The 106,178-nt window shown below is 40.2% G+C and overlaps 4 protein-coding genes across 5 annotated transcripts; 2 read left to right on the top strand and 2 right to left on the bottom strand.

Moving 5' to 3' along the window:
* Positions 1-17,211: 17,211 nt before the first annotated feature.
* LOC126970106 (uncharacterized) lies at positions 17,212-60,044 on the top strand. Its single transcript, XM_050815830.1, has 9 exons — positions 17,212-17,306; positions 18,739-18,918; positions 19,898-20,154; positions 20,996-21,159; positions 28,876-42,476; positions 45,538-45,648; positions 54,254-54,380; positions 56,358-56,605; positions 57,408-60,044. The coding sequence occupies exons 1-9, from the start codon at positions 17,268-17,270 to the stop codon at positions 58,323-58,325; spliced, it is 15,645 nt and encodes a 5,214-aa protein (XP_050671787.1). The 5' UTR covers positions 17,212-17,267; the 3' UTR covers positions 58,326-60,044.
* LOC126970108 (uncharacterized) lies at positions 60,036-64,287 on the bottom strand. Its single transcript, XM_050815831.1, has 2 exons — positions 64,065-64,287; positions 60,036-61,061 (listed from the first exon to the last, which is right to left on the bottom strand). Exons 1-2 carry the CDS (start codon positions 64,246-64,248, stop codon positions 60,595-60,597), a joined length of 651 nt encoding a protein of 216 aa, XP_050671788.1. The 5' UTR covers positions 64,249-64,287; the 3' UTR covers positions 60,036-60,594.
* A 4,219-nt stretch (positions 64,288-68,506) lies between these two features.
* On the top strand, positions 68,507-80,114 carry LOC126970113 (protein THEM6-like). Of its 2 annotated transcripts, XM_050815839.1 has the most exons (5): positions 68,507-68,649; positions 74,952-75,122; positions 76,830-77,044; positions 77,869-78,057; positions 79,134-80,114. In XM_050815839.1, exons 2-5 carry the CDS (start codon positions 74,957-74,959, stop codon positions 79,263-79,265), a joined length of 702 nt encoding a protein of 233 aa, XP_050671796.1. In that variant the 5' UTR covers positions 68,507-68,649; positions 74,952-74,956; the 3' UTR covers positions 79,266-80,114. The 2 variants fall into 2 exon arrangements, with proteins under 2 accessions (XP_050671796.1, XP_050671795.1); XM_050815838.1 differs by lacking the exon at positions 68,507-68,649 and having other exon boundaries at positions 74,898-75,122.
* Positions 80,115-88,092: 7,978 nt separating this feature from the next.
* Positions 88,093-98,573, bottom strand: LOC126970112 (uncharacterized). The gene is made up of 2 exons (XM_050815837.1): positions 98,290-98,573; positions 88,093-90,197 (listed from the first exon to the last, which is right to left on the bottom strand). The coding sequence occupies exon 2, from the start codon at positions 90,150-90,152 to the stop codon at positions 89,049-89,051; it is 1,104 nt and encodes a 367-aa protein (XP_050671794.1). The 5' UTR covers positions 90,153-90,197; positions 98,290-98,573; the 3' UTR covers positions 88,093-89,048.
* Positions 98,574-106,178: the final 7,605 nt, after the last annotated feature.

Raw genomic sequence — 106,178 nt, 5'->3', positions numbered from 1 at the left:
TTGTTATACTACTGTTACTGACACACGCTGACTGACGAGCTGGGCGCGGCCAGTGCGGCCCTCGCCGCGCCCGCCGCCACCGCGCGGCACCTGCACACGCTCGCCGCCGCCGCCTACGCGCAGGTTGTTATACTACTGTTACTGACACACGCTGACTGACGAGCTGGGCGCGGCCAGTGCGGCCCTCGCCGCGCCCGCCGCCACCGCGCGGCACCTGCACACGCTCGCCGCCGCCGCCTACGCGCAGGTTGTTATACTACTGTTACTGACACACGCTGGCCCGACTGACGAGCTGGGCGCGGCACCTGCACACGCTCGCCGCCGCCGCCTACGCGCAGGTTGTTATACTACTGTTACTGACACACGCTGGCCCGACTGACGAGCTGGGCGCGGCACCTGCACACGCTCGCCGCCGCCGCCTACGCGCAGGTTGTTATACTACTGTTACTGACACACGCTGACTGACGAGCTGGGCGCGGCCAGTGCGGCCCTCGCCGCGCCCGCCGCCACCGCGCGGCACCTGCACACGCTCGCCGCCGCCGCCTACGCGCAGGTTGTTATACTACTGTTACTGACACACGCTGACTGACGAGCTGGGCGCGGCCAGTGCGGCCCTCGCCGCGCCCGCCGCCACCGCGCGGCACCTGCACACGCTCGCCGCCGCCGCCTACGCGCAGGTTGTTATACTACTGTTACTGACACACGCTGGCCCGACTGACGAGCTGGGCGCGGCACCTGCACACGCTCGCCGCCGCCGCCTACGCGCAGGTTGTTATACTACTGTTACTGACACACGCTGGCCCGACTGACGAGCTGGGCGCGGCACCTGCACACGCTCGCCGCCGCCGCCTACGCGCAGGTTGTTATACTACTGTTACTGACACACGCTGACTGACGAGCTGGGCGCGGCCAGTGCGGCCCTCGCCGCGCCCGCCGCCACCGCGCGGCACCTGCACACGCTCGCCGCCGCCGCCTACGCGCAGGTTGTTATACTACTGTTACTGACACACGCTGACTGACGAGCTGGGCGCGGCCAGTGCGGCCCTCGCCGCGCCCGCCGCCACCGCGCGGCACCTGCACACGCTCGCCGCCGCCGCCTACGCGCAGGTTGTTATACTACTGTTACTGACACACGCTGACTGACGAGCTGGGCGCGGCCAGTGCGGCCCTCGCCGCGCCCGCCGCCACCGCGCGGCACCTGCACACGCTCGCCGCCGCCGCCTACGCGCAGGTTGTTATACTACTGTTACTGACACACGCTGACTGACGAGCTGGGCGCGGCCAGTGCGGCCCTCGCCGCGCCCGCCGCCACCGCGCGGCACCTGCACACGCTCGCCGCCGCCGCCTACGCGCAGGTTGTTATACTACTGTTACTGACACACGCTGACTGACGAGCTGGGCGCGGCCAGTGCGGCCCTCGCCGCGCCCGCCGCCACCGCGCGGCACCTGCACACGCTCGCCGCCGCCGCCTACGCGCAGGTTGTTATACTACTGTTACTGACACACGCTGACTGACGAGCTGGGCGCGGCCAGTGCGGCCCTCGCCGCGCCCGCCGCCACCGCGCGGCACCTGCACACGCTCGCCGCCGCCGCCTACGCGCAGGTTGTTATACTACTGTTACTGACACACGCTGGCCCGACTGACGAGCTGGGCGCGGCACCTGCACACGCTCGCCGCCGCCGCCTACGCGCAGGTTGTTATACTACTGTTACTGACACACGCTGGCCCGACTGACGAGCTGGGCGCGGCACCTGCACACGCTCGCCGCCGCCGCCTACGCGCAGGTTGTTATACTACTGTTACTGACACACGCTGACTGACGAGCTGGGCGCGGCCAGTGCGGCCCTCGCCGCGCCCGCCGCCACCGCGCGGCACCTGCACACGCTCGCCGCCGCCGCCTACGCGCAGGTTGTTATACTACTGTTACTGACACACGCTGACTGACGAGCTGGGCGCGGCCAGTGCGGCCCTCGCCGCGCCCGCCGCCACCGCGCGGCACCTGCACACGCTCGCCGCCGCCGCCTACGCGCAGGTTGTTATACTACTGTTACTGACACACGCTGGCCCGACTGACGAGCTGGGCGCGGCACCTGCACACGCTCGCCGCCGCCGCCTACGCGCAGGTTGTTATACTACTGTTACTGACACACGCTGGCCCGACTGACGAGCTGGGCGCGGCACCTGCACACGCTCGCCGCCGCCGCCTACGCGCAGGTTGTTATACTACTGTTACTGACACACGCTGACTGACGAGCTGGGCGCGGCCAGTGCGGCCCTCGCCGCGCCCGCCGCCACCGCGCGGCACCTGCACACGCTCGCCGCCGCCGCCTACGCGCAGGTTGTTATACTACTGTTACTGACACACGCTGACTGACGAGCTGGGCGCGGCCAGTGCGGCCCTCGCCGCGCCCGCCGCCACCGCGCGGCACCTGCACACGCTCGCCGCCGCCGCCTACGCGCAGGTTGTTATACTACTGTTACTGACACACGCTGACTGACGAGCTGGGCGCGGCCAGTGCGGCCCTCGCCGCGCCCGCCGCCACCGCGCGGCACCTGCACACGCTCGCCGCCGCCGCCTACGCGCAGGTTGTTATACTACTGTTACTGACACACGCTGACTGACGAGCTGGGCGCGGCCAGTGCGGCCCTCGCCGCGCCCGCCGCCACCGCGCGGCACCTGCACACGCTCGCCGCCGCCGCCTACGCGCAGGTTGTTATACTACTGTTACTGACACACGCTGACTGACGAGCTGGGCGCGGCCAGTGCGGCCCTCGCCGCGCCCGCCGCCACCGCGCGGCACCTGCACACGCTCGCCGCCGCCGCCTACGCGCAGGTTGTTATACTACTGTTACTGACACACGCTGACTGACGAGCTGGGCGCGGCCAGTGCGGCCCTCGCCGCGCCCGCCGCCACCGCGCGGCACCTGCACACGCTCGCCGCCGCCGCCTACGCGCAGGTTGTTATACTACTGTTACTGACACACGCTGACTGACGAGCTGGGCGCGGCCAGTGCGGCCCTCGCCGCGCCCGCCGCCACCGCGCGGCACCTGCACACGCTCGCCGCCGCCGCCTACGCGCAGGTTGTTATACTACTGTTACTGACACACGCTGACTGACGAGCTGGGCGCGGCCAGTGCGGCCCTCGCCGCGCCCGCCGCCACCGCGCGGCACCTGCACACGCTCGCCGCCGCCGCCTACGCGCAGGTTGTTATACTACTGTTACTGACACACGCTGACTGACGAGCTGGGCGCGGCCAGTGCGGCCCTCGCCGCGCCCGCCGCCACCGCGCGGCACCTGCACACGCTCGCCGCCGCCGCCTACGCGCAGGTTGTTATACTACTGTTACTGACACACGCTGACTGACGAGCTGGGCGCGGCCAGTGCGGCCCTCGCCGCGCCCGCCGCCACCGCGCGGCACCTGCACACGCTCGCCGCCGCCGCCTACGCGCAGGTTGTTATACTACTGTTACTGACACACGCTGACTGACGAGCTGGGCGCGGCCAGTGCGGCCCTCGCCGCGCCCGCCGCCACCGCGCGGCACCTGCACACGCTCGCCGCCGCCGCCTACGCGCAGGTTGTTATACTACTGTTACTGACACACGCTGACTGACGAGCTGGGCGCGGCCAGTGCGGCCCTCGCCGCGCCCGCCGCCACCGCGCGGCACCTGCACACGCTCGCCGCCGCCGCCTACGCGCAGGTTGTTATACTACTGTTACTGACACACGCTGACTGACGAGCTGGGCGCGGCCAGTGCGGCCCTCGCCGCGCCCGCCGCCACCGCGCGGCACCTGCACACGCTCGCCGCCGCCGCCTACGCGCAGGTTGTTATACTACTGTTACTGACACACGCTGACTGATGAGCTGGGCGCGGCCAGTGCGGCCCTCGCCGCGCCCGCCGCCACCGCGCGGCACCTGCACACGCTCGCCGCCGCCGCCTACGCGCAGGTTGTTATACTACTGTTACTGACACACGCTGACTGACGAGCTGGGCGCGGCCAGTGCGGCCCTCGCCGCGCCCGCCGCCACCGCGCGGCACCTGCACACGCTCGCCGCCGCCGCCTACGCGCAGGTTGTTATACTACTGTTACTGACACACGCTGACTGACGAGCTGGGCGCGGCCAGTGCGGCCCTCGCCGCGCCCGCCGCCACCGCGCGGCACCTGCACACGCTCGCCGCCGCCGCCTACGCGCAGGTTGTTATACTACTGTTACTGACACACGCTGACTGACGAGCTGGGCGCGGCCAGTGCGGCCCTCGCCGCGCCCGCCGCCACCGCGCGGCACCTGCACACGCTCGCCGCCGCCGCCTACGCGCAGGTTGTTATACTACTGTTACTGACACACGCTGACTGACGAGCTGGGCGCGGCCAGTGCGGCCCTCGCCGCGCCCGCCGCCACCGCGCGGCACCTGCACACGCTCGCCGCCGCCGCCTACGCGCAGGTTGTTATACTACTGTTACTGACACACGCTGACTGACGAGCTGGGCGCGGCCAGTGCGGCCCTCGCCGCGCCCGCCGCCACCGCGCGGCACCTGCACACGCTCGCCGCCGCCGCCTACGCGCAGGTTGTTATACTACTGTTACTGACACACGCTGACTGACGAGCTGGGCGCGGCCAGTGCGGCCCTCGCCGCGCCCGCCGCCACCGCGCGGCACCTGCACACGCTCGCCGCCGCCGCCTACGCGCAGGTTGTTATACTACTGTTACTGACACACGCTGGCCCGACTGACGAGCTGGGCGCGGCACCTGCACACGCTCGCCGCCGCCGCCTACGCGCAGGTTGTTATACTACTGTTACTGACACACGCTGGCCCGACTGACGAGCTGGGCGCGGCACCTGCACACGCTCGCCGCCGCCGCCTACGCGCAGGTTGTTATACTACTGTTACTGACACACGCTGACTGACGAGCTGGGCGCGGCCAGTGCGGCCCTCGCCGCGCCCGCCGCCACCGCGCGGCACCTGCACACGCTCGCCGCCGCCGCCTACGCGCAGGTTGTTATACTACTGTTACTGACACACGCTGACTGACGAGCTGGGCGCGGCCAGTGCGGCCCTCGCCGCGCCCGCCGCCACCGCGCGGCACCTGCACACGCTCGCCGCCGCCGCCTACGCGCAGGTTGTTATACTACTGTTACTGACACACGCTGGCCCGACTGACGAGCTGGGCGCGGCACCTGCACACGCTCGCCGCCGCCGCCTACGCGCAGGTTGTTATACTACTGTTACTGACACACGCTGGCCCGACTGACGAGCTGGGCGCGGCACCTGCACACGCTCGCCGCCGCCGCCTACGCGCAGGTTGTTATACTACTGTTACTGACACACGCTGACTGACGAGCTGGGCGCGGCCAGTGCGGCCCTCGCCGCGCCCGCCGCCACCGCGCGGCACCTGCACACGCTCGCCGCCGCCGCCTACGCGCAGGTTGTTATACTACTGTTACTGACACACGCTGACTGACGAGCTGGGCGCGGCCAGTGCGGCCCTCGCCGCGCCCGCCGCCACCGCGCGGCACCTGCACACGCTCGCCGCCGCCGCCTACGCGCAGGTTGTTATACTACTGTTACTGACACACGCTGACTGACGAGCTGGGCGCGGCCAGTGCGGCCCTCGCCGCGCCCGCCGCCACCGCGCGGCACCTGCACACGCTCGCCGCCGCCGCCTACGCGCAGGTTGTTATACTACTGTTACTGACACACGCTGACTGACGAGCTGGGCGCGGCCAGTGCGGCCCTCGCCGCGCCCGCCGCCACCGCGCGGCACCTGCACACGCTCGCCGCCGCCGCCTACGCGCAGGTTGTTATACTACTGTTACTGACACACGCTGACTGACGAGCTGGGCGCGGCCAGTGCGGCCCTCGCCGCGCCCGCCGCCACCGCGCGGCACCTGCACACGCTCGCCGCCGCCGCCTACGCGCAGGTTGTTATACTACTGTTACTGACACACGCTGACTGACGAGCTGGGCGCGGCCAGTGCGGCCCTCGCCGCGCCCGCCGCCACCGCGCGGCACCTGCACACGCTCGCCGCCGCCGCCTACGCGCAGGTTGTTATACTACTGTTACTGACACACGCTGGCCCGACTGACGAGCTGGGCGCGGCACCTGCACACGCTCGCCGCCGCCGCCTACGCGCAGGTTGTTATACTACTGTTACTGACACACGCTGGCCCGACTGACGAGCTGGGCGCGGCACCTGCACACGCTCGCCGCCGCCGCCTACGCGCAGGTTGTTATACTACTGTTACTGACACACGCTGACTGACGAGCTGGGCGCGGCCAGTGCGGCCCTCGCCGCGCCCGCCGCCACCGCGCGGCACCTGCACACGCTCGCCGCCGCCGCCTACGCGCAGGTTGTTATACTACTGTTACTGACACACGCTGACTGACGAGCTGGGCGCGGCCAGTGCGGCCCTCGCCGCGCCCGCCGCCACCGCGCGGCACCTGCACACGCTCGCCGCCGCCGCCTACGCGCAGGTTGTTATACTACTGTTACTGACACACGCTGACTGACGAGCTGGGCGCGGCCAGTGCGGCCCTCGCCGCGCCCGCCGCCACCGCGCGGCACCTGCACACGCTCGCCGCCGCCGCCTACGCGCAGGTTGTTATACTACTGTTACTGACACACGCTGACTGACGAGCTGGGCGCGGCCAGTGCGGCCCTCGCCGCGCCCGCCGCCACCGCGCGGCACCTGCACACGCTCGCCGCCGCCGCCTACGCGCAGGTTGTTATACTACTGTTACTGACACACGCTGACTGACGAGCTGGGCGCGGCCAGTGCGGCCCTCGCCGCGCCCGCCGCCACCGCGCGGCACCTGCACACGCTCGCCGCCGCCGCCTACGCGCAGGTTGTTATACTACTGTTACTGACACACGCTGACTGACGAGCTGGGCGCGGCCAGTGCGGCCCTCGCCGCGCCCGCCGCCACCGCGCGGCACCTGCACACGCTCGCCGCCGCCGCCTACGCGCAGGTTGTTATACTACTGTTACTGACACACGCTGACTGACGAGCTGGGCGCGGCCAGTGCGGCCCTCGCCGCGCCCGCCGCCACCGCGCGGCACCTGCACACGCTCGCCGCCGCCGCCTACGCGCAGGTTGTTATACTACTGTTACTGACACACGCTGACTGACGAGCTGGGCGCGGCCAGTGCGGCCCTCGCCGCGCCCGCCGCCACCGCGCGGCACCTGCACACGCTCGCCGCCGCCGCCTACGCGCAGGTTGTTATACTACTGTTACTGACACACGCTGACTGACGAGCTGGGCGCGGCCAGTGCGGCCCTCGCCGCGCCCGCCGCCACCGCGCGGCACCTGCACACGCTCGCCGCCGCCGCCTACGCGCAGGTTGTTATACTACTGTTACTGACACACGCTGACTGACGAGCTGGGCGCGGCCAGTGCGGCCCTCGCCGCGCCCGCCGCCACCGCGCGGCACCTGCACACGCTCGCCGCCGCCGCCTACGCGCAGGTTGTTATACTACTGTTACTGACACACGCTGACTGACGAGCTGGGCGCGGCCAGTGCGGCCCTCGCCGCGCCCGCCGCCACCGCGCGGCACCTGCACACGCTCGCCGCCGCCGCCTACGCGCAGGTTGTTATACTACTGTTACTGACACACGCTGGCCCGACTGACGAGCTGGGCGCGGCACCTGCACACGCTCGCCGCCGCCGCCTACGCGCAGGTTGTTATACTACTGTTACTGACACACGCTGGCCCGACTGACGAGCTGGGCGCGGCACCTGCACACGCTCGCCGCCGCCGCCTACGCGCAGGTTGTTATACTACTGTTACTGACACACGCTGGCCCGACTGACGAGCTGGGCGCGGCCAGTGCGGCCCTCGCCGCGCCCGCCGCCACCGCGCGGCACCTGCACACGCTCGCCGCCGCCGCCTACGCGCAGGTTGTTATACTACTGTTACTGACACACGCTGGCCCGACTGACGAGCTGGGCGCGGCACCTGCACACGCTCGCCGCCGCCGCCTACGCGCAGGTTGTTATACTACTGTTACTGACACACGCTGACTGACGAGCTGGGCGCGGCCAGTGCGGCCCTCGCCGCGCCCGCCGCCACCGCGCGGCACCTGCACACGCTCGCCGCCGCCGCCTACGCGCAGGTTGTTATACTACTGTTACTGACACACGCTGACTGACGAGCTGGGCGCGGCCAGTGCGGCCCTCGCCGCGCCCGCCGCCACCGCGCGGCACCTGCACACGCTCGCCGCCGCCGCCTACGCGCAGGTTGTTATACTACTGTTACTGACACACGCTGGCCCGACTGACGAGCTGGGCGCGGCACCTGCACACGCTCGCCGCCGCCGCCTACGCGCAGGTTGTTATACTACTGTTACTGACACACGCTGACTGACGAGCTGGGCGCGGCCAGTGCGGCCCTCGCCGCGCCCGCCGCCACCGCGCGGCACCTGCACACGCTCGCCGCCGCCGCCTACGCGCAGGTTGTTATACTACTGTTACTGACACACGCTGACTGACGAGCTGGGCGCGGCCAGTGCGGCCCTCGCCGCGCCCGCCGCCACCGCGCGGCACCTGCACACGCTCGCCGCCGCCGCCTACGCGCAGGTTGTTATACTACTGTTACTGACACACGCTGACTGACGAGCTGGGCGCGGCCAGTGCGGCCCTCGCCGCGCCCGCCGCCACCGCGCGGCACCTGCACACGCTCGCCGCCGCCGCCTACGCGCAGGTTGTTATACTACTGTTACTGACACACGCTGACTGACGAGCTGGGCGCGGCCAGTGCGGCCCTCGCCGCGCCCGCCGCCACCGCGCGGCACCTGCACACGCTCGCCGCCGCCGCCTACGCGCAGGTTGTTATACTACTGTTACTGACACACGCTGACTGACGAGCTGGGCGCGGCCAGTGCGGCCCTCGCCGCGCCCGCCGCCACCGCGCGGCACCTGCACACGCTCGCCGCCGCCGCCTACGCGCAGGTTGTTATACTACTGTTACTGACACACGCTGACTGACGAGCTGGGCGCGGCCAGTGCGGCCCTCGCCGCGCCCGCCGCCACCGCGCGGCACCTGCACACGCTCGCCGCCGCCGCCTACGCGCAGGTTGTTATACTACTGTTACTGACACACGCTGACTGACGAGCTGGGCGCGGCCAGTGCGGCCCTCGCCGCGCCCGCCGCCACCGCGCGGCACCTGCACACGCTCGCCGCCGCCGCCTACGCGCAGGTTGTTATACTACTGTTACTGACACACGCTGACTGACGAGCTGGGCGCGGCCAGTGCGGCCCTCGCCGCGCCCGCCGCCACCGCGCGGCACCTGCACACGCTCGCCGCCGCCGCCTACGCGCAGGTTGTTATACTACTGTTACTGACACACGCTGACTGACGAGCTGGGCGCGGCCAGTGCGGCCCTCGCCGCGCCCGCCGCCACCGCGCGGCACCTGCACACGCTCGCCGCCGCCGCCTACGCGCAGGTTGTTATACTACTGTTACTGACACACGCTGACTGACGAGCTGGGCGCGGCCAGTGCGGCCCTCGCCGCGCCCGCCGCCACCGCGCGGCACCTGCACACGCTCGCCGCCGCCGCCTACGCGCAGGTTGTTATACTACTGTTACTGACACACGCTGACTGACGAGCTGGGCGCGGCCAGTGCGGCCCTCGCCGCGCCCGCCGCCACCGCGCGGCACCTGCACACGCTCGCCGCCGCCGCCTACGCGCAGGTTGTTATACTACTGTTACTGACACACGCTGACTGACGAGCTGGGCGCGGCCAGTGCGGCCCTCGCCGCGCCCGCCGCCACCGCGCGGCACCTGCACACGCTCGCCGCCGCCGCCTACGCGCAGGTTGTTATACTACTGTTACTGACACACGCTGGCCCGACTGACGAGCTGGGCGCGGCACCTGCACACGCTCGCCGCCGCCGCCTACGCGCAGGTTGTTATACTACTGTTACTGACACACGCTGGCCCGACTGACGAGCTGGGCGCGGCCAGTGCGGCCCTCGCCGCGCCCGCCGCCACCGCGCGGCACCTGCACACGCTCGCCGCCGCCGCCTACGCGCAGGTTGTTATACTACTGTTACTGACACACGCTGGCCCGACTGACGAGCTGGGCGCGGCACCTGCACACGCTCGCCGCCGCCGCCTACGCGCAGGTTGTTATACTACTGTTACTGACACACGCTGGCCCGACTGACGAGCTGGGCGCGGCACCTGCACACGCTCGCCGCCGCCGCCTACGCGCAGGTTGTTATACTACTGTTACTGACACACGCTGACTGACGAGCTGGGCGCGGCCAGTGCGGCCCTCGCCGCGCCCGCCGCCACCGCGCGGCACCTGCACACGCTCGCCGCCGCCGCCTACGCGCAGGTTGTTATACTACTGTTACTGACACACGCTGGCCCGACTGACGAGCTGGGCGCGGCACCTGCACACGCTCGCCGCCGCCGCCTACGCGCAGGTTGTTATACTACTGTTACTGACACACGCTGGCCCGACTGACGAGCTGGGCGCGGCACCTGCACACGCTCGCCGCCGCCGCCTACGCGCAGGTTGTTATACTACTGTTACTGACACACGCTGACTGACGAGCTGGGCGCGGCCAGTGCGGCCCTCGCCGCGCCCGCCGCCACCGCGCGGCACCTGCACACGCTCGCCGCCGCCGCCTACGCGCAGGTTGTTATACTACTGTTACTGACACACGCTGACTGACGAGCTGGGCGCGGCCAGTGCGGCCCTCGCCGCGCCCGCCGCCACCGCGCGGCACCTGCACACGCTCGCCGCCGCCGCCTACGCGCAGGTTGTTATACTACTGTTACTGACACACGCTGACTGACGAGCTGGGCGCGGCCAGTGCGGCCCTCGCCGCGCCCGCCGCCACCGCGCGGCACCTGCACACGCTCGCCGCCGCCGCCTACGCGCAGGTTGTTATACTACTGTTACTGACACACGCTGACTGACGAGCTGGGCGCGGCCAGTGCGGCCCTCGCCGCGCCCGCCGCCACCGCGCGGCACCTGCACACGCTCGCCGCCGCCGCCTACGCGCAGGTTGTTATACTACTGTTACTGACACACGCTGGCCCGACTGACGAGCTGGGCGCGGCACCTGCACACGCTCGCCGCCGCCGCCTACGCGCAGGTTGTTATACTACTGTTACTGACACACGCTGGCCCGACTGACGAGCTGGGCGCGGCACCTGCACACGCTCGCCGCCGCCGCCTACGCGCAGGTTGTTATACTACTGTTACTGACACACGCTGACTGACGAGCTGGGCGCGGCCAGTGCGGCCCTCGCCGCGCCCGCCGCCACCGCGCGGCACCTGCACACGCTCGCCGCCGCCGCCTACGCGCAGGTTGTTATACTACTGTTACTGACACACGCTGACTGACGAGCTGGGCGCGGCCAGTGCGGCCCTCGCCGCGCCCGCCGCCACCGCGCGGCACCTGCACACGCTCGCCGCCGCCGCCTACGCGCAGGTTGTTATACTACTGTTACTGACACACGCTGACTGACGAGCTGGGCGCGGCCAGTGCGGCCCTCGCCGCGCCCGCCGCCACCGCGCGGCACCTGCACACGCTCGCCGCCGCCGCCTACGCGCAGGTTGTTATACTACTGTTACTGACACACGCTGACTGACGAGCTGGGCGCGGCCAGTGCGGCCCTCGCCGCGCCCGCCGCCACCGCGCGGCACCTGCACACGCTCGCCGCCGCCGCCTACGCGCAGGTTGTTATACTACTGTTACTGACACACGCTGACTGACGAGCTGGGCGCGGCCAGTGCGGCCCTCGCCGCGCCCGCCGCCACCGCGCGGCACCTGCACACGCTCGCCGCCGCCGCCTACGCGCAGGTTGTTATACTACTGTTACTGACACACGCTGACTGACGAGCTGGGCGCGGCCAGTGCGGCCCTCGCCGCGCCCGCCGCCACCGCGCGGCACCTGCACACGCTCGCCGCCGCCGCCTACGCGCAGGTTGTTATACTACTGTTACTGACACACGCTGACTGACGAGCTGGGCGCGGCCAGTGCGGCCCTCGCCGCGCCCGCCGCCACCGCGCGGCACCTGCACACGCTCGCCGCCGCCGCCTACGCGCAGGTTGTTATACTACTGTTACTGACACACGCTGACTGACGAGCTGGGCGCGGCCAGTGCGGCCCTCGCCGCGCCCGCCGCCACCGCGCGGCACCTGCACACGCTCGCCGCCGCCGCCTACGCGCAGGTTGTTATACTACTGTTACTGACACACGCTGACTGACGAGCTGGGCGCGGCCAGTGCGGCCCTCGCCGCGCCCGCCGCCACCGCGCGGCACCTGCACACGCTCGCCGCCGCCGCCTACGCGCAGGTTGTTATACTACTGTTACTGACACACGCTGACTGACGAGCTGGGCGCGGCCAGTGCGGCCCTCGCCGCGCCCGCCGCCACCGCGCGGCACCTGCACACGCTCGCCGCCGCCGCCTACGCGCAGGTTGTTATACTACTGTTACTGACACACGCTGACTGACGAGCTGGGCGCGGCCAGTGCGGCCCTCGCCGCGCCCGCCGCCACCGCGCGGCACCTGCACACGCTCGCCGCCGCCGCCTACGCGCAGGTTGTTATACTACTGTTACTGACACACGCTGACTGACGAGCTGGGCGCGGCCAGTGCGGCCCTCGCCGCGCCCGCCGCCACCGCGCGGCACCTGCACACGCTCGCCGCCGCCGCCTACGCGCAGGTTGTTATACTACTGTTACTGACACACGCTGACTGACGAGCTGGGCGCGGCCAGTGCGGCCCTCGCCGCGCCCGCCGCCACCGCGCGGCACCTGCACACGCTCGCCGCCGCCGCCTACGCGCAGGTTGTTATACTACTGTTACTGACACACGCTGACTGACGAGCTGGGCGCGGCCAGTGCGGCCCTCGCCGCGCCCGCCGCCACCGCGCGGCACCTGCACACGCTCGCCGCCGCCGCCTACGCGCAGGTTGTTATACTACTGTTACTGACACACGCTGACTGACGAGCTGGGCGCGGCCAGTGCGGCCCTCGCCGCGCCCGCCGCCACCGCGCGGCACCTGCACACGCTCGCCGCCGCCGCCTACGCGCAGGTTGTTATACTACTGTTACTGACACACGCTGACTGACGAGCTGGGCGCGGCCAGTGCGGCCCTCGCCGCGCCCGCCGCCACCGCGCGGCACCTGCACACGCTCGCCGCCGCCGCCTACGCGCAGGTTGTTATACTACTGTTACTGACACACGCTGACTGACGAGCTGGGCGCGGCCAGTGCGGCCCTCGCCGCGCCCGCCGCCACCGCGCGGCACCTGCACACGCTCGCCGCCGCCGCCTACGCGCAGGTTGTTATACTACTGTTACTGACACACGCTGACTGACGAGCTGGGCGCGGCCAGTGCGGCCCTCGCCGCGCCCGCCGCCACCGCGCGGCACCTGCACACGCTCGCCGCCGCCGCCTACGCGCAGGTTGTTATACTACTGTTACTGACACACGCTGACTGACGAGCTGGGCGCGGCCAGTGCGGCCCTCGCCGCGCCCGCCGCCACCGCGCGGCACCTGCACACGCTCGCCGCCGCCGCCTACGCGCAGGTTGTTATACTACTGTTACTGACACACGCTGACTGACGAGCTGGGCGCGGCCAGTGCGGCCCTCGCCGCGCCCGCCGCCACCGCGCGGCACCTGCACACGCTCGCCGCCGCCGCCTACGCGCAGGTTGTTATACTACTGTTACTGACACACGCTGACTGACGAGCTGGGCGCGGCCAGTGCGGCCCTCGCCGCGCCCGCCGCCACCGCGCGGCACCTGCACACGCTCGCCGCCGCCGCCTACGCGCAGGTTGTTATACTACTGTTACTGACACACGCTGGCCCGACTGACGAGCTGGGCGCGGCACCTGCACACGCTCGCCGCCGCCGCCTACGCGCAGGTTGTTATACTACTGTTACTGACACACGCTGGCCCGACTGACGAGCTGGGCGCGGCACCTGCACACGCTCGCCGCCGCCGCCTACGCGCAGGTTGTTATACTACTGTTACTGACACACGCTGACTGACGAGCTGGGCGCGGCCAGTGCGGCCCTCGCCGCGCCCGCCGCCACCGCGCGGCACCTGCACACGCTCGCCGCCGCCGCCTACGCGCAGGTTGTTATACTACTGTTACTGACACACGCTGACTGACGAGCTGGGCGCGGCCAGTGCGGCCCTCGCCGCGCCCGCCGCCACCGCGCGGCACCTGCACACGCTCGCCGCCGCCGCCTACGCGCAGGTTGTTATACTACTGTTACTGACACACGCTGACTGACGAGCTGGGCGCGGCCAGTGCGGCCCTCGCCGCGCCCGCCGCCACCGCGCGGCACCTGCACACGCTCGCCGCCGCCGCCTACGCGCAGGTTGTTATACTACTGTTACTGACACACGCTGACTGACGAGCTGGGCGCGGCCAGTGCGGCCCTCGCCGCGCCCGCCGCCACCGCGCGGCACCTGCACACGCTCGCCGCCGCCGCCTACGCGCAGGTTGTTATACTACTGTTACTGACACACGCTGGCCCGACTGACGAGCTGGGCGCGGCACCTGCACACGCTCGCCGCCGCCGCCTACGCGCAGGTTGTTATACTACTGTTACTGACACACGCTGGCCCGACTGACGAGCTGGGCGCGGCACCTGCACACGCTCGCCGCCGCCGCCTACGCGCAGGTTGTTATACTACTGTTACTGACACACGCTGACTGACGAGCTGGGCGCGGCCAGTGCGGCCCTCGCCGCGCCCGCCGCCACCGCGCGGCACCTGCACACGCTCGCCGCCGCCGCCTACGCGCAGGTTGTTATACTACTGTTACTGACACACGCTGACTGACGAGCTGGGCGCGGCCAGTGCGGCCCTCGCCGCGCCCGCCGCCACCGCGCGGCACCTGCACACGCTCGCCGCCGCCGCCTACGCGCAGGTTGTTATACTACTGTTACTGACACACGCTGACTGACGAGCTGGGCGCGGCCAGTGCGGCCCTCGCCGCGCCCGCCGCCACCGCGCGGCACCTGCACACGCTCGCCGCCGCCGCCTACGCGCAGGTTGTTATACTACTGTTACTGACACACGCTGACTGACGAGCTGGGCGCGGCCAGTGCGGCCCTCGCCGCGCCCGCCGCCACCGCGCGGCACCTGCACACGCTCGCCGCCGCCGCCTACGCGCAGGTTGTTATACTACTGTTACTGACACACGCTGGCCCGACTGACGAGCTGGGCGCGGCCAGTGCGGCCCTCGCCGCGCCCGCCGCCACCGCGCGGCACCTGCACACGCTCGCCGCCGCCGCCTACGCGCAGGTTGTTATACTACTGTTACTGACACACGCTGACTGACGAGCTGGGCGCGGCCAGTGCGGCCCTCGCCGCGCCCGCCGCCACCGCGCGGCACCTGCACACGCTCGCCGCCGCCGCCTACGCGCAGGTTGTTATACTACTGTTACTGACACACGCTGGCCCGACTGACGAGCTGGGCGCGGCCAGTGCGGCCCTCGCCGCGCCCGCCGCCACCGCGCGGCACCTGCACACGCTCGCCGCCGCCGCCTACGCGCAGGTTGTTATACTACTGTTACTGACACACGCTGACTGACGAGCTGGGCGCGGCCAGTGCGGCCCTCGCCGCGCCCGCCGCCACCGCGCGGCACCTGCACACGCTCGCCGCCGCCGCCTACGCGCAGGTTGTTATACTACTGTTACTGACACACGCTGGCCCGACTGACGAGCTGGGCGCGGCACCTGCACACGCCTGGACACGCATGTTTTTTTTTAATCCAAGATGTCCGCCGCGCAAAATTATGATTTCATCAATATGGGTATCGTATCCGATGTTCTATATCAAATAAAATAAATTTTATATTTGTAGCTATCATAGTTTTATGATAACATAAAACAATTCATATGAAAAAGCCTAGTTTTCCAAAAATAAATCTATCGAGATTTTTTTTCGTAATCGTGTTTTCGAAACTGCAATAATTTGGATAAAGAAATGAAGATGAACATGTCAAAAAATTGCAACCGTAGTATTTGTAGAAGTATATAAAGTAGATTTTCAAAAATGTTACTTTTTAGGACTATAGCGCCTTAATTATAATTTTCTTTAGGAATAATTAACAGATACATATATATACTTTTTTGCTTATCTGAAACAAAATATGTTATTTTCGGTTGCCCTTGTTTGTCCCATATATTCTAGGAAATCCAGTATATAACAAATATTCTTAAAAAATTTAAAGACAAGAAGATTTAATTTATACCATTAAATATACATACTTACATTAATAATTAATTATTATAATATTATTAACACGGCTAATAATAAATAAATTAATTATTAAAGCCGTGTTAATAATAAATAATTGAAGAAAAATAATTACATTATTAATATCACACATCAATATAACGTTGTTATTGAAAATTAACGAATATGACTATGGGTTCGGACCTTTTGTCTGTCCGATGGAAAAAAAAATATCGAATGGCGCAAACGACAGACTGATAACTTTTATTTATTACAAAGTAGTCATAAACGAACAAATACTCTTGGAGATTTTCAAAAAATATTACTGAGAAATTTGAAACAATTTTTTTAACCATTAAATTATAATGGTTCCTCCTCCTCGCGTCGGTTTCCTCAGTGCTGAGGGTCGTGATCATCTCGACAGAGTACTTTTTTGCGTATTATTTGCCGCCATCTGCCCCTGTCGGAAGCAGAGTGTAAAGCGTCGTGGACAAAAATAATGGTTAAAAATTGTTTTAATTTACTTTTTTCTCCCGGAAGTACTAACGTTACTCCAATAGGAGTTTTACTTCAAAAATATTTTTTTTTTGATATTCGTCGGTGTCATTGTCATCCTTGACCAACATGAATTAAGTGATTTTGATTTGATTTGAACCGCGTTTGCAGTCGTCACTCTTAGGCCGTTGATAGTGCTGTGTGCTTGACCGCAGCTTTTAGCCGGTCAGGTTTGCTATATCTATGTTGATGTATGATGCCTTGTAGTTCACCAAACCAGTTAAATAATTATTCACGGAAACATACTTGAGAGATTATTAATACGGTTCCGATATCCAATCGTTGTAGGTGTATACGGATTTTCTGGTGGTACTTCAAGTGGGTCAACGAACTAGTCGGTACCTTCTGATTAGACATTAGTTAGTGAGTTTAACCATTTGAAAGATATATAAAAAAAAAATATTTCTGTTTTAGTTAAAAGATGAGAGAACATCATTTGTTTGTGAACTCTACGTACGAGCAATAACGGCGGGCATGAACGAATTGGAGAAGCTAAAACTGGATCCACATAAGGTGAGCGAACGTAACATACAATATTTGGGAAGTAAATTGCTTGATGGCTTAGTGCTGAACTCGTTGGTTGATGATCACCATATCAATAACATTCTATATTTGTAATAAGTATGGTGTGTCAGTTCGGCGACTAGAAGATGCAACGAATGAGTTCGGTATATCGTATCGCCATCCTGCCCGTGACGTCAGCGTTAGTACCGGTTCGCTCGCATGCGTACCGGTACTCGGTGTTAGACTTGTCACATACACAAAATCAGCTGCAATGTGTTTCGTGTTCTTATGTCATAAATTTTGCATGATTTTTATAAACTTTACACTACGCTGTTATGCTGGCTGTGTGTCAACATCTTATAGAAATCTTTTTTCACAACTAGACAAGACGTCGAGACAGCATTGTAAATATGTAACGGTAGATTATCTACTTAGCTACCATTAATCTCTGCCTTTTATATTTGATTATGTTATTGATGTGAGCGATTGGACTAATAGATAGAATGACGCTACAATAACGAGCTTAAGTCCTTGAAATGAGGCCCTGGTCATGGTGTGAATTTGTTATTATTTTAATAAGCGTCACTAAATAATAATTAATTAAGAAAATATTAGTTAATATTAATTTTGTGGTAAATGACGACAAATGAGCGTGGCTGTTCCTGGTAGTAAGTGATCACCGATGCGCATACTCTCTTGTAATACCAGTAGCCTCGTGGCGTACTTCGGACCGAGTAGCGTCACTTGAGCAAATAAAATTCGTACCTCATCACCTATGAATTTTGGTACAAAATAAAGGAGATTGGCCAAAAGTTGTCTAGCAATGTTTCATGTTGCAAAATGAAAAAAAAAATTTTATATTTTGTAGTGTATAATAAATAATTATTGGGTAACAACTTAAGACGTTTTCCATACGTTCTTGGTTATTGCCCTTTGCAAATAAAAATATAATAAAATAAAAATCGTCACCTTTTTGCACTATATAGTGATTTTCATTATTATAACACTAGAAATAAGGGATTGCTTGAAACTAATTCTAGTAGGCTTCATAAAGTAAATAATAGTACTAAGGGTAAATGTATACACTTTTTTAATAAAGTCCCAGTCACTGTTCAGGCATTATCTATAAGTAAATTTAAATGTTTTACAAAAAATGGCTCCGCAGTAAATCCTACTACTCCACAGCTAAATATCTAAGTGATCGGAGAGCCTGGGACTTATGATTATTTTATAGCAGTAACAATGACAATATAATATTGTATATTTTAACAAAAAGAGCGTAAAAAAGATTGCTGTGAGAGTTTCTTGCGCCGCGTGATCTCTCTCAAAGAGCCATTTGTTTCCGAAGCGGTGGTAGTGTTAGAAATGGCATCAAAAAGAATTCTAAAGGAATCAATTTTGAGAAAATAAATGTTTTTATGCCTTTTGTACTCCCTGTCAGGAATCGGAGGCTCGTTCGGCCGAGCAGAGTCTCTCCGCGTGGTTCACGCAGCTGGGCGCAGCTCTGGGAGCCAGTGCTCGGCTCAGCTGCGAGTGTGTCCTGACCGCCTTCTCCGTTCACCCCTCGCTCGTCATGTACGATAAAGTCAAGGACGCGCCGCATCTGCCGCTACTTAGCAAGGTATTCATATCATTTTAAGGTTTCCGCGTTAGATAATTTATACGTCTAGATAGAGCCTATTGTTGCTAGACAACCGATGAAAACAGGCCAGGCTTATTACTTTAGTGTGGGTGACAAGTTAATTGATGTTCAATTGTGAAACTCAATTTTTTTTCACCATTTTCACAGCTGTCACAGTCTTTCTGGACGTATAAATGTGCTAATTTTTCTAGATACTGAAAACGTATCTAAGCTTTCATCAATAGAAGGATATTTATAGCACTGGGAAAGTTTATATACAGTCCTGAATGCCTGCATATCATCTAGTTTTAAAAATTTATGATTGGTAAATAGTGTTTCAATTATTATAATTGTAAAACTGCTTTCACTCGCTTGGAACTAATGTTTATTAAAAGAATGAAATTACGACAAAACATTTTATTTAATAAATTTTATGAATATTTGATTAATGAATACTTGGCATTGTTACCTCTAGCGGCTAGAAAAGCTTGCATGCGACTCCTTTAACTTTTAAATTAAGTCCTGAGAAATCGTATGCTGCCTTCAGCGAAATCTTGAGCTTGTCAATGTTATATTCTGGCTCGAATTCTCCTCACAATATCGTCGACCAGTGCCGGGAGAAAATTGTGTCTTCTATCGAGTCCTCTCTTGAGAAGGTCGCGGAATGGGGAAAATTGAACCTTGTCGACTTTCTCGTCGAATTGACTTCTCGTTGATTATGGCCCGCTTGCAACAAAGCTACAACTTGAACGTAGATGTTTCAGACACTCAACAGACGCGGATCGGTAGGTCTTGTGGGTACCGCATTAAGTAATTAAGTATATTGTGATAAGTTCACATTCTGACAAGTCCCCAATAAGTAACGTGAATTTTAAAATATGTAGGTACAAAGGGTTTTCGTATAAAAATATTGTTATACCAAATAAATAAACAATGTGGATAATTCAATTACGTAATTAAAATACCTAATATATTTCAGGTGGACACCCAAGAGATGACTAATAAAGAGTCTAGTTCTGAGTTTGGTAGCTGGGCAACGGATAGTCGAACACAGACAAACCTTGTTAAGACTTCGGAAACATTAAAACTTAAACAGACACAGAAACAAGCGAATATTCTTTCCACAGCCATACTCAATGAGGGGGAAAGTATTGGACTGGAAGAGAACTTGTGCCATGATTTGGCTGTCCTAATATCAGGGCCAAGAGTAAAAACACTTTCTTGGGATATGGAACGGTAAGGAATTCTTGCTATAATGTTACTCCTGGTGAAAATTCTTGCCTATTCAAACAGGGCAATCAATATGTTTTCTCAGTCTTATGCCCGTTCACATGGTTACAGGTTACTGTGCTAAAAGCACTTTTAGTTTAAGGGATATACAGCCCATACAATTCTGCAAGTTCTTTCCTAAACTAAACATGTTAAACTGCAACTAACTGCATGATATCTGCAGGTGATTGTTTACTTTAATATGTTGTGATTATTACTTGCCCAACTAGCATTTAGTGACCTCACCTCAGTTGGTTGTATGAACTGTTTGCATTGCAAGTATGCAGGATGTCCTACAGGGTACCTCCAATCTACATTTATAACATTTTACTGAAAGGAAATTTTTAATAAAAAAAAAGAATTGAATCTGCATTTATAAAATTTTAAATAATTGCATGATTGAGCCCAGAATCAAACATAATATTTTCAGTTGTATATCGTACTTACGGTAATGTCAACTTTTCAGTGTTATAAAGCTACTAGAATTTTTTTTTCGTGTAGCGGGTTCTATTCTCGGTTCAAAGAGGCAATTATTTTAATTGTTTTTTAAACTAAATTAAGTATTCTTTCAGTAAAATGGTAGATCTACAATATTTAAGTTGTCCATGTGGCACAGGCAGGGGACAACCCTGTATAAGGTCTGTTGTTTTGTAAGGTTGTTAGAGAGTAAGTTGGTTATGTTGACATCAGTCATCCCATGGTTTTCCTGATCCTGGTTACAAAATTATTCTCTTTTATTGTCCATAAATTAGATAATGGGTACAATCCAGTTTTATGTATCATCTCTTATATTTTTTTCTCATTTCAGTGAGGCTCTTTTAGAGAACTGTCGAGCATACATGGAAAGGACTCACGCGGGTACAAAAGCATTGACAACTGAATTGAAATATTTGAACTTAGACCCGCGGTCATTTCAACATTTACCGGAAGAAGATGATGAGGAAAACAATATATATTATGGTATTGAGAAAGGTAGGACTATGAATTTTTTTAAAGGTTTAATGAATTATTTAATATAGTATTTCATTTAATGAGGTGCTAGTTGTCAGAATTGTTCCATTGTATTCTACATCACTTGGCTTAATTTACGGCAGTATTACAATTGCCGCCATAACAACAAACAAAAAACAAGATGTCAAATTCCATATTTGTAAATTTCATAGTAAATTGAAATTTTTATTGAAAAGTATTTATTTCTATAAATACAGTTGTGGGCAACTAATTAGGGACATTTAAGATAGTGAAGAGAAATAACCGGTTATATACACATAAATATAAAACCCTATTGATTTCTCAGTAACTATTATTTGCATAGTTTGGTCCAATTATTATGCAATAAATGGCTGTAAATATATGATTAAATAAATAGAAAAAAGTGTTTAATATCAAAGGTTAACCATGTATTCAATTTAAGGTATAATTCTGTAGCTGTACATTTAATTAAGGAAAGTAAAGTAAAATGAAAAATGCAGTTAAACAAAACTAGTAAACTGCAGTATTTTAATTTCCTTAACAACTCCATATTATTACGTGTAAAATCAGTACCCAGTAGCAAAACCTTTGTTAGTAATTACCGCTTGACACCGATGTGGCATAGTCATTATCAGTTTCTGACATGTTTTGACAGGAATGTTTGCCCATGCCTGACAAAAAGTTTCATGAAGTTCATCTAAAGTTGTGGTATAATAAGTGGTAACTTTTTTCTTGATTTCGTGCCAAAGGTGCTCGATTGGGTTGAGGTCCGGGCTATTTGCTGGCCAATCTAGCACTGATACCAACTGACTATTAAGAAACGACTTGACTGAATGGGCGGTATGTTTCGGGTCGTTATCATGCTGAAACGTCCATAAAATGGGAGATGTTCCTCAGCGTAGGGAAGTATAGTTTCTTCTAATATTGCCTTGTATTGATGTTGGTCTAAATTACCCAGAACTTTCCTCACAGGTCCCACTCCACGTCCAAAAAATGAACCACACATTTTAAAGTTTGCACCGCCATGTTTCACCTGCTTTTTTGTGAATCTTGGATTCATTTCCGTTTTTACAGGATGCCGTACGTATTGCCTTCCATCTGAAGAAATCAAATTAACCTTGGTCTCGTCAGAGAATAAGACATGTTGCCATTGGGCGGAGGTCCCATGTCCGTATTTACGTGCAAACGTCAAACGTGCATTTCTATGTTCTTTCTTCAACAATACCGTTGTTGCCTTTGCGAGCCACTCTTCCGAACCACCCTGCTTCTACCAGACGTCGTCTAACGGTCCTCGCTGATATACACCGGCTCTTTTGTCCGCCCCAAACACTTCGTGTATAATTAAAATAGAGCCTAGAAGCGGATCTTTCTTAGCTAACTTGGTTATCATTATATCTTCTTGCCGAGTTGTTTTTCTCGATCTTTTTTTCTGGGCACATTTAAAGCTGTGTTGCGCCTGAAATGTTGCATTGCATACCATAGTTTTTGAACAATTTAAATATTCTGGTATCCTTCGGTATGACCAACCAACGTTCAAATTCAAATATTTTTATTCAAAATAGGATGTGACATCACTTATTGAAATTAAAAAAACTACCACCCATTCCAAAATAAATGAGCGCAACAAACTCAGCGGGCTTTGTTTTTTCATCAAAAATATGTTTTACAATTAAAGTAACATTTACAAAGTAACATTGTACAATTAAACTTATTATTTAATAGTCCGAGGGCGGTTGCTCCATTCCCAATCTGTGGTATCATTAAGAAAGTCATTTATGTTATAGTAACCTTTACCTCACAAACGTTTTTTAACAATTCTTTTGAATAACGTATTACTTTTGTTTTGAACATTTTCTGGGATCCTGTAAAAGCATATAAAGCGCCCCACAAAAGACTTGCTAACTCGACTTAACCGAGTAGTAGGCATTATAAGCTTATGTCTGTTCCTGGTGTTAACATTATGGTTATGACATTTTCTCGCAAATTCACTTATGTGCCTATGAACATACATTACATTATCAAGAATATATTGAGAAGCAACAGTCAAGATGTTTATTTCTTTGAGTTTTGCTCTCAATGATTCCTTAGGGCCTAGGTTATAGATGGCGCGAATAGCCCTCTTCTGCAGCACAAATATTGTATAAATATCGGTAGCGCTGCCCCACAGCAATATACCATTGGACATAATACTATGGAAGTAACTAAAGTATACAAGTCGCTCCGTATCTATGTCTAATCTTTTTAACCGCGTATACTGCAGAACTTATTCTTTATTTATTTATTTCACACACACATAGCAACTATCATTACAGGTATTACCTAATGCGACAGTTACAAACAAACAAGAATAACAAACACAGCAAACAACAATCAAATCAAACTAAAACTAATCATACAATCAAACTACATTACATTACAAATAATATATCACACCAGAAATAGAAAAAACTTAAACATACTACTATTTACCATAACATACTACATATAACAATACCCTTGTGAGATCACTCCACGTACACTCAAAAATGTCCACTTTGTTGTGGAGTTCATTTATATGGCGAATGGCTCTAGTTAAAGGAGACTTTGCCAACACATTTGTTCTCGCCATCGGAATGGATAGTAGTGGCGGATGGAGGCGCCTCCACACGTACCGGTCCGGCACACGAAGACTCAAGCAGCACAGAACTCCCGGGTTGTGCTCCTTCCTGCGCAACAACTTCACCACATACGCTGCTAGAAAAAAATCCCTACGGACGCTCAACTCAGTATACCCAACCATACCCAGCACAAACAGTGTCGGATACATAAGTGGGTAAAATGGGTATACTCCATATAACTTGAAGTATAGGTGCCTAACGAATTTGTTTTGGACACGCTCTAACATCAACCTGTACTTGTCCTCATAAGGGCCCCATATCGCCGAGTTGTACTCCATATGACTCCTTACCAGTGCATTATAAAGTACCTTGACGGTTGTGATATTAGTGAACTCTTTAGAGTGTCTCAAAACAAACCCAAAATTTCTATAGGCCTTTTTGCAGGTTTTAATTATATGCTCTTTAATTATATTCTGTTCGCCAATCCTTCAATATGGGGGCCCCATTGTAATTTGGAATCCAGAGTAATGCCAAGAGATTTAGTAGATTCCACCGGTTTTATTACCTCTCCGTTTAACAAAACACTTGCATCAACATTTTTGACATTTGGTACGGTAAATTTCATATATTTCGCTTTCTTGCTATTTAACAATAGGTTATTAGCGCTAAACCAGTACACGATGTCAGATAGAAAATCGTTCTCTTCGTCATACATAGCTTGGTTTCTTTTCACTTTGAAAATCAGTGAAGTGTCGTCCGCAAACTACCTTATGTTTTTTCTCTATAAGATTAGGAAGATCATTTTTATAGATAAGGAAGAGCAACGGTCCGAGAATAGACCCTTGTGGTACCCCCATACTGAGAGGAAGCTCAACACCTGCATCTGTTGTTGAAAGTCCCCTAGTAAAGCCAAATTGTTTCAAATTAAGTTACTTATGAGAGTTAAAGTAAGTAACCATTTGGCTTAAAATTATTTTTTCAAAAATTTTACTAAAGGTCGGCAAAAGGACACAGGACGATAGTTATTCGGGTCAGAAGAGCATCCCGACTTAAATATTGGTGTAATTTTACTATGTTTCAGAAGATCAGGAAACACGCCATGATTAATAAAATTATTAAATACTATTGCAAGATATGGTGCTATGACATCAATTATTGAACTTATTATTTTAACAGAAATACCCCATATATCTGCAGCTTTTTTCATGTCTAGAGATTTAAAAGTTTTAATTATTTCTCCAGGGCTAACAAAACTAAAATTGAAACTTTGTTCACATTCTATAACATTTTCCAGAAGAAGTGATTCAGCAACACTGGTGGAGGAGAAAAGAGTGTTTGTGATAGAAACTGGAATCTCAGAAAAAAATAAAAGCAGTAGGAACTTCCTGCTGAGATTGAATTATTGTATTGTTTATATTTAGATTGTATTCAATGTTGCGGTCTTTCAATTTTCCAGATTCCCAGTTGATAACATTCCAAGTCATCTTTATTTTATTTGGTGCATTTTTAATTATTTGTCTGATATGCATAGACTTTGCAATAGAACAAACACTTTTAAATAATTTAGAGTATTTTTTAACATACTCGAGAAAAGATGCATCATGATTATACAATGATCTCTCACTATATAGTTCACATAGCCTTTGTCTGCTCCTATGAATACCAGCTGTTTCCCAATCATTAAATGACAGGAGACCACCTGATTTGACTGTAAGAAGTAAATATAGAAGCAAACTCTGTTTTAATTATTAAAATTAAAATTTAAATATTTTTTTTTATAATTATTAAAATTTATTATTTTTTTATTATTAATTAATTTATATATTTTTTAATTATTAAAATTTAAATAACATATCATACATTTACTTGGGATTAATATTATATTTGAAAAAATCCAAATTTGAGAGTTTAACTGACACATTGCCTCTATATTTCTCCATTCGCCTATCATTCACAGGAACAAACGTAAACTTTTTAATTTTAGTACATTTATTGACCTCAATATTAAAAGAGGCTACTGACCAAAGTGGTCTGAACTCAGTTTGTTAATTATTGCCTGAGAAATGGGATTATAATTGGTAAATATGTTATCAATACAGCTTTTGGAGGTGCCTGTTACTCTAGTAAGCTCTAAGAAAATATTGGTTAAATCATATGATTTGAATAATGATCTGAATCTAATGCTGGTCGTGGATTTTTCTAATAAATAAATATTAAAATCACCACATATCATGATATACTTCTTTGAATTACATAATTTTAATAAAATCTCCTCCAATGCACGTTCAAATAATTCATATAGTATAATGGCGCGCTCGAGCTCTTCACAGGCTATTTCAATTGTACGTTCAACAGAGAGGCCCACAATATCTTCTCATTCTTTGAATTTAAATAATTTACTTACAAGAATAAGAGAGCCGCCACGTGTAGCTTTTTCTCTGCTAAACGCACTTGCCACCTGATGACCACTGGGTTAAAGATGAGCTCATATTTTCTGAGCCAGTGCTCTGTTAAACATAAAATATGTATATCTTTATGATTCATAAATAACTCCAGTTCAAGTTCTTTACCTAATAATCCTTGCATGTTTTGGTGCATCAGGTTTGCAATTTTACAATTATTACTTATATACTTATTACATTGTTGAATTTTTTGGAAATTACTCCAAATCTTTGCTTAAATTAGTACACTGCTCAATAGATGCAGTGGTTATTAAATTATTACTTTGCTCAATAGAAGTGGAGTCCACAAAGTTATCACACTGCTCAATAGAAGCAGTGCTTATCGACTTACAACTAAACTGCTCAGAAGAAGCAGGGGTTGCCAAGTAGTTGGCTGTGTTATAGTATAAATAATATGATAGCGATTTTGCTATCTGTCTTTTATAGAAATTAAGATAGGTGTAACCTATCAGATGTCAATATCTTACATTTTTTATAATTAATTAATTATATTATTAATGTCTATTATCTGTATTTTATTAGATAATATATTATCATTACATATCAAATAATGAGAATTAGACAATAGGGTTAACAAATTGTTTAAATTGTATCGTATTTTGTTTTCCTGTGGCAAATCAAGCATATATGGCAATGTGTACATAATAAGATTAGCTATTTTTAAGCTATTTAATTCACTGTATAGTTTTTTTAGATTTTTTTATTTAAATTATCTCTTCTCCCAATCATAACAATAATAGAGGTATTAGAGCAGTGAGTATCACTATAATAATTTGCCCCTGGCATGCAAGTATTGGTTACTGACTGCCCGTTACTTATTTTATGAAAAATCAACCCCATATTTCTTCCCAGATCATCACTAGTAGATCTCTTTTGGAGAAAAAGTATATGTGGGAGGTTGCTTTACAATACCCGGAGAAGTATGAGCCCCCACAGACTGAGATATAGATTTTCTGTTACTCTTTTTGCCAAAAGGGCCTGGAGAAGACTGACAGTTGCAATGATTATACATTTTAGAGATTGAATTAAAACACTCTGTGTTATAGGTACTTAACTCAATCAATTCATCCATAGCTGATATGTGTTCAGCTATGTTTTTTGAGCAATCTCATATTGCTGGGACACATGATCCAGATTTTTATATAGGGTTAATAACTCAGACTGAAGAGAGCTTTCCTTATAATCCTTTTTAATATTTTCCAAATCTATACAGAGTTCTTCAGTCTGCAATTTCAGCTGATTTCTTTCCCGGTATAGTTTTTTAGTATTGAAATTTTATTTTTGTTTACAATCTTATTGTTTTTTTTAATGAATTTTTGCAATCTAACATATTTCTTAAATTTATTTTTACTTAAATGAATTGGGCGGAAAGCCACAGAGTCCACACTAATATTAGTTGCTTTATTATTGTATATTTGGGCTGGTGACACTAAATCAGGGGCCTTTCCAACTAACTCATTAAATAGGCACTGGGTTTGAGAAGCCTTGGAACTTTGATCTGATGTCTTAAGAGAGTTAATAACAACCTCAGCTTCATAAAGCTGGGATTTTAGTTTTACCACTAGATCTAAAGTTTCCTCGTATTCTCCTCTATAGTGCTCAAACTCATTGACCATTGCACGCAAGTGTTTGTTTTCTTCGAATAACTTCGAATTTACTATGTGCAATTGACACATTTCAGTTTTTAAATTTTTATTAATCATGTCAATAACTTCAATTTCATTGTCGTCCCTTTCTTTAAGATGCTTTTCGTATTGTGCCTTCTACTTTTTTGGCTCCACGAGGGTTAGTTGGAGCTGTTGCTCAGTTTGGCGGGCTTTGTTTCCTCGGGTCATCATTTTTATAACAGCTGACGGATCACGGGAGACGCACAAAAACTTAAGTTATACAAATAAATACACAATAACACTTGTTTATATATACACTGAGTTTTAACAATATATTTTACTTAAATTGAACAAATATTTACGCTAGATTATTTGCTTTAACATATAAATTTATTATAATTAATGAGGAGAAGTTGAATTTTGAACAGGGCCTTAGGGTTGCCACAGAAAAAAAAAATATGCTGGACAAGCTTCTGATGATTTTTCGTATTGTTGCATCGCAATTTTTATTTTTGCCCATTTTTCTTCAAAATAGTTCTCAAAACTTAAAATTAATAATCTTGATTGCCGCCGAAACTACCACGAAACAATAGGAGAATAAATAAAAAATATTGAGATTCAGATTTTGAAAATAGAACGCAATATCTCAGTGTCCCTAATGAATGAAATGACCAGCCAGCATTTTTTATCTATAAGCCATACTGTAAAGAGGTTTAATGTTTAGGAAGTTGTTATTGTTTGTATAATCGGGCACATAAATGACTAATTATACTTACATGTAAGGGATATGGAATCTTTTTAAGACTCCTTGGAAAATAAAAAATAAATTCACAGTTTTGTTTAACTAGGGAGTGTCCTTAATTAGTTGACCACGACTGTATATCTTGTATGATGGTTTAGAACCTTTCGTGTGCGATGGTGTCACATTCGGAATGTCCCGTTTTTGATGTATTACTATAGTAAAAAAACGTGTTAAATATTACTTCGCATCTTAAACTATTCTGTGTTTTAAAATTGCTATAAGTGTAATATAAACGTTGTATCAAACAGGTTACGAACACTTAGTGGAGTCGCAAGAGTCACAAACATCCGATATTTGGCAAGACGCATTCTTTGACAGTTCTAGTTCAAGCTCAAACAATAGTGAACGTAGTATAAAAATCAGGCGGCGTAAAAAGAAAATTAAACGGCTACAAGTGACAGAGGAAGAAAAAGATCCACTCAGTATAGATACTGTTATTTGCAGTAAAACTGAAAACAGTGTAGGTGAGACCAAAGAACGAAGCATGTCTAAGAAGAGTTTGAAAAAAAGTGTTTGTGTTCAGGAGGGCCCAGAAAAGGGAAATCAGGACGCAATTCTGAGTATTAGTAATAGTGATGGGAAAACAACTGAACAGAAATTGAAGAAAGAAAAACGAAAAGAGCGGAAGGAGCGTAAGAAAAATGTTAGTAAACCCCAAGTAGATACTTCCGAGCAGTTACTAAGTGGACTGAGCCATCTTATAGGACTGAAAGTTAGAAAATCCCCTCAAAACATACGGTCAGAAAAATCTACACATAGTGAAATTGCACTCAATAAAGCACTGGACGAAACTTCATCCAGTATTTCAGATGCGCTAGTAAAATCAGGAAATGACTCAAATATAGTTTATGATGGGCAATATTCTATAGATGAAATGACTTTATCCAATAAAAGCAATAGAGATCAAGATTGTACAAAAAATGAGAGTGATCATCATTTCGTAAATGCTGCTTCCCAATCATCTCACGGTGATGCAAAATCTCATACAATAAAAGAGAACACAAAACAAAGCATTCAAAAGTTAATTGGTTTTCGTCGTCATAAAAACACAGATAAACAGAACATAAATACAAACTCACAAAATTCTGATGTAAAGGTGTCGGATAAAAACGAATTTTCTGATGAAAAATTTAGTCCTAAAGCAGTTTCGGTGCCAAAGATTCCATCAGCTGTTATTTCGAAATCACAAGATATTAAGCAAAACCATCAAATAGATCAAATTTTAAGGGAATACAATAGTAAAATATCGGAAGAACATAATAACTTCAACTATGGTCTCAATACCTCGATGACTAGTATATCTAAATCAGACTACCACAGCCAAAAAGCATTTCAAGAGTTTGTCAAGAACCATGCTTTGCAACCGACATTATTACCTCAAAATAATTCAACAACAGCGAAAATATGTACTCCGAACATTTTAAAATCTTCAAGAAAATTTGGAAATCCAGCCACGAAATCCGTAAAAACCTCTGTTAAATCATTAATACGTGGCATGACTAAAACCGTGACATCCAAACAAATCCAGCCTGATACTGTTAGAAAAGATAATTATTCTTCAAAACCTGGTATGTCACATGACCCTTCACAAATACATTATAAAACCTTTATCAAGGAACTTCAAGAATCTTTAAATCCGGGAGTATTTAATGAACAGAAAACTAAAGCAAATAATGATAATTCAAACACTCATACAACACTAAAGCAATCAAAAATGGCAGATAAAGTGCCAAATACTTTTGCACGTCTGAGTTATTTAATAAAAAATAAGCAAATGGAAAACAAATTAAAAATTCAAGAAAGTAAAGTCCACTCAGGTCAATGTATTCCGAATGCCCTCAACAAAATGTTGCCACCTCATCTACAAACAGGTGAAGTTGTAATACAACGTGTAACTAAACAACCTGAACGCAAATATGGCCACCATACGACGGACAAGTCTTCAAGAAAAGTGGAATCTGCAATGTTGAACTCTTTAAAAATTATAGCTGACCATCCTCACTTGCAGAACGTTTTATCAAAACCATGTATTAACAGCTATGGTTCAGATGTTGCTATGAATAACTCGTGTACTAAAACAATGGAAAATGAGACAGGCAGTGTGAACTATACAAATACTACATCATTATTAAAACCTCGTTCTGTAAACAGTGGTATTCCCATGCCGAATCACATCACACCAGCAACTACAACAACAAATTTAGATGCAAACTCAAAACAAAATATATCAAGTGCTATAAAACAAAATGAAATTAAATATTGTACTAAGTTGAATTCTGTTTCTGCTACAGCAACATCACTATCGGAAAAGGACCAAGCTGATCTGTTGCTATTGCTAAGACAGCAAAATAAGCTTAACTCTCTTTGCGTTCAACCAAAAAACTCACACGACTTTATAAATGTTAAAAATTCTATGGGCTCTGAACAAAACACTTTGCAAGTCACAAATACAGAAATGCATAACAGCTACTCATCTTGGAATACAAATAAACAAATAAATTCAATTAAAAACGACCTGGAAGCAGAGTTAAAGCCAATGTCCAATCTTAATAAGACTAATTCCAATTATATCGAATTCAAAGTATTACAGAAAAGTGATCTGGAATTATTACAAGTGGAGAAAAATAGTGAACAAAGTAATATTTCACAGTTAAATCAAAATCATTTAGGTGATAGAAATGCTCAACCGGCCAGAGAATTTGAACCGTCATTTCAATCGAATCAAGTAAAGAACAAAGATATCATACCTAAAAGCACTTTTGAATGTATTCCAAAGGACACTAAATTAATAAATACCGCACCTATATCTAGTAATAATCATACATTACTAAACAATTCAAAAGTAAAATATTCTAATTCAACACGACGGAAAGTATCATCATCACCAAAAAATAAAAAAAATCTAGATTGGCAAAGTGTTTTTAATGATCTTTCAAAGCATAAAACTCCCAGTAGAGGTCCTAATGCACTAGATGTGGCATTGAATAAGGTTTCTATTGAAAACCATCACATACATACAATAAGTAAAATAAATAATACATCCAATAAAGTAATATCACAAGAAAAAACTGTTATTGCTTCGAAAAGTACAATGGATGATAAAGATGATCTAAAAATAAGCAAGACTATAATTAGACCCACATACAAGAGCACTGCAACAACTATAAAAGACAGTTCTAAAAAGGAACCTAATAATACAGATGAGAAACTAGAAACAGTTTCTACTGAAAAGACAACTTTCGTTAAGACGGACAAAATGCGGGAGGATCCATTTATATCTGGTATACCTAACTCTGACTATGATTTACTGGAAGAACTAATGGATGACGACTTAAGACAAGAAATCGGTGAATTATCTGATGACGACGCTTACTGTCCTTTAGATTTATACACACAGAAAGAGAAAGATAAACTAAAACATGACGATATCCTTATATCTGAAAAACCATCAAGTTATACAACCAAATCCCATAAAGAAATGGATATTTCACAAGATTCTGTTGGACGAAAGTGTATTCAAAGCACTGCTTTAAAGTATATTGATCTAAGTCGTTTAAGTATAAATAAACTACCGAAGTCATCAAACAGCTCCATATTAGTGGATCCAAAAATCAAGAGGACCAGAGACCAAAAAACTAATCCTAAACATAACACATGTAAAGTAATCACCAAATCTAAAAGGGAAGAAAGGCGAAACATAAAAGAATCGAGTGGCTCTCAAAACTTGGTTACAACAGAAACTAGCCTGACAAATATGACCGATATTGTTATTAATCCAAGTGTTTCTAATGTAGTTCTTGATAATCATGTTCATACTGTTGATCCGAAAAAAGTTTTAATAGCACCTGCGGCAACTGCAACATCAAGTCTGCAAAATGTTGTTTTAGTTGGCTCTCATATCATGTATGACCCATTTTCACAATGTCAAAAATCCATCAAGCCATGTATAGCTTTAAGTGCAACTCCTAAAATAACTATTTTACAATCCACACGAATTTCTGCCCCAATTGTCGCGCCTGTTGTAGTTAATCCTTCAATTAATGCATTAACTGAACAAGGGAAACCTTCGAGTCCCGGTTTAATAAATCAATGTAAATCGGTTACTGATGGAGATCAATCTATGCCAATCGAAGATATGGACAGAGTATTAAGAAATCATAACACAGAAGCTGTTAATTTATCAAACTCGTTAATTAATAATTTAAACACAAACAATGTCACCAATATAAAGGAAGAGAAAAAAGAAAGTGCTATAGAAAGGTTATCACAACAAAAAGATTTTGGTGAACAGAGTATATTTAAAATTACTAAACATGATGATAGTAGTATAGTAACTAAATTAGATCCACAAAAAAAAATTAAGGTGAGACAAAATAATAGTACAAAGACCGACCGAGAACCATTACGTAAAACGTCATCACGTATTAAACCGATTTCAGAGAATAATGATGATTTAATAATAAACAATAATATAAATCATGGTAACTGCACAAATTTACTCAATGAAACAGTAAAGCCTGTAAACCAGAAATTATCAGAAAATTTGGCAATCAATGAGAATTTTACTGTCAGTTGTGAAAAGAATCATACTGCATCTCTAAAATTAAATAAGGATGATTTAAGTTTCAAATCACATGTGCTTGATGTTAAAAATAATACAATATCAAAGGTATTATCTGTAAATAAAATTGCAGCTGAATGTGGTGTGAACCATTTGCCGATGAATCAAAGTGATGTATGCCAAAAAAAGGAATTATATGATGAAAGATTGAAATTAAAACGATTATCATTATTGAATAGAGAAATTGAACGAAAATGTAATCTAAAACCTATTGCTCTACCGTATTATCCCATTAAAACAATTGCACTTCCATTCTCACCTGTTAAAGCAATAGCACTTCCATATTCACCAATAAAACCAATCGCCCTTCCTTATACACCAATAAAACCGAGAGAGGATAATCCCGATAGATTGGATGGGATAAAGACCAACATAAGACAAGATAAATCTACTTTGGATGAGCAAGTTTCTTGTCAGACTATAGAGTCGCAGTTGCAACCGATAACTTCTCACACTGGAAAGTATGTTAAAGCGGTAACTGAAAACAAATCGCAGAAAACACAAGACACTGAATTAACTTCAATAAGATCAGAAGTTAAATCAAAGAATCTAGATGAATCTGGATCCCAATCATTGGAAAATAATGAACCAAATATTTTAAGTATTGATAATATGTTAAATGATAATATTACAAAAAAACCCCAACATTTTACTGAACCTTCAAATATACACGAACAGAAAAGAAAACGTACAGATATAAAGAACCAACAAGTACCTGCAACTAAAGCCAAAAAAATTAAAACAACTTCAAAACTTGAGATGAAATTATTGAATACAGATGATAAACTGTTAACAGATCTAGCAAACGGTGTTGTTATTAACGATAATGCTAACATTTCAACTCAATCGTCTATCGCTAAACCCATAGAGAATCCACAAATCCCAATCTTAAGTTCCAATAATCCTTCAGGTCGACAATTTGGAAAAGTGAGAAAATTACAAACTCTTGCAGCTTCTATTGTAAATGATATGAAGTCATACAATGGCGATAGACCATTACGAAAGGATATCGCATATCAGGTTAAGGATGATGTAATCATTGATTTAACACATGCATCGGAATTTACTGAATTACCAATTGCATCTGAAAGCAACAATGCCATTAAAAAAACAACAGACGCAGTAGAAATCTCAGCAGGTATCAAAGGTGTACAAATAAAATCGGGTAGTGTAAACAAAGCCTCCAGAATAATAAAAGAGAAACCGGTAATACCACACTCCATTCAAATAGTAAAACCAACAAAAGACCAATGTTTGAATGTTAATGAAAACACTTTATTTCAAAACTTCAAGGATAAAATACAGTTACAAGAACTTCCGAGGCGGCCTACAGACGATCCGTTGAAAAGGTTAATTCGAGTAAAATTACCAAATAGTTCCGTTTTTAGAGTGACTATATCTGGCAAACTAAATGTTGACGTTAACTCATTATTTTCTGACCCTCAAATGAGATCTATTTTGAGTGAAAAATTTCATTCAAAAAAGAAGTGCACTTTAAGTATTAAACAATGCACAGAGAAGGTGGAAATTGATCAAATAACATACTCGGAACCTTTTATATCTCCCGAAACAATCAATCTTGTAAGTGATGAGGAAGATGATGAGCCAAGCAAATTTGTAATGAAAACTCAATTTGGGAATTATACCGTTTCCTCTAATGACACCGTCGTACTTAGGAAACACCAACTTAAATTATCCCAAAAATGTGTAGTGGAATTAGAAAATGTTGATATTTCAAATAAAATAATATCGGGTAGTAATACTGTTAATCATAAAAATTCAGATCCGACCAGAATCGCCCATTCGTTCGAAGATCTAAATCCACAAAATGCGCTTGATACTATGATTGCAAATGAAAATTCAGGATGCTATGGTAAAACAAATAAAAGAATCAAACGTGATACTAATGAAACTATAGAACCCAAATCAGGAATTGAGATATCCAGAAGATCTATAATTAAAAGTTTTAAGTCTGATGAAACAAAGTGTCACCTTAAAGAGCCACATTTTGATGAAAATTTAATTGAATCGGAGAAGCAACTGTTGTTGGATTCAGACCTTAAAAATGATGCAAAAAATGCTGTCGACATTAGTTCCAAATTAAAGAACGAACTTGAATTTTGTAGTGTAAACGAGCAGCAAGCTAATTTAATACACGAAACAACGTGCAAAACAACAGATTGTTACGTACAATTAAGAAGATGCGATTATTTACTGTCCAAAAAAAATATGGACAACGAAGACGAAAACTTCACACAAAACCACTATGACTGTGAAATGGAATGCTGCTCTCCATCTTTGGAGAGAAGTGGATCATTTTCTATCTTAAATGATTATGCAAATGACGACGATCCTGTCCATATTCCTTTTTATGAAGATTTTACCCATTCCAAAGATTTTTCTAATATAACATGTAACACAGATTGGCTCCTAACGAAACCAGCTATTAATTTATTAGAGATGCGGAATACTAAGTTATTTGATAATGACATAGGATCATCTACTGTGCGTGAACATTCGATAAATATAACATGCTGCACTGACTGGCTTCTTACAAAAGCTGCTATAAATAAATTAGTGAAACATAAGTTGCACGATGAAAAAAATTATATGTTTTTTATATGTGATGATTTACTAACTAAGAGACCATGCACCACGGAAACATCTTCAAATACTGACTGTGATAATTCTGAAGTTTTTTTTGATGCCGCCTGTCATTCCGATTGGCTGCTTACCAAACCTGCTATAAATGGATTCGAAACACTTTATAAATATACATATATACATGAAATACCTGTAGATGATTTAGTAACAAAAAGCATGAATACAGAATCGTATTTAGACCATGACAGTATTAATCAGAAAGTATCAGAGTGGATGCCTACAAAATCTACTGTAAATCAAGTAAAGATATTTAATGAAAAAGTAAATAATGCACATCAAGTATCTTTTATGTGTGAGAATTTACTAACAAATAGTATAGCTACAGAGTCCTCCAGACATGCGGAATGCCGTCATCCTAAAGTCATTTCTAATTTCACATGTATCTCAGATTGGCTTCTAACAAAAGCCGACATAAGTAGTCTTGTGACTCTTAAACATGAAATATCTAATGAGGAACATGAAATAGCTGTCACATGTAAAGATTTATATGTTAATGGAGTTGCTAAAAACACATTTACATGTCCCCAACTTGAGTTTAGGACAAAAAACAATCAAGGTCAAAAAGTTTCTTCATTGAGTACGATTATGACTAATTACTTTGTTAATACCACAATACTGAAAGACTTAAAGCCTATCTGTCATAAAAATGAAAAAATTACAAATATCCTCAAACGAAAGTTTGAGGATACTTTTAGGCGTGATATAGTGACTAATTCATACAAAAAGAAAATTAAGAAAGACAGCCAAATAACTTGTATGCATAAAAATGTAAGTAAACTAGATTCACAGCAATCCAAATTATTATCACATGGGAATTCAAATACAAATGTCTTCGTAAAAAGTTTGAATGAGAAAATTTTAAGAGATACTTTTTCATTACAATCAGTAGATACTTCTTTGAACCGAGTTTTAAGCAAAAAAAATCTCGAAACAGAAGCTACAAATATTGAAGATGGAGAAAATATTGAGTGTTTTGAAAACTTGTTGATACAAACTCGTAATAGAACGAAAATAGGTTTATCAGAGCATGATAAAGAATCTACATTGAATAATGAATTTATAACAATTGTAAATAAAGTTATTGAATTGGATCATTGTGGAAATAAATCTACTGCTCATGTGCAGGATTCAAACGATATTGAATCTAACACTAAAGATGTTGAAAATACTAAAACAACAACTAAAGTACATCATTCAATTTTAAAAGACTCTTTAGAAGATGGTCATGCATGTACAATATCTAAGTTAGATAAACCATCAAATGAAAATTTTATCAAATCTATTTGTGACAATTCTAATGAGGTCTATAGAGAACAATATTGTCCTCAAATAATTGAAAACATAAAAAATGATTTAGAAATATGTGCAACGCAAAGTAGTATTGATGTGAATATAACAGCCATAAGAAACAAAGAAATCAATGAAGACAACGAAATTCTTAGTGGTTCTGGTTTTAATTGTTTGCATAGTGTACGTCAGTCGACATACACCACTACTAATAAAGAACAAAAATCATACAATAATGAATCGATCTCTGTAGTTCAATTCACGGGTGATCTATATAGGACAGTTAAGAATTTTATTGATGAAGAAATACGGCTTAGCTCCTTATCATCTTCAGATTTACTTAAAACAGAGAAAAACACATTGGGAATAGAATCATCAAAATTGGAATCCAATTTAAAAACTCGTGTAGAAGACGTGTACACGAACTTAGCAGCTGAAAATTTAAAACAAGCATTATCACATTCACTTGCTAAGAATGATGGAGATGATGAAAAAGAAAAAGGGTTAAAGCTTATCAATACATTAGAAATACTAACAAAAAATAAAGAACCTATTCAATTCAAAAAGTTTGGAATCATTCCGATTTCAAACGTTCAGAAAGAATCGCCTAGTAACGTTACATTAGTGTATAAGGCAGATTCTGAGTTAATATTAAAGGGTTCTGCATATCAAGACCCTATAGTGGGCACTTGTTACGTCTTTCCAATCAGAAAAATTAGTTGTGATATACCTGCAAATGAGGAAAGTCTGGAAAAAACGGATTCTCTCAAATCAAGTGAAGACCGCCTAGCGCTTTTAATTCCAAAAAAGACCTATTCAAATTATAATTTTCACACAGACTCCGGATCAATTATGGACTTTTCTGGAAAAAGAAATTTAAAAAGAAAGATTAACATCTATGATTCTAAATTAAGTGTAAAGAAGTACCGCAAGAGTAAAAATATTGATTACCCTAAAATAACAGTAGCTGCAATGGTTGATTCTTCTTATAAAAGGGAGTTTTCGCAATTGATGAGCTACTTTAAATCTGTTAAATTTTCATTTGCTATTCCGTTTCATAAAGAAACCTTTGAGGTTGATAATTGGACTAGAGCATTGCCAAACTCTGACCAAGTTGGCTTAAAGAAGGTGGAATATCGCGATGACACAAAACTATTTTGCAGGGATGATGACAAGAATTATGATCAATATTATGATCCGTTTCAGCAATCCCTCTCAGAGGAAATCGCGTTTGCGCAACAGAATGCTGAATATACACCAATTGAAATTAATGAAAACAATTTTAAAATGGGTTTTGGTGAGAGGTCCGACAGAGTTTTTCAATGTCTTATGAATCGAAATACTCTTAAAGTTTCGGCTGCGACTCTGTCGGACGTAAAACATTATCAGCCGCCTCCAACTGAGTATTGCAAAAATTACAATAAATTTCTAGCAGAAACAGATAGCATTAAAAATACTCAACGATTCATATCATGTATTCGTTTAAAAGAAAAAGTTCGTTCTTTTTTCAAAAAGTCATCAATGGAATTAAAATATAGTTGTATAAGAGAAGATATGAAAGATGATAAAGAAGACGGATTTGATGAAAAACTTAATGCGTACATTGATTTGAGTGATTTTTATAATCTAGATTATTATGAAGCCCCTCATAATGAGACAGTCGTACAAGTAGTTCAAGTCGGACAGCTAACTGTAAATGCAAGTGCACAAAATCCTGTTACTTGTGATCCACGAGTCACGCAAGTAACGGACGCCAGTCCTTCCCAATGTTCCATTGAAAACAGTCCACGAGATGATTCACAGCCAGGCATGAAAGCGGAGTACACAGAACTAACTACAGCTGATTTGAGTATGCCATTAGTTCGAGAATATGAGCGACATCAATCATCAAATATTTTGCAAAATGAAAGCGACAGACAAACAGAAACAGAAGAAAACATACCAATAGCGACTGAAGTCAATTCCACTGTTAAAGTTGAAATCACCGAAGAAGTATTAGAAAACGAAGAAAACGGCTTCGATAGTAATGATAACGACTTACAAAATTTAGTTAATAATCATATCAACAATGCTGCATACGGATTTGATAAATCAACACATTCTGAATCACCCGGTACAAAAAATGCAAATACTTTTAATAATGATTCTTTTACCCAATGTAGTGATCAGAACAGTAGTACTATAGAGAAAGCTGATCAAATTGCATATGCTATGAGTGCAGCTGGTATCGCTACTAATTCGCAATCCAACATAGATGAATCTCTGATTTTGACGAATGACTCTGAAAATAGTAAAATAGAAGAATCTACAAACGCTAAGCAAATTAGTAATAACATATCTAAACATGCTCCGATCAATACGATCGCGTTACATCAAGCACTTGCCCATATATTACCACCGCCTCTAAATCGTTTGAAATCTTCCGATGGTAACCATAATTCTTCTTCCCCTCAGGTGCTCCACATTGTGCAAGGCAAAAATACTACTGTCAATCATCTAGCTTTAGTTGAAAACGCCCAAAAATCAGTCATTAATACTCCTAGTCAAACACAAGTCTTGCATATCGTCCATAATAAGAGCACATCCTCCAATTCAGTGGCTTCTGCTCCGCCACCAAATTCTTATGCTGGGTTATCGCTAGTTGATAGTGGGGTTCAGCAAGGAGGTAATCAACTTTTACACATTGTTAATACAGGGAGCCAAAAACAAACTAACTCGGGGCAGCTTTTAAAAAGAGTTAATTTGTTGACAAACATTAGTAACGTTCACGGTACTGGTGATCAAAAAATGGTGCAATTTGTCTGTAAATCAGCTGATGGAAAATCGATCCAATTAAATGCTCAACATAATAGAGGTATGGTTTTACGTCTTCAACCCATTGAGTCTACTCACATGCAAAATAACGTTGCAAAGTCAGATGGACTAAATGAAAAAAGTCACAAAGAAAATAATACAATTAATAGCAATGAAAGTAGTAGAACTCACCAAGAAATAAAGTCACGTTCAGTATATGAAGAAAACTACGCAAAATTTATACAAAACTCAAACAAATCCCCTGTGCCAGAAAAAAGTACAAGCTTACCTAAATTTAATCAAGCTTTTGGAAAGCCAATATTTCAAGACGATGGCCATAAACCTTCGGATGTAAACGATAGTAATTCACATTTAACTCCTATTACAGTACAAACTGCTAACGAAAATGCTGAATGTAACAGAGAAAATGCTGTAAACATTGATCAAATCAGTCATGTTAATGCACCACCATTACTTTTACGGAAGTGTGCACAACCTAGCAGCCAGTCACCTCAGGCAAACTTAATCCATCAAATCAAACAGCCCGTAAATGTACAAACTATGCACGGTGGTGTGATTTATACAAGACAAATACCTGTGAATATAGGCGGAGGTCAGACAATAAATTTAATTACTGTTCCTAGTACTGAATTGGTTGACGAGTCTAATAATAAGCAAAATATGAATCAACCCGAGACGGAACAGTCTATTATTAAACTTGCGCCTCAGAATCAAACATCGAGTCCAGATGTGTCGGCAGAAGAGAATAGTAACCATATTACGAATGAACAGCTACAAAATAGTCAACCACCCCCCGTCTTAACGCAAATGCGAATAAAATTGCCAATGCTAAGTAAACCATCCCAAATTGTATCTGGAGCAAGGGTTGTTCGGCCCTCATTTTTTCAAATACAACGGAATGTAATAGGAGGTGCGAATCAGCCAGTCTACCAACAACTAGTGCTAACGGCGGCACCACCCCTTGGCCAACAAACAATCAGACTTCCGCAGTCGCAACCCAACAAATTTGCTAAACTTCCCACTGAAAACCAACCAACACAGGAGTCCCAAATGAGCTCCTCAACACTTGAACAACTTCGAGAGTTTGACATGGTTCTCGAACAGGTCAAAGAGAGAAGCACTATACAACCTGCGCCTAAAAATGAAAGTGCAGCTAAATTGCACACACCCACAACGGATTCTAGCGAAGCTACATCTTCAAGTAATTCGTCTTCGGAGTCAACTCAGCAAATTTTATACAAAATTGGAAATAATGTCAATATCGCTTATGTCAACCGTAAAGTCGCGACAGCTACTTTGCCCAATGTAAATAGGTCGCCAGAATCATCAAGTGCCAGTGACACACCGTCTTCGTCTATTCAAAGCCATGAAGTCCACGGTTCTTCAGGAGAAACACAGACTACTGAAATTTCTTCTGTACAACATCAAAATAAGCCAGTAAAGACTGTCTCCAAAACAAAGTCTCGACCGAAGTCATCATCACAACCTTCGAACTCAGTTAAGGTGAATACCGTGGCGCCTAAACCGTCTACTCAAAAACCTTTCGAAGACGAACAAACAACTCAAAGAATATTGTATATTCTAGCCGAGTATAAAGAACAAGTTGAGAACTCTCCGGATAAAGACAAACCAGCACCACGACGCAGGTCTAACCCACCTTCGCTTCCCGGGTCGTCAAAACGTAAGAAAAGTTCCAGTAGCTCTCGCAGACATGGCACTCGTGATTTGAGTCCAATAAACGGAGACGAAACGCGCACATTAGGCTCAGAAGACAGCAGTTGTGGTACTTCTCAAGGTGACCTTAATGAAAGTTATATGGACAGTCATTCTCCACAAGATAGTCCAAGAAAAGTTCCAAAAAAATTAAGTTTTGAACCAGAAGTACCGACAGCGCAGCAATCACAATCCCAGCGCAACGTCATAGTTGCAGACGGTCAGACTATTACTGTTGCCAGAGCTGCCGCTGGAAAACCAACTACAGCTGTGCTCATGCCGGCGAACTACATCTTGCCGGTCTCAATGGTAAAGAGCGGGCAACAAATCGCCATCGTAACAAATCGTGGACCAAAAATTTTGACCGTTGGCTCCGACAGTGCTGGTAACACTGTTTTGTTACAAAGAATAATAGGACCGGGTCTTAAGCCTGTTTTGGCGAGACCGGGAGTTCGCCATGTGCGCTTACCGGCTGCTGCTCTCCATAACATCCAAACGTTTACCCTTGGTTCTGCAGTACACTCGCAGCAGCCAGACACTACCGCTCACTTAGTTACAGCGACAAACCCACCAGAGTTGGTTGATGTCCGCTCCAGTTCCAATTCGTGGACAGATCGCGTGGTTCAAGAGAGCAAGCCAGAAGAACCACCTCGTCCAGAAAGCTCAGAACCATGGAATCTAACGTCCAATCCACACGACTACACGTATGAAGAGATTGTTAGAAGCGACAACTTGGATAGAACAGTTCTCGTAAGTAATTTTTATAATTATATCTTTACTTATTTTTTTTATGTCGAAAGTAAAATTATTAAATTAGTTGATTATTTTTGCCTTCAACGAAGATGACTTAATTATTGACCTTGAGTTCGTGATTGGTGTTTTACGCAAATTTTGAAACTTCAGGAAGCGATCCCCGACCGATACAGCCCCGATTTGGAGGCGCACAGGATTTTTGATAAGATGTTCGACATTGACTCGAAAAAGTCTTATATGGTCGATTCGCAAGACGATTCGTCCCGTTGCGGTTACGATATTGACCCCTCGGACTGCGACGATAAATCCTACCAGCAGGTGATCAACTCGTAGACCTGAAGCAGCCCCTCAGAATTAGAAGCCTGTAGACCTGCACGCCTCGATTTATTTTGTCAGCTTCTCTCGCGTTCCGTGTATTGTTTGACGAATTATTGTATGTAGATGCGACTTCCAGCTACTAATAATTTATGTATACATACATGTGTACATGTTGATGCGAACGTTTCTTGACTCTTTTAAATCAAAGTACGATCAATATTTGTGTATTCACTATTTCGATAACAAAACGTTTTATTTGTATGGGCCCCGGTTCGAATTTCGTTATCTTTGAATGCGCGGAAGTTTGAAATACTATAACATACATTGTAACATACATTTCTCTTATTCTTGGTACTCTTTAACTGGGTACATTACAGTATATCCCCAACCGAGTCTTGGAAAGTAACCGGTGGTTAACGATTCGTTCCTCCTTATACTAATCTACTTTAATCCATCTATAAATTATTAAACCACCCTAAAATTTTCTTATTAACTGTCACTGTCTCTTCTTTAACTCCACATTGTTCTCTTATGTCACTGTTTCCCGATCTGTTATATTTTGACTCTTACTTCACACATACTACGCAAACTTTTCTTTTCTTGAGCATTTATCCCGCTACCTTAAACAGCATTCACCACGATATATTTAAGCGTAGAAACTAAGTCGTCTACATGAACAGACATTCCAGCCATTTTCACTCCTTTCAATCACACATCTCGTTCCCGATCATCAATTATTAAATAATATGCCGTCATACTGTTTTCTCTATTAAATTCTGTTACTTTTGTGATTTGTAGCAGGATTATTTTCTAAATCGGAATATAACAATCTTACTGGTCTGTTTATTTATCTAAACTTCGTCCAACAATTTATTTTAATTTTGACAGCTCGAGCAGTTATCGATTAATGATATCATTTTGTGGTACCAATTCGATTTCTTAATTAACGATACTAAAAAAATCGACCTAATTGATTGTTGTGGGCTAACGAAGCCTTCAGAGTCTTGCTGGAGATTCCAAGGAACATGTTTAAGAAGCGTATCGCTTAGAGGTTTCACAACAGGATTTAAGATAGCCTCTTCACTTTGGTTGTAGTGTTCACTGAAGTACTCTTTTTTCACAAAAGTTGTGTTGACTCGTTGAAGGCACCCCCACCAATCCACGAGTGACGCAGGATGATGACATGGTGTACTTTTCGTCGTAGGTTAGCCTACGACGAACCTATTTGATTACACTTATCCAAATTTTGTGAGTTTTCTTGAGTGTTAATTCCGCCAAGATTTGCCTTTCATCAATTAGAGACGTGTTGCGCCTCTATACGTGGCCTCCTCAGGAGATGTTGACTCGGCAAACTCTGGCCCGAGACTCGTGCCTATATGTCTCAGGAATTTACTGCTTCATGTTTTTGTTGGTGATACGCGCAAGAGCCCTAGCGGAATCAAATTTCCACAATAATTCCGCTATTCTATTCTCATAGGATTTCGCCTAATTTTGGCTTTAACAGTATTAACAGTTTTTAGTTTCGCCCCGATGCATTATGTCGTCTCGATATAGTATGATATACGATAAGACGACTAACTAGCTTTTGATTTGTCAAAAAGTTACCAACGTCTCCAAACTCACTTTGTGCAAGACAATCATACACCCCATACCATTTTTTATGTTAAAATTAACCTCAAAAAAATAGTTTCTAAAAAAATCATCTATCTAAATAATTAGAATGTTGTAATTTACTGATTTATTATTTAAAGCCAGACTAGTTATAAAATTTAAATGACTTCTTTGAGGCGCTTCAATCACGCTGAAACTAATTAACTGTTTTTCCTGATCCTTAACCTTATTTACTTTTAAATTCTTTCTTAAATAATATTGGACCACAGCGAAAAGTAACTTGCATACATGTAATTAGTGTAAGAAAAAATGTCGCATCTATATATATAAGTCAACACAATACAACGAAACTCCATATTATTATAATGTAATTCGTGTACCCACCTACCTAATCATTGTCTGTAATCGTCTTTTACTTTTCTATACGTTATTTTGTCTTTAATTAGGTACTATTATTTTAATCAATGCTTCGTTTCAACTATCAAGTCTTACATTAGTTAGTACAAAGTGTCTTTTGTTTTGCATGACAAAATGCGTTCTTCCACCATACAAACTCTAAGCATGCCATTCTTCATGGAATCTTCATTATATTTTTGGATGGCATCTATGTTAAATGTTATTTAGTGTATCACTGTACCATATTCGAGTAACAGAATATGTTGGTAAGAAATTAAACCGAGTTATTATATAGCTTTATTTAATGTTTGTTTTAAGCTGGTGAAGCTTTCGTCCTTTGTGAAGTTCTCTATTATAAATTATGTTCGCTTTAAAAGTTAATCGCGTAGTATTTGTTTATATGAATGTAGTACAAATCATGCTTAAATTTGGTTGATTGTATAAGGGTGTTTTGTATTGAAAGTGCCTCTCGATTACAAAGCACTGCAATTTCTGTTGATGTTGAGAGTATTTGGGCAGCGGTTATCATCTTACCACATAGTACCCCATTGCTCGTTTGCCCCTAATGAAGTTAAATAAGAATTTACCTTATTCTATTGAATTATTCTTAAGTATTTTAAATCAATATGATATAATGCTTCATATATTTAAATTTTAATATAAAATTGAATTTTAAAGTCAATCGTAATTCTTAGCATGGTTGCAGACTAACAATAATTTTATTTTAATATAGGTTGTGCATAGAAAAGATGGAAGCTCCCAGAAACACCACAGAGTAAGCCATGTGTCCGCCGCTGCCTTAAGGCATAGGTACGCCATGCTTGAACACGAATTGAGGCTACAGGTAAGATTTAACAAAAATCTTTTATGGTTTCTTTAAGCTGGTGCAATTTCGAGTACGTAAGAAATTCCATCTTAGTCTTTGGATCGGTGTTTCACTCCGCACTTTAGGTACGAAAACATACCTACGGGCGCGCGCTTCTTAGAAATAGCCATGTTATCAATCACTCAATGCGACGCGCGTCCAGTTTAATTCCAATGCATTAATAAATACTGCTCGACCGTGCAACCAGAAGAACATAACTAAATAGGTAGTTTTGTGTTACAATTTGCACAATACAGTAATAGAACTGTATTTTAACTTCATACTAGAACGCCCGAATGACGTGTGCGTGCTAAAATAAAGAAATGTTGAGAAGACAAAACTATTGAGTGCCACGACGTACGCTGCCCAGACTGGTCGCTGTCCAAGTTAAATTTGCTGCGCCGCGCCATCTTTTTGTACCTTTAAATTTCAAGGAGCCCGCCGAGTGATGAATGCAGTATTACTACAGGCTCTAACTGCTTACCGGACCGGATATGAAGTTTGATGTTGGGTGTGGACAGAAAAGATATATTTCAGCCAAAATCTCCATGTGGGGGCGTTGTATCACTGTGGGGTTATTTTCTCATACCAAAAAACTAACTACATATTAACGATAGCAACTATTCTACAAACCATGTATTTTTTTGGTTATTATAAACAAGTAGCTTTGCACCAGTAATGCCGACTAATGAAATTATATAGTTATACTAGCTGACCCGGCCACGCGTTGCTGTGGCTAAAGTTTTTGTACTATATTACATTATAGTAAACAATCTAAGAGGAACGATAAGAGAACATCAGTCACGGAGTCCACTATGCTTTTTCACACAGATGGTATTCGTAAAAAAATATGGTGATCTCCTTATTTGACTTTCTACTACTATAACCCTTTAGTACGATGAAATTATTTACGAACAAAGACGAAAATGTTGATGTTGGTATACAAATTCACAGGATTGAGATTTGAAGGGGAAGTACGTTGAACACAATTAATTAAAATGTTCTTACACTTGATATTAAGCAGAAATCAATACAAAATAAAAATTTATCAGATTTATTATTTCCATTTAATTTTATAACAATATATATATATAATATATATTACAATATAATACAGTAAATAACATGTGACGCTTAAACTCATGAATGAGGTAGGCAAGGCAGACAGTCTTAAACTTTTAAACATTAATATCTATTTTTTTGAATTATAAATACTTTCAATTTCAATTTAATTTAACACCAATCGGTGCACAATGTTTTTGGTTAACCTGTCTTTAGCTAACACAAATAGATTCGACGGTTTCCCAACACGTGAACACGCAACATATAGTTGCCCATGAGAAAAACATGGATTTTCCAAATCTAAACCACAAATGGACATTGTTTGACCTTGAGATTTATTTATAGACATGGCGAAAGCTAAACGAATTGGAAACTGTAGCCTTTTGAAGGGTATGGTAGAATCTGATGGTATCATCGGAATACGTGGCAGCAGGACCACTTTTCCTTTAAACTTCCCAGCCAAAATGGTTGCTTCAAGAATGTTTCCGGTGATCTTTTTGATGACCAAACGCGTACCGTTACATAATTGAGGTGGATTCAAATTTCGGAGGAGAATAATAGGGGAACCAATCTTTAATCGAAGATTATGTGGTGGCATTCCAGGGATATCTAATGAATTTAAAAATTCAATCGGAAAATTTACACTTTCATTTTCATCAACAACAGTATCGATTGATTTAAAAGACATCCGATCGCCTGGTAACAACTGTTGTATCTGGAAATTAATTTCGTCAACATCAACGTTTTTGGCTGCCACCCATGATTCAAATAATTATTCTGTATATCCGGGAAAATACTCTGAATCAATTCATTTTTATCCTGAACAACAGTGCAAAAATTGTCTGGTAGTTTAATGCATTGCGTATTCGGTTGCAGTTCTATTTTACCGTTCCCAATATCTAGTAGTTGTTCGGAAAATATTTGTGCTGATGGATCATTTTGCAATTGTACTCGCATATTTATGGTCAATCGAAGTGTTTCAACACTTCGCCATAAGAATGATTGTTTCAAACATACATTAATCTCATCCGCGAAAGTAGAGCGAGGTATAACCGGTAAGGTCTGCCGGAAGTCACCAGACAAAAGTAAGATTGCTGTTTAAATCTTGCATAGTTCTGTTTAATGCTTCAAGTGAATATTTGTGTGCCATTGTGCACTCATCCCAAATTATTATAGAACTGTTCCGCAACACTGCAGCTATTCCACTATTCTTTTTAATGTTACACATTGCATCTGGTTTATTATGACCGTCCAAACGCTTGAATGTTGAATGTGCTGTTCGCCCACCATCTAGTAAAGTAGCCGCAATGCCTGACGATGCTACTGCTAATGCGATTTTTTGTTGCGACCGTATTTTGGTAAGAATCAACGATATTAAAAAGGTCTTACCGGTTCCACCGGGTGCATCCAAGAAAAAAAAAACGCCTTGTTCAGCAGCAACAGCCAGCATAATCCGATCATAAATAATTTTTTGTTCTACTGTCAGTAATGGTTCACTGTTCATGATAATTGTTGCTAAACTTCCATGGTCATATTGCTTTTCTCGTTGTAAATCGGTATTGACTAAGTCGGTGGCTGGACGATTAGGTGATGGCATACCATAATGATTAAGTAGTAAATTTGAAATAAGAACACATAAATCCTCGATCAAGACCAATGCTTCATTGTACATCGCTGGTGTATAATCTATGTTTTGCCATCGATTTGTTTGTCTAATTCGGTGCAAGATGTCTTCTGTCATACAATTTTTATATTTTTCCCACAAAGTTTGTGCTTGCGAGGGATAACATGTCGTCAAAATAATTGCAAACAACTGACGAATGTTATTCGGTGTTGATGTCAACGCAGCATCAGCAAGCGTTAAGTCCCAATGGTTATCGTCTTCTAGCAATTGCAGTTCACGACATGCATCCTGGTATGTATTGAATACTTGACCATTAACTGTTCATACAAATTATTTAAGTTTTCTTTAGTGTTAATTCCGCCAATATTTGTCTTTAAAACAATTCGACACGTGTTTCGCCTCTACACGAGGCATCCTCAGGACGTGTTGTCTCGCCAAAATCTGGCACGAGACTGAATCAAATGAGCCGGAAGCCGTTCTTTTATACCCTCGTCCCATGAAATGACGCGTTGTGATTGGTCGGCTTTTGTGACGTATTACCCCCGGAAGAGACACGTAACAAAGGTGATGGGACTAAATTTGTTTGTTCATTCAACAATGTAAACATAATGTTATTTTTGTGTTTTATTATTTCTAATTGCTCTAACACATTTAAGCGAAATCCTTTTTCACATGTATGCAAAATATTAAAATTATTATTGTTTCCGAGTGAGTGACCTGTATCAATTAAATGTTTCGCGAAGTTTGATTTTTCGGGATGATTATTCGTAAATGCGGCAATATGTTCCTTTAATCTAATTTCGAAATTTCGACCTGTTTGACCTATATATACCCCGTTACAAGTGTCACAACTTAGTTTATAAACGCCGGATTTTTCTGAATTATTTAATCGATCTTTGCCATTACATATTCGACTGACATTGTGATTCGTTCGGAAGGACACATTAATATTGTTTTTCCTAAATATTTTAGCTATTTTATCCGATATTGGACCAATATATGTCAAACTACCCACATATTTAGTATTTGATTGTGGTGGGACGGGATAAAGTTCTGAATTAATTAAACGTTTTTGTTTATTTTTAATTAATTTGTTCACTAACTGTTTTGTATAGCCGTTGGAAACCGCGATTTGGTATATTGTATTAAGTTCTTTCGCGAAGCTGTCACGGGACAGTGGGACTGACATTAATCTGTGAACATAGCAGCGGAAGGCCGCTAGTTTATGTTGTACGGGGTGGCAAGATGACGCGGGAATAGCAATATCTGTATATGACGGCTTTCTATAGATTTTGAATTCTAATTTATTATTTACTCTTGTTAATGTTAAATCCAAAAAATTTAGAGATTGGTTTGATTCGAATTCCAATTTAAACTTTATTTTTGGGTGGATCTTATTAATTTTATTAATGAATAGATTGATTTGACGTTCGGTGCCTGTCCAGCAAATTATTATGTCGTCAACGTATCGGTAATAAAACAGGATATGTGGGTCTCTCACCACGTAATTACACTCAAAATTATCCATAAATATTTCAGCCATAATTGGACTTAATGGTGATCCCATTGCTAATCCTTCCTTTTGGCGATAGAATTGATTTTTGAATTTAAAATAATTTTGTTTCATAATTTGTTTTAAAGACAAATATTGGCGGAATTAACACTAAAGAAAACTTAAATAATTTGTATAGTTATGGATTTCCGCAAAGTAACGCCTTATTCAATAAATTTTCATTAACTGTTCGTAAAAATTCAAAAGACGTTGGTCCGGGAACATTCACCAATAACAAACGTAAATAGAAGCACTCACGTTTCTTTGGATGTACCGTGTAAAGTCTCCCCAATGTCTTAGCTTTGAATATGCCTGTAATGGAAAGATGTGGTTTTCCTTGTTTCCGTGGCTCCCATTTTTTACTGGATTTGTTCCATGTGAAATAACGTGGAACATCACCATACACCAATGTCTTCGCGAATTGGCCAAAAACATCAGGTTTTTGACACAATGTAAAAAATTCAGTTAGAGTCGTTTTCGGAGCTTCGAACGCTCTTTGGAGAACATTTTCTTCAGTGAAGTATACACGTTGACCGTTTTCAAGATGTATTGCCAGATGTTGGACAGCAGGATCTCTTTCGTGAATGGGAAAGCTGAGAATATGCCTTATTAAATAATATAAATAGCTTCATTGCTGCTAATGTATCTGCCCATTTGGTATCGTGCTATTTCGTCATTTTTATTTATGTTTTGTACTTCAAATATCGCCAAATCACTGCCTTTGTTTACATATTTACAAATATACTTAATTGATTTAACAGAACTGCAAAGCTCAACATTGATATGAGCTTTGTAAGTTTTTGAAAGTAGTGGTGACTATGGTACCACCCACTGATTATCAAACTCAACTTGATTTGGAAAGTTCGGCAGTCGCATTGTAAATGTGTGGCCACCATTCTCAGTACTTTTGCGGCGATACATTGGATAACCATCAATATCCGTGATCGTGTCATTCGTATGCGGCTTTGGGAAGTTTTTTTTACATTTTCCATTTTCCATGCACGGTGACGTCATGTTGAAAGCACCGCATGGCCCATGGATCATGTGTTTGGTGACAATATCAAATAATTCTTGATCAATTAATGGGTCTGGAATTTCAGCTGAAATTATTTGATCGATTTCTTCAGGACGGATTCTATCTTTAAGCCAAACCAAAATGTGGGCATGAGGCAAACCTCGCTTTTGCCACTCTATCGTATACAGCCAACAACGTGTGATAGCAAAAATTGAATATTTAACAATAAAATCAATTAAGGATTTCAATTTTTGTTTAAACACACGTGCAGTTAAACCATCACGATGAATGGCTTGTTGTCCTGGCAATAGTAAAGTTTGTATCTCTTCCCAATTCGGATTACATGTGAATGTAATAAATAAATCCGCTCGGCCGTAATGACGTACGTAAGTCATCACATCTTGTATTTATTCCTGCATGTTCCGTGGACTGCCGATGTAGCTTGAAGGTAAAATGAAAGCATTACCGATGTCATTGAGATTTAAATTTCCATCGATGTTTCCAGCAACAGCATCTCGTAAGTGAATATATTCTTCCAATCGTAGTTTTGCCTGGTTGAATCGAAGGAATCGCAAGAGTTCGCTTTCGACCTTAGCATACATATCAACAATGTATTGATGGAACAGCTGACGATATCGAAGGATATAATTGTCTTGATGTTGTCTAACCATTATTCGGTGTGCGTAGTAGTTCATTGAGCTAACGTTTTTATTTCTGTAATCACCTAAAAAAAATAAAAAATAAAATGCAATACGAAATTAAAATCTATACATACAGTCAGGAAATAAATAGATAATTGTCAAATTTACCGGTATTTGGATCATACTGTTTGATATTAAGGTGATATTCATCTTGTCCTTGCCAAAATATCAATGGATATTGTAGTGCGTCATATGAACGGTGTAGATCCGAAATCGTACTGACAGTGTTGTCTCGCCGTGTAATTTTTATAGATCTTTTGTCAACTGGATCACCAACCATGATAACAGCAACCTCATCAACAGTTGGAGCGTTGAATCTACCAGCATGTTCACCTAATGGTACTATGTCGGCTTTTATGACGATTTGATAATTGTCATTTTGCAGTCGTGGCGAAACTCTTTTGATCAATTGAATTAGTTGATTGTGATCTTCTAAAAAATTTTCCAATAATATCACAATTGCTCTTTCCTCTGCTTGTTCAATAAAATTATACAGGCACCGAGTCGTCACGCGCTCTTCATAATCGCCCATAAAATATATTTGAAGAAATTTCGGATTGTTATCAGGCATTGGCATCAGTGATCCGATTTTATGGTACACCTGGCCTTGAATTTTGAATGTAGTTTCAAAATTACGTCCATCGGATGCACGATCGCAAATTTTAGTTGCCCCAAATAACGTCATTTGGAAGCAAGAATTAAATTTGCGTATCTTACGCAAAAATAATTTGGAATCATCTGAATTGCCAGTAAGAAGGGATAATAAAGGCTCCGGCGGAGCGGGTAGAGGTGACAGCACAACTTTTCCTGATGCGCAGCACATGCCGGCTGCTTCATTTCGAAATTTCAATGCCTGACAATATTGACATACTTTATCCATTCCACCGATAGCAATTTTTGAATGCGCTGAGTAGTTAATATCTGGTGCATATTCAAAGGCAAGCCGAACGAATTTTGCGTTTGTCGATCTAGTACTCGTACTGTATCTATGTTTCGTTCTCGTGCCGCTCTTGTTCTCGTAATATTCTGTTGCAGACGTTCGTCACGCTGTTCTTGAGATTCTTGTGCACGACTTTCTGCAGTCCTGATTCTTTGAGCTGCATTTCTTGTTTTGATTTGTTCTGGTAATTTCTGAGCTCTTTCAACACGTTTGCGTCGTGACCCTTTGCTGCTCGCGTTGTTGTGGTTAGATTTTTTCGGTGGCATTTGACTGAAAATAATAATTTAATCGTTTAAATATTAGGAAGAGGAACTGAAAAACATGTTATCATAGCACATTGAAATAATAAGTGCAAAATAATTTTCAATGGAGGTTAAATAAAAATAATATAAAATTTTTGTACAATTATTGAAAAAGTGTGGGGAGCTTTGTGCCATTTTGTCATTGATATATTAATTAACTTTTATAAAACTATGTGATATTACTTACATGTATAAATTGAAATTATTGTTCCTGTACTCCTACTGTGGCTATGTCTCGTTCTCCTGCTGCTCTTGTTCTCATGATATTCTCTTGAAGACGTTCGTTACACTGTTCTTGAGATTCTTGTGCATGACCTTCTGCTGTCCTGATTCTTTGAGCTGAATTTCTTGATTCAATTTGCTCTGCCAACTGATAGGCTCTTTTAATACGTTTGCGTCATGCCTCTCTCTCGGTGCTCGCGTTGTTGAGGTTAGATTTTTTCGGTGGCATTTGACTGAAAATAATAAATTAATCGTTTAGATATGAGAAAAAAAAATTGAAAATCATTCCAATTAACTTTTATAATTATGTGATAATACTGACATGTACATATTTAAATTATAGAGTTTAAATAATAATTTCAATAAGAATTGAAATACTAATTTAATCGTTTAAATATAAGAAATAAAATCTGAAAAACTTGTTATCATAGCACATTGAAATAATAAGTGCTAAATAATTTTTAATAGAGGTTAAATAAAAACAATAAAAAAAATATTTGTACAACTATTGAAAAAGTGTTGGAAATTGTGTATCATTTTTTCATTGACATTTTAATTAAATTTTATAATTATGTGATAATACTTACATACATATATTCAAATTAAATTATAAAGTTATGATCAATGAAGCACAAATAAGTAAAAAGCAGGATTAATTTCACTGTATTATCTTCATTATAATATGAATTCAATTTACACTTCAGTCTAAGTAACACGTGGCCGGCTATGCTAACACCAAAAATTTAAAAAGTGGAAATAATTAAATTATACGGTATTTTGTTCACTACAAAATAAATTTAATTAATTTTATAGCGTCAACAACACGTGGTAATTATGCTGTTAAAATGTAGCTTATATGACACGTTCATAGATTTACCATAGCAGCGCCATCTATTGATTACTTACTCAACAAAGTCGAAAGGTATCGACATCTGTTAGAATCATTTGGAGTTAACAGATAATTGTGACTGTCAAATAATAAAAGACAAATAATTTAAAATTGCGACTATAATTTGAGATTTAAACTATCCTATCTCTCAAGTTGGATCGAACTGCACATGGTGTGCGAATTTTATTATAATCGGTTAAGTGGTTTAGGAGTCCATTGAGGACAAACATTGTGACACGAGATTTATGTATATTAAGAATATATTGGGGATTCTCAGAAATCATTATCAGAAGAATGTGAAGACCTTGGCGTCGATTCTCCATCAGCGGCAGAGCTGTTCCCTGAAGCGGAACTCTTATTTTCTTCGTCGCCAGCACACGAAGCGCCTCAGCATTCACACACGCGTAAGTTTCCTTATTTTTCTTCTTCAGAACCATTGACGTACTATAAACAACTATGAATCCCAATCGCCTATTAAAAGGCGGCCTATTAAAGATCCAAAATGTCCAAACGTCTTTGTATATACGTATACAAAGACGTATTAACCTATGCAAATAACATTAAAACATTAATTGAAATAAACATTTTATTTGTTGAAAGTAATATTCAAAGTCGCTCATTAGAAGCAAGGACAAGCATAATTATAATTATTTAGCAAAATGATTAAAAACTTTAAGTAAATTACACAATTTTGTTAATATAAAGAGGCATTTACCTGAAATACGACACTCAATCCTTTTATAGTTTGGATATGTTATATTTGGCAAGATTCTTACTAAACACTTTGTCATTGCGTGGAGTTGTATTGAAATCGCGGTAGAAACAACTGAACGAAAACTCTGCCTAAGACAGAGTTATGCTTCAGACAGTTTTTACTCTAGTTGTTTATTGTTCGTCAATGTTCAGATACACATAGTTAAGACATACCTGGGAGGTGATTGGCAGAACAGATAGCATATAGAAAAACATGTCCCGGACAGGATTACCGCTGGGAAATAGACAATTTGCTTAGAAATTTACGTGTATTGTTAAATGTGGTTGGTCTGCAATAGAATTGAGAAGTTTGTATTTAAAGAAGCTGCCACATAATTAATGTACTAATCTGACCCTCCCCCCTCGTCTGTGTTCTCCCCTCGTTAGAGTGCGACAGGGACAATTACAACTGCTTACAAAAATTTGACCAGCTCGAAGTTTCGTTATCCCATGTTTTTGCCCTAAACTGAGTCGATTGAATTATCATTTTATTTTTATCTTAAAATATTTTTAAGTACGTTTGGCAATCGTCTGATCACAACGTTAAAAGTGAGGCAGCTTTGGAAGGTCATTCTCCCTTTGTTCATTAGTTATTTGATAAAAATCCAAGAAAGAGGCATGGTTTTATTAAGTTTAAATATTCCTCGGGATGCCTTATCCGGAAAGTAAATAATAGAATTAGGAGATATTGTAGCTAAGATACCTTCTTAAATTGTAAAAGTGTTTTCTGTGTGGTAGAAAAGCATATTTGATGAATACCAATGTGAAACAGCAATGAACCAGAACTGTTAAGAAAAATTTGAAAACAAAATGTATGAACGATGCGGAACTCGATCCCACGACCTCTCACGTTGCGTGCGAGCGCTCTTCCACTGAGCCAACCGTTAGAGTGACGTCATTTCTCATTTCAGCTGTAAGACGTCCACTGTTGAACAAATGCCTCCCCCAAAGATCGCCACGACGATCGGTCCTGCGCTGTCCTCATCTAAACCTCTTCCGGCGATCTTGACGAGATCGTCGGTCCATCTTGTGGGGGTCTACCAACATTATATCTTCCGGTATGTGGTCGTCATTCGAGGAATGTACTGCCCCAACGGCCATCTGTCCGTCGACCTATGTGCCCTTCCCACTGCCACTTCACTTCGCAACCATCTGGGCTATGTGGGTAACTTTGGCTCTCCTACGGATCTCGTCATTTCTGATTCGACGTCGCAGGGAATTCGCCCATAAGTTTGTCGTCTGCGTTCCGTATATCATCACTAGCAACAAACGCTGGTTAAAAACCTTCGTCTACAGAAACTGTGGTATTTTGGATGGAAAGATTTTACGGAGCTTCCCGAACGCGATCGAGTGACATAACGTTCATTAATCTTGATATGTCTTGTTCAATTATGAGGTTGTGTCTTCATCTACAGGATCTACTTTTCAGCTGATAACTTCCTCAACCCCAATATTTGACGCTCTTTCAAATCTATTTTTTTTTTAAATCAGTTTATATATTACATATTTTAGGGTTATCACTTTAAAAAAGGTAACAAATTGTTTAGATTCTGTATATTATGACGGGCTGTGATACTGTGATAATCGAGCAAGATTTTCTTACTAATATTTATAATATTAACTTGCAGCACAACCTTCCGTGATAAGCCAAAGCAGCATACCACATGTAGACACGATAGACGATCAGATAGCGACGGACCAGCTCATCAACACCAGCGACGTGCCTGATGAAGAGGACATCAGCATGGCACTGGGTCTGGACGCTGGCCTAGTGACGGTCACCGAGGACGGCGCGACCATCGCACTGGATCCGCAGGAGTTTGCCAAGTCACACCCTAACACGACCTTCCATAGAGAGCCAACCGATGAGTCTGAGGTTTGTGAATAACCTTCTAGTCATTTGCTTTATATTTTCGTGAGCAACAGTTCTTTCGCTGATAGCATTGATGTGAAATACTGTGAAAGGCCACATAATCGGCGAAGCACAAAAATATAATCTTCTGTGGAACGCTAAAACCTTGTATTTGTCAAAATGTACGGTGGTGTAAGAATAATAAGTGTCCGACTCACTTTTTCCGTAATGTGTTCAAAATGTAATCCTAGGATTGATAAAAATTTATATATTGTTAGCCTTACATCATTTATACGTCTAGATAGACGATGTCAGCTGTGAAAACGTCGAAAAAAATCTAGTTAATCTAGAACTAACCTCTATTTTGAGCAATTCACGCACACTAACACATGTGTGTGTGTGTCATACAAATCGCGAGTGTAAGACGAAGCTTGTCACGCACACTACAGTATTATTCCTGGCCTATTTTTATCGGTTGTCTAATAGCAAGAGACTACATCTAGTATTAATTATCTAAGTTGTTAGCTTATTCTTGTCAGCTTACTGGTCGATACCAGTAATTGATTTATAACGCATTCTTATAAATCCCAAAATAAACCCAGACATAGAATACCTGTATTCCTCAGTGTCTGATGCCGCGATATTGTACTGAGCGGATATTCGGACAAAATATCTTTTATTATACATTGATCTACTTTTGAAGGATTTGAATGTATCTGACAAAAGAATGGAGATATGAGGTTATCACGTTTGCTTCGGATACCCAAATTTCGTATCACCTTATATTAACTTTCGTGCTATTTGATGTTTTTCATTATATTTACAGCTGCAGCCGTTTACGATAGCTAATGTGAAGGGAAGGCATATGACGTCGACTATATTTCACGCAACTCGAGCTCCGGCCACCGTGCTGGTTACCACCCCCCACCAAAGTACTGTCATATCCCAGCCACACGACACATTACCGCACATACTAAAATTCACACATACAGATGTACATACGCAGCCCACGCCCTCCACCGTTCTCGTTAAAGATAACTCCAATGTCCTCACTGACTCCAGAGAATTGCATCTGTCCAATACAGCTTCTACTATAATCCACGCTTCGAGCAACGCCACACAAGTCATCCGGCGCGCTTATTACGACGACGAGAACAGAGAGCAGCGGTTCTTAGTCAATGACTCTGGCGTCATGATGGACGACGTCAAAATGACGGACGACTCGAGGAATGTCACACTGGAGTCCATAGTGGACGATGATGACAGATCCACGCCTGAGAGATGTTCGGAAATATTTTGGGAGTCAACGGCGTCCGAACGGTCGGAAAGTCGGCGGCCTTTAGAATTCAGCAGCGATAGTGATAAATGCTGTAAGAGTCCGTTTGAAGAGACGAATTCAACGGACTCTGGCGGACTAGGCACTCATCTCATGAGATTAGACTCAGTGATAAAAGATGCTAGAGGTATCGAGAGGAGTTGTAGTGCAGACAATTCTTCGGCTGACGATTCGCATCCACCATTGCGAACCTACCCCGCGAAACGATCTTACCATCACACGGAGAATGAGATGGAAAGCGTGTCCGGTAAGACTCGGGCAGGTGGATCACCTGATTTAGAGTCCAGAAGAAGGGCTTCCAATCGAGGTGTTGTGAAACGCGGCTGCCATTGTTGTAATGGATCGCCCACACCGTCTCGACCTAAAAAGCCGCGGTCGAGAAAACATAATGCCGACTTTAATCATTAATGGCGCGGCGACTAGGAGAAAAGACTAGTTCTGGGACCGTTAAAGTGTAGAATTTTCGACTGAAATAATTAATATTTGTATGTCTATATTAAATTCTTTACCCCGCAACGGGCTATTTGGTATATTATTGTTTATTAGGAGAAATAATATTATTTATTTTTAATGGGCTTAGAAATGTTAGCCGATATTGATATTCATGCATTGTGAAGACAGATTTCCATGCGGAATCGAAATTACACATTGAATCCAAATAGAACTTTGTGACCGACGCCGCCCGAGACCGCTGTGAGATAGCCCTACGGCGCACGTGGACGCTAGACTGAATGCGATCTCTGCGAGAGTACTTGTATCATATTATAAGCCATTGTTAACTTTGCATTGTTATTTGTATATAGCGATTACTATTATTTTACGCTTGATTCTATTTTGTTACTATTATAATAGGTTTAGCGATTGCTTTGTACTTTTATAGTTTTTGGTCACCTGTCAGTTCAAATTTATTTGGATGTCTTATTTTGAGGGTAGGTGTGTATTCCCTTTTATTTGTTAAATATTCTTGTAAAATGTATTGATAGACTGTACAATACTTATATTTTAGGGTTAACTCGGTAAGCAGTAAGTGTTTCCACTAGATTATATAAAGCCATACTCAATATTATGTGAATTTAATTCTTTAGTAGCATCATTCTATCTATTGCTAGACTGACGATTTTATTAGCATTTAGCATGTACTATTCGGATTCGTTTTGAATAATTTACTATTTCTAAATATCAGAAACTTCCAAAATAACTGCACAAATTTGATACAATGATTTATAACATGGGTTATATAATAGTTAATTTATTATGTATAGCGATGATTGCGCCCAGAAGAGCGCATGACTTATTATTATGAGTAAAACAATTTTAGTAGGAAATATAACGTTAGGGGGTAATCTTTCGAGATTGTGTACATAGTCCAGCCACCGCTCTTGTGGGGCGCTCTAGTCACTAAACAGTTATTAATATCGTCTTTAGAATCTGTGGTTGGGAATGCCCCTAACAATAGGCTGAAAGCCGCGTCTATAACTTCAGTATTCTGTCGTTTGTATATAACAGATACATTATAATACAATAATTTTTGTGTGAACTCTCGCTGTTGTTTCCCCGTAAATGTAAATAATATTAGCGAATTTAGCGTCACGGTTCCATAGTGAATATTGTATTTGAAATATTTCTGTCTGTATACTCTTAATCGGGTTTCAAATAATCATAGTTCGAAAGTTATTTCAAGTAGTATTAAGATATAATATTAAAGGCTCCACTCTCTCTTTGTCGGAAAGAGTTTTATAAAGTTGATAACTACAAGGCTATATAAGCTATTAGTAGCCAGTGCTGGATTATGTTCAGTTTATTAGAGATTTTTTTTTTATTGGAAAAAATTTTTTTTTTATTGGAAAAAAAAATTTTTTTTTTATTGGAAAAAAAAAATTTTTTTACGTACATTCTGTGCTTGAAGTCCGGATTTATATAATCTGTTGTTATTGTTTAGATATTGTAGGTAAGTTTCGATAATGAGAATTGTTATTTTTTTTCATATTGTATAATTTTTTAGTTCTAGTTTGGTGTCTATACAATTTAAAGAAATTTTATTTTGTAATTCACCCTGAAATGTGTGACTTTGTAAACATATTAAGTGCTAAAGGATAAATGATGATTAAAAACTTATTAAGGGTTATATATATTGTGTTTATTTAAACCTGAAATATTTAATCACATGGAATAATATTAATAAATTGTTATTTCCAGCATATCTTGAATCATGTTAATCTGTGTGTCTAGAAACGCCTCTTGCCATTTTTGCTCCTAAGGACGCTACTACTTAATATCCGAAAAGGTTAAATTCTTTCCAGCAGCATCATTTTCATATCTAGTGTTATTATGGTTGTCTGGGGGTTCTTAGTGTCCAATTCCATTTTAATTTTGACGCAATAAATGTTAAGTTACAGACGGTTTCGTTACCTTAGTAATTGAAAATGTCACATTTTATTTTTCATTAAATTTACAAGATAGATTAAATTATTAAGTATCCCCATTTTATTTCATCACACCCCTGATCTAATTATTATCATTAGGTAATATGTGCTTATAGGATTTCTTATTACATTTCAAGCTTACCCCAAAACTCCTTTATAGATCGCATTACGTTTAAAACCCCAATCCTAAACTCGTAATTTCTCATTCTTATTATTATCATGAATACATGCTGTATTATTAATTATAAGGTTTCTCATTCCATTTCAATCTTACCCCAATTCTTTTTCTCTTTTATATTTCGCATAACGTTTAAAACCTCAATCCTAAACTCTAATTTCTCATCTTCATTGTATTTGACAATGGTGGGCAGTAAAGATGCGAAGAAGGCTTCATCTTCATTCATCAACCTGGGATCACTGACTTCGTCAATTTCATTGATGTTCAATAGATCTGTGCCACTGTCCTGGCTCTCGGTACAATCGAATACCTTGGGTTTTTTTATTTCTCTCGTCTTTTTGGAACGTTTCTTTTCTTTGGGCGTCTCTTTTTCGACTTTACAATATGTTTCTTCGCCGCTTTCTATGTTATCGTCGGATTTGTCAATTAAAAACTTTAAATATTTGTGGAATACGTATTTTCGCCGCGGTCTGCCTAGTTTTGCTTTGAGCGATTTCATGAACGTATCTCGAATGTTCGTCCATTTGTACAAAACTTGTTCACCTGTAAAACGTTAAAATTGTATTAGGCATTTTTTAGTACCTATGCAATCTTTAGGTTCACTTAGAGGCTAGTTTGCATCATAATATTAGCTGTTAAGGTTTAAGTCAAACTTAACGTCAACACTAACGCTGCCTTTAACATGGACTGCGGAATGTGTTAAAGGTAAAGTTAAAAAGTAAAATATCAAGTACCTAAATATCGCTATTTAACATTAATCGGCGAAGTTTGGACGGTTACGGTTAATAGTTAAAGTTATGACGTGTTCTAAAAATTGTCAAATGGTGCAACACATTTTTTGCTTATCCCGGTAGGTACTTGAACATGGTTACTATTGCTAAAGTTAATTGGCGCGACACAGCCTTAAATAATAGATTTCAGGTAATGTACATAGACCATAGATGGTACACAGAAGGCATTTTAATTAAAACTGTTATGCAATTATACTCTTTGCTGTTATGGAAAGAATACATCATGTAATATTTTAAACATTCAAATTCAAATATTTTTATTCAAAATAGGATGTGACATCGCTTATTGAAAGTCAAAATCTACCACCCATTCCAAAATGAATGCCTCAGACCTGAGCAGAACGGGCGCAACAAACTCGGCGGGCTTTTTTTTTCATCGAAAAAATATGTTTTCAAAGTAATATTGTACAATTAAACTTATTATTTAATAGCCTGAGGGCGGTCCCTCCATTCCCAATCTGTGGTATCATTAAGAAAGTCATTTATGTTATAGTAACCTTAACCACACAAACGTTTTTTAACAATTCTTTTGAATAACGTAATACTTTTTACATTTTAACAAATAGTGAAAATACAAAAATTATAAAACTATATCATCTTTGACACTAGCTTCTCACTTATAATAAAGTTGGGGAAAAACTTTCTTCGCATTTTATATCACCACGCAAGACTTTTCAAAGTTTATTCACAGCTAATTGCATTATATCGATTACGATCACACAAAAACGCGACAACTAGTTTTCACAGTCCTCTCTTAAAGTCCTTCATAATTCTAAAGAGACCGAAATGAGTGAAAATCTGAAGGAGCAAGGTCAAGCCTCTGAGTGGCTAAATAAGTAATAATTCCGGCTGATTTCTGACCTCATCAGTTGTTTACAGTAGAGATCCGAATCGATGGTTGGCTAGAAGTAAAAGCTATTAAAATAACAATGTTTTTCCAATCCTACCATAGAGTCCACCAGTGGAAGGCACCTTTGCACAAGATGTCGGCTAGATTATGGGTACCACAACGGTGCCTTTGTCTGCCGTGTAGCAGTAATGTGTAAGCATTATTGTGTTTTGGTCTGAAGGGCGCCGTGAAAAGGGGCTAATGAAATTACTGGGCAAACGAGACTTCACATTTTATTTCTCAAGGTGACGAGCGCAATTATTGTAGGGCCGATTAGAATTTTTGGGTTTTACAAGAATCCTGAGTCGCACTGCATTGTAATGGGCAGGGCGTATCAATTACCATCAGCTGGACGTCCTGCTCGTCTCGTCCCTTATTGTAAAAAAAAAGACAGCAACACGGATTTGGGGTCAATTCCCATTGCAATATCCAGATGGTGGGGATGATGTTCTAATTTGTGGCGTATTGTGCGAAGGTGGAATTCGGCGGCAAGACTCAGAATAAACAGATCTTCGGGATACTCCCCGTGATAATAAGGTGGAAGACGCAAAGAAGCTTGTTCCTACACAACGCCAAGTGGTCGAAGTGTTTTCACAGTACTGAATCCCAATTTGGGAGGTTCTGCGCTGTACTGATGGAAAATTTGGTATTGGAGTGCTCCAGACCAGAGGTGACAACAATACTCCATATGTGGCCGAACCTGCGCTTTGTAAAGCGTTATAGAATGTTTTCTGAGAGACAATATGCATGGCCGGTGTGTGCGGCATCTCAGTACTATCATTGGAGGCATCCAATATAACATTGATATGCTATGAAGATAGGACACAGGCCTGAGGTCTGAGTAGCAACTGACGACAACGACCTGTGTGCTGCGCCCCAAGAGGAAGCTGGTGATCCACGTGCAAGGGCGTAGCTAGCGCCCGCCCCGCGTAGTCAAACCATGAATAAATAAGGTAAATGCGAATCTAGAAACAACCATTCATAGTACAATCGTATAAAATTCACCTGCCAATAGAATTTACTTTGTTTTTGGTTATTAATAGGCTACCTACGTAATATTACTTTACGGTTGGTGAGCATTCCTGCATGTTCTGCCCGTAACTCGCTTCGCCCTTGTCCACGTGAAAAAGTGTGAAAGCACATAATATGATTGAAGTTATGCGAGAAGCACGCGCCATACGCCATACGCGGCCATCCCTTATTTGAAAATAACTGCCATGCTATTTCTCATTTGCTTTCATGTCCGTCTAATTTTCAAACGGCTATTTTGACAGGAGCTTCAATGAAGACTACTTTTATTTCATAAAAAAACAAGTAATTATTTATTTCATTTAAAAAAAAGAGAATTTTTATGAATATTACTCATTTCATGCGGCCCTGGGTTTAAGAAATACAAAATACGATTCATTTTAATTAGATGCCAATTTACGCGGGTTATGTCGAGAAAGTTTACTACCTACTAATAATTAATTTCTTAGTCATTATTCATATTTATATAATTAATTGTATTTATATATTATTATATTTAAAGTTACTTTTCAATTATTTTTTTCATTAATTTTAAAAATTAAATAAATTTAAAACTCGATCAAGCGCATTATGATAAAAAATAGCTAGGTATTGTTAGGTAGTTAGTATCTAGGTATATATCTAAACTACTTATGAGACAAAATCTAATTGTACGTAGGTACCTATCTACCGACATAACGTACCTACAATAGCAAAGATTCAATTTCAAAACTATCCCTTCTTAACCATTCTGCTGTAAGTTACTCATAACTTCATAAGTACTACACAAAATGGCAAGTAAAGTAGCTACTATCATGCTACCTATGTCAATTGTCAATTACAACGTTAGACACTCACCCATCAATCGTTTGTCCTCAAGCGTCATATCATTGTAACCTTCATCAAGAGTCGCGAACACTTCTTGCCACGCCGTCCGTCGTTCAAAACGATCTTTATAAGTATCTTGTGTTTTATCCCAAAGACAAGGCCTTTCTCTAACACTCTGAATTAATTGTATAACATCATATTTGAATTCTCTCATTGTTACACGCGTTCGTTTCGAAAGCGTGTGCCGAGAAACTGCGGCATAAAATCGGAACGAATCGGATGTGTATCTCTTTCGGATTTCACGTGTGTAAAAGAGATAGCGAAGAGCAAGGGCGCATTGACTCGTAACGTATCGTTTACGAAATACGAAGCAAAGTCGTGACGATTAGAAATATAAGTCTTTGATAGGGCTGCTCACACAAGATTTTCTGTAAATATATCAATCTTACAATTAAATTATTAAGCACAAAATTAAACTCTTTAAATTTATATTTCTGTTGCTGTATATATTGATTATTAATGTCTGTTTTCAAATAGAATACGATGAGTCTTTATAACTTCTTAAACAGTTTTTACGCACAAACTAGTTATGCCTACTACTACGTACCTACAAAATAATACCTGCTCTGTTATTTTGTATATATTATTAGATAAGTAATAGATATACTGCCTACCACAAGCTAATCTCACCCATCCTACGGTTAAAAATATAAATTTATTTACAACAAAGTAATGCCTTAAAATGTATCTGCAATACTTAATTTAAATATAGCATATATTATAAAACGTAATATAGAAACATTTTAATATTTTGGAGTTGACGCCGTTGGCCAACCCTAACCTATTCAACCAAGGGAACCAACGGGAATCGTATTGCAACTGGAAAAAATACAACCCGGTGTTTTTTGGCACGACAGGAGTGACAATTTCATCAATACGAAGTAGGTGATACAAAATTCAAAGTAATGAAAAATTTATGTCTTAATTATAATAATCTATACATATAAATAAAATTGCAGTGTCTGTTTGTAATATTGAAATAACTGTTTTTTACTACATGTATATGAAAATATATACATACACCAAAATAATATTTTTTACAATCTTTGTCTGTCTGTTTGTTCCGGCTAATCTCTGAAATGACTGGACCGATTTTGACGGGACTTTTATTGGCAGGTAGGTAGCTGATGTAATAAGGAGTAACTTAGGCTTACTTTTATTAGGTCTATTTTAGAAAAAATCTTTTATCTAGAAAAATAAAGTAATGTTGCAATGTCCTAGAAACGGTCTAACTCTTAAAATAATTTAGATGGCAAGACAACGTTTGCCGGGTCAGCTAGTAATAATATATAAATCCAGTGTCCTGATGTTTGTTTCCAGTGAACTCCTAAACTAATGAACGAATTTTAATGCAGATTACTTCATGGAGTGCATTTTAGTAAAACTTAAGAGATAGGATAGTATTTATTTCGATTTGGGACCTATAATTATTTTTAATTCCAATATTTGTTTTGAATGGATATATTATTTTCTATTACAGAATTTATTGACGCATGGTGTGAATTTTCTGCTATAAAACAATTTTATTATAACAACAGGGAGCATATTTTACGAAATAATTCTTGATGTTATTAAATATTGTTGACAAATTCATAAAAAACAGCATTTGAAATTTATCATGTGCAAAACAAGGTGTGTCGGGTCAGCTAGTAGGCAAGTATATAAATAAAATGATGAAGTTTTCACTTGTGGGCGCAACCTGGAAAAACTACTGGATAGGTTTCAATTAAGTCTTCTAACGGCCGTTCCCAATATTCAGACTCTCATTCAGAATCTCTTACTAGAGATAAAAATCGTAACTATCGTTGATTTTTCTGTCCCAATGAACTTATAAAGTAACTCGCCTTATGCGTACACGATGTCTGTCAATGGGACGACGGCTGGTAAGCTATAGCTTACCAGCCGTCGTCCGCTTACATAGAAGTTTGTATGGAAATTGCAATTCACGCGTCCCAATATAAGGCGACAAGAATTACTTATCGGGTATATTGGGACAGCTTCAGATTATTGACAGCAAATTACTGACAGTAGAAGGTAGTAATTTATCTCTATCTGTAGATAGTATATTCTGAACGGCCACCGTTAGTGTTATTGTTTAGAGTTTAGACACTTGGCCCTTATCCAAAGAAATTGCGTTATCTTCATTTATTACAGTTTTATGAAAACGATTTTTATAGACCCCACGTGATCAGTACATTACTTATGTGAGTACGCGGTCGAAGACGTGGGTATCAGCTGCTAGTAATATCTATAAACAGGTGTCCCAAAGTTATGGGACATGAAGGGAAAGTACCTTAAATATCGAAGATAGGCTATTTTACTGAAAGAAGACTTTATGTTATTTTTAAAAAATTATACTTCTGCATTCAAAGATTTTCTAAAAATTACTTGCCTCGTCTGGAAATCTAACCGACTGAAATGTAAAAAAAACACCCCTACTTTTATAATGCCAATCGAAAAAATGGCCAAAAACTAATAGCTCTTCTTGAGTAACATAGTATTTTAAAAGTAAGGAACAACATAAAATGAATGTTTTCCTACTTAGATTGGTACGAATGGACCGATTAGATGGCCGGCCAGATCCCCGGACCTTAAACCATTAGATTTCTTCTTTTGGGGATACGTGAAAGATATGCTATACAAAAAGCGATACGAGAACGTGGGCGAGTTACAAACAGATTTGTGCTATATCATATCGAGTATTCACCATAAAATGATAAGAAAATCAACAGGCAGCGAGAGGACCACATTTTGAGCATTTAATTAATTAATTTACAAAAAAATACCCACTTAATTGACTACTTTCTTTTAAAATACTATGTTACTTAAGAAGAGTTATTAGTTCTTGGCCATTCTTTCGATTGTCATCATAAGAGTAGGGGTGTTTTTTTTTTTACATTTAAGTCGGTTCGATTTCCAGACAAGGCAAGTAATTTTTAGAAAATCTTTGAATGCAGAATTACTAACTTTTAAAAATAACATTAAGGCTTCTTTCAGTAAAATAGCCTACCTTCGGTATTTAAGGTACTTTCCCTTCATGTCCCATAACTTTGGGACATCCTGTATACATTAATAATAAACGCGAAGTAAAGTTGTTCCAAATTTAAAACTTTTTGTCTCCATCTTACCTTTTTCACTGCAGAATTACATGACAGGTAAGAAGACTTAGATCATAAGAGATTTTCACGTAAATAGTCACTCATCACGATATCTCTGGAACCATAAGGCGTAGAGACTTGAAATTTGATAGGAATATTCCTTTCGTCGAGTAGAGGTCAGCTAAGATTTTTTATTTTACGGAATTTTACGAAATTCCATCGGCTAGAGTTTTTTTTAACAGAACAACGTCTGTCGGGTCCGCTAGTATTATATTATAATTTAAAGTTATGACATATGATTCTCGAGCCCGAATTTGGCGATGTTGTAACATCTCCTGAGGATGCCTCGTCTACAGACGAAACACGTGTCGAATTTGTTAAAGATAAAACTTAGCTCAATTAAAACTCAAGAACTCACAATATTTGGAGAATAGAGAGTTTTTTAAATGTTTTAAATTTATGTCGATATACATTGCTCTGTCTATAAAGAGCTACTCTGTAGGTATAATATGTTTAATTACTTATTAAAGAATCTATGTAAAATCGAAGCATATACATAATAATTATAGAAAAATGGTTTACCAATCTTATGTACCTACAGTTACTTAGATTACAGAAGAGAAAAGTTCATTAAGTCGAAGCTCCGAGCGTGTCTCCCTTAGTCGAGCCGACTTTACGATAGTAACCATTACATAACGAAACGTTACGGCAAGGTCTCATTCAATTCCTACAGCATAATGGACTGAGTGCGCTTAAAGAAGTTCAAAAATAACAGTTATTAATCCTTGGCTTTAAATTCCTCATTGGTATAAAATGCGGTCCATCCATTTCCAGCTGTGGAATGAGCTTCCAAGTGCCGTGTTTCCAGGACGATACGAGGTGTCGCAAGAAGGTGTGGACGGCGGTGATCACTTAACACCAGGTGACCCGTACGGTTGTTTGTCTTCCTTTTCCATAAAAACACTCCATAAGCTTGTAGTAAAATAGGCTCAATAAGATCCTAACAGCTGAACCATAATATCGTTCAACAATAATAATATAAAACAACCTAAAATTACATCGTCCACGTAAACGAGTCTGTTAGAGTGAGAAAGGGAAGGCAGACAGACTGGCGCCGTAACGCGTTACGTTACGAAGAGTTTACCCTTCCATAAGAAGTTATCACTTCAAAAATACCAATCGAAATGAGAGCTTCGTCCATTTTGAAGTCGGTTAAAAAGAAATTTATTTACTTTTCTACAGATACACCTATTTTCCGCAATCACCCTCACTTATTGATTTCTGCGCGCGCATCTGTCATTTTTGACCAGTAGGTGCGTAACGTTTCTTGACACCGGTATGAACCTATGAAACCCAAGTAAAGTCTTTTATTAATCGAGAATAAAACACTGTACACTGCATATTATATAAATATTAGCCATGTTTTAATTGTGTGTAGGGCGACCATAAAATATCAGGTAAGTTACATTTATTTTAACATTCTAAAATGTTAGGTTATTGCGAATTAATGTAATATTAATCCAACCGAAAATTTTCAACCACTTATCGAAGTTTTTAGCATGAGAAATGATGATAGGGAGAAAATCTTTGAAATCAACACAAATAAATCAAATTAAATCTTGTCTAGTATTTTATTTTGTCAAAACTAAGCCAATGGTGATCGATCATAATTAGATTAAAGAATATATATGTAAGAGAACTGATTTATGTTATTTCTATTATAAATAATTTGCTAGTTTTAATGGGCAAAATAAATCATTAAATAGCTTTTAATTTAGGTTAAACTGAGTCCTTAGATAATTTATACGTCTAGATAGACTGTGACAGCTGTGAACACGTCGAAAAAAATAGCGATGAACTGTTAACCTCTATTTTCAGCAGCTCATTGTAAAACATGGAGGAGGTAGCTTGTCACGCACACTAAAGTAATAAGCCTGGCCTATTGTAATGCGTTGCCTAACAACAACAGGCTCTATCTAGAATCTAGACGTATAAATATCTAAGATTGTGTCCAATAAAAATCATTTTAACATGTTTAATGACCCTTGTCAGACTCTGTCGTGACAGTGACAATTGAGAAACACATAAACGCCTTATTTAAGTCATTCCAAATGTCGCCTCAAGTATTTCTTTTTACTAAAAATAATTGTACTCAAAAACAGTACCAGTGGGAGGCTCCTTTGCACAGGATGCCGGCTAGATTATGGGTACCACAACGGCGCCTATTTCTGCTTTGAAGCAGTAATGTATAAGCATTAATGTGTTTCGGGCGCCGTAGCTAGTAAAATTACTGGGCACTTGAGACTTAACATCTTATGTCTCAAGGTGACGAGCGCAGTTGTAGTGCCATTCAGATTTTTTGTGGTTTTTCAAGAATCCTGAGTGGCACTGCATTGTAATGGTAACAAACAAACAAACATAAACTTGTTATGCCTACTCCTCGGTTGGGTCGAGTTAGTAAGTCTTTTGTTGGGCGATGTATATGCTTCTACAATATGAACCCAGAAAATGTACAAAACAAATGTGTTACGAAATTTAAAAGAATTGTTAAAAACGTTTGTGTGGGAAAGGTTATTATAGCATAAACGATTTTCTTAATGACATCACGGACTGGGAATAAAGCGAACACCCTCAGTCTCTTTAATTATAAATGTTTATTGTACGATATAACATTGTAATGCATATTTTATATTAAAAAAAGCCCGCTGAGTTCTCTGAGGCACTCTCTTTCGAATGTGTGGTAGTTTTTGACGTTCAATAAGTGATTTTAAATCCTATTTTGAATAAAAATATTTGAATTTGAATTTGAATGGGCAGGGCGTATCCATTACCATCAGCTGAACGTCCTGCTCGTCTGTTCCCTTATTTTCATTTAAAAAAAACAAGGTGTATGGCTAAACTGTGGTGTATTTGCCACAGAAGCCATACTGGGAAAAATAGAACAGAACTAGTTGTGGAATTTTAGGTAATTTAATTTCAATTCAAGCTGACCTTATTGTCCTGTGTACAAACGTTATCTAATCTATTGAGCGTGCTAAGACTTTGCACAGACTTTACTTACGTAAAACTTAACTGAGTGTGATAAGACATGAACTCGACTATTGCATTGGGCTAGCTAAACCACAAACGCACTCTATATTTTTTAAATATAGCTGTAACTCAGTATATTTTTAAACTCCAGAAAGTTAGCCCCCCAGATTTTTATTTTTATTTTTTTTTATTACATCGTTAGTTCGCCATTTGTTCTTGATTGTTCTCTATAAACATTTGTTTGTTCTCGATTTTTTTTTATTTGCAATTCATTAAAATTGGTTAGGTTAGGTTATGTTAGAACAGTTAAAACAGAACCAAATAGTAGGCGTTTCCCCCCATTTTTAATTAATTGTTTTTAAATAAACAACAATAGAACAAACAATTATTTATAGCGAACAATTAAGAACAAATTACGAACTAACGATATGCGATATTGAAAAATCAAAAATAGAAAAATTTTTTTTTTGGGGGGCTAAGTTTGATGAGCCATAATTTTAGCTGTCAAATGACTATTAAAACGAAATCAAAGATTATGTTAAGTTTACACTTAGCTACACTTTAAGTATCTAAAGTCTACTTAGACTTTCCTCTATAGACCCTCTATAGATCTCAGCCTAAAACAAACTCCTTTAATCTTTTCTACATTCTTGAACGATGGTCGTTTAGCATTTTGGGGTCAATATGAAATTCCAACTGCTTCTTATAGAAGCTATAAGGCAAAAGCTATTAACGTAAAGCTTAGCTGAGTGTATGCTTAGTATATTCTTTGAATTCGCGTTTAGAATCATTAGACTGCTGAAATTATGCTAAGCTTAAGTTAGACAGCCTAATGCAAAGGTCAAGTTCGCATTTCATCACTCTCAGCTAAGTTTTACTCTGAGCAAAGTCGAATAGCAATAGTCTTATTATAGTAGATAATGATAATTCTGTTGTATGTACATAGGTATAGACCCCGTAAATAAGGAGCGGTATTTGCGGTTAGACATATACAGGGGGTATTCATAATGGTTCGCTAACTTAAAACAGCTGCTAAGGAGTGTTTTTTCTCATTCTGACTTAGGTCAATAGAAGAAGACAGAGTGTGTATTAGCAATGCTTTAAGTTAGCAGACTATTATGAATAAGAGGGATAGAGAATAGATTAACGGTATTTGAGTTATTTTTATGGAATAGGAGGACAAACGAGCGTACGGGTCACCTGGTGTTAAGTGATCACCGCCGCCCACATTCTCTTGCAACACCAGAGGAATCACAAGAGCGTTGCCGGCCTTTATCACATGAGTGTTTATAAGTATTAGTTTATAACGGTAAATTTTGTACTCAATAACCTACCATTTTACTATATGCATAAGACATCTTTAGTTAATTTCAATGTCGAGCTAGGTTTTTATCACTGTCCATGTTTTGGTTAAATTAACAAAAAACTTGAAGGCGTTTGTTTCTCAGTAAATTTTTATTCATTATTAATATTTTTATTAAAGTTTAATAATTTACAATAAAATTTACAATAAAACAATTTATTAGCTGTTATGCTGAACCAAAACGTACGTAATTAGAGACTGTCAATTTTAACTTGGACTGTCAATTTGACCTTGAACCATTCATCATTAATACAATAATCGAAACGTAATAATGTTTGAGCCGATCGTCAATATTACATCACTACATATTAGAAAACAAAGTCCCCAGCCGCGTCTGTCTGTCTGTCTGTTCGTTATAAATTCAAAAACTACTGCACTGATTTTCATGCTGTTTTTACTGGATTATGGATAACGTGGTTCTTGAGGAAGGGGTTTGTATGTAATGTTACGTTTTTATATACATTTTTGTGTACCTACATTAAAGATATTTGTTGGAGGTGTCGGAAATAAATAAGCCGTCTGGGAGCTTTCAACGAAAACGCTGTCCCTTTTAGATATAAGAAAATAATGTTTCGTGGGAATGTGAAAATTCTACAGAAAAGACCGGGATGGCATACGTGTATTAATACTAAAAAAATTGCCAATTATAAAGCGGTAATGTTAAAGCTGTGTTATATTAACCCTTATTATTTTAATTCCTTTTGCTGTTTTTAATTCCTGGATGACGTTGTTTAATATTATGTAGCATGATACATGATTGCCTTTGATTTCCGTGGGGGGGACAAAATATCCATAGATTTAAACGCTCATCATCATTTTTACATTTACCAGATCATCTGTCCATCTTGTCCTACGAACACTGCGTCTTCCGGTACATGGTCGCCATTCGAGGACTTTACTGCATCAACTGCCATCTGTCCGTCGAGCTATGTGCCCTGCCCATTGCCACTTCAGTCTCGCAACCATCTGTGCTATGTCAGCGACGTTGGTTGTCCTACGGATCTCCTCCTCTCCGAACATAGCTCTTTCTATTGCCCTCTGAGTGACTTGGGGATACCACATGGGTCTATTCTTGGACCCTTCCTCTTCCTAATTTATATAAATGATCTACCTAACCTTGTAGAAAAAAAAACACAAGGTGGTATTGTTTGCGGATGACACTTCACTTATATTCAAAGTAAAACGAAGCAAGTTTTATATGACGACGTAAACAATGCTCTATCTGACATTGTGTACTGGTTTAGCGCCAATAACTTATTGTTAAATAGTCATAAAACCAAATATATAAAATTTACCGCGCCAAATGTCATAAATGTAGATGCGAATATTTTACTAAAGCAAGAGGTGGTAAAACCAGTAGAATCTGCTGTACTTCTTGGCATTACTCTTCCAAATTGCAATGCGGCCCCCATTTTGAAGGAGTGGCGAATAGGCTTAGTTCTGCAGCATATGCGGTTAAGAAAATTAGACGGTTAACTGACATAGATACGGCGCTACTAGTATACTTTAGTTATCTTCATAGTATTATGTCCTATGGTATATTGTTATGGGGCAGTGCGGCTGATATTAATACCATATTAATTCTGCGCTATTCGCGCTATTCGCGCGATTTATAACCTAGGTCCTAAAGAATCATTAAGAGAAAAATTTAAAGATTTAAACATTTTGACTGTTGCTTCTCAATTTTTGATAATGTTCTGCATATTCATAAGCACATTGAGGATTTTTCTAGAAACTGTGACAGTCATAATGTTAACACGAGGAACAAACATGAACTCGTTATGCTTATTACTCGGTTGGGTCTAGTTAGTAAGTCTTTTGTTGGGCGATGTATATGCTTCTACAATATTATCCCAGAAAATGTACAAAACAAGAGTGTTACGAAATTTAAAAGAATAGTTAAAAACGTTTGTGTGGGAAAAGTTACAATATATAGATATTAACATTAGTAACTTTTCCCACACAAATTTGTATATATATAATAGCATAAACGATTTTCTTAATGACACCACGGACTGGGAATAAAGCTAACACCCTCAGGCTCTTTAATTATAAATGTTTATTGTACGATATGACATTGTAATGCATATTTTATATTTAAAAAAAAAGTCCGCTGAGTTTCTTGCGCCCATTCTTCTCAGGTCTGAGGCAGTCTCTTTTGAATGGGTGGTAGTTTTTGACGTTCAATAAGTGATGTTGAATCCTATTTTGAATAAAAATATTTCGATTTGAATTATCATTACTATTTAAACGTTACAGCCCTAAATTTAAAGTTTAAACTGAAAAGACTTTATTTTTTCTTTGATTAAAACAACCCCAATAAAATTAATTTATTTAGCATAGCTACAAGCTGCGGAAAATGAAGACTCTTAACGTTTATGAGTTGAATGATATTTAAAAAAACTATTACAACTGTGAGTCGGATTTATTTTCATCAGGATAGTCATCAACGTGGTATAAAAAATAATATTGTGTTAATTCAACCCTATTATAAAAAACAGGAGGTCTATTCGAGAGCCGAAGTTTCGTCCGAAACGAAGGAACGACGAAATCAAATTAAATCCTATTACCAAAGTACTTCGGATCCGAATAGTGCAGGCGGATTTCGTTTCGGAGTCATAAGAAAAAGTAAATGTCAAGTGAATTTGGGAATAAGGTTAACGAAAGACAAAATGTCTAATCGCGAACTTCGTATCGGTTTTCGGATCCGAAATACTTTCGTAATAGGAAAATGTACGATCCGTAAACCGAAACTTGGTATTTCGATTTTGGTAATAGGGCTCCATGTCTTAATACTCTCCCCAGTCCCCGGCAAAGTAACATCAATCGTGTAATATTTACTTATTGGAGCGATATAACAATTACAAAATGTTAATGTTTATTGTAATAGACAATATTTTTCCAATAATATCGTCACTGTTTTGTTCAAAGTACAGTATAGTATAGTTATATATACGAGACTATAGTGATAAGAATATGATTGTATTTAGCATTTATTTTCGTGTTCTTGGAAATTATAATATAGGAACCCACAGAAATACTGTCAAGTTTCTTGTGCTGTTTCTTCTCTCTTAGAGCACCATTAGTTTCCGAAGTTGTAGCAGTGATTTAATTGACTTAAAAAATAATTCTCAAGAAATAAAATTGGAAAATATAAATTAGTTTCATGACGTTATTTCATCAAGAAACCATAAAATGACAGCATCAATTTAGTGACGTAAATAACGAATGATCGTCTCGTAGGCACATAACACGCCTCGGAAAATGACCGCTAGTAAAATAAATACACTACAGTCATTCGCAAATGATTTGTCGACGCTTATAACGGCTTATAAGGTTCTTTATTTAGTTTTTATTCGTTTTTAGACAAAATGTGGAGTGTTTGTGTTCCCGGCTGGAGTGTCATCCTTGTGGCTGGAACATTATTACTGTATGGAACCCTGGACGTTGCCTACTTCGCCAGAATGATGTACACCGTAACAAAAGCGAGATACTTCAGAAAGAAAGCCTGCATTTTAGATACAACGGAAGTTCAATGTAAGTATTACATTAATTAGACTATATGAGCGTTATTGTTGGGCTTCCGCGTAAGAGTTCCAATGTAGAGAATAGTTTTGATAATGTAATGAATAGACAGTGGCTTCAAAAATTGAAGCTACTAACCCTAGAATAAGATTTTACTAACATTATATTGGCTAAATGTGGCCTGAAAAAAATGATATTATTATTAATAATCACGATTTTTTTGTGTGAAAAATAAAATGCTTAAAGATATTGTATATATTTAACACGAGTATATGTTTAAATAAAATACTTTAGAAATAATAAAAAGTTATATTAATACTGAATTTTAACATTATTTGATAAAATTAACTGTTCTTTATTTCAATCTTATAGAAAGTATTTTATTTAAATTATTAGAGTTATTTTAATGTGCAAATGATTCGAAACGTGCTTTTAAGGCATTGCTATGATCATATTGTTATGATATTGACTTTGTCTGACTAAGTTTTTAGCGTGTAATGGTTCAAATATCATTATGATGTATCGAATATGGTATTTAAGTTATTTTTGCGTCAGATCAAATAATATTGTCGTGTTGTTATGCGAATAAGGTTTTAGGAAGTATCATTACCTTGAATCAACAGGCCTTGAAATAAAATAGTCTCCACGAATATTATATTTTAACTGTTGCCTCTCAATATAATCTTGATAATGTTATGTAAGTGAATTGCTAGAAACTGTCATTAACATATATTTTTTTATGACAATAAGGGACGAGACGAGCAGGACGTTCAGTTGATGGTAATTGATACGCCCCGCCCATTACAATGCAGTGCCGCTCAGGATTCTTGAAAAACACAAAAATTATAAGCGGCAATACAATTGCGCTCGTCACCTTGACAAATAAGATGTTAAGTCCAGTAATTTAACTAGCAGTGGTGCCCCTTCAGACCGAAACACAATAATGCTTACACATTACTGCTTCACGGCAGAAATAGGCGCCGTGTGGTAGGATGCCGGCTAAGTAATGGATTTACTTAACCGGCATCCTGTGCAAAGGAGTCTCCCACTAGTAATGCTAAGTCCAGGAACAGACATAAACTTTAAGTCGAGTTAGTAAGTCTTTTGTGGGGCGTTGTATATGCTTTTACAAGAAGATCCCAGAAAATGTTCAAAACATGTATTACGAAATTCATAACTGTTAAAACGTTTGTGTGGTAAAGGCTACTATAACATAAATGAGTTTCATAATGATTACCACAGATTGGTAATGGAGCGACCGCCCTAAAGCTATCAAAGAATACATTTTTAACCGACTTCAAAAAAGGAGGAGGTTCTCAATTCGTCGGTATTTTTTTTTATGTTTGTTACCTCAAAACTTTCCACTGGGTGAACCGATTTTGTTAATTCTTTTTTTATTTGAAAGCTGGCGCTTCCCATTGTAATTGGAGTCGGTGTCATCAAGATAGGTTTGTAAATACATACATAGCTATAGGTGAGATGTGCTTGAGTCGTGAGGAGGCGAGATGCGAGAGCGGGTCGCGGCGGAATGACACCGATTCCAACAATAACAATAATCGTAACTAGAATTAGAATAATTAATTAGATTGCCAGTAATGCTTGCAGATTAGGTACTGCTTGTCGGCAGAAAAAGGTGCCTTTATGTATTGATCCATTTTGACAAAATTTTGTAATTCACGCAGAAGAAGTTGGTATAAAATTAATATCTTTCATTTCCAGCATGGTGCCTACTCACCGACATAGATACACTGCTGTATCACATGAACAACGCGCGGTACCTTCGCGAGTTGGACTTTGCCCGGGCAGACTTCTACGAAAGGACGGGCCTGTACTCAAGCATTAAGGCTGCGGGTGGTGCTGTACTTCAGGCCGCCGCCACCATTCGATACAGAAGATACGTGAAGCCTTTCTCCAAATTTAAAATAACTTCGAAAGTGAGTAGAAATTTCGTTTCGTAAAAGCTTTTAATTTTAATTGAAACTGTTAGATTTAACGCTAGGGTAAGCCCAGGCTTTCTGTAATTCAAATTCTACATAGATATCAAGTACTGCTTTTTAAACAATTCTGAGGGTAATAACTTTGCAATAATACCTCCAGTCAGACCAGAATCAAAGAGTTCCAGATATAGAACTCGTTTAGCAGACCAACCTGAGAAAGGCTCGCACAAAATCTACCTTTTTCAGACCAGCCTAAACGGCATAAAATACTAATAATAAAATTATTAGTCTGCTGACTAAAAGTCACCGACATAGCCCAGGTGATAGCGAAAATGAGGTGGCAGGGCACATAGGTCGACGGACAGATAACCGCTGAAAGACGCAGTATATTGGTAGGCCCCCACATCTGGTCAAGGTCGACGAAATAGGTTGGATGAGGGTAGCGTGGAGCCGATCGTCGTGGAGATCTTTGCGGGAAGCCTTTGTTCTCCTGAGACTATTTCACCGACTGAAAGAGTCCTCGCTGCTAGATATGGATTACTGCTTGAAGAAGACGATACTGATTGCATAAAGCTAAAGATTAAGAAAAAATTGTGTAAGGTGCTGGAATCAAACCTGCCGTTTCAGAGCTGTGCTACCGCTCTAACCAAATGGGTGTTAACGTGACGCTTCGTTCGTAAATCTTGGAATGTTCGATCAACTCTCTACTTGCGGCCTCATCTACAGAGAATTGAACTATCTTACCACGATGCAAGAGTGATTACATACACATGCTAGTGAGATGATGACCGTGTTAAATAAACTAAATTCACAATTTCCAGGCTGTCTTTTGGGACGATAAGACCTTGTTCATGGAACACGAATTCATCGGACCTGGTGGCTTCATCCACGCAGTGGCTGTCTGTAGGCAGAGGGTCATAGACATTTCAGCATCAACTATCGTTGAGCTGCTACTCCAATTGCATTGTGGAGGAACATGCAAGCCTCATCCTCAGAAGATGCCACCCGAGGTAAAGAAGTAGACTGATTTATTTGTAGAGCAATATTTTCTTTATTCGATTGTAGCCGAGTCACTTTAATGTGAATTTTTCAGATGGTTGTTACATTAGCGATATGCAAGTGGAAGATTTGTTTCTGGCGTATACTACGAACGTGAAATTTGACGAAGGCTATCAAATCAGTCAGCTCTTCGGAACACCCCTGTAATAATTGTCTGTGAATGAAGTGATGCATCTTCCTAATGCCAAGTTGTCGAGCTGTTCAGAAAGTCAGTACTCCATTGTCATGGATCCAGTGATCTATGACAATCCTAGCCGCGCTGCACACAGTCAAATGGTACTATGCTGCACCAGACAACAACAATCTGTTTTGAACGCTGGTCTCTGGTCTTGCTGGTAGCTGGTCTCATAGAGATTTCTTGAGTACAATTCACGAATGTTACTTAATAAAAATTAATCATAAAATCATATTTAGTCGTTATATATTGGTACTATGTTTCGGTCTTGATCAGCTTGTAAATATAACACCTCCTTTGTAGTAAATGGAGGTTAACGGTATGGCTACCATTAATATTTTACTGTATAATTGTATACTTTATTCTAAATCACATTGTGTCATTGCTTGTTAACCAAAATAAATAATAATATAATACCGTAATAGTTCAATGTATTCGCTGTGTCCACACACATCGAACAATAACTAACGTTCACAATTTTATTTATCTATCTATCGTTTTTATATCTATTTAGCTTTTTTACGCCCGAGTGTGTTATATGCAAACCCCGAAGTTTTCGTTTCATACCAGTGCATACACTAATAATAATCTTAGATTGGTATTCAAACTTATAATCATAGGTTTTACCGATTTCTCTATACATAATTAAAATTGAAATTTACTGTAATACAAATATTTAATAAAAAATTGTAAGCCCTAATAAACGATACTTATGAAATCAAAATCCCTTTTTTCATGTAGGTCAAAGAAATGAGACTAATGAATGTCAAAAGTTTTCTTTCCTTTTTACATTTATCACTGATTTATCTGAAATAGACTTTATTTATTTTATAAAATTTTCAATATTTTCAGTTGGAATTATGGGTACAAAGCAACGAACTCAGTTCAGCGAAACTCAGATCACAAACCATACCAGTACCAATCCCCGCTATCGAAGTACCCCCGCCAACGGAATGCGGGGAAGTTATCACTTCGACCGAGTGAGACTTGCCCCACTGCCCGGAAGGAGAACTGAGACATCGGAATGTGTAAGTGAGATAGATAGAGGGTATCGGGTTCGGGCAGTGACGACAACGGCCATTTCAAATCGGTACGTCATCGGGAGTGCACAGTGCATATTATGACGCTTGTGTGAACTTAAATAATGTTTTCTTGTACTTGTTGCCATTGTGATTATATATCGCCAAAGTCGTGTGTTAATTTGAATTTTGTGGAAGTATATTTATTATAAATTTCATTTTCATCAAGTTTGTAAAACTCATTACTTACCTCATAGCTAAATTGTGCGCACATAATATTTGATATTATCGTCATTATTTTGTTATTTGTATCATATTTAATCATTTTGAGTTTTTGAGAAATTTAAATGTTATCCTAATTATATACGGGAACCGTGAATGATGAGTAGCTGACACTGTAGTAGTGTTAAAAACATAATATTTCATCTTTAATTAGTTTAGGTAAACTAAGAATTACATGTTAATAATTATAAAAATGGACTTTTAAATAAACGTAAATGAAAAAAATGTATAAACGCTGAATTGAATCCTCAAGTAAAAAAGTACTTACTCAGTGTGTATTTGAAATTGCATAGACATCAGAACTTTATATTTTTTAGAAGTTATACTTTCTTTTGGCACGATGGAGAAAAATGATGAGAGTGAATTTTTTAGATGCGCGCGCACACCGACACCTGAATTCTACATCGTGAAGTTAGTTCTAGGTGGCATGAAAATCGATAACTATGTTCAAGTTGTATATTCTAGTATTTTTATATTTAGAACACGTGTTTCGTTACAGTATAATTAAACAGTGTGAATAAATGAATATTAATTTGGTGTTTTTATTAAATCAATTTCATATACGACGGTTTAATAATTTATTAGTATATGTAATTGAATATTAGTGATAAAACTGATTTGAATAAACTGTTTTAAGTGCATTAATAGATTTGAGGTTAATTGTCGGCTGTATAATTTATTTACATCGTTACTTAAAAATTATTACATTATTATCTAAAAAATTTTTTTTTTTTCGTTTTGTTTTATTTCTGGTATAATAACAAATTTTGTGGATAAATAAAAAGAAAAAAATTCTATACTTGTTTATATTAACCTTAAATGCTGTGTTTCTACTATCTTTGATCTTAGCTATTTGTTAAAATTTGATTTATTTTTCCATACGCCAAAGAAGTATAACTTCTAACGCGTGTACATAAGTACACACTCTTTTTTTTATTTAGAAATTGTAATATTTTTAATTTTGCGTTATCTTTACGATGAATCATTATATGTATATAGCTTTTATTATTGTTATCTTTAAGGAGTTAGTAATCTGAAATCACTATCTATGTGTTTATGAAAATCATTTTACCCTGTTCCTTTAATTAGTAAGAAACTTCATGTAAAATGAGATGAAGTATGGTCCGACTCGTCTATGATTATCATCGACACAGACGTTTGAATCTATCGATCGATGGCATCGTTAACCGCGTCTTAATGATTATGTGTTGTTCGATAATATATAAAATAGGAAACAGTAGGAATATTTTTATAATTAGTAACACTGTTATTATAAATGGAGAGCTGGTTTTATCCTTCGATTATGCTGTGAAAACTACTAACGATAACTCAACCGGAATTTATATTTTTTTGACTTAGAATTACCTACAAATTGGCAATACAAAAAAATCAGTCAAACACGATTCATTACAAATGACAATTTACACAATCAGCAGGCCCGGGCTTCTTAAATTATTTGCCAAAACAACAATCACAACAGGGGTGGGACAGACGCCTTAAAGTGACGTTTTGTGCCATCTGTTAGTTGGCCCGAAAATGAAAGCTTTGTCAGCTGTCACTCGCTTTGAAACTTTTCAACTTTTAAGTAGTTATGTCACTGCCCACTGGTCATAAAATGGCGGCTACTTCTAGCGTTTGCGCATGTATGTAGCTCTCGTGATCCATTTTGCATATTTACACTACTAAATGTATCCTTTATGTTCTATGTTGTGACAAAATTAAAATACTAACTCTACGCGCAATTTCAACATGGTAAAAAATTGCAATACCTACATTAAAAAGTAGAGTTAGTTATTTAATTGCGTCACAACATTAAAAATGAATTTTATAATTTCGAGCATATATATAGTTATTTTCGGGGCCAATCTCCAGATGGCGCTAGTTTTCAAATAGTCAGCTCATAATGCGTAGAGAGGGCTCTCTTTTCCCTATATATTATTATACTCTTTGAATAACAATTTATTTACAATCATCATATATGGGTATCACGAATACCATCGCTATCCCATCCGCACATTAACTGTCACTACAACATACGCAGGTACTAAACACAAATGCACACGTTTATTTGTAACCCTATTTCTCTTTGCCTATATTATTATGCCTTAACTGTCGGTTGATCTGTCAATCATGTGACAAAGCAATTAGTTTCTTGTTTATTTTTGTTATTATTTTTTACTATTGTTGTTTAGTTTTCTCATTGTTGCAACATTTGCGTTGAAATCAACACGAAAATAGTTAACAGCCGTAATGTAATAGGTAATTTTAATATATTCTTATAAGAAAAAAGTTGTAAATATTTAAAAATTTGATTTATTCGTTTAAGTATATCTATTTACTTATATCTAATAAGAGACCATTAATTAATTTATAGTTCATTACTGCAGCGGCCAGCAAAAGAGGCTTGTATAGTAGTTTTCTCAAATAATGCGCGGCAATTAAATCTAATGGCGGCCTCTTGAATTTCAGGTGGCGTTAATGTAAGTTCATTACATTCGTTGTTGTCACTTGAACTTATTTTATAATACCAATAATTTTTCCCGCGTTGAAGTATTCATTTGTTTTTCTTTCCAATACACAGGTTTCTATTTGCAACCCAGTTCGAAATTTAAATAAAACCTTTGATCCTTGGTTGCCATTTTCGGAATTCGTTTTTAAATTTAATTTGCACTAGATATGAGTTTAAGTATGTTATTTGGCCGCCAAACAACGACAGGTATGGATTTTCATACAACTTTTGCCAGCCTTTTTTAACCAGTACAACAATTTCGATTTTTCTCGAAGCAGATTGTTCAAATAATGCTCAATATTGCAAGAATAATAAGACGAAAAAACATAAAAGAGGCACACATACGTATGTTTGAGAGATATATATTTAATACGTTAAGCTAATGTGATGAAAATATACACAAAAATTGATTAATATTTATAGGTATTTATATGAAACTTATTGTCCAGGTCAGGTATTACAATATAACGGTAAATTTATAAATTATTCAAAATTTAAATTTTCAAACGTGAATATATCGTACGGCCGTTTGCTGACGTCATGCTGTCACTAAACATGACCAGGTTCGTGCCTGCAGTGTAGCCAACCCACTTATTTTACCTACAGATTTGCAGTTTCCTTGTAAATCTATTCAGTTTTTAGTTTAAGAATCAAAATGCACCGTTTCTATTTTCTAGTCGCTAACCTTTTCTCTCTCGAGACATAAGTTTGTGTACGGTACGTAGACCCTCGAAAATAAAATAAAAAATTTAACAAAAATTGTTATAATAATGCTACATATGCTTATTTTGATAAATTATTCGTACCTTCTTATTATTTAAAGGAAAAAGAATATCAAGAACCTTAATACATTAAAAATGAAATATTTCCTGATGTCTCAATGTATTTATTTAAGGTTGAGGATTAGTTACATCATTATTTAGTAACTATCCCATCCATTAACATATTCAGTCTTCTACAGTTTTTCAGCCAAACATCTTTTTCTCTAGGGTTGCCAACACTGCATTGTCTTGCATCCCTGTCTTTCATTTCGTAGCCATCGACCGATATTGATCATGTGGGTGTATGATTTTAAAATGTCCATAATGTGTTTGTCCAACCGAAAAGTATTAGATAGGCTTAAACTATTGTAAGAAAATACTCATTGGTGGTTAAAATTAAAGGTTTGCGAAACCTTGTAAAAGCTTGTTTAGTGTAAAAAAAATATCTAGCTTGGCTAGAATGAAAGCACATATTCCTGTATTATATTCAATGTAATCGTGTACATAATAAACATTATTTCAAAATAAACGATTTTTATTTACTTATATAATTTTTTATAGGAAACTAGATGATAAAGGCGATCACCTCTAGCCCTATTCTAGTAACAACACAAGAATAGGATCGAAGCGACCTTATGTCATGAAGTTAACTTTCGTATTCTTGTAACACTTATTGACGGTTCCGGTTGTGATGTGAGTTAGGTTTCGATTTAGGGTAATCGTGTGATACGTATTCTCGTAACAAGATCGAACGTCAATTGTTGGGTGATGCGTATTCTGCAAAATCTCTTAGCCGATACTGAATATTCAGTGTAAAGGAAGTCTCGCACATTAAAGCCTTCATAGTTATTCAAATGAAACATACTTATTAATATTACACAGGTCTTAATATATATTACTTACTTAAACAAATTAAATTTGTAGCTAAAATGTATGGAATATTCTAATCCTGTAAAAAATAGGTACGATTGTGAACTAAGGGAATAAGGATCTTCCCTAGAATATTCTTACAACTCAAATTATTAAAATATGGTCGTTTGGTATATTTCTAAGTTAAGAAAAGCTTAGGTATAAATAAACAGTGTAGAGAAAATCATTTTATTTTTAAAGTACATCATTATATTGTACTAGCTGAGAGATTAGCCGGAACAAACAAACAGACAGACAGACAAAAATTGTAAAAAATGTTATTTCGGTGTAATTAAAAATTAAATATAATCATATACAAGTAGTAAAAAACGGCTATTTCAATATTACAAACAGACACTCCACTTTTATTTATATGTATATATGATTCAAATGAGATTTTGTTTTGTAAAAGTAAATTACTAAATAGTGACATCTGCTAAGTCATTGTCAGATTAAGTAACCACTGTATCTTTAGATCGAAATTCTTACGACTGTCTTATAAGTTCGCGATGAATCTAAGAGATGGCGTTGATAAGTAAATATTTTGTTCATATTTAATCTCATCATCCAATACGTAGGTAGTGGCTAATGGATTTGAATCTGTAAAATACGAAATAACATAGGTATCCCAAGGATCCCATTTAGGTCCTCTCCTATTTAACATATTCATCAACGACCTTCCAAACTGCCTTTAATATTACACATCATTTATGTTTGCTGATGACCCAAACATTCTTAAGATCATCAATGGTCCCGATGATGTTAGCGCATTGCAGTCAGACCTAAATAGTTTATTTAAATGGTGTGAGCTTAATGGTATGAAACTGAATAAAAATAAATGCTTTCATATTATAACGTTCACAAAATGCAAAAGTTGTTAATGTTACAGCTAAATACTATTTAGATAAAATGCCTCTCAGAACAGTAGATACTATAAAGCATTTGGGTGTTATATTTGATAGCAAACTTACGTTTATACCGCACACAGACTCTATTGTAAGCAGAGCCTCTAAAATGCTGGGATTTGTATTTCGCAATGGCAAAGTTTTTAGGAACTGGCGTACGAAGATGATCCTATATAAAAGTCTGGTTGTCAGTATTTTGGAATACGGCAGTACCGTCTGGAGACCACACTACGCTTGCCATTGTCTCAGAATCGAAAGAATCCAGAAGCGTTTTCTTTATCACTTGGCTTTCAGATCTGGGAAATCTAGATAACTCGCTACATACTCTGAAAGACTTACATATTTTAATAACTCTGAAACTAACTAACTCTAACTCTGAAACAAAGTAGGGACATATTGGATTTACTTTTCTTATACAAAAGTATTAACAACATTTATGACAATTCCTTTCTTGTGTCTATGTTTAATTTCGTGCCTAGATGCCCACGTAAACCTGTGAACTTATTTGAGAAACCTCCTCGCAGAACTATTTTGGGGATCAATTCACCTGTGTCGCGATTATGCAAAATTATAAACGATTATAAATGCTTAGTGAACCCATTCAATGAGTCGTTGCCAAGGTTTCGCAAAAATGTAAAAATTCTTGAATAATATAATGATTTTGTTATTCGACGATTATACTTACTAATTTATGGGTACTTTAGTTACATAAATTTAAGTTTCTAAGGAAATTTTAATGAAGAAAGAGTAAGTACTATAAAGTTCAGGAATATATAGACGATAAAAATGTATGGATACTTTGAAAACTGTAAGGAACGATAAAAATTGCTGAGTTTCTTGCCAGTTCTTCTCAGAACACTGGTAGTCTTTTAAACCGATGGCAAAATGGCATCATAAGTGTGCAATTTGGTGACTGTTTGATGCCAAAATAAAATAAATAAAAGGAATGTTAACAAGTAACTACCTTCTATAAATCAGAATAACAATTGAATAGTCCAATTAGAAATTTGTTTATCGTTCGACAACTGTCATTCAACAAAGTTGACTAATTCAATGTCTTAGCAATTATACTCGTATATTATAGAAGCTAAACCCATAGATCCGAATTGTTTCATTAAGTTTGGTCTGATAACTTCTATACCGGCGATGAGCACTTTTATTGGGATGGATTGATGGACATAAAATGTTAAAATCACGTCAGGACATGTGACCTGAATGTGTTCAAATGGGAAATATTTTTAAGGTATTGTGAATTAGCCGAATTATTGTGTTATTAATTATTATTATAACCTTAAATTATCAATCATTGAATTGATTTATTGGGCAAGTGATACATTTACATACAGATACATTTACTTACCTCTACAGTAAATAATTTATTTAAAAAAAATTAAGATTTTTAAGTTTTAATTGCAACTTACATTCACGCGTTTCCGAGGTAAATGGTGTGGACAGACAAACAGACAGGCAGACGAACTGACAACAAAGTGTACTATATTCGTTTCGTTTATTCCTTTAGGAACTGAACCCTAAAAAATGGGTAGATCGTGTTTAACCTATTTAATGGCAACGCGAAAAGATACAAAAAAGGCCTTTTCGCTGCGGAGATGTGAAACATATCACTTCATATTGCTATTTCTAATCAATACATATGGAGTCAAAATAGGATTTAAAATCACTTAAAATCTGAACGTTTAAAACACCAGCCATTCGAAAATAGTACCTATGCATCAGGCCTGAGAAGAACGAGCGCGAGAAACTCAATGGGCTTTTTTTTCATAAAAAAAATGTTTTCAATATTTTGTCTATCCCGAGAGTGTTCGCTCCATTCCCAGTCTGTGGCATAACAATAACCTTTACCACACAAACGTTATTTAACAATTCTTTTAAATTTCATAACGCATTTCTTTTGTATATTTTCTAGGACCAGAAAAGCATTTACATCGCCCAATAAAAGTCTTACTAACTGGACTTAACCGAGTAGTAGCCATAACAACTATACACCTTCCTTAAAGGCCGGCAACGCTCTTGTGATTCCTCTGGTGTTGCAAGAGAATGTGGGCGGCGGTGATCACTTAACACCAGGTGACCCGTACGCTCGTTTGTCCTCCTATTCCATAAAAAAAAAACAAGTTTATGATTGTTCCTCGTGTTAACATTATGATTGTCGCAGTTTCTAAATTCATTAATGTGTTGATGAACATTATCAAGAATATATTGAGATGCAACAGTCAAAATGTTTATTTCTTTAAATTTTTCTCTCAATGATTCTTTCATTTTATTTAGTAAGAGGGCGCTCACTGCTGCACAGCCTGAGCGTAGCCACAAACAAATCACACCGAGTTTCTGAACGAATCTGTCAATGTCAAATATTTAAGACTGTCAGTGACAGACATGCGAGTGTATGTTCATTTTTCTAAAATACTGTTTAATATTCTTCACAGACCTGAATATACTTTATTTCTTGTAAAAAAAGTTGGCAACCCTAGTTATTATTGACCTCGATATTTATCTTGACAGAGAGGCATACGAGTCATCATATATATTATGACGAAGCATTTTATTTCTAGTATGCAGTTGAAATTCAAAATGGCCGCTGCTCAAAATATTCTTAATCGATTAATTATTTTTGAAATCGATCTTAGCCACCCCGAGAACCTTGGCAACGAGACACGTTTCGACGAATTTAACTTATTTCTAACTTCAAAATATTATAGAAATTTATTCCTTTTTTAATAAAGATCTTTTTAGCATACACGAGTAAGTATGCCATAATTCATATTCTATGGGTAAGGTTTTTCTTTTTGTGTGCGCCAATAATTTTGTGAAAAGTAGGTAAAGACTTCTAATAGTCGAAACTGTTATATGATTCAATTAATTAGATAACTACAAATTAAAACCAGTGTCTAGTTATAGTAGATATATACATATGTTTCTCTTAGATCATTTATACGTCTACAAAGACTGTGACAGTTAGCCTTTATTTTGTGCAATTCGCGCACAACAACACGAAGTGACATACAAAGCCAGTGTAAGACGTAGCTTGTCACGCACACTAAAGGAATAAACCTGGCCCGTTTTCATCGGTTGTCTAGCAGCAAGAGGCTCTTTTTTGCCGTATAAATTATCTGAGATTTTTGTCAACTTTCTTTTTCTCCTTGGGCAGCGGAAGGAAGTAATTCCATATTGTATGCATATTGGCGAATTGGGCTGTGCATCTTATAATTGTTAAGAGCTGTGTTACCAAGATTCATAAAAATAAATTAATTTCATTTCATTTCCACCAACGAAGTCATAAGAGTCGATAACGACCCAATATTCTTGCATCCATCATTTACTTTTGTGGTGATCACTAGCTAAAACCAAGTTAAAATTTATTTCCATTATCGGAAAATTAATTAAGGGATAGAAATCAAAATACAGATATATATTTTAATGTACACAATTTATTCATATCGTATAGACTTATACAAAGACAATAAATTGTAAAATCCTCTGTCGCGGTCCAAATAAATAAATACTTAACTCCTCTCAGTCGTATCACAGCCCTTTGGGCAACAGGAGTAATACAATAATAGTACTGAACCATCACACAAAACACGACAACATCGATTTAAAAAAAAACGCTCAGCGCTTCGAACGATATTGGAACTGCGATCAAATCGCACCTTGTCAATGCGATAATGGCCCGGTATACTGTATACAAAATTATTTTTTTTTAGCAAATGTACAAAAATATCTTTAGTTATTTTACAGGTAGGTATGTTTTGTCAAAGGCACTGGTACTAATAGATTGATCATAGATACTTTCATAAAGAATATCGTAACGAAGTCTTAGAGTGATTACCAGAGGATTATAATCTTTTTGGTTTGGAACTTACGGACATTCCGAATGAGATATCTATACATTAATCATAAATAACTAATGGACTTACATTAACTTACCTAACTTAGCATATATAGTCTTTAAAGATCGATTTTATAGAAAGAGTCTTCGAATAGATGAAACAGATCCACTTCTCTTATTTATACATAAACATAGCTCACCACTAAAAATGCATTTTTTTAAATTCTAGAATAATTGTGAGTAGAGTCGTTTTATCTGCTCGAAAAGTCCGTAAACCGATTAGTCTCAAGCAAAAGCTCTTTTCTTGAGACTATCTCTAGCTTATATCTAACACCGACTACTACCATATTTAGGAAGGATAATGTTTAGGCGTTGCGACTTAGCCGCGTACAGCTGCACAAACATACAAATATATTCTCATCTCTTTACAAAGTGGTAACTTCGACTTCTAGGGAGGGGAGGTTGAGACAGTTTGTACGAATATATCGACAATTGATCGCCTGGTCCGGAACGCGATGCGGTATTCTGGTGCCGCTTAATGCTCCAGGGTACGTTGCTTGTTTTGGTGCATCATATTCTTTAGCGTTGCCACTTCTGTAGCAAGCCGTGCCAGTTCAGCCTTCAGGTGCGCGTCTTCTTCTTCCGCTAGCCTCTGCTCATCAGGTCGTTGCGGCCTGTACTCATTTCCTAGTGAGATCCCAGAATCCCTCTCGTCGCTTGAGCCTTCGCCGTCCCATGAGGGTGAGGAACGTGGGCCGGGTTCTTGCTTAATGTGTTGTAGTGAAAGCAGAGCGCTCGCGACGTCTTTATCGCCGAGGTGGGATTTGTGCCGAAGTTTAAGAGGTAAGCAATTATTTTCAGGGGCATACTGTTCGGCTGTCTCATCTCCTGAGCCTGATAGTGAGGATAGCTCGTAGGGAGATGGAGCGCGGCGAGATCTTGAGAGATTGAGAACGGAACCGGGTGGCTCATAGTGTGCCGGATGGGGATAATAAGCTTCAGGAGCTGGAAGTCTTTCCTGGTAAGGTTCTGGCGCACGTTGTGGTGGTGGAGAAGGTGGTGATGCAGGCGGACCCTGCGGTGGCGGTGGTGGGGCTGGGAATATACCGTTGCCCGACAGTTTGCTCCTTTTCGTCACGCACAGTACTTGGTCGCAGGTCGGGAGGGTGGCTAGCACTTGGTCAATACTGATTAGTGCCTCACCGCATATTCCATACTTCTCTTTAATGGCATCCAGCTGAGCTTTTAGAACATGGTTCTCCTTCGACAGTTCTACAACACGTTGTTCCAATACCATGTCATTGAAACGGCGTTTTTCCCGGGAACGCTTGGCAGCCTCATTGTTACGCCTCCTGCGATCCCAGTAACCATCATCCTTTTTGTTATCAGGGATAAACTCGCGTTGTTTACGTTGACCGAAAAAATCTTTCCTCTTGGAGAAATCAAAGGAAGATCCGTATTCGCTGGGGTCTCCAGACATGCCGTTGGGTGATGGTGATTGATCCATCTGGAAGTGTGGAGACACGGAGAGACGAGCGCGAGGCGGTGGTGGCACTCGCGCTGCTGTGGGGGCTGGACCCAGGTTGGCAGCAGCGCCGTTAAGCAGCTGTTGCTGACTCAAGATGAACTCAGCAACCATGTTTCGGCGGACAAGATTTGGTCCGCACGAATCTTCAAAACGATTCTGTAACAAAAGAAAACATACTATTAGAACATGAGCATTGCAATTTTCTAAACAGTCTTACAAAACACGCTTGCAAAAATTATGTTGCAAGATCCCGCGCAACATAACACTTGGATCACATTTATGAAACAGAGTTACGACATTATTCGCTCCCTTCATATAATGCGTTAATAAATCGTATTTCCTAACCTCTTTTAGAATTACACGTTGCGTTTGAGGTCGCACAGGATGTCCAGTTACGTAACTGTTTCCTACGAAAGAAAATTTGTCGAAATTTCAAACTGCTCGTGTTAGAATATAACAACTGTTTCCGATAGCTGAGACACGAGCACTGGCCATGCCTAAGAAAATGTGACTTGGATGTATTGTGTTATATTAGCTGATACAATAATTTCATCTGAGCAACATTATTATTTCGTAAGAACATCACGTTGCTTACAGCGTGCTACTCTCGAATGCTGACATCTTTTGTTTAAATATTGAATTAAACGATATTTAAATGTCGATGACCTATAGACACAAATGCGTTGTAAAATGATGAAGTTTTCAATTCCGTGGCTTTTTTAAACAAATATAACAGGAAGTGGAATGAAAACAGTTGAAAACATTATTAAAGGATAACAATGAATGATTTGTTAAGTGCCCATTGTGGTGAAACGATAAGTAGTCTATTTTTTTCCTTATCGAATAGAAAAAGTAATCACGTTCCAATACACGCGGGCAGGTCGATGACAACGTGAGAGTTCTTTCTAAATCTCAAATTATGCTTTTGAAAAGCTATTTGCATGTGATATGCGAGTATCGCCCGCCTGAAACAACGTGCCCACTCCAGATTATACAGTTTTATTCACAAATTAAGTCAACATGAAATTCGAAAAAGATCATTAGAGGTTTGCTAGAGAATTTTAAGATGTTTTTGAGGGATCTCGTTGCATTTCGAATATTTTACATAACAACTTCCTATTCCAATCAGGTTTTATAATTTAAATAAGAGACTAATGACGTGGGACTACAGAATTATAAGTTGATTGTGAGCTAACTTGGAATTTTCGGGACGAAATTCTTTTCTTTTGTCCTTTTAAGGTTATATATTTGTCAAAATAGTGCTAACTATTTTGTTGTGCTCAGATAATAAGTCGTCATGGTATGAAATACAAATGCTACATAATTTACAGTAATTAGCATCGATTCAATCAACGGATACCAGACGATCCGGCATCATCAATGTTAGTAGAGCAGCCTACATTGAAACCCGTTACATTAACAGTTCAATTACAACCCACTCTTATTGCAAGACATCCTACGGTTTTTGTTTGACGCTCCAAAGATGAATACGGACATTTCTTATAGGGAATTCTCTGCGTATTTGCATTGCCAGTTTATTAAATTTTGAGATTTAAAAGTAAGCCAATATTTATTTTTTCGGAGGGCATAGAAGTGGTTGTTTATGGTATTGTAAATAATGAAAGATGGTAATGAACACAAAGACGATGCTGTGTTGAAACACAAAAATCTCAGCACTTGCTTTTAGAAGCACATTTCATCTTACAATCAAGGCCATTTGCCGTTAAGCATTCATAACAGTATCGAAATGAATAATTAGTTATTCACAAGCCATTAACTGTTCTGATCAACGTTATATAATGAATAATATTACAATAAAGTAACGTTATTGAAAGAAATGTTATGTCCGTTACGATGTTACCGAGCGTAACACTTTCATACACCTCATTTATTGAATCTCTTTTACATTATATTATTTACGACAATGATTGCAAATTTCTTGCAATATTTATTTCCCACATTTTTGCGTCTTAATAATCATATTAATTCAACTATTAATGTATTTTTACTAAATGTAGCTTGGTTAAATTATTAACTAGTAAAATTATAACTTCTCAGAAAACAAGTGCCAGGTATAAAAGTACCAGGCTGACATAAGTAATTAGGTAACTCTTGTTCAATTAAACAGTTATTAAAGCGCATGACCGTTACGTAACTAGTTGCGTACATTTGGGTGTCAAGATAACGGTGATACTTGTTCAGCAAACGGTTATAACTAATCATCTACTTTCTTTGCTCGTTCCGTTAACCAAAAATGGGTTCTTACGGTATATTGATGCTTTTTATGTTCACCTGGTGTCTAAACTTGTGAATACTGTTATGAAACGATGGGTTGGGTAATACTGTTTGTTTTAGAAATACCATTGATTTTTTTTTGTGTTGCTTATTTATCCATATATATTCCATTTTGTAGGTAAAGAATCTATGTACTAACATAATAATTTTACTGGAATTGTATATGAAATATATTTTCTGTCGGGCTTCAAAGAAGGGTTAAAACAAATTTATATTTTATATACAAATATTTTGAATTTCCGATATTGGTTGAAATTTACAAAATTGAGGCTTAAAGGTTCAATCTATACTTTGAGGCGCTTATATTTGAGACAAACGTAAATGTATGTATTTTTGTAGATAGGATAAGAATAAATTACGAATCCGCTTGTATTAAACTTTTAACAAACTTGAACATATTTTATGTAAAAATACATTAATTTTGGAAGAAAAACTAATATTATAAATCGATTTTAATTCGAATGATAGCAACTAAAAGAGCAAAAATTATGAACACGCGACCATTATATTATAATGGAATTCGAAGCCACTAAACAAATCTAACATCTTTTATATACAGCTTTGGGTTAATGCACTCGTGAATGATCATTTTATAGTTTTAAGAAGGAATATTTAGTTATATTAATGAGGAATAATTTGACGTAGATATTAATTGAATAGTTGGGTTTCATTAAAGGCATAAAAATAACTGATTAGGTAAGGTTTTTTTTTTAAAACATATTTGGCGCGTTATGAATTCTGATTATTTTAGCGTAAACCAATCTTCTTTCATGAATCAACAATTTAATTTTAACCTTGCAAATAAGGCACATTGAGGCTATTTTATTTTGAGAGGATTTTACTGAATGTTGAAATCCCATTGTCTGGGTTCGACTTCTGTTTAGTGCCATAAGAAACAATAAAGGTGAATTTGGAAAATTCTCATGTAAGAGTCTAGTTAGTGGGTTTAAGTTATTCGAAAGCATCTTTGTTTTTTTTCCATCTTCAATCAATATGTATTTCGTATTTTAACCGCAGACGGTAGGAAGCAAAACATTTTGTATTCATATATTATTTGTATTGTATAATGATTATTATTATTATTTTACTTTGTTCGGAAAACTCTACGAGTACTTATAATAACTTTTAAGTTTAACGCGCTGAGTTATTTCAATTGACGAAGAAATCGCGTTTTAATATTCAACAGTTATTTGACAACTATCAAACTAACAAACATCAAGTTCTCAAACTTATTGTTTGTTTAAATATTTTGGAGAGCTGAAATCGTGACTATTTACTAGTTATTTATATGTGGATAAATAATCTACATTAACAATTATTACAAACAAATTAAAATTTCATTAATCATCATCAACTTGTGGAAATTTTTTTGTCTTACAAAATGAAATGGATGGCTCTGTTGTTGCCTTTGACATTTAAGATAGCTTAAAGGTTGCAAGCACAGTGGTTCCTCAGGTTAATTCTCTGGAGGACCGTTCATCACCCCCCAGTCACACGTGCTGTCAGCTCTCACGCGGCCAGAAACACGTGCTAATCTTGAACCTCACGTTGGAAGCTTGCGTAACGTTCGAGCACGTTTACTCTTCTTTAAACCGTTATATAAACCGCAACGTGATCCGGCCAATCCATTAATTATTGCCTGCACCGTTCAAGCCATGCCCTTGAGCATTTGTTTTGAATATTTGATTAAGTTATTCAAATGCCTGCATTATCATCATATTGTTTATTGATGTATTTAAACGATTGGGATTGACTTAAAATTATACAACAATACATGAATAAATAAGACTTTTTCATGTCAGAGTTTGTAGTTATATATTATCACGTTATTGATATTTTTATCAGAATAATTAAACTTTTTTATTGCATTGACCTTAAACAGCAAAACTAATTGCTTTGCGCTCTTGACCTTCTAATAGGAATCATAGACAACGGCAGCCATCTTGGAAAAAGTAGAGAAAGTAGTACAACGGTAACTTTCCACACGCTTACCGCTTATTGCGAGGGAAAAGTGGGCCGACCGCCACCTTCCATTTGTCATTTTACTGTGTGGTGATTTATGTTCTAGCCTTGTTCAAAATATATAGATTTTATTGGATGTCACTCTATTTTCGAGTAGGTGTAATAGCTGCGTTATACGTACCTACTGAGTAATAGATGTAATATTTTTTCAAACGAAAAAGCAGGAATTCAAAGGCTTATGTTTTTAAAATACGCTGATGTTTTGTCTGCACGAGTGACACGAATCCTTGTGGCATTATAGTCTATTTACACTCGAGGATTGTGGTGGAAGGTCGCAGTTTCTGGACATGTTTCAAGCATTTTTCTGGTCTTGACCGATTTTCGCATTCGCAAGCGTAACACCCAATTAAAGTTCGGTTTATTTATATCAGTCTCACGGTTCCCGATAGCGGCAATGGTGTCAAGGCCTTATATCGTAACTCGCGATAAACGGCCAATTTAAATTGTGCCACGGTTGTTCCGTTCTTCCGGTATGGGATTTCCCACAAAATAATCGTCAAAAAATAACAAATGTTCGGAATGCATCAACACTGCTAAGACCTACTTCACTCGGCCTTGCTCCATACAGCTAATTGCTACATTATTAAGAATCACTTAACCTATTTCAATGCTCTAGATTACTGCTAATTTGCTTAAATTATGTAAGATATTTTGGCACAATTCGGAATATTTTCTTGAGCGTACACCTGCATTATATATTCTCAGGATTTAGGACAAAGTCATTTTAAGCGTCACGTGTGACTCAAATGGGTTTTCGTTGCTCTATGCGTAATTGAACACAAATAAATTGATAAACTAAATACAGATGAGGAAAGTCATTGATCTCGAAAGCTCAAGTAGTTCAGTTGGAACATTGCAAGAATTATTGTTATTGAACTAGAATTCATTCAATATATAATTTTTGTTACATGATTTAACATTACAATTATAACTATCATTGTATATACTATTAGCAGCGTCAACAATATTGTTATCGTCTATCTTCATGGTACCTGCCATATGTTCTTTTGTAACCTAATTTATTTTGCAGATGTGAATTAGAATACCTGTACCTTTATCTGTTTCAGTTATCTTTTTGGTGTCATCAAAGATTGCGTCAATATGTTCCATATTTATCGGATGTAGAAATTTAGGACCTCAAATAAGAGTCAGCAATCTAGATGTTATCAATTGGTTGTATACACTCACGTGTAACAATATGTAGGTTAGAGTTACGAGCGTTGGAGATAAAAAAAATAGGTCAAGTTATCTCTGCTTGTCCTCGTTGAAATTATCGTTATATTGCGCGTGAAAAAATGTTGGTTACGTAAGAGAATTTATGATAATATGAACTATATTACTCATGTGATAAGATTTGTTTTACACATGGTATTTAGGGATTTGTTTTCTAACTATTTTTGTGAACTAATGCTGTTTTAAAATTATTAGTCACAATTTTTGTTATGAGAAATATTTATGACAATGTTACCTAATTTACTAATGCGATAGGGCTTACCCCCTTATTCATAATGGTCTGCTTACTTTAAACAGCCGCTAAGGAGTGTTTTTCCTCATTCTGATATAGGTCAATAGAAGAAGACAGAATGAGAATTAGCAATGCTTTAAGTTGGCAGACTATTATGAATAAGGGGGTAATAATTTAGATTTTGTTTTTATGTGTATCGGTGCATTTGTCTGACAAAGAGATCTATTTTTAATTATTATTAGGAAGACTATGTTTAACGTATGATTTCATCGCATGACTTCGAGAAATACTCCGTCAGGGTCAGCTTCAAGCCAGGGTTATACTCCTTGCACGAACGTACATATAATAAAATTCATAGCTATGCGAGGCATGATGCACGATTAACAAAATGCATGCGGGTATGGCCTTTACAGCACCTTCCGGATAACCTTGTAGTGAACTTCCTCTATTATATCATTAGATGAATAATTCGCACTAATGCGGATTTGATCAATAATATTTTATTTCAAATCAAATAAACGCATTTTTTTCTTTATACGTGCTATTTATGCCAACTGTATTGGTGGTCTAATTTATTGTCTTGGTTCACTTTGAAATTACTTCATTGTAGATGTCGGCTATTTTTAATTATTATTAATGGTGTGGCAATTTTTCATTGGTTCATTGGCAAAAATCTATAAGCCACATTCTCTCTCACAACCGTTTTAACCTTTACACCTTTATCGTCAATATGCTGCGACAGTTATTGTTAAAATACCAAAACAAGATGGCGACGCGATTAGATGAACTATATAATAGAAAGAACAATATCCTGCGGCTCGTATAAGCCGACGGTTGTGTTGCAATAAGTTGCGCAACACCGCCCTAGGGACGTTGCGTCACATAGATAGCTGACCTTTACAATCGATTCAATGAGTAGCTATCAGCATTGTTTGGATTAGCTTTTCTACGAACTGTATCAAGGAAACCAATGTACTTAGAATTTCGGCTATAGGAACAAAATTGTTGGATTATGCTTGTATTATAGTGATATTAATAGAAGTTATAGAAGTCGTAGCCCGCTCATACCTACATTCATATATAGTATATATATACGCCAGTTGAGAAGAAAAGACAGTAGAAAACAAGAGAACCAACGGACACTTTTTTTAAAGATTACAATTATGTCGTCTTGTTTTTGGTAAGACTTTATGAAATATACACAAGATAAAATATAGATAGTTTCCGTACATCCGAAGGCGAATGCACGCGGAATGGAACCTTGAACCAGTTGTGTAAGCGTTCACAATGGCTTACAACACACTGTGCCAGGCGCCAATTGCAACACCGAACTACTTACTGGCATTATAATATTTGTCAATTACAAATGTTAGGTTACCCTCACAATTAGCTTGATTACTGAAAAATTAAAATTTTATATTAAAATTGACTTTTCTTTTTAATTTTAATTTGAAAAATGTCAAAATTAAATATTATAACAAAAAAAAATTTTGGACTTAAATTTCTTTTGCAAGACAAAATTAATATTGAAGTTTATTTTCTTCACAAATCGCTATAAATCTAGCCGAGAAAGTAATGACAACATAAATTGATAAAGAAATTATCAGATTAAATTATTATATTTAACAAGACACTCTACGCTGCAGCTAACGGTAACAAAGAGATAATTTATAGATTTTCTTTTCGGGCAGAAATGAAAAATGTAAGATTTTATGGTCAAGTTATTTAGTCAATGTAGTCTTATTAACATAAAAAAATTTGGTAATTTTATTTTAAATAAATAAAAACAAAATTTTTTTTATTTATGTTTATTCTTGGAAAAGGTTCTCGTTCCCTTAGTCACTTTTTTGTCATTTTTAGAATTATAATTAAAACAAATACTATCATTAATGGTCAGAACTGCGGAATAACTGAAATAAATCTAAGTGCAATTGCGCAGGAAAAATGATTTAAATACGCAGATTATTGGCACGTATCTGGCAAACGTGAGTAAACAAAATCCAACTTCTAAATGTCATTGACACCGCAAAAACATTTCTATAGTAACGAATAAACGACATAGCGAAGCGAGGTTCACTGACTCATTTTAGTTAGTCATTGAAATTAATTTAAATTGATGTTAGCCTGACCATAAATTCGAAATTTTTAAAATGAATTTAACGCGCCGCGAAACGCAGCGTTTACGAAAACCGCCTTTTTATCTACGCTGAAATGTTTTTTTTATTTTAAATTAAGAATGAAAAAGACAGTTAAATAAATTATAATTAAATGAACCTATTTATATTTAAGTGAATAATTATTATTTTACATATTATATTATTACATATTTTCAAATCCAATAGGAATTAATTTTATTGGTTTAGATTGATCCTGGTTAAAATTTGTTAAATAATAAAAATATTCAAACAAAAATGATCTTAGTGAAATATTCCTGAAAAAATTAAGAAATAAATAGTGGGTCCTTACATAAGTATTTGCGGTAATTTTGAAGTCCTTTTTCCGGAATTATCCAAAAAGAGGGAACAATTGCATAGCTTCACTAAAAACGTCAAAACACAGAAACGTCTCCAATTATTGTTTATTTATTAAATTTAATGTTAATCACTCCCACTTGTCACGTCCCAAATAACTTTGTCACTATCACAATGTTATGACGAAATGTTCACTGCGATTTGTTGCGTTGGACTCTAGTCGGTAGGACACGTCTATCTTCACCAATGTCTAGAGTGCGACTGAATTTTGTAGTGGGGTTCGACCGACTCACGGTCTGCAACACTCACACAACTGTCCGTTCAATGTGTGTGTTCTGCAAATGTGTGCGTGAACCGACGTTGCAGTAGTGTGAGTGTTGTTTACGTAACTTGTCTTACTGTGTGTAATCATCATTTGGCTGTATTGAGTTAGTCAATGTAGTGTCCATTTTTTAGCTAATTTGTGATTGTGTCATTTATTTGTTGCGGTTCCACGAGATCTATCGATTGATAAACGTAATGGCGTAATGAATTTCATCTAGTAAGCAAATTATTGGCCAAATTTGCATTGGCTCTCGTTTTTGGGATATGCAAGTCGAGGACGTAACTAATCCGACTTTTGTTGTGCGATGCAATATTTGGAAATGTTTTACAAAATTGAGACAACTTGAAAATTATTACTATTTTGTATCTTTTATTTCAAGTCGGAGATTACGAACCGTTTTTATCTCGTTTAATGGTTCTGTATAATTTATTTTTAGTTTTTACTTCTAATAAGTTTATTTAATAGAATATAAGATCTACCTGCAACAAAATTGGATACCATCTGTCTAGATGTGTGGCTGATCGTTCCTCTAAAGTGAAACTTCAACCAATATATAGAATGGACGATATGACATGGCTACCTTCAAAAGCGCACACCTTCGTGAACACCTTGCTAATAGGCCGGCAATGCTGGATTGGATCTGTGATTCCTCTGGTGTTGCAGGAGAATGTGGGCGAATGGTGGCCAAATTCAGTCTCGTGCCAGATTTTGGCGAGACAACACGTCCTGAGGATGCCTCGTGTAGAGGCGAAACACGTGTCGAATTGTTTTTAAAAACAAATATTGGCGGAATGAACACTAAAGAAAACCTAAATCATTTGTATAATTAAATTGCTTGTTAGCCTTAGGTGAAATTGTAATAAAAATGATTAAACTAAGGTTTTTATCATATAAAGGAAAAATAATCTATATATATAAAAATGAATTGCTGTTCGTTAGTCTCACTAAAACTCGGGAACGGCTGGACCGATTTGGCTAATTTTGGTCTTGAATTATTGGAATTATTGGAAGTCTGAAGAAATAGGAAAATGATGCTAAATTAAAAAAAACAACAAATTTGTTTTTCCTTTGATGTGTCCATACATAATTTCTATGAGAGAATTTATTGACGCACGGTTTGACAGTTCTACTGTGAAACAATTTCATTACGACAGCAGGGTGCATGTTTTACGAAGTAATTTTTGATGTTATGAAATATTATTGACAAATTCATATAAAAACATTATTTTATTTATTATATACAGAACAACGTCTGTCGGGTCAGCTAGTGTGCAATAAAAATGCATCGATAATGTTAAAAATATTTTTAACATTAACAATAATTTACAATCCTTAATAAAAGCGAGCTGCGGGTAAAAAAAAATTAATTGCATTATCAAAATCCGCCAATGAAACCGCAAAATGGCGTTAGAAAATTTAAAGTTATAATTTAATCAAGTCAACAATCTACTGGTTATTATAAAGTGTAACAATTGTGCGGAAATGAACAATTATGTTATCAATAGCCGTTGCTTTTTTCTTAGGTCAAGTAATTGTTATCATGTTGGCATTGGTCAGGTCTGCGCTGTGATTTTTTATTTAATTAAAGGAAAGGTTAACGATCAGTTTTATTTTAAGATACTTCTATTCGGCTTTGAAACGATAAAAAAAATTTAACAAAAAAAACAACCTACTTCAAACATACTATTCCAAAACAATAGATATGCACTAAAAAGTATTAAAATAATTGCGTATTTGTATACAATGTAATTTATTAATCTAATTCTAGTTACGATTCAATGTAAAATCTAAAAATAATGTAAATTTAGAGGGCACAATAGATTCTAGGATTTAAGTACATTGAAATTTCCAAATCATAATAATAATAATCCACATACGTATAGAAAATTTAAGAATTTATGGTTTTCTCATGGATGCCATTGTCAGATCTGGACCAAATTACAATGGGACCACACGGGACGCACCAGCTTTTAAATAAAAAAGAATTATCTAAATCGGTTCACCCAGTCGAAAGTCTGACAGTATGGCGGTACTAACAGCGCTGAAGGGTACCACACACAACTCAGCACTAATACACGAATGTCACCAAACCCTGGAACAAGTTGCCTCTTATAACCGGGTAACTCTGCAATGGATCAAGGGACATAGCGGTTCGTTAGGAAATGATGCAGCGGATGAGCTTGCAAGGCGGGCATCGGCAAATATGACTGGTCCATTGGCACTTCTGTCACTGCCCTTCAGCCAAATGCGCTCATGGATACGCTCTCTCACCAACGACCTACACAACACCCGATGGATGAATGTCTCAAGCTGTAGACAGTCGAAGGAGGCGATACCTACAATGTCGCCCAAACTGACACGTAGACTTATCAGCCTCAACAGACATGACATCCGTATAATGGTGGGCACCCTAACGGGTCACACATCACTAAACAAACACCTTTTCACAATCGGCGTAACGGACAGTCCTAAGTGCAGAGGCTGTCTGGCCGAAGACGAAACAGTTGCTCACGTAATCCTGGAATGTGCGGGGGTGGTCAACCAACGGGCAAAAACCTTAACCAATACGAGGTCGCTCCAAGAAGTCTGCGAACACCCCAGGAATGCTCTGAACTTCTGGAAGGAGCTGGTTGGAGTAACTGGCCATTACTGCACGCAAAATGGACCCATGCTAGTGGTTTAATTGCGGAAACAGGAGCCCCTATACCATACCATACCATACCCAGTCAAAAGTTTTGAGGTAACAAAAGATACCGACGAATTGAGAACCTCCTCCTTTTTGAAGTCGGTTAAAAAGATAAGAAATTTTAAAATATCTAATGCAACTAGTAGAAGCTATAAACACGTAGTACATTATTTTAAAATAAATAGTTTAAATTAAATACTTTGGTTTACATTTTTGTCATTTTCGTTTTTTTTTTATAGAATAGGAGGATAAACGAGCGTACGGGTCACCTGGTGTTAAGTGATCACCGCCGCCCACATTCTCTTGCAACACCAGAGGAATCACAAGAGCGTTGCCGGCCTTTAAGGAAGGTGTACGCGATTTTTTTTGTAGGTTCCCACGTCGTATCGTCCCGGAAATACCTCACAAGGAAGCTCATTCCACAGCTTTGCTTGCAGCTCCTTGAAAACCGCACTGTGGACGCACGCAAATAAACTCCATGTTACTCAAGTTTTTAAAATCTCTTAATCAGCTTTTGATTTAATTCATTTGAAATAAACACAGAAAAAAACAAAATTTTCTCCTTATATTAGTTAAGATAAAATTTTGTCGAAAATAACTCAGTTATTAAACAATCAATTTAAGTGACTAGCTATTTCATAATCGCACGATTCCCCCATAGAAGGCTTATTAGAAGCTAGCCCGTAAGAGATGGTTTACGCATGTCAAATTTTTCACTTTTTCCATTGGGGAGCCACTGGTAAGTAAGTCAATGTACCGTGGTTAGCAAAATCATCAGGAATCCACGAATATCTTAAAATACCGACTGTTAAATCAGAGAGTTTGAGTGTGTTTGTTGCATCATTTTACATTTTACATATTATACTGTAATTGAAATGATCTGTAAATCTTGATATAAAAGAGTGGCAATGAGTTTCTTGCTACTTCTTCTCATCAGCTCAACCATTTACGAAGTAGCGGTAAATTCAATAAGAAAAATATTTTATTTTTTGTGTCAAGTGTCATTTTCGTGACCTACTTGAATAAACTGATTTTGATTTGATTGAATTGATAGATCGAGTGGTACCAGGCCAAACACAAAGACCGTCTTGAACAGCACTAAAATCAGTTAAAGACATGCTTACCAATGCCAATGGTTAAGCGACTGAAACTTGACCACATAATATTATAAATAGGAGGCGCGGCACTCCAACGTCATAGTCCCTCCAACAATTCCGCTTATGATCTTGGTGACCGATGGCAGAATATTGCATGGTAATGTATATCATATACTTTTTAGTTTTAACATTCTTTATTTTTGAAGATACAGGGGGGGGACACATTTTACCACTTTGGAAGTGTACCTCGCGCAAAGTATTCAGTTTAGAAAAGAATGATATTAAAAACCTCAATATCATTTTTGAAAACCTACACGTACGGGTTTGATGAAAAAAAATTTTGAGTTTCTGTTCTAAGAATGGGGATCCCAAAAAATTTAATGGCCTCATAATTTTGTGTGAAAATCTTTATGCGGTTCACAGAATACATCACATTCTCATAGTTTCGGAAAGTTGCTGTGACATACGGACGGACAGACAGACAGAAATGACGAATCTTTAAGAGTTCACGGTACCCAAAAAAAGTCTCACCAACTAATAATTAACGACTCTAACATTTAAGACTTTTAGGTTTGAAATCACGCCATTACGTATATTATTCCCCTAAAACCTATCGGCCTTACAAATAAGCTTGGTATAATGTTATACCTGAGAATAAACCAAGAATATGCAATATGTTGACTATATCGCTGACAACACTGTCAATACAAATAGAATTCTGAAGTTTTCCGAATGTTAAGTAGCCTTGCAATTAACGCGGGAAACGTTATACGTCCGAATAAATCTATTTGTAGTCTGTTTGTAAACATTTTGCTGTTACCTTATTACTTACCGCATTCTCAGTTATATACTTTATACCAAGTTTATTTGTAAGGCCGTATAAGATTAGAATAGAAAAGAACAGAATTGAGAATTATAAACGTTTTGGAAATATTCCGTTCATACACGTCATTATGCTAATATAATTAAATAAAGACTCAACGTGTAAACCTGTCAGGTTTTTGATGACGTCGTGTTACGAGAACTGTTGACGCGATACAATAATCAATGAGAAATCAACTAATTATTAGTCATCCAATCTTTCTTACGAACTGGCACCAAGTGGAGCGATCCTGTCTGTTACACGCTGAAATTTCTCACGATTACATAGGGCACACAAAAAGTTTTGCACTTCTAGCAAATCGGAACTATTTGAATTTCGAATATTATATTTTTTGAAACCTTGCAACTTTCTTAGTAATAAAAAAAAACAATTGGCGGGAAATCATTTGTCTACGTACGTAAGTTCTACGTACGCAACGAAAATGGAATTAAGTCGAAAAGATTTTAGAGCGATGTTTTTTATGATTTTAAAAGTTTTCTCTCTCCGCAAGACTGTGGCGCTCGTCTTCAAAATGCTTTTGGGAGAAAAGTACCTTGCTTGAGCACCGTGAGTTTCCTGAATTTGAGAGAGGTCGGGTATCTCTACATGGTTAATTTCGTGAAGGGCGGCCTTCAACTGCCGTCAACGAAAATAATGTGGCTACTGTTAAGCGGCTAATTGAAGAAAACCCGCGGAACACCTATAAGACAAGTCGAGGACTATTGGGGATTGGTTCATACCATTTGGCTCATGCCAAATTCAGAAAGTTCAGAAACTTTGTTGTCGTTGGATCCGATGAACTGAAAGCGGAGCAGAAGCGGGCTCGCGTGGAATGGTGCTCACATATGCTAATGAAGTACAACCACGGACATTCTAATGCTGTTTATGACATTGTCACAGGAGACGAAACGTGGATTTATTGTTTTGAACCCGAAAACAAACAGCAATCTTTGTGAATGAGTGTTTGAAAATGAGAACAGGCCAACAAAAGTGAGGCAGGCGAGAAACGTTGGTAAAAAAATTATCGTATTTTTTTCTCAGCTACGAGTCCCATCTGCACAATTCCACTTGAAGTTCAAAAAAGTGTTAATGTCGATGCGTATTCTACCATTTGTTTACCCAGGGTCCAAAAGTTCGCGAAAGATGAGACAGAAAGCCGTGTTCTCCTACATCATGTCAACGCTTCTTCACACACAGCTAACAAAACTAAGTCATTTTTAGCTTCCGAAAATGTACAAGTCGTTAACCATCCTGCACATAGCCCCGCCCTAGCATCCTGTGATTTCTGTATTTTCACCAAAACCAAAGATTTGATGAGGGGTTTCACTTTTACCAATTCCAAAGAGGCAGTGATAGCGTTCAATCAGCACGTAGAAAACATGCCTTCAGATCTCTGGTCCTCCTGTTTTAAAAATGATTCGATCGCATGAAAAAATGTTTAAAATGTAGAGGAGAGTATTTTGAAAATCAATAAACATAATATTTTGTGTATAACATGTTGTTTTTTTATTTTTCTTCTTCTTCACAGTCGTTCCCTCATTGCTGAGGAACGTGACTCCGCTTAAGTTCGTCTACAGCTTTCCTCCATCTGTTTCGGTCTGTCGCATGGTGGAGTGCGATGCTGATGGGTTGGTTAGTCTGCTCGGATATTTGATCAGACCAGCGTCGTGGGCTCCGGCCTCTTGGTCTCTTCCCCTCAATTTTCCCGGTGACCATCAAACGTTCTAGGTTATCAGCACCGCGTCGTGCAATGTGGCCAAAGTATCTCATGATCCGCTGCAGACATGTAGTGGATAGACGTGGACTGTTCCCTAGTTTTAGCTGTTTAAGGATCGAGGCGTTAGTGCGGTAAGCCGTCCATGGTATCCTTAGCATGCGGCGCCAGCACCAAATCTCAAACGAGTCAATCCGTTTTTTTTATTTTAAGTTATGCAAAACTTTTAGTGTGACCTACGTATATACAACGCCGCTCGGACATTGTTGGCCACTTTTTAATAGGCAATTAAAAAGTGGCCAACAATGTCCGAGTCTAGATGTGTATTGTGCGTCAATACAGTATAAACCATGTAGTGAACACCTATGGCCTATGAGGCCCGGCGATGATAAACAACAAAAAACAACAAACAGGGTATAAAAGGTTTATATAACTGTCTGTTGACGAAACCGATCGAAAATGCAAGAATGGATCTCGTCACTCGACCCTGACATTCAATATGATTCGAGGAAATATTAACTTTTCGACGCGTAAACAAAACTTGAACTATATACAGAATGCCAATTTAGTGCTATATTATGTAACTTATATCTTTATATGTAACATACACACGCGTTTTATCTGAACTACTTTTAAGCTGCGAATTTTATTTTGTTTATTTATTTATTTATGTACACCACATCATATAGAATACAATTTTATGTATATTAAATTATTACTAGCTGACCCAGCAATCGTTGTATTGCCATATTTATATTAAGTAATACAAAAATTCAATAATTAAAATTTTTAGCGTATAAAAATTGATGACGACTGATTCTTAGACCTACCAAATATATCATACATAAAATTTATCGTACCACAATAATCATTATATTCGATTGCCATATTGCAACTCTATTGCGTGTCTGTGGATGTTAGAATAATATTAAAATCGCGATACAAAAGCAAATGTTGATCGTAGATGGGTGGAAAATTTGAAGTTGTATGCATTTTTAATGCTGAATCATAATTAAACAAATTAACAGAAAATTAAATAAAACATTTTGAGGTGGATCGGACCACCCTTAACATTTAGGGGGATGAAAAACAGATGTTGTCCGATTCTCCACCCTAGCCAATATGCACGCTAAGATTCACGAAAATCGGTCGAGCCGTTTCGGAGGACTTCAATTACGTACACCGTGACACGAGAATTTT

This window comes from Leptidea sinapis, chromosome 20 (genome assembly GCF_905404315.1).
Source record: "Leptidea sinapis chromosome 20, ilLepSina1.1, whole genome shotgun sequence".
Lineage (NCBI taxonomy): Eukaryota > Metazoa > Arthropoda > Insecta > Lepidoptera > Pieridae > Leptidea > Leptidea sinapis.
This window is presented reverse-complemented; position numbering and strand designations above follow the sequence as displayed.

Bases quoted from the DNA above. Each gene is read 5' to 3' on its own strand.
- LOC126970106 (XM_050815830.1), top strand. From the start codon at position 17,268: ATGAACGAATTGGAGAAGCTAAAACTGGATCCACATAAG. The intron at 17,307-18,738 runs GTGAGCGAACGT...ACTCCCTGTCAG, and splicing joins TAAAACTGGATCCACATAAG to GAATCGGAGGCTCGTTCGGC. The intron at 21,160-28,875 runs GTAGGACTATGA...TGTATCAAACAG, and splicing joins ATATTATGGTATTGAGAAAG to GTTACGAACACTTAGTGGAG.
- LOC126970108 (XM_050815831.1), bottom strand. From the start codon at position 64,248: ATGAGAGAATTCAAATATGATGTTATACAATTAATTCAGAGTGTTAGA. The intron at 61,062-64,064 runs GTGAGTGTCTAA...AACGTTTTACAG, and splicing joins TGAGGACAAACGATTGATGG to GTGAACAAGTTTTGTACAAA.
- LOC126970113 (XM_050815839.1), top strand. From the start codon at position 74,957: ATGTGGAGTGTTTGTGTTCCCGGCTGGAGTGTCATCCTTGTGGCTGGA. The intron at 77,045-77,868 runs GTGAGTAGAAAT...CACAATTTCCAG, and splicing joins AATTTAAAATAACTTCGAAA to GCTGTCTTTTGGGACGATAA. The intron at 78,058-79,133 runs GTAAAGAAGTAG...CAATATTTTCAG, and splicing joins CTCAGAAGATGCCACCCGAG to TTGGAATTATGGGTACAAAG.
- LOC126970112 (XM_050815837.1), bottom strand. From the start codon at position 90,152: ATGGTTGCTGAGTTCATCTTGAGTCAGCAACAGCTGCTTAACGGCGCT.